The sequence below is a fragment of the Poromitra crassiceps genome (assembly GCF_964638095.1).
Source record: "Poromitra crassiceps genome assembly, chromosome: 2".
Lineage (NCBI taxonomy): Eukaryota > Metazoa > Chordata > Actinopteri > Beryciformes > Melamphaidae > Poromitra > Poromitra crassiceps.
In genome coordinates, this window is record NC_139624.1 from 54,761,029 (window position 1) to 54,895,792 (window position 134,764).

Sequence of the window (134,764 nt, forward strand, 5' to 3'; positions counted from 1 at the left end):
TGTCGGCACCAACAGCGATCTCCAGACATCTCTTTGTCTCTCTGTTCTGGATAGTTCCTCCCTGTGGGGTGTAGGGGGGGGGGGGGGGGGGCTGTTAAGAAAAAAACATTTTCTAGATACTGTCTGGGGAAGCATCTATCAATATTGGTCTAGCTGTATATTTTAAAACCAAAATATTTACTTGTTTGAAGTTCCACCACATGTGGAATTTCTTCTGCTTGGCCAGTTTGCATTCGTACAGTCCTGGGTAGGCTCCTTCACCGGGGTCCACCAGGCAGCGGTTGCTGTTGTATTTGTGAGATTTGATGCCACCAATGTAGATCTGTCCATCGCTTCGATAATAACAATGCTGCATAGATAGGAGCATGATAAACATCCTTGTAATAAAGCAAATACATCCTAGTGTATGTAGACACTATCAGATGTGGAATGATTTATCACACCTGTGGGGTGTAGTAATGACAGCCATACAGAATGGGCGTGTTTCCAGGCACTGGGCCTTGGTCAATACAGAGATCTGGCTGCAGGTCATTGGACAGCTGCCAACAGAAGCAAATAGAGAGCCATTATAGATAATCAGACTGAGCACTGTACTGGGTAGGCCCCCGTTAATTTTTTATCTTAATGAGGGATGCTGATAAAAAAAATTAAGAAAAACGACAATCTCTAGAAAAACTGAAATAAACCACTACTTTGCAATACATTTGAAATCTGCATTTAGCCGATTATAGATTGGGGCTTTCAGTTGGATTTGATGTTTCTACTCACAGATCCATAAGCAAGCAGGTCATCCAGGGGATCCAGGAGAGGGTAAACATTATCAATATACCACTGGAAGGGCTTGCACTTCAGCTTCTCTCTCAGCTTCTTCCTCTCTGAAACATCCCCAATGTCTATGCCATGATCCTGTTTGGGTAAATCACATCAGTCCGGTCCATCGGTGACTCTGGACAAGTTAAACTGAGGCCATTTATTTTCAGATACTGCTTGACCACATTAGCCTGATTTCATTTACACCTGGCGTTAGCATGCAGGTGTCCTCTCAATCTGCATACAGTTGCTGTATGCGGATTGAGAGGACACATTGCATTTACACTTGTGTTCAATGTGGTCACAATGCATCCCTGACCACCTCCACACCTGTACTTTCAAGTGGTCAAGCACTATCCGATTGCAATCTGATCACAGAAAACACATGTTAGTGCCAGGTGTAAATTAGCCTGGGTGAACCCAGCCTCCACGTGACCTGCTGTCAGTCAGACCTGTTCTCAGTCACTACAGTGACTGAGAACTCTGAGAGCAGGTCACGTGGTGGCTGGGTTCACCCAGGCTAGGTGTAAATGGCCAAATCTGATAGAGAGAAACTACAAAGGCCACGTTGTGGTTACACTGTTTTTCATAAGCCACAAAGTATTTCCATTTTGGCAAATACTCTCCACCTACAATGTCTGATATCAGTAGTAGTAGATATCAGTAAATGAATGGTACTGTATGCAAAAATCTATTACCTTGAGTGGAAGATTCCAGGCAATGTTGACGTTGTTTTTGTATTCATCCATCCACACCTCAGCCACCCTCAGTGCGTTGCGCTTCACCATTACACTCAGGTCTGGGAGGTAAGGTTTGATGGCCCGTTCAATGTGGGCGATTTTAGAGCAAGGTATAACCTCTACACTCCCTCCACAAAGCCATACCTGCCACAAAAGGCACACAAAGAATGAGCTGATATGAATGATAAGTACCGGTATATTGGGAAAGGCTATAGAAAAATACATTTGCACTGCAGGAAACATATAACCCAAAGAATAGTTTTTAGCGGGTGTGTAGGACTGCAAAGAAGTGACAAAGTCACAGGCGGTTAAGAAGAGTAACAAGGGTAGTGCAATTAAAGTCCCAAATATGCAACACCACTCATCCATTCAGTGTCTTTACCTCTTTATTCCTATTTTGAATTTATTTGGATATAGAAGACAGCAAAATCCAAGGGATGTACATGTAAAAGTTCAAACACTTATTTCCAACATGGTCCCTGGTCTTAAAAACAGGACGTACAGTAACACATTAAATAAAATGAACATTACAGAATAATCAGGAATAAACGAAAGCGAGAGAAACAAGCAACATGTTCAAAAGCTAACTAACCTAAAGAAAAGACTGCGCCCACTACTCTAGCTCACTCAGCAGGAATTTTTTCAGAAGGTTCTTAAAACCGCTCAGAGAACCCGCAGTCCTAATTTCAATAGGGATCTTGGGTAACACTTTACAATAACGTACACAAATACTATAGTAGTTACTAGTAAACTAACCATTAACTAATAGCCAGTTAATGAGTAGCTAATGAAAAATTTGGCATTAGTCAATCACTAGTTAATCATAGTTAATGAGTAGGTAGTCATTAGTTAATGATTAGTATCTAATTTCCTGAGTAGAGTAGTTAATCATTACCTAATGATTACTAAATGTCAGCTCGTGAATAGAGTAGTTAATCATTACTTAATGATTCCAAAATGTCAGTGCGTGAATGTATTAGTTAATCATTAGTTAATCATTAGTCATGGTCACATTGTGAGTATAGTAGTTAATCATTAGTTCATGATTAGTTGTTAGTTCCTTAGTAGAGTAATTACTCATTAGTTAATGGTTAGTCAATGGTCAGTTTGGGAGTATATAGTTAATTGTTAGTTATTCATTACTTAATTACTTACTTATTACCTGTCCATTAGTTACTCTTTTTGTGTACCCTATTGTAAAGTGGTGCATCATACTCAGTAGTTTATGAATACTGAATCATTACCTGTCCATTTGTTACTCTTTTTGCACCCTAATATAAAGTGAAAGATATCCTTATCAAATAAACACTCCCTCCAGGTGAGATTCAAACCCTGAACCCCAAGATTGTTAAATTGTAAGTCTGGTTCTCTACCATCTGAGCTAACCAGCCTGTTGCTTGTTAGAGCCATACTATCGAATGTAGAGCCAGAGACCAAGTATTATAGTTTAAAGGTATATTCCACCCAAATACTACTTTCTGTCCAAGTACTTACAAGTAGGTACTTAGACATAAGTAGTATTTGGCTGAAACATACCTAAGTACTTGGACATGAAGTAGTATTTGGATGGAATATACCTTTAAAACTATAAGTATTTGGAGAGAAGGTAGTATTTGGATGGAATATATCTTAAAAACTATAAGTACTTGAACAGAAAGTAGTATGTGGATAGGACATAATACTTAGTCTCTGACTCTACAGACCTATAGTATGGCTCTAGCAAATAATAGGCTGGTTAGCTCAGATGGTAGAGAACCACACTTACAATTTAACAATCTTGGGGTTCAGGGTTCGAATCTCACCTGGAGGGAGTGTTTATTTGATAAGGATATCTTTCACTTTATATTAGGGTGCGAAAAGAGTAACAAATGGACAGGTAATGATTCAGTACTCATAAACTACAGAGTATGATGCACCACTTTACAATAGGGTACATGAAAAGAGTAACTAATGGACAGGTAATAATTAAGTAATGATTCAGTATTCATAAACTACTGAGTATGATGCACCACTTTACAATAGGGTACACAAAAAGAGTAACTAATGGACAGGTAATAATTAAGTAATTAAGTAATGAATAACTAACAATTAACTATATACTCCCAAATTGACCATTGACTAACCATTAAATAATGAGTAATTACTCTACTAAGGAACTAACAACTAATCATGAACTAATGATTAACTACTATACTCACAATGTGACCTTGACTAATGATTAACTAATGATTAACTAATACATTCAAGCACTGACATTTTGGAATCATTAAGTAATGATTAACTACGCTATTCACGAGCTGACATTTAGTAATCATTAGGTAATGATTAACTACTCAACTCAGGAAATTAGATACTAATCATTAACTAATGACTACCTACTCATTAACTATGATTAACTAGTGATTGACTAATGCCAAATTTTTCATTAGCTACTCATTAACTGGCTATTAGTTAATGGTTAGTTTACTAGTAACTACTATAGTATTTGTGTACGTTATTGTAAAGTGTTACCGGGATCTTGTTCCACTCCTCTCCCCCCGTGTAGAGGAATGGACTTCACACCTTGCTTTTTACATTAGCTACTTTCACGTCCACTACACTAGCTCTTGTGTTCCGGCCGTGAGCGTCCCGAACATACTGGAAATACTTAGTAAAGTAATTTGGACGCAATATGCAATATTTTATAGACCATGATGAGTTTCAACTGTAGAACTCTACTTTCAACGGGGAGCCAATTGAACTCCTTAAAATGGTTTGGGCTAATATGCGTTCTTGGATTGAGGTTCAGAATGACCCTCATTAGTTTGTTTTGAGCTTTTTTAAGCCTGTCCTTTAATCCTTTCGTTAAACCACTGTACCAGGGTTTTAGGGTCATGCTGGGTGGGTGGGGGCTATCCCAGCATGCATTGGGCAGGCAAACATCCTGGACAGGTTGCAAGACCACAACCCGGACTGTTACACCTACGAGAAATTTAGAGTCTCCAATCCACAATGACTTTGAACATTGGGAGGACACCAAGGCAGAACAGACACACTCTACACAACAAGGACATGGATTTGACAGCAGTACTAACCACTGAGCCACCATGCTACCTGTTATCATTGTGCTGAAGATCTCCTCTGTGTATCTGGCCCCTTGATTAGTGTGTTAGTCATTCTGTAACTAATTGGGGAAGAAAATTCCTTGATTAGCTCACCCGGATGCCCAGTTCCACATTTTCACCGCCGTATATTTTCATTCCGCCATCAAGGCTTCCGATCTCTCCAAAGAACTTGCGATCAGCTACAAGTATTCCCATGATAGAAGGGCTCCTGGTGACAGGATTAAACAAATAAGCCATTTCCTATGAATAAAAGTGTGTGTGTGTGTGTGTGTGTGTGTGTGTGTGTGTGTGTGTGTGTGTGTGTGTGTGTGTGTGTGTGTGCGCGTGTGTGTGTGTCTTGAGGGAAGTAGACTGGGAGACGGTGTGACTTACTTGCCAGGCAGCGACTCGTCCTTCAGCGCGTACCACTCGGGTCTGAATGACTCATACATGCACCACAGAGCCCAGTCAAAGGCATCGGCTGCAGGGCTGTAGCGAGTCACAGTCAAGTCATCATAGTTGACTCTGTCAAACACAGGTGTTAATATCAAGGTGCGGTCCTCCTTGATGCGAGCTAACAGTGGCTCTGCCCTGGGCACACAATAGGGATTTGTGATGTTAGCGACTGAAGAAAACAGAGAGGGTTTAACAAACTCAGATCATTCAGTCAGGGAAAGCCGCTACCAACCATTCAACGTGGACTTCTATGTGAGCATCCAAGATGGCCACCACATCCCCTTCAGCAACCTTCCACCCTGACAGTCTGGCCTGGGTGAGGCCGAGCCGCTCGGAGTGTCGGATCCTCTTCACCAGGCTGGGACGCTCCTCATCGATGGACATGATGTATTCATCCAGCTTCTCCTTTAGATCCTCTGCAGAGAGCAATGGGGCTTATAGGAACGGTGGCTGTGGAAGCCAGTGGGCCCTGGTTTTCTATTTTTTTATGACCATGCATTGACCATAATGACCATGCATTTTTTAACCTATGTTGCTGATTATATTTTCCATCATGTCTCTTGTTTCTCTCTACTGTGTGAGAGACACAGCACCTCTGGCATTGAATAAAGTCAACCAACCAACCAACCAACTCAACCCAATATCACCTATAGATCACAAAGAGACACATATCACCACAGTACATTTAAAGAGCCATGTGTGGCAGACCTACCATTGGTGCTGTGATCATCGACCAGTATGATTTCCTTCAGCAGTCGAGCTGGAGTCTTGTCTATGATGCTGCGGACTGCCCGCTTGATGATGGAGAGGGCTTCATCCAGGTAGATTAACACGATGCTGATGGTAGGCAGATCTTTCGGGTATTTTTTCTCAGCACACCTGGTAGGGAAACCAACAGCGTTAAAGGAACAGTTCACCCAAAAATGAAAATGAATGTCATCTACTCACCCACATGCCAGTTGAAACACAGGTGCAGTTTGTGTTTGTTTTTCCAACTGGCATGAGTGTGAGTAGATAATGACACCATTTTCATTTTTGGGTGAACTGTTCCACAACAATTTCAATGAGTTCAAGGGTTTATGTGCTCGTTTTAAATGACCTGTATCCCATACTGGATAGGTTAACATTAAACAACTAATTCTGCCTATACCGGAGCATGTGTTAGCTGTGATTCTTTAGTAGGACCAGTTTGATTTGATTGGGAGTGGATTTGAGTAGGAAAACGGTTCTCACTTGGGGTTCCTGGTGTCGGGGATCTCCCTGTTGAGGGGCAGCCGGTCACTGAGGAAGGCATTGTAGCCATATGTCTGAAACAGGCTCTCAGCCTCTTTCTGCTCCTCCTCCGACAGCCCATCACCCCACTTTTTGAACAGTGCCGAGTTGGGGTACAGTTTCCTCACGACCTTGCTCTCCTTCTTCATCTGGGGAGCCGCTGGTGCCGGTGCTGCTGGCGCTTCCTTCTTGCCCATATCATTCATCAGTTTGACTGTGGGCAAAGTGAGCAGCTGAGCATTCGGCACCAGTGGATATATAGGATCTCGCTACCTTGTAATAGCTTCCATACTAAGTCAATTTAAGGTTGACAGATGGATACTGTGAGTTGCTCCTCCCTGAAATGTAAACATTGCATTGCCTATTACACTCCATATTACACCACCAAACACTAGTCAGTGCCTTTGCATTTCTCACTCCATCGTCAAATTAATATCAATGAGTGTTTGGTATTCTGTGTTCAAGATGCATTTTGTCGAGCTAAAAATCTGCATAAATCACAGGCTGCAAATTGTGTTTGTTTTGTTAAAACCACACATTCTACTTTGAGTGCCTGTCTTCAACACATAATCAGCTGCTGGGTTGAGATTTGGACTCACCCAGCTTGTAGAGGTCTGCTTGCATCTTGTCCATCCTCTTCATGAAGTCCTGGCCCCTGAGCGACTCGTTGTAGTGGGCCCTCTGGAGCCTCTCCGAGTGGATGTGGACCTCCTGCTTAATGGAGCCAAGGTAGAGTATGGCTGCAGCCATGGCCAGAGCAGGAAGTATTCCTCTGAGCCAGCTAGTGTTAAGTCGCATGCTGCCTCTGTGTGTGTGGCGGCTTAGCTCTCGCACATTAGAAACCTGGCAAGATGAAAAAGGGAGGGAGAAAGGTGTCCCTTGCCTCTTATTTAAGTGTCTCTCTCTCTCTCTCTCTCTCCACTTATTCCCATCCCTCCCTCTTTCCACACATCTCTCTCCCTCCCTCTTTTTCTCTTTCTCTCACTCCATGTAGACACAAGCACTTTTCTCAGCATTGGACATCATCCTGTTTTAGCGGAGTTCATTTGATGCCTTGAATTTGTTTTGGGAATTATTTGATTTATTCAATTTATCAGTACAACAGTGGTTTTCAGGTCCTGAGTGGCCCACAACCCTGCATGATTTTGTTCTAGTCTCCAATCAGGAGCTGGTTTACACCTGGGACAGCAGGTGATGCAATTACCTAGCTAGTAGGGAACAAGCAGCCCAGACCCTCTGCCAAGTATAGTAATCAATTAGGTATTCTAGATACTGCTGAACCTCACTGCTCATGTCTGACAAGTCTTTTGTTTTCTAGGTTCTATTATGTTGAAAATATGATTTCTATTATGATTGTGAGACACAATTATTTAATGCATATTGTAATTTAATTGCTTTTGTGCTGCACACATCTGGGCAACAAATACATCATCCATATATCAGCTGTTGGCAGGGATGTATTAAACGGGCCTACCAGGCCCAGGCCCAGGGGCCCAAGAGCTCAGGGGGCCCATAACCCAGAGCCTCTTCACATGCCCACCACATCTCTTGCCCAGGCCTGGGACGACCTGATCCCTTACACCACTGATATGGTATTCAAAATAGTTGTCCAAGTCTGGATGAGGATAAAAACCCACCTATCTTGTCTCCATACTTTGTATCTCTCTTCCACTCTTTTCCTCATTATCTCTCTCATGATTAAAGTCTTAAATTCCCACATCACCCTGCTGTAAATTGCCCATGTTTAATACATTTTTGAAATGTGTGGTGCAAAAGAAAAGTTGAGAGGAGGTAGGAAGGAAATGGTGGTAACAAAGGCAAGTATGAACGGACGAGGGAGAGTTTCAAGCAGAAGAGTTGAATTTAGAAAGAGGAAGGGTGGATGAGAAGAAGTAACAAAGAAAGGAGATTGTTTGCTAAATGAGTTGTGACACTTTGGGGCCAACATCCACCAGGACCTGACTTGGGCCGGCCACACCGCCACTGTTGTCAAAAAGGCCCAACAGCGAATACATGGACTCAGGCGCCTGAAGAAATTTGGGCTAAGGCCAGAAATCCTTACGGACTTCTACAGAGGCACCATTGAAAGCCTGCTGACTGGCTGCTTCACCACCTGGTACGGGAACTGTACCACCATGGACCGCAGGGCACTACGGAGAGTGAGACGCGCGGCCCAGCACGTAACAGGATGTGAGTTGCCAGATCTGCATGAACTGTATAAACAGCGGTGCCTCAGGAGGTCCCTGAAGATCATCAAAGACACAAACCATCCCCACAACAGCCTGTTCTCCCTGCTACCCTCAGGGAGAAGATACAGGGTTCCAAAAGCACGCACAAATCGCTTGAGGAACAGTTTCTTCCCGCAGGCCACGAGACTCCTTAACATACACAAATAGTGTAGTAGCCGTACTGTACCGTACTGTAGCTGCTACCATTACGTATGTCTAATGTTTAATTGTATGTTTAATAAGGAATATGCTATTTGCACCCGTATGTCAAATACGCCGAATTTAAAACGCAGAGTTTAATTGTATGTTTAATAAGGAATATGCTATTTGCACCTATATGTCAAATACGCCGAATTTAAAATGTTTAAGCACGGCTAAAGTATGCACAGGACATGTGCACCTATGTGCAGTGAATATGCCACTGTCTCTGACTTGTCTTATCACTATACTGCCTTATTGCTTGTTGTGTCTCTTGTTGTTTTTGCACTCATATGCCTACATTTGTACTATGTTGTAAACGGAGTCTACAGCACAAGAATTTCACACGTGATACTTGTACCATGGAGTGACAATAAAAATCTTGAATCTTGAATCTCTTCTCCTTCCTCAATCTGCTTTACATCATCCTCAGGATATTATGACACACACTGCCTGCAGGCAGGCATGCCTGTGCACACAAATAGCACATGGACACACACTCAGTCTCAAGAGTCTCCATATCGTAGTTTCAGTTGGCTAGGTCTCACCCTGGCACACAACCACGCAGTAAGACAAATCAACCCAGAAACTGTGTCTGACTGTGTCTTAATGGTCACCTCACCTTGTATACAGTTAGTGACAAGGCATTACACAGGAAGTCGAATGGTTAAATAAGGTTGCTTTATGTAGGGGAGAGCAGGGCATGCGGTCACACTGTTCACTCATTGCTGTATTTCTCACTAGTGCCTTACTACTGAGAAACAATATTTTTCGGGAACTTTATAATAACTGTAAGCTACTGTACAGTACACTAAATAGGCTACTTAGTTATTCAATATACTGATGCGGACATTCCTTTCTTTACCTTGAGTCTCTTTTAGTTCAGCACTAGTTTTTTCAACTGGTGGGGGGATGTGTGGGGATGTTACAGTATTTAGGACTAACCCTATATTTTTGACAAAATGTTCCATAAGTTTATGGGCAATTAGAGGGTTATTGTGCTTTTGTCTTTAATTGAGTGTACCTGCACTGCAAATCCTGTGTTAGATACAGGTGAGTTTATTTCTTGTTATTGTGCTGTTGGCTTTGACTGTTCAGGTGGCTGTGCTGTAAATCCTGTTGAGATGCAGGTGAGTGTATGTCTTAGTTATTATTCTGGCCTTAATTGTGCCTGTTATGCATCCAGGCCCAGGGGCCCGTCATGTCATAATCTGCCTATGACTGTTGGGATACAAACAGACCAGTGGGATCTGCTTTATTGGAGTAATGACCCTGCATCCTGCTGAGCTTTTATTATTTCATCCGTGCCAGACTGTAATCAAGGACATTGCTCAATTTGCACTCTACACCTGGGCGTGCTCAGAGTGATCATCAAACAGAACGGAGCCTGACTCACGATTCTCCAGCCAAGATAGAAAAAATTAGAGATAACAACCTCCTACATGTTTTGTAGTACATACTACTACATGTTTCGTATGCCTTATTTGCTGACAGAGATCACATGCTGAACTTCACTATGCAGCAGCTGGTCACTAAGCCCAATAGATATAAAGTGAATGTCGAGGGAAAATCTTCCAGATGTTGAGTTGCAACCTCTTTTGCACAATCCACATCTCAATTGTCTCAAAGCGTCAAAATCCATCTCCAACTGCCTCTCTGTATCTCCATCTCCTCCTTTGTGGTTATAAACCTAATAAGGGAAATCAATATGGGATAATGGCTTTTATCTGGATTCACCTAATCAGTGCACGAAAAGGTGTCACTAACTGTTGTTGGACAGTAGGTGCAGAACTGCAGTAGCCGTTTACCCACATGCCAATATAACCTGTTCTGCCTGATATGTTTTGCTTTAGTCAATATTCCCCAGAAACCATATACAGCATGCTATACAAGCATTCCATTGTGTTCCATTGTGTACATTATTGTAACGTTAGGGGAAAGGAGGCTAATGTGGCGACTGCGGAGGCTTTGTTGTCCCTGCAGGGTGTTTTTCAGCAACAGGAAACGGGAGTTTGTTTACACTTTACAGTCAGGCACAAGGCACGTGGAAAGTCACACAAAGGAAATTTAGGCTATTACAGGGGATAGGAATTACAATAACTCTGTAGCCAAATATGAGACTACCAGACATTAACAATGGGGCACCAGGTCTAGTGTCCGTCTTTTGTTATCAGTAACTGTACTGTTGACCTTATTAATGGTTTTCTTAGGAATATTACTTTCTTCGGGCACCCTGGTGACTCATGCTAGAGCACGTACCACAAAAGGCTTAGTCCTTCCCACGGCCAGCCCATCTCTCTGCCCACCTTTCTATATTCCTATCTAATAAAGGTGGAAAAATGCCCCAAAATACTTGTAAAAAATATTTTCTTATTGCAAACAAAAAAGTTTCAACACATCTTTACAATTTGTGACTGTATCTAAACTGTGAACCAGATTCAAACTGCCATGAACAGAATAATAAAATATAATATTACTTCTTAACCAGCTTGCAACCTAACCATAGGCCTAAGTGATAGTGTTAACAACACCTTTCTAGAATGACAATGATTTATTAGATGATTAGATACATGAGCCTGTAGGCACAGAGATATAGTTTTGGCGATTAGACTCCATCATGACGTCAGCTTGATTATGACGTCATGATCAGCAGGGGTAGATGGATGCAGCCAGAGTAGATTGAATATCCCCCCTGTGGAGTCTAGACCTGGTGGTGGTGAAGTAAACTTGTTCTTGCTGGAGAAGGCTTCTGAATCTGAAGACCTCAGAGGACTGGAGGAGAATGGGGTGGAGGAGGGATGCAGGAACGCACTGAAACTCAATGAGAAGACAGAGAGAAACGTGTTTTTTTTTAGCTATGACAGTATAGACCATGATAGGCTGAATGGGAAGATGTCATGCTCTGATTGGCTTAATCTAAATGATACCGCCCACAAACCGTGACGCCAGGTAGAAGCGGGAAAGGGGTGATTGGTGACTGAGTTTTATGAATGAGTGGGCGTGACATTAAAAGGTTTTCTCCTGACAGGGAAAGATGTGAATGAGGACAGGAGGGATGAATGAGAGCCAGTGACAACTAAGGGCCTGTGTACACCTAGCGTCTTTTTCCGACGTTAAACGCTGGGAATGCGCTGGGGAATGCTGATCCCAGCGCACAATATACAAGGAAGCAGTCTGCAAGTAACGTTAGTTCAGCTTGATAGCTGACAGCTAGCAAGCTAACAACACAGGTAGGCTACGCTATTAAAAGCAGTAAGCACAACACTCACCAGAAATATTAAGTGTCTAGCCGATCTGCTCCCACAATTGAGCCGTTCTGTCTCTGTTGCGATAGTTTTTCCATATGATTAGTTACCAGAAAAGGAGCAGCCGACACCAGCGTCTTTCTGAAAAGTTAAAATATTTTCAGCTGGAAGCGCTGGGAGTCGGCGCACAAAAACGCCGAAAAAAGACGCTGGGCGCTCTGCACTTTCTCTACACGTCCGTGTGCGCTCGCATACGCTCTCCTCCCATTGGAAACAATTGAAAATAGACGCTAGACCTGAGGAAAAGACGCCAGGTGGACACAGGCCCTAAAGGGTTTCTCCTAGAACAGGAAAATGCAGGTTGATTAACACGTTCACTGCCAATGACGTGTTTTTACGTCAAACTAAATCCAACGGTTGACTGCCAATGACGTGTTTTTACGTCAAAAAAATGAAAAAAAAAAATTTGACCGTGGGATGTGCATCTAACCCTTTTACATCTCTTATATAATTATTGGAGCCACCGAACATGTACAACCCATTCCACCGACCCACTAAGTGGCGACAGTGCTCTCCCAGACTAGAGGAAGGCAAGCAAAAAGCATGTGTGAGGAAGCCATTCTCATGAAAATGGTTTGGCGATAAACGCTTTCGTTTTCGCGCTGATTGCTGGCGGTGCGGGATTGCAAATTTGCATAATAGATTACGGGTGGAACAAACTTTGAAACACGCAGCATAAATAAGACCAGAATTGCAAAAGCTTCATCAAAGCTCTCAACACAAACCACAAGAAACGAGCGAGCCGATCCAGACTTGCACAGCGGCCGCCAGCAGACAGGCAGCAGCAGCAGAAGCAGTGAGCCTGGTGACGCGAGGTTACAGCAGCAACAGAAACGAGCTTGTGACATGCCCGCTGCAGCCAAGAAGAACACACATGGAGGGAGGAGTTTGAATGAGAGGGGTGTTTCCTGCTGTTATGGAGGAAATTACTGTTCAAAACTATTGTTTAGATGTCTGACGTCTTACTGATGCCAAAAATGAATGGTTAAAGTGACTGTTCTATCGAATTTCACAAAAAGCCGTTTATCTCAAAATAATTTTTCAGACGCTGAAACCATGCTGTATTCAACTGCTAATGCTTACATAACTACTAACTCTACAAACTAACTCTTTTAGACAGAGAAAGCACACATTCTATTAGTTCTTTTGAGATATTGTGTGTTCACAAAATCTTAGCAGAAAAGAATCCTCGGGTCTTGAAAGATGAGCCAGAATCCTCAAAAAAAAACCTCTGGCAGAACCTACCTACAGTAAAAAAAAAACGGCTGGCAGTGAATGTGTTAAGAAGTGGGTATGAGAGCTAGAGTTATATCCTGAGAGTGAATGAATGAAAAGTGAGTGAATGAATGACATTAAGGTCTCTCTTATAGAATTTTCGCTCTAGCTACATTTGATGTTCATGTTTAATTACAAACAGTTCATACGTTGTTAGGGACCTGTAGAATAAAGGCTTACCATATGTTTGGTTTGACTCTCAGTGATAATCATAAGGAAAACAACCACCAATATGAATAAGATTTTATATTTTCATTCATGCTTTAACATCCTCAAAAGATGCAATCAGTTTCACTATAATGTATGATATGAATTTATGTACAAACTTGAAAATAGATGGGAAAATCGATTATTGCTCAACTAATCGTTTTCATCAATAGACAAGATCAATATGTAATCCATCCATAATACATTTTATCTGGAGCTCCAATTGGGAATGTTCATAAAGATCTGATGACATGCTTCACAAAATATTTAATTGGTTTTAAATCTTTATTTTAGTTTTTTATATGTACACAATATACAATGTTTTGCACACAAACAGAACAAAATATGGAATAGATAATAAATGAAGGTTTATTATATATTGTTAAATCAATAAACCTTAATTATATCATTCACACAGTAGATCAACTGGGAGGGGGGGTGGGGATCTGAAGATACTAATTTTAGTCTAATACCAGGTCCCATATGATCAACAGTTTCATGTTGAGTTTTAGATGTGAACTGTTGGGAAAAATAAAGTAAAGACAAAAAATAGACACAATTTAATACAATTGCTGTAGGAACAACCAGAAGACACAAGCATTCATGGAAGTCAATAAACTACACCTCAAGGACCTTTTAGTCTGAGGAAAATATATTTCAAGTACCCTATGTGCTTCTAGGTGTTAGGCATCAAGCATCATGTCAAAACATTCTGGAGTCACTTTGTATCTGTAGTAGTAAAAACAAAAATATTAAAGGAATATTTACATGCATCAGTTTGAAAAATAAAATGTCAAACATAAGAGGTCAGAGCTCACTACCCCACACAGACGTCAGCTTACTCAGTGACTTGCCAAACTGGGATGGAGGGGTTTGACTCGAACAAGACGGGACAGTCCCAGTCGCAGACCCTGGCCTGGTGACTTCACCGCTGCACCCTGCGATGAGCCGGGACTTCTGCCAACCTGACCTGGCGAGGATTTTTCAAGGGGAAAAAAACATTCATAAATGTGATTTTTAATCTATTACTCTAAACCAGGGATGTCAGAGATACGGCCCGCGGGCCGGATCCGGCACGTGGGCAGGTTTCATCCGGCCCGCGAGATGTTTTGGAATAATAAAAAAAAAAAAAAAGTTTATTATTTTTTATTATTCTTATTATTATTAAATTCGCACCCCATTATCATGAACTACATGTGGCTAATAAGCAAGCTAAGAGTTCATTCATAACTTAATTAACTTGCACTACAAGGAAGTATGTCAGTAGGTCATCAGGTGTAAACAAAGCCGCCATGATGCCACGCTGGAATTGAATCGCGCATTCGGCTACCTACCAAAAAACAAAGGAATCAACAAGATGCTGTCGAAAAAGAGAAAGGTTGACACGGAATGCAGGCAGTTTCAAGAGAAATGGAAAGAGCAGTATTTCTTTTGTGAAGTAAATGGGTAAATGAGTCGAATTTATTTTAGTAAAAAAAAAAAATCCGGCCCCCATGAGGTCTCAGTTGAACAAATCCGGCCCTCTACCTAATATGAGTCTGACACCCCTGCTCTAAACAGAATTCTCTGTGCACATGGATAGTGGTCCTTGCCCTTTCACTCATACCTGGTGGAGTCCACTTGGGTATTCTACCCCCTGCTGGGCTGAGAGAGACTGCAGGTTTGGATGTGGCTGCTGTGGAGGCAGCAGGCCTTCGAGGTTCTGATGTGAGCTGGGCTGGAGGAGGACTTCTCACTGGTGTGGAGGCTGCTGTTGGGAAATAGAGTCATACAAATGGCCATTTCAAATCAAAATGACAACTAAAGGCTGTGTTTGAGATACATTTAAAACAGACCTGTTGCCTGTGGTTTGGCCTTTGAAGGCTTGGGTGTTTGCTTGTCTTTCTTTGTGAGAGGAGGCGGTCTGGTCTTCTCATTCTTGCCTCTTTTTTCCTTCTTAGTTGTTTTTTTCCCTTTCTTCACTGTGAATTCTTCATCCTCACTCTCGCCTTCACTGAAGTCTTCGTCACTTTCTGATTCTGAAAAGGCATTGATATTACACTGACACAAAAAAAAACTACATGCAGTACATGAGTACAAAATCATAAACAAATTATTTATGTGGTGATGACAACCTGGTGTCGCTTTGGGCTGATAGTCATCATCCTCGTCCTTCAGCTTGCACTTCTGCTGCTCGCTGGAAACAGCCTTTCTCTGTCTGGATGGGGCACAAGGCGACTCTGTGATCCTGTCAAGGCCTAAGGGAAAAGGAATATTCAACAGTCACACACACTTTTAATACCATTTCTATGCTCATAGACTAATCAAATGAACTCATTCTATGAAGGTTCAACACAACATATGGACAGCTCAATATATTTGTCATGCATGGAGATAATGTGTGATGAAAGGGTGGAATGTGTATGGCAAGATTAAGGGAAATTACCCAAATTAGTGATATTCACACTGCAGTTGGAAATGCGAAGTGAAGATGGATCTGTGTTTTCAACTACTGGAAGTTGATCCTCGACATCTTCTAAAGAAATAGAAGAGTCAAAACTATAGAGTAACAACTATTTAGCAGTATGTAATCACATCTGTGTTTTACTGAGCAAAGCAAACCTATAATAATAGGAGACTGGTCCTCTTTCTCATCTGCAGCATGGAGCAAGGAAAGAGTCAGGGCCGCTTCTAGATCTCGTTCGTACAGCTTCTCATCCAATGGTTTTCTGTGAGAAAAAAACACACACACACAAAAAAACACAGGAGTGACGAAACGTTTTGACGAAACGTTTAAGAGGTTGATTTCAAGCCATGCTCTACTTTTGTGTATACTTCTCAGAAACAAGTTTCAACAACTACAAATGGATCAACTTATATATTATGCTATAATTTAGCATGAAGATTAATTCCAAAATGTATATGAAAACATAACCGTGACACATCAAAACCTGCCCTTTGCCAGAGAGAGTTGATGAGGGATTGTCAATGTTTCACCACATTATGTTTGTATAATGCCAAATACAGTCACAGCTGTGATTTCTGCTGCCCCGTTCTGGGGCAATGGACAGCCTGATGTCACCACAATGCTCACAAGGTATTCAACATCCAAAGAATCCCTGACATAGAGTACCACACGGATGACGTATATTTTGTAGGCTTACCCATAAAATCGCCGCCATGCTGGTTCGTAAGTTGAAAAGGCTATGGGATTTTAGAATTGGGATTTCGGTTCAATAAGGTCTGTGGTTAACACAAGCATATAGGAGTGGAAATTTGTGTTCAGCAGGATAATATTCACAAACGAGCGCCGAGGACCACTTTTACGACTTTTGAAGCGTTTTCTGAAAATCAGCTTTTTTAATGCATTTTGGATAGGTGCTGCTGTTTACGTACAGAGTGAGGGCACACAGCATGTGAAAAATATGAAAATGGGCCTTTTTGGGTGTTTTCCTAGATAACATGTCAAGACAATTTCAAAAACTGCAAGAAATGGTTTTTGAGAACATTTATTTTGAATAGAACATTTATTTATTTTTAAGAACAAAATGTTTGATAACAACATTGAAATCGTTTTTCAAACATGTCTCAAGCATCCTAGAGTCCTAGTCCTGGTCCTCATCACTTTCGCTTTCCAACACTGCCATGCTGGACGTCGCAGTCATCTCCTGCTGCTGCTTGGTAAGTTATGCCTGCTGCGCTGCTTCATGCTCCTGTCGCAGCTTCAGCTTGGATTGCTGCTTGGCATCGAATGCTCCAAATGTGGCCACTCTGTCGCCCTTCATGCTGGCCAGGAAAGCAATGTCCTCTGGATCGCGGATCAGCTCCTCTGCGTTTGGAGACCACAGCGGGAATGTGGCATCCAGCTTGTGCTCCATTGCGTCCACCAGTTGAGCTGTAGCCTCACTGGAGCGCCTGGTCTTCGGAATGTGCCGCAGCTTGTTGCTAGCGTAGCGTTGAGAAGCGCTACCATCTTGTCGCATGCTCGACGATCACTCACCATTGTGATATTGGCCTTTCTATAAAATGGCCGCACCTGCTCCAAAACGACCTTAGCCGCCTGGAACCGTGACAAGGCTCCGGTCAAACCTGGTTGCTTGGCATGCAGTTGTACATCATGCACCGCAAGATCTGGCGACTACTTGGCAGCTTGGTGCCAGTGATGATGGCATCTGCATCGGTGATGCTGGCGCCCAGACCAAAGACCAGGCTGCGGCTGCTCTGGCGGGAGCCTAAGGGTGGCGGCACCATCTTGTGAGAGCTGGATCCTGTGGTGGGTGATGGTGGTGTTGAGGGAATTGAGTTCCTGAAAATGTAAAGTGGTGTAACCATGAAAAAACACAAAATAATATATATTTTCAATCATGCACCTTGAATACATAAAAGGGTTATATTAAACATTTCAGACTAGTATGAACCTAGGGGCTCAATGATCAATTTATGATGGTTTAACCCTCCTGTTAACCTCGTTTGACGAGGAAATGCGCTGAGTACGAGCGCCGCAGCAGACCCTCTGCCAACAAGTAACGTTATGTTAACAAGTTGCAACAATCAGTCACGTTCTAGACCGGACCGGACCGGGCATTAGAAAATAAGGTGGATTGGATTATAATGAGCAACATGACAACGTGATTAATCTAATGTTTATTAGTTACAGTTACAGTACAGCCGAGGCCAAGTCAGCAAAGGAGATCAAATTTCACTAGAGGGGGAGATGTGCACAGGCTCAGCGCACTGTCTGGGTTGTTTTGAAGTGATGAAGAATAGGCTATAAACGGGACACTCCAGTCACCACTCACCTGGCTAAGATGGTCTCCTTCAAAACAGTAGAAAAGGAGTCTTTAAAATCCATGCGATCCCCAGGTTGAATGTATTTCTCTAAAGTTGCTATTACTGAGCTGTAGCCTACAACAAACTGAGAAATGCGGTTCAAGTTTTCATCTCCGACGGTTCATTAATAAACAACGTTCCGCGTTTCTTCTTCTTCCATCTTTTTATTTAGTTATTGGTGGTTGGAAAACTAGCTTTGAGGTGCATTATATATTATTTTTTAAGATAATAAAATTGTGAAGGTGAAAAAAGGTGATTATTATTATTATCTGATATTTCTAAGAGATTCACTGACCTTGACGTGATGCCACATGGGTTTCTTCTTCTTTGCCACATGGCTTGTTTCTTCTTCTTTTTGAAACCAAAGCCCAAAGTGATGAAACCATTTGTCATGGCTCCCCAATGGGTGCCGGTTACCCCCTTTTGCCATAAAAGCTGCAGTGTTTCCCATACATAAAGGAATTTGTGGCGGGTCGCCACAAAAGGATTTTGACCGACACAAAAAGATGTTGACCAAATTTTTTTTTTTTTTTTTTACAGTGCACCTGAACGCAACATGCAAGATACCCGCTGAATAAGTGTCCAATAAATGTTCCTGTCATTCTGGCCAATACTTCTGTTATAGCATTTCAGTCTGGAATATGGAATATCTTTCAATAATCTATGATTTAGCTGCTAAATTGTCAAATACCGCCATCTGCTCGCTACCCAGGTACTTATGTATGTACTTAACCTAACTAACTATCCGGTGTGCACAACATTGTCAGCCTAAACTCCGGCTGACACCCCAAAAACCTACAATCCGCTACAGAAAAATGTATATTGTTTGTTTATTAACTCATTGAGTGCCAAGGACGAGTATGTTCGTCAATTCAGATACTAACGTAGAGTGCCAAGGACGAGTATGTTCGTCAATTGCGTTTTTTGACGGTGGGACGTGGATCAAAGCCTCACGCATCTCCTGTACAAATATTGTAGTTATTGAAGGTGTATAACCTATTTTACGGACTCATTAGGTGGCGATAGTGCTCTCCAGATTAGAGAAAGGTCTGTAAAACAGCAGGAAAAAGCCCCGTGATGAAAGAGAAACCGCTCATGCTGCAGCCAGAGCCATATAGATTGCTCTGTCTGGAGCTGACGTTGGCTGCGAACAGCAGTCAATCCGCGCCCACAACTGAGCCCCTCTGCCTCTGTCTGTCTGTCTGCATAGTTTCTCCACACGATTAGCCGCCAGAAAAGCAGCACCCGACGCCGAAGGGCCAAACCATTCTCAGCAGTCCGGTTTGGCTTTACTGGGAGCCGGCGCACAAAAACGGAGCACTCCCAAAATAGACTGGGTGCGTGTTAGGCTGTGTGTTAGTGTGGGGAGGAGTTTGCAGCTGAGGGGGGGAGAGGGGGGTGGGGCACGCAGGGCACCACACAACTACACCACGTCACTACATCAGAAAATATTATCTTCAGAGTCAGTGAATGTGCTTGAAATGCTTCATTTCACAAAAGGCGGAATAACTCAGCTTCTAATTTGAAACGCCTGTATTTGCTCAAAACAACCTATCTTCTCCGGCTCATAACTAAAGAACGGAAAATGGTATCAATAAACTTTTTTTTGCTGATGATACAATAGAGTCAGCGCGTTCTTTGTGCGTGTTCGGTGTTTACATAGTAATATCACACAATATTCTGTGGGCCTCGAGAAATCACTGAAAACGTTCTGAAACTCTGGCACTGGGAGCGTCCGTTCTCCAAAAGTGGCTGGCACTCAATGAGTTAACTGGCCCCTCGCCTTCTATCATTTCACAAAAGTGGCAAAGCAAGTTGAGTATCCCTGACCTATAGAAATTTAGTTTGTCATTGTAAACCCACAGCACAGTAATGATGACATGTTCTTCATAGATCTAGCCTTTTAATTTTGCTCTTAAGCTTTCTCAAAGTACACCAAATTCATGCATTTTACTTTAAAATGTTAAAAAAAAATCTCACGGGGGGGCATGCCCCCGCACCCCCCTAGGGGGTCTGCGGTCCCCCACCACAAATACTCAAAATCCTGTGGGAAACACTGAGCTGATGTGCCGGTCCACCTCTAAATCACCTTGTATTGCAAAAATATTTGGCATGTATTGTTTTTGCATGGATGGTAACACTTTTATCACCCAGACAAATGTGACAATATGCTGGAAATGTGTATTTTGATGTCTGTTTGTCTTTCTGTCTGCATCCATTTTTCTCTTCAACACATTGGACAATCAATCTGAAACTGCACATGGGCATTGAGCATAGAGACACTGCGGAGCGCTTCATCATTCAGAAACCATGCCTAAAATGGGGGGAAACAAAAATTTCCCCCCAATCCTGGTGTTCTATGCATGGACTGTGTTCTATGTCACGTGTTGCACATAAAGATTATATATACGGAAGATGAACACTCCAACTTACTTCCTTGACAGCTAGATCCACATTTTTCTTTTTGCCAATTCTCAATGGCTTCCTTGTTTTGCTCGGGAGTACAAAAAACTTTAATTGGCAAATTTTTAACATTTGTTGTGTGCACAGCCCACCACACAACAGCTTTTAGCTGTTTAATTCAAGGAAAATGATGCTGGTGTATGGAAGTGAATGGAGAGCTTTCCCCCGTGATGGGCGTGGCCTATTTCATGCAGTGTCTCTATTGGCATGAGCAGGGACTGACAACACCCCCCCCCCCCCAAATTTAAGTTGTTTATGAGCATTTTTGTCAGCGTGTGTGGAGTTGTGGCGAGCACATCCCCGGGTATTCCCAGGTGGTCTATTCCACAATGCACTTGCAATGCACACTGGGAGTTGTTTTGCATTTTTCTCTTTTTGGTTTGAACTGACAAGAATAGAGGCTGACACAGAGATGCCCTGATCTGATGGTATGGGTATGGGGAAGTCATGTGACACAGAGATGCCCTGATCTGATGGTATGGGTATGGGGAAGTCATGTGACACAGAGATGCCTTGATCTGATGGTATGAGTATGGGGAAGTCATGTGACAGAGAGATGCCTTGATCTGATGGTATGAGTATGGGGAAGTCATGTGTAATATTCACTTGTCACCCACCTGCTCTGTTGGCTCAGTGTAGACGGTGACTCTGTCTCTTGACTGGAGGACTTGCTCGATGACTTCTTGCGTTCCTGTTGTTTCACATCCTCCCTGGCTTTTTTGCTGGGTGGTGCCTTCACACAGGCAAAATCATCATCTGTGAAATCAAGACAAACCAATTATATACAGTATGTTGATGATGAGGGAAGATGGAGTCAGTTAGTGTGATTGAGAGTTTGGTGTGTAGCCTACATGGCAGGTTGACGGTTAAAGTAGTTAGGATGGGGCAACGGTGGCCCAACGGTTAGAGAAGCGAGCTTGTGACCGGAAGGTCGTCGGTTCCATCCCAGGGAACGGGCAGGATAAATCTGGGTGGGGAACGTGAAAAGGCAGCGCTTGCCCCTCCCTCATTACCACCACCGAGGTGCCCTTGAGCAAGGGCCTTAACCCCAACTGCTCCAGTGGAGCTGAACAGTGGCCAGCAGATCAGACTGTGTGTGTGTGTGTGTGTGTGTGTGTGAGACAACAGGGCAATCCTGAAAAAGAGACCATTGGTCAGTGAGACTCCCCCTGTATAAATAAAATAAAAATAATGGAATATTTAGGCTAAAGGGGGAATGGAGGGTTATGCAATGACAGATTAGAAAGGGATAAAACCAAATTAACTTGCCCCATGCCTTTTTTTTTTTTTTTTGCCACATCCCTTGTTAACTTCATAATTTGGTGAAATGCCCTGGGTGACTAAACAGCCCTTTCCTCCATCACTCCCCTTGTCATTACACAATTACCAAAGTGGACTAGAGACTGTATCACTACATTTGTCAAAGTAGCAATAATAGATTAAAAGGCTAATAACTCACCATCATCATTAAGGTCTTGGGAATCACAATAATTCACAGCCTTTGTCTTCCTGTCAACATTACAATAAATGACGTGTTAACAGCTGCAGTGAGGGGGACAAAAGACCAGGAATTGGGATAAAACAGATTGGACAAACCTTGATGGTCGGTCCATAGCTTGTAAGATTGAAGATCTTGAGCTTAATGTTGTTTAATTGGCTAACATTAGCTTCAACCTTGCTGTTTCGTCCACTTCTGGTACAAGATGTTAGCTAAAAGTTAGCTGCAGAAAGACGATCATGTAACGTTAAGTCTGCCAGGTAATCAAGTTTTAGTTCTGATGTATAGTCAGTCTCTCAGAATTAACTTGTGTCCGAAGTGGTCCCAAGCCGAACATTCAACGTGTGGAATGTGACTTGCTAACGTTAACTAGTAAGTTGAACAAACACACTCAACCGCTCAACCCTGTTTCACTTTCAACCAGCCCGCCCGAAAGGCGACGTTTTGTTGACTAATCTGACGATTACTGTGCGTGATTCGTTCGTTAAGAAATCTGTACAATCTCTTTTGTTACAAAGAAAAATGCAACAACTTATTTAGTAGATAGATAAATATATATATATGAATAGCTGAAATCAAATTATTTGCAAGCTACCAATTTTATCTTTCTAAAAAGAAATTTGTCGAATCTGCTTCTTTCAAAGTCAGAGTTGCGTCCCGTGCGTGCGGCCCTGCGTGCGGCGTGTGCACACAAAACTAGCATCCTGCTTTGGGAAAATACAAAAGCCCGTGGAAGTTTGCACGACTGAATGGTGTGTGGAGGTCCATAAATACGTTTAACTTCTTTAGAGGTATGTTGTTTAGTCCAAAACGTGCATGTTGTCCAGGGACCACCAGGGGTCTTTGAGGGGGTGGGGTCGGATGAAATTGAATTGTTATACTTCGCCAAGAATCACCATTATTTAATTTACAACAAGAATGTATCACAGTTAGAGAATGTAGAAGAATTACTGTTTTGACCATACTTCTCTGTTATCTCTCTACCATGGAATTATGGACAAAATATTTATGTATAGGGGCTGGAAATATTCTTGGATTTGGGTCCCAGAGACAAAATCTTATCAAATGGGGGTCACTATTAGTGATGTGGACTGTGTGGACTAAATTAGTGATCCTTGCTCCTTGGGATGAAAAAGTTTGAGAATCACTGGGCTACATGGCACTTAAATAAATATTTTGAGTGGCCAAAATATTTTGGATAATAACGTTACTTGCAGATAAGAAGCATGTCTTTCCTGTTTCTAAAATATATTTTGAATCAATGACAGCTTATAAATCCATTATTTTTGGGCAATTTTGTATATATATATACAAAATTGTATATATATATATATATATATACAAAATTGGGGGGCTTGCAGTGGGGGACAGCCAGGTTGTGAATTTAATCATTGGATTGAATATTATTGTCCATCAATGGTTACCATGGAGTCTAACAGCCATTATTTTGCACATTGCATTAAACTGACTGCTCTCTTGTCACACCTCACAGCTCTTTGCAGTGCCCAATACTGATTGAATCCTTTCTGCTCCCTCTTCTGCCGTGTCCCTTTACTCAAGAGTGCCCAGCAGATGGCAGCAGGAGCCCAATGCTTCAATGCCCCCAGATGCCAGAAGTCTGACCCGGTGAGTGACAAGTCCTCAGCCCCGCCCAGTCGCCCACACTCAGGCCGGAAGCAATCACGGCTCCCTCCATTTCCCTTTTACTGCACTTCTGAGGGAGCAGCAGCCTTCCCAAGGGTTGTCATTTTCCAGCGTGTGAGTGGGTGGCTGTCGGCTGCGGTTTGTCACACAGTGGACCTGGAGCAGACGTGTCGTGCAGGGATGAGACGGTCCGTGTCTTCGGACCCAGACGAGGGAGGAAGACGTGCAGCCGCGGGGCCAAAGGGCCCTGTGGTCGCACATTCCTCAACTCCTACAGCGCTGCCTACAGCCACGACCAAAATATCAGATCCAGTCATGCAAACACTGCGGTCACAACATCACGTTTCCATTCACACGTATAGATGTTTACATTGTGCTCCAGACTACTTTATGTCACAAGTAGCATGGTGATAGATGACTTGTTAACCAAGCTGAGAAATGTCACTGCACTTCAGCTAATGATGAGATGAGAATCCCATTCATTTGTCTCTTACTCTTACCCACTATACATCTCTTTTTTAACACAGGAAGTGATTTGGAACATTATGTTGTCAGAGTAAAAATTGCACTCCACTGTCTCCACCCCTATATAGTCCCAAAACAAAGTCACGTGACCACTGGTGGAAGAACAAATACTTCACTTAAATACAAGTAGAAATGCCCTCCTAGAATATTACTCTGGCAAAAGTTATGTGCAGAAAATTCTTCTCCTATTCAAAACATTTAAGTGTGATGTTAAGTGTTCTTTAATATCTAACTAAAATGAGACATTTTAAATTCAGTTCTTGTTCCTCTGTGTTCACTAGTGTACACAAAGATAAATCAAAATGCATGCACAACTCAACGAAAAGACTGGCTTAAGGTGAACGGTCAAAGGGAACTTTGAACAGAAAGAAAAAGGCAGCACTCACTCACTAGTGTAATACACTCCTCAGCGAACTTGAACTTCTCAGGATTGGTAGTTGACTGAATCTGGGTCTGATTGCTTCCGCTCAACCTCCAGAAATGGAAATATTCAAGCTAAATATAAATAACTCAAAGCTCTACTCAGGTGCAGGTATGTACAGTAAATTAAACCAGATTACATGGAACAGATGTACAACTAAGCAGGTATACAATACACAATGCACAGTTTATATAAAATAAGAAAACATGAAACCATATTGATCTGCATATGGAATTTGGGAAGTAATGGGAAAGAATAGAGAAAAAATAAAATAAAATATTAGCACAAAAATAGAATATAAAACTAGAGAGACCATCTTGCGACACCAGCCACGACTTAAAACAAATGTGGGCCCCTTGCTTAGATCACGCCCATTTTAGAACTCGACCTTTATTTTGATGTCAACTACACACCTGTACAACGCTATCATGCTGACAAAATCTGTCCACAGACAGTCATATAAACACAGATACTCACGAGGTGAAAGTATGGATTTCTTATATGATTTTCTTTCTGTTGTTACGAACTGTGGGCTACAGGTAGAAGAAGATACATCCCACATTGCAAGTGGCACAACCATTACAGGTAGGTTTGCATGATTAACAGGTTAGAATGTCAACTAAGTAAATGGCCAGTCTTTTACAAAATGACTTATTTATTCCACGTATGAAATAAGCCATGTTAGAATTAGAATTTAATTGTTCAAACTTGTTGTATGCCAAGATATGAAACACACTCATAAATATCTGTCCATAGCACCAGCAGGCAGTATTACCACTTACCAGACTATTTTGGAATTGGACATCCTGCATTGATTTACTAGCCTACTTGGCAGCGAGTCGGTCATCAGTCTTCATTTGAACTTGTTAGTTGGAAGTGGTCAGGAGGCAGTTTTCCCCCTCAACCACTGATGTGAATACCGTCATTATGTATAGCATCACTGGGTAGTAGTTTGTGTGGGGCTCGCTCAGCCCGGCTCGGTTGCCCTTGTATGGATGTTCCGCAGGCGGAGACTGTTATGTTGTTATTTACATTCCAGATAGGGGCAAAGAAAAAATAAATCTGTGCTTTACTATAGAGATATTTGTACAATAAAGGCAAAATGTAATAGAGGTTGCCAGGCTTTGCATAAATGCCTAACGGTCAGAAGTGTATTGTGTAATACATTTGCAGCAAAAGAGATAATTTGATCCATTTTCCTGCTAGGGCTGGGCAATATATCGATATTATATTGATATTGTGATATACAGCCTAGATATCGTCTGAGATTTTGAATATCGTGATATGGCAAGTGTTGTCTTTTCCTGGTTTTAAACGCTGTATTACAGTAAAGTGATGTCATTTTCGGAACTGTTCCAGCTGTTCTATTATTTGCCTTTACCCACTTAGTCATTATATTCACATTACTGATGATTCATTTATCAAAAATATCATTGTGGAAATATTTTGTGAAAGCACCAATAGCCTTATTGTAATAAAAGTGATTGTGACATCATCATTCGGCTTTGACTTACAACTGAACATTTAGCCCACATTGTAGAAAAAACCGAGATATATATCATGTATCACCATTCAGCCTAAAAATACAGAGATATTCCATATCGCCCAACCCTATTTCCCGCTCACAAAGCTGTATTATTATGCGGCATGCTGGATATTTTTGCTTTTTTTGGGAGACAAAATCATCAATTTGTCAATGGCACAGTTCAATCACCGGTGCTCTGTAGGGGGCACCAGTTATTTACAAGCCTCAAACTAAATACGGATTGATGAGTTAAGTGTTTCGGATATCCGGTGTAGCAGTTGTGTCAGTGTGGCGTTGTTGTCGTAACCTAGAAATGGCCCTGGGTCAGATGTCTTTTAGGCACAGACCAGTGGCAACCGCAGCACAGCCACAGCAGCCGCGGCCTTAGCCAGGGAACCAGAGTGGGCAGACAGGTCGCTCAATCAGTGGCTTCCGGAGTTTGTTTTCTAAGACCTCTTCTTCTTAAGTGTACGCTCTGGAGAACATTTTTTTGGCGTACACACAGAGCTAATTGCTAGGGGGATGCGTGGCTGTAGTGGAACAATCACAAAGAGACTTGAAGGAAGTGTGGGCTCGCCACTGCATGAACTCGGGTCGACAAGTGCTTTTCTGAAGAGTCGAGTGTCGTTTCGAGTTTGACCGTCTTTGCACGATTGTTTGTGATTGTTGCAGGCAATGAGTTAAAGGTGACAGACAGACAGAGTGGCTTTTCTCTGGTCTGTTAGACTCACACAGGTTGCAAATGCAACCTGGTAACACATTGACCGTCCTGGAGAACAGAGCAGAAATCATATGAATAAAACATCACGGCAGCTGACTCATTCATATATGCTGAATCACGGTGACAGGACATGGGCGCTGGAGGTGTTGGGCAGGGTTATTGGCAATACTGGGCCCCGGGTGAGGAATCTGCAGTATGATTATACGTGTTGACAGACAACGGGGATATAAACAGCATCAAAGGGCCGGCAACAATGCGGCGCTGCCAGTCTTACGCTCTGACACCATTCAAAATAGCATCTGTAAAACGGCATTGTTTCCTGCGCTCCAGCGTGGCACTTGAAGGGCACCCAGGGAGCCGTCTCATGAGGTTGACCTCTTAACGGGGAGGTCACAGGCTGCAATACATCAGCATCAGCACATCTCCAAGGCTTATGTGTCCAGTCACATCTTCAGGGAGTACTGCACTGACTGTGATGTCTGATGTGATGTGATGTGATGTGATGTGATGTCTGTCTGTGATGTTTGAGCTTCTTTTCTCTGTCTCATTGTGAATTCCTACTCACATAAATGTTCAAATATCTCTTAAGTCGACAAACAGCTCCTATTTATAGTTTCTGTCGAGCTCCTTTGTGTGCTGTGATCTGACTGGAGTGTTTGCTGGTTGATACATCAGCTGTATCAGATCCTCTAGCTCTGCTTTTTCCTGACAGGCCACTTCTCCCCTGTGCCACACACGCATGCACGTACGTACGCACACACACACACACACACACACACACACACACACACACACACACACACACACACACACACACACTGAACACCCAGCTTCAATAGCAAACATGCTTTCATAGCACCCAGTTTCCCAATGAACATAGTGGCCAGTGATTTTAGTTACTCCACAAGAAACACGACACGTACATGATGCACATTACTCAGTGATCGCTCACATGTCATCTTCATCAGTTACTTTGAAATAATTGTGAAATCATTCAGAATGTGTGAGCAATTTCTCAGTGATCGGCTTCAGGGAAGGACGCCAAAGACACCCTACCTGCAATGCAGAGGATGACACCGCTTTCTTGACTAAGTTTAGCTGAGAACTCGGCCTGCACACTAAACATTTGCTGAGGCTAATGTACTTTTGTAAACTCATGAAGTAAATGTGTGGTTAGATGCTGTGTGGAGAAGTCATATGAGAGAATACTCCTCACAGGTTATTGGTTTGCAAAGGAAAGTGACGCGAGCCCAGTCAACCCACATGCCAGTGTTCCAATGATATGCTGCAATGCAGTGAATTATTATCCCAGCCAGGGATGGGTGTCTTTACATCTGTTGCACACCAGAGGGCGGTGGTTACATGAGTGAAGGAGACCCGGCATGGGAACTCGGCTGAGGCACTACACCAGCATTTTTCTCTACAAGCATTGGCCTTTGACTGTGATCCAACCTTGCTTTCTGGGCGATGCTTACTCTAATCAATATCACTTACTTAGAATCTCTGAAATTCTAATGTGCCAATATGTTGGCCAATCTAGTCTACACTCGCTTGAATCAGTTTGTGAGATTATGTCAATTTTTATCTGTAAGTTAGAATTTTTGTATTTAATTTTGTAAGAAAATTTGAACGCGCAACGGCTCCTTTGGGATCTTAACAACAGGCCTCAATCTTGAATGTATCTGGTCCTCTCAGGACAGGCGGCATGCCAACATCTTTGATCACCTGCTTGTGGATATAGATTTGATCCTGCTGAGGCCATTGACAAATAACAATCTGGGTTTTGTTGTGCTGGCAGAATGACAGCGGTCCTATCTGAGATGACTCACTCACAGCAGTGTGCCATAGCTGACAGTCTCTTTTCTTTCTGCTGCCCATCAGCCAAATTAGCCTTGGTCCTCTGCTTATCGGCACCTCTGGCCTGCCTTCGTGCTCGGATCGCCCTGCTGCGGGGCAAGGTGGTCACATGACAGTTTACGCCCTGCTGCGGGGCAAGATGGTCACATGACACAGTTTACGTCCTGCTGCGGTGAGAACGTGCGAAGCAAATGTGTGACAGAATTCCTCACATTCCGGCGCTCGGTCCTGGTGGGCTGGCTCGGTGTTGGGTTCCTGGGAGAGAGGGAAGAGGAGCCAGGGGAATCGGCTGCCGACTCAGCAGCTGACACCTCCTCTGATCTCTATCCCTTCCTGCAGCCGTAAACCAAATCCTCTGACTTTCCAGCATGGCCGCCACGTAAATGAACCTTTCATCGTGGCCAGGAATGCCTTGAGTCAAATCTGACTGCTTTTGCCCCAGAGGAACAGTGACAGAGGGGCGTCGCACTGGTCGTGGCAAGGTGTGGCACTAACCAAACTTCAGCCTCAACGAGTCTTGTGGTTTTTGTCACTTTAATGGAAAGCCAAGATCAAGCAAAATGAAATGTATTTGTGCGATATTTATTTGTTTGTATGTTTCAATTCTGTGTCCGGCCACAGCTATGCCGTTTCAAGTGCGATCGGGCTGAAACTTTCAGGGGGTGTAAAGGGCACCAGTGCGGGTGACCTGACAGAGCCGGATCTTTTAATTAAGCTAATTAGCTAATGATGTGATGTCATCAGTGATGATGTCATAAGGGCGCAGACACACACATACACACACAAGGAGGCATTGTGACGACAAGACTGGTCAGTGATGTCACACACACACAAGGAGGCATTGTGACAAGACTGATCACTTATGTCATACTGACATCAGTGATGATGAGCCGGTCTTTGATGTGATGTCATCAGTGATGACATCATCTGATGAGTCATCAGCGATGAATCAGCAAACTTTGTCTGTTCCAGCCTTTGTCCCACTGATGATGTCATAGACATTGTACAGTCTTTTGACATAACTGATGACATCATCAGTGGTAACACTCAAGGCAACAGCCTGTGTTTCAAGGCTATGACATCACTAATGATGTTGAACTCCTGAGAAAAGGACTATGACTCCTGCTGAGAAAAAGCAAACTTCATGGGCCAGGGGAGCTATTGACCCCAAGGGCATAACAGCTGCTGGGACAGGAGAAGACGAGCTACGGGTGATATGCGCGCTCTGTGCCTAGTTTCTAGAAAATTACTGTCAGGTGAGCATTCAGGATCAATGTTCCCTCTATGCTGTGTGTCTAATTATTCGTCACATTGACCAAATAATATCTGGTCGGCCATCAGTCCACTCAGATGAAGGGATCTGCCATCGCTCAGCAGTCCAGTGAACTGGTGGCCGTGCTGACCTCACATACTTTCCACACACATGCTTCCAGGTCTTTCAGCTCTCTTGGGGGTGAGAATGCGATCATCGGGCTGAAAGAGAGATCGATGGCCATGATCTGAGGTGTTCTCTCCATCATTCAACCTGAAAGGCGATCTATAATGTAGCTTCACTGATAACAGGCGATCTATAATGTAGCTTCACTGATAACAGGAACTGCTTTTACCAGTCCTTCACTGTGGAGCCCATAGCAGTGATATATCCCCAGTGTTGGAGTCCGAGTCCAGGTCAGAGTCACAAAAGAGTCAGAGTCCCTATAGGCCCTTTTCACAGCAACCGTTTTGATGGGGTAAAGCAGGAAGTAAAGCAGGTGTAACCAATAATATGAATGAGGGCCCTGGCACTGGAACACCTAAATGGATTGGAGCCATCATTAATGGTATTGGTTACATGTGCTTTACTTCCTGCTTTACCACCTCAAAATGGTTGCTGTGAAACGGGTCTATTACCTGAGTCAGAGTCTGCAGTTACTGAACATGAGTGTGAATCCACATGTAGGTGGAACACACCCATGCCTGTTCTTGCACAAAATTCAATAATGTCATGGTATTAATATAGCTATAATATGATATCTTGTGTCAAAGTATTAGGGGCTACAAAAACAAACAAACAAACAAATATTTATCAATGAACAAGTCAGAGTCTGAATCTTCTACTTTCAAGTCCGAATGCATGAATGCTCAAGTCCAAGTCATGTCACAAGTCCTGAAAATGAGTCCAGGACACTGACCCAAGTCTGAGTCCTGGTCTCAAGTGCTACAACACTGATTCATAAGTTTGTGATCTGACTATATGTTTTTGTTCCAAGAAGGTATAACATGAAAGATTGTTTCCAAGTTGGATTTACATGGCTTTTATACACTTTAAAGGAACAGCTCACCCTAAAATCCAAATTACATATTTTTCTTCTTACCTGTAGTCCTATTATGTATCCATCTACATCGTTTTGTGTTAGTTGCCTGAGTTTTGGAGATATCTGCCCTAGAGATCTCTGCCCTCTCTGTAATACAATGGAACTAGATGACACTCAGCTTGTGGTGCTCAAAATGGCAAAAACATACATTTGAAAAATCATGACCTGGTTGTGAGCAGTTTCATGTAGGAACTATTTTCTTTAGACTGAACTACACCCACTAGCTGCTAGCTAATTCCTACATGAAACTGCAGCTAGCTAGCAGCTGTGGGAGTAGTTTAGTTGAAAGAAAATAGTTCCTACATGATGTTGCTCATAACTGGTCTGTGGATTATCTTGAGTAACCGGGCCATTATTTCTGGAAAGAGACATTGCTGTTGAGTTTTTCAAATGTATGTTTTTGCCATCTAGTTCCATTGTATTGGAGAAAAGGCAGACATCTCTAGGGCCAAAACTCAGGCAACTAACACAATGGTAGGTAAATGGCCTGCATTTATATAGCGCTTTTATCCAAAGCGCTTTACAATCAGTAGGTACATTCACCCATTCACACAGACATTCAAACACCGCAGGGTGCTGGCACAGCCATCGGGAGCAATTTGGGGTTCAGTATCTTGCCCAAGGACACTTCGACCTGCAGACTGGAGGAGGCGGGAATCAAACCACGACCTCTTTTATCCAAAGCGGTTAGTGGATGACCCGCTCTACCTCCTGAGCTACAGCCGCCCCCGAAAACGATGTAGATGGTTAATAGCACTACAGGTTAGAGGAAAAATATGTATTTTGGATTTTAGGGTGAACTGTCCCTTAAGTTATTATTTTTGACCAAAGTTGGATCACTTGGGTTGTAGATTTATGGACACAACTGTAGTATTTTGTTATTTTGGCTGGTATCATAGATAAAGTACACATTGAGAAATGCTAAGGAACATCTATTCACTTGCTATAACTCACGGAGGCATTTTGCTGAATGCTTGGCTGATAGTCATCTATACAGTCTGATGATAGATGGCTTCCTGTGGTTTTAAAAAGAAATGTCTTACTGATTTGGTCATTGAAATTGCTGTGTCATGGTCACGAGCTACTTTTGGTTCAGATGATGAACCAGCGTAAAAAAAAGTCACCCCTAGCTTGCTCGATTTCCCCTTAGTCACTCTGCCCAATTTAGCAGCAGACACAATTGTCTCTGCAAGGTGCACAGGCTGTACCCTTGAAAAGGTCTTTTTACTGGGAACACTTAGGATCTCTGTGCAGTTCAAAGCTCCACACAATACTGGCGACAGGACAGGAGCACGACACATCTCATTCGTTTGGATTTGGAAACTGCTGCGCTCGCTGACCCGTTGCCTTGAGATATCAGCGATTGCACATGTCCCAGTAACAGTGCAAGTAGGTTAGTATGCTCCCAGAGGACACGCTGTGCATGAGGCAGCAGTGGAAAACGCATAACACAATCCATTTTTGCCTGCTGAATAATACAACAGCTGATTCGGCAAGAAAGCGGACCGCAGGCTCCATGCGGGGTGGTAGATTTTTTTTATATTTTACAACCCATATTCTATGAGATTGAAATCCGATTGTTTCTCATCGATCACTGCATCGCTGTTATGCTACCTGCTCAATTATGCACCCTCACACTGAGATGGTCTGAACATGGCTCTGTGAGCGAGGGATCTCCTTGTTGTTCAATGTTTTACAGTTCAAGGTGGATGAAATGGCTGGGGACTTCTGCTTTACAAAGCCATAGAGCAGTGAACCTGAATGATTTTAAAGTGAACCTCCTGTCAAGTTTTTCCCCCCAATTGTACTTGGCCCATTCCCCCTGCTGTCCTGGCCATTGCTCCACCCCCTCTGCCGATTTGGGGAGAGCTGTAGACTAGCACTTGCTTCCTCCGATACATGTGGAGTCTTTTCACCTGACAGCGAGGAGTTTCACCGGCAGGATTTATAGTGCGTGGGAGGATCACGCTATTCCCCCCAGTTCCCCTCCCCCGAACAGGCGCCCCAACTGACCAGAGGAGGCGCTAGTGCAGCGACCAGGACTCATACCCCACCGGCTTCCCACCCGCAGACACGGCCAATTGTGTCTGTAGGAACGTCTGACCAAGCCGGAGGTGCTGTAGCGCTACCGGGAACTGAACCCTGGTGCTTTTACCTCTACACTACCCACATGACCCCGGGTGTCATTTTTTTTACAATATAAAAACTACTCTGTCTCTTTTACTGTTATAGAATCATGTGATTCTGTGCCTTGCCTATATGTACAGTGTTGGCCTGTGCAGCCTCTATGTGATGTTGACATTATACAGTTGGCCAGACCCAGGCGCAGTTGGACTGAGTATTATTGCCCGTCTATGCCAGCGATCCTGATGTCATTCCAGAGAAATCCCCCTCGGCTGCAGGTCTTCCCAGCTGTTGTTTCAATATCATCTTTTAAACCCCATGTTAATAAAAGACTAATTGAAGAGCTTCGTATCCTCGCGTATCCAGTTACTTACACTTGCGTAATACGCGCCAAACCCATTTGTATGGCTATACCCTTCAGTCCTGTTCTGATTGATGTGTGCGCATGTGTGCGCGTGTGTGTGTACATGCACTAAATAGATCCTATAATTGCGACAAAGACAGCTGACCTGACAATAGTGTCATCTACTTCGGGCCTAATATATTCGGTCAAGGCGAGTCTATAGGCGGGATCAATTTGCTGTGTTATGTGGCCCGAGATTCCATTGACTCGCCTCTCTGCCCTCGTGTTGCCCCTCCCCTCTGTGACTCAGTTGCAGTTGTAGAAGTTGTTCAATTTTTTTATAGCATGACCTCTCTTGCTCCCTGTGGTATACTGTAGCTCAAATGAGGGAGGAGACAAACAAGTGTGTCATTGAGTTTCAGGTGGAGAATCGCTGCTTCAATTTGATCCCTGCGCATCACAATACACACCCACACATTCCCTAAAATGAAAAAGCGCAATTTGCTCAGGATAATGGCATTATAGAAATCCATCACTGCCAAAAAAAAGGAGCCTCAGCCTCAAGCCAATATAACAGCATTGGCTGAATTTGCCTCAGAGCTCAGCACTGTCTCAACATGACCCTCATTAGCAGTGCCCACTCACAATTGATTTACTGGTTTACTTCATCAATAGCACAGTAGTTTTGTCTATTCAGGCTATTGGTTGGCCATGTGCTGACGCAGCAAATCGAGGCTGTCTCAGATTAATTTGCTATGCAGCTAGGTCTAGTCTGTCTGCCCCACTGGGACTGGAGGCCTACTTCTCTCCTCACACATTTCACTCCATGACTGTCGTTTGGGAGGAAGGCTGCTCGATCTGGAGGAAAGATGGCATGTGTCAGAGAATCAGTTGGTACTACAGTCCTGTAAAGCCATAAGACATGGAAGGTCTTGGAAATTAAGAAAACATTCAGTCCATATACTAATACTTTCTTAATTTCCCTCCTGTGCCATTTTGTCTACTTGCACTTTATAATCCTGAGGAGCTGTATAAATAGCTTTTTAATGCTGAAGGCTTAATTGATCCTGGATGTTTCTAGAATCATCTTTAGTTAGGAGTTTTCTCTGAGATCAAGTATTAATAATTTTTCTGCTATGCTTGCTAGCCAATTTATATAGTTTTAAATATCTTACATATATATATATATATATGAAAAACCAGACGGAGCTGGATTTTTTAATTAGGGCAGATTAATTGCCCTAATACACGTTTTCTCGTCAGGATTCCGTGTCTCTCATTTCCGTGTGGCCGGGCCAAACAAACGTCAAGCATGTTTCCAGCTTGAGGCTCACGAGAGAGACTGAGGAGGCTCACGAGAGAGACTGAGGGAGAGGGAGAGAGAGGAAAGGGAGAGAGAAGAGAGGGAGAAAGAGGGGGAGAGAGTGGGGGAGAAAGAGAGGTAGACATTGTGCGCGTGCCAATAGGGCAGGCAAGGCCACACAGCAGCCGAGCTGCGGGCAAGGCCGCACAGCGGCCGAACTGTGAATGCGAGCTGCAGGGCGAGCCTAGGAATCGAGCGTGCATAGCGTGCGAGATGCCTTATCAAATTGAGTATGTGGGCTCTGTTTCAAGTTCTGTGTTTGGCCCATAGACTGTTCGGCCACAGCTATGCCGTTTTACGTGCAATCGGGCTGAAACCTTCAGGGTGTGTAAGGGCACCCGTGCGGGTGACCTGACAGAGCTGGATTTTTAATTAGGCTAATTATAATGATGTGATGATCAGTGATGATGTCAAAAGTGATGTCATAAGGGCACGCACACACACACTCTCTCTCACACACACACACACACACACACACACACACACACACACACACACTGGTGATGTCATCAGTGATATCATAATGGGGCACACACACACACACACACACACACACACACACACAAGGAGTCATTGTGACATCACCGATGCAATAACATTGTGACTGATGCCTAGTTTATTAAAAAGATACTATCAACTCTGGAACTATATTTTTCCTGTGCAGTGTTGTTAATAGCATATATCTGCAAGCATATCTAAAATATTGTATATTTATAATATAGTGCCAGAGGCCACTTACTTGTACAGTATGGTGGTCTCAAGCGTGTCCAAGGCGACACTCGTTGAGGGAGATAAAAGGAAGGAAAAGTAGAAAAGTAGGAAAGAAGTGTGGTTGCCTACGCGTTTCGGCGCTATGGCCTTCGTCATGCCCTGACTTTTCCTTCCTTTTATCTCCCTCAACGAGTGTCGCCTTGGACGCGCTTGAGACCCCCATACTGTACAAGTAAGTGGCCTCTGGCACTATATTGTTAATTTGTTCCCTTACCAAGAGCACCTCGGATACAAACAAACAAACAAACAGACACACATACGACAGAGCACGCCAGCTCCTCTTTTTTTCAATTGTATATTTATATTGTATATAAAATAATGCAGACCGAAGTCAAATTCCTTGTATGTGTATTGTGTACAATGTACATACTTGGCCAATAAAGCTGATGAATGTCATCTACATACAAATACATTGGGGAAGGGGGGGCAATTTTGAAACATATCTCTTTTCTGAGCTATATCGTGTGAAATGTTGTTTTGTTTGTTTGTTTGTTGTTGTTTTCACTATGGGTTGTCTTGTCACCGCTGTTTGTCAGAGTCAGGACCTCTCTTGTTGCTAAGATGGGACTTGGGTTCCCTGGCAGCCAACAGCACCTTTGGGCCCCACAGCTCGGTGATGTGACACAGGGGAATTCCCCAGGCTGTGTATATCCTCAGGATGCAAACAGAGATGTAGAGCAGCTAACTCAGTTCACACCCCTTTTCATGTGCAGAAGAGTTTATCCACCTTTTTTTAGGCTGATACAAATCTAGAATGATAGGATCTTTGAAGTGAGAAAAGCCTAAATAAGTGTCATATACAGTCATTGATTTGATATTTGTGGCTGTCTGATAATGAGAGATTGGAGGTCATGAGTTTACCCTTTTTTTTTTTTTAGCCTATCGCCTCCCACTACATCACTGACTGGACTTAACCCATCAGGAGAACCTACCACTACATCACTGACTGGACTTAACCCATCAGGAGAACCTACCACTACATCACTGACTGGACTTAACCCATCAGGAGAACCTACCACTACATCACTGACTGGACTTAACCCATCAGGAGAACCTACCACTACATCACTGACTGGACTTAACCCATCAGGAGAACCTACCACTACATCACTGACTGGACTTAACCCATCAGGAGAACCTACCACTACATCACTGACTGGACTTAACCCATCAGGAGAACCTACCACTACATCACTGACTGGACTTAACCCATCAGGAGAACCTACCACTACATCACTGACTGGACTTAACCCATCAGGAGAACCTACCACTACATCACTGACTGGACTTAACCCATCAGGAGAACCTACCACTACATCACTGACTGGACTTAACTACCACTACATCACTGACTGGACTTAATCCATCAGGAGAACCTACCACTACATCACTGACTGGACTTAACCCATCAGGAGAACCATGATACCCTAACAATGCATGGCATTCGATGCAGGCTATGCTGGCTATATTATTCTGTGAGTGCCAGGCTGCGTTCTTACAATAATAATGCGCAATCTGACCAGGCAAAATATTTGGTTGTGTAAACTTCCTGAACAAACAGCTAAGGAAGTGTCAGACAGGATTGCCATTTGCTCTCCGGTGACTGGCGGACTGTTTTTACACCTTCCTTCTAAATAAGGCAGCAGGCTGTCAGGACATATGACCACTGTCCCGATTTGGGTTCTGGTCACAGTATCCATCCATCCATCCCATGATTGCTCAATGCTATCCAATGAAAGTCGACCCCCTCCCAACCCCCTCTCCCCAGTCTTCCCTGTGAAGGAGAGCTGCATCAAGCCAGCCAGAATTAAATAGAAGACAGGAACTTCAGTAATATGGCCTTCAAAATAAAAGTGTACAATGGTTATTCGGGGAAACAATGTATTGGGACGTACAGCACAACACAAATAATATCAAATAACTAAAATAGTTTTCTGTTTGAGTGATACAATATATATTGCATTTTGCATCGGCCTATATGACTATGCTGTGAAAAGGATTTTTTTCTACTTGTATTTAGGCTACAGTTTTAATTACATTTAGCCTAATACTTTCATTATTTATTTACTCCTTAAATGCATTCTTTATTTTCACTTTGGTACCATAGGCATGGTAAGGTGTGGTGTTCACTATCAGGCCTCATCTGAGTCTAAATTCGATTTTCTTTTTCCCCCCTTTTTACTAGTGCTGATACCCGTCGGAGCCTCTCCTCTCTCTCCCCAGGGCTTTCTGATTCCAACTCTGTATCAGTAGCTAACAAACGGAGCTCTCCATGGTGCTGAACCTGTGTTCACTCATTTTGGCCACTAATTGAACTATTAATATTTGATATTTTTGCCCATTTAGTTGGCTCTAATTACCTAATTCAAAAATCTGGCTATGTCACCATCTGCTCGGGAGCCCTGCCGGTACCCGTGCCAAATAATGCTGTCAGGCCGACAGTGTCTGAGGAAAATAAAACAGACACAGAGATATAGGCTGCATACGTAGGTTTACTCATTTAAGTGATTGTATCTTAAATCACTTTGGTAAAGGTTTGTAGTTTGCCGACCACTCAAAGAGCTTTACACCACATGCCTACATTCACACACCCATTCATACACCAGTGGCGGTAAGCTACCACACGGTGCTGGCACAGCCATTGGGAACAATTTCGGGTTCAGTATCTTGCCCAAGGACACCAACCACCAACTTTCTGATTACTGGATGACCCACTCTACCTCCTGAGCCACAGCCGTCGTCACCTTGACCTATGTGATTGAATAACACTCACTGTCTTGTCAGTCACTGTCATTCTTTCACTTTTAATGCTGCAAAACATGCGTACCGACAATGTTTTTATTTCGAAAGTTATGACAGGAAGTCCTCTTTAATATTCTGTCTGGCTTGACGGTGGTGTGCAGGAGGACCGGAGTCGGACCCCCCATCATTCCCATCAGGACTTTCTGCTGCTCTGGGGCTGCAACTTTCTCTCTCTTTATCTCTCCTCCTCCTCCTCCCATCTCCTACTTTTGATATGGGGGTGCAGCGGTGAAGTCAGAGTGATGTCATGTGAGGATGCACGAGCCTGGGCAAGGTGAGCTGCTTTCTCGGTGAGTGGTGTCCCTCCACGGCCAGCTTTGCCTATCCAGAGGCGCGGAGCGGCGAAAGATGGTCATCGCCACCAGCACCACCTCAAGCTCCGACGCGCTCTGTCCCTCTGCTCCTGCTCAGATCTCGGGCTATGGGGCCTTGATCTGCCTTCCCAAAATAAGCCTTTACCACCATGCCAAAGGACGAAAAATAAGAAGAGCTGTATTTTTAGGGCCGGTAACTTTGACCACGTGCCCCAAAGGTAAACCGGATGGCCATTGCGCAAAGGTGCCCCTCCAGTATGTGGGACGGGCCCAGGACGCACTGGACGCTGCCAGCAATTATTGTCCTGTCGACTTCTCTTTTGGGGATCGTGTCATCTTTTCCGATTCCGAGCAGGACTAATGCGACTTTATTGGAAAAGAGATGGGAGACGCTCTTCTCCCGCTCCTATCTCGGTATAACTGGGGACAAATCGGAGCTGAACTGGGAGAGTGACTATTTGCAGGGCATCAAAAGAGTGCGGCGACTCTACTGCAACGTGGGCATTGGGTTTCACCTGCAGGTCCTCCCGGATGGCAGGATAAGCGGTGCACACAATGAGAACCAATACAGTGAGTTGCATCCGGCAATGCACTGTCTAAACAAGAGTGTACCCTATGCGAAGGCAGCAGCCCTCTGTGCAAAAGTTAGAGCTGGTCACTTGTGTTGCATGATATTTAATAAGCGATGTCGGCATGGTTGAAAGTTTCCGAAAGCAAAGACACAAATTCTATTTAAAAAAAAACCTTACATACGTGCAGTGCGAAATATCTTCCCAGGCCAAAAACATGACATGAATGCTTGGACCCGATATAGACGCTAACTTATTTTTATCCTGCGTCCCGCTGCAGGACACACGCACGCTATAAAGTCCGCTTATAGGACGTCATAATGTTTAAAATGCCAGAAAGTGGATATTGCCACAGGCTAATATTCAGCAGAGAGAGATCCCATCCAGTCGCAATGCACCTGCAAGGTTACACCCACTGCTGCATAGGCCCTGTTAGGCACTATAGTCTTTGTCCCCAGTCGCAGTGACACTGTCTTTGCTTGCCTGCCCTGGGCTCCCTAACATTATGTTTCGTTTAGGTCTAATAGAGATATCTACCGTGGACCGAGGAGTGATCAGCTTGTTTGGAGTGAGAAGCGAGCTGTTTGTCGCAATGAACAGCAGGGGAAGGTTATACGGAACGGTACGTGTGCGCAACTATAGGGTCTTTCTTGCACATTACAAGAGGAGTTAAATTAGGGCAAGTTAGCTGAGCCTGCACCCATGGGTTTATGAGCACTGTTGTGGTATTAATATGCCCTGATATCAGCGGGTTTCAAAGTGGGGACCACCAGGGGGGGGGGGGGGGGTTGTCCAGGGAATCCCCAGCAATATGAGGAATAGTTTGTTTTCAGTATAATTTAATTCACTGAAAATGATCCCAGTTGGAGAATGCTTGATTAATCACAGGTTTCACTCACCACTATGATCTCCCCACTTACAGTGTTACAGTTATATAATTAAATATGAATTCAATTAACTATAACAAAAAAATCTTATCAAGTGGGGGTTCTGGTCTTATGTGTGTCTTGGGGAGCCAGTGATATGACACATCGTTTGAGAACTCCTGCCTTACACATTATACAGTAGATATATTGGTAATATTAACTGTATCAAGCCTGGTGTGCTGTACTGCCTCAGAGAGCCAACCGAAGGAAAAGTGAGAGAATGCTTCTATGAATTACTAGACAGCAACATCTTTTCAGTTCAACTGTGTCTTTTGTGGACAGCATGCCTATCATTTACCTGTGTGACAGGTGGAAAACACTGTTAGGGAAATATTGTGGGGAGGGGGGTTAACTGCACACAGGTATTCCCATGAAACTGTATAAATCATCAGATCAATATATCTTCAGAATGGTTTGGTACAGTATTAAAATTGATTTGTAATGACTCTATAAATTGCTCACATCTGCCATTGATAGAAACAGACCAACATATTGACTTAGTTAAGGCAAGTAAGTAAAAACACATGAGGGAACGATTTGTGCACAATACCTACATTAAGCATATAACTTCAATTCAGATTCAGTTCTACCTACAATGAAAGATCAAGCAGCTTTATGTTTTTATGGAGGCGGTAGAAATACATTTGATATTGTATGTCTGAAAGTGACAAAATTGTATGTAATAGTCATGTTTTCTGTAATATGGTATATAGTCATGTTTATGGCGTCCAGGTAGCGTAGCGGTATTCCCTCCCAACACGAGGGTTGCAGATTCGATCCCTCCCCTGTGTTACCTCCGGGCACAATTGGCTTATTGTCTTAATTAGTGTCTGCGGGTGAGAAGCCGGATTAAGGGTATGCGTCCTGGTTGCTGCACTAGCGCCTCCTCAGGACGGGCACCTGTTCGGGGGGGGGGGGGGGGGTAACTGGGGGAATAGCGTGATCCTCCCACGCGCTACGTCCTTCCTGAGACTCCTCGCTGTCAGGTGAAAAGAAGCGGCTAGTGACTGCACATGTATCAGAGGAAGTATGTGCTAGTCTACGGCTCTCCACAGATCAGCAGAGGGGTGGTGGAGCAATGACCGGGACAGCAGGAAAATTGGCCAAATACAATTGGGGAGAAAATGGGAGAAAACATAATAAAAAAATGTCCTGCCTGTTATCATATATTTCATGTATTAGCTTCTATTGAGCATGTGCTTCAATGTTGTAGCTATTGTTTCAACACTTTGCCCTGGATATTACCATCATCATTACCAACCATTCATACACCTGGTTGGTTGGTTGGTTGGTTAGTTAGGCTGCCAGGAATAAACCATTTTTAATCAGCAGCTCTATTGCCGATGCTTGTCTATGGCTTTACTGAATATCAGTGAAACAGAAAGCGGATGCTATCTGCCTTTGAAAAGGGCACTTTTTTGTGTTGCAACAAAATGCTACCTGCTCCAATTTCCCTCAAAGCATGCTTTCTAAGTAGGCTTTTTGCCAAAGTAAAGGTCACATGGAAACCATGCATATACTGTGATCATCACCGTGTGGCCTCTCATGAGATTTATTGACCTTGTCCTTCTTTCGGCATTTTTAGAGAGCCTTTCGGGACGAGTGCAAGTTCAAGGAGACTTTGCTGCCCAACAACTACAACGCCTACGAGTCTTTTGTTTACAACGGCTCCTACATCGCCCTCAGCAAGCATGGCCGCGCAAAGAGAGGCAACAAGGCCACCACCGCCATGACTGTCACACACTTCCTCCCCCGACTATGAGCGAGAATGGCAATAACTCACTAATTTGCACATGTGGATGTTCTTCCAGGTAATATAGAAATACATATTCATGATATACACGCCAATGGACTGCAGAGAAAAAAATACACAAATATTGATTCTCTTTATATATGTATATTTGGATAGCTATCTTTGTATTACGACTTATATATATATATATGCCATACTGTGCTGCTTATTGTTTTTATGGTTGTTGACGGGGAGAGTTGAAGCCTTTGCCTGTCTCACTTTACCTTGGTGCTTGCTGTAACTGAACTATGTATCACTTCCTTTTTTGAGATGGGAGGATGAGCTATATCCTGTGCTTTTAAAGAGTGAAATGAATACTTTTTATTACCTCAAAGAACCACTTTACTGGATTAAGGGATGCATGGACTTCTGCTCAAATATCTACTAAGTTTATGATTTATCCGAAACCTTTGAGCGCTTGGCGGTTCCCTGCTCAACAGTAGATGTCCAGCAGGGAAGGGGGGGGGGGGGGGGGGGGTGAGACTTAAATGCACTTCCTTTGCTGCACGATTTGAAGGTGCCTTGGTGTTCCCACTTGTGGCCCCCTTAAACCTGCATGTAAGAGACACCCACTGGAGTCAGAAATAGGGCTGACACTCTGGAGAGGGCCTCAGGGTGGGGGTGGGGGGGACTATCTCTGGTTTATTTTCTGTAATTAGATCGATTAACTAATATACAGTCTGTGGTGGAGACCAGAGAGCGCTCATACAGTCTGTGGTGGAGACCAGAGAGTGCTCATACAGTCTGTGGTGGAGACCAGAGAGTGCTCATACAGTCTGTGGTGGAGACCAGAGAGTGCTCATACAGTCTGTGGTGGAGACCAGAGAGTGCTCATACAGTCTGTGGTGGAGACCAGAGAGTGGTCAGCCATAGGTGTGGAGCCTGGCGTACGTTTGATCTGGCGGTGGCGTCAGCAAATAAACAGGGTGGAACGAGTTGACTGAGCGCATAGTACAAGTACACGCGCACAGTCGTAATGAATCTGCACATTGTCCTGGACACCGCACCTGTGTTTGGCTTTGGGTTGCTGTTTTTGAATATTGCAACAACAACAAAACGGAGAGCTTCAGCGTGCCAGCAACTGCTGCGGAAAACGATGTCTATCGTCTGCGAAGCCATTGAAAATTATGTAAATATAATGTGAAACAAATGTAAAAGAAAAAACAGGAACTTTTTGTACGCCGCTTTATCGCAATTGCCTGGATGAGGCGAAAAGAGTTCAGGTTGCACAGTGACCATCGATGATGGTGCCTAAATGTTTTGGTAAGAATCGTTCCCATACGCGTGTTTGTTTTATTGATCTGTTAGTGTGTTTGATGGAGTGTGTGTGTGTGTGTGTGTGTTGCCGGTCGTGCTCTGCAGCAGCACTGCAGTGCTTGGGAGCTGTCGGCAGATACTTTTAAATGCAATTATGGAAGAGTCGATTGTGTGGCCCAAGGACAGTGCAGTTTGCAGAATTGGAAGCACACTGTACGATTTCTGGAAGTTTTCTTGAACTAAGATCAATATTGTCATTCTAGCCAAATGTTCTAGATTGATGTTTGCATTGGCACAAATGGAGGCTTACAGGGAATTACTCCACTGAACGTAAGAGAGCATCCTTCACTACACTTAGGTTCATACACATGTACAGTACACTACACTGTAGTGTACTGTACAATAAGATATTTATATAGTATTATATAGTATTGGTACGTATGATAGCAGTTTGTTTACAAAGTTGAAGATGTACAATTTTTGTAGATGTATTGTCATCACGTGGACCAATACTACAGTAAATATCGTATTACTGGATGCTCTCCTTGCGTCACTCTGAATCTGCATGGGAAGTCGTGCCAAAATCTCTGTAGTCTGCATCCACCCTTTATAGACTTCGGTTTTTAATTTCTACAGCTGTTTACTTGAAACAACAAACCCCCGACCGTCGTTCTGTCCTGTCCTGTCGGGCCTGGAGAGGAAGCAGGACTATTTTGATCCAGGGAAGACTTATGGCCCCGCCGTCTTTGTTGTTCGTCAAAACCCCCTGCAAGAATGTGGATCTGCCGGGATGACAGGCAGCCTAACCGCCCCCCCCCCCCCACCTCTGAGCTGCCCCCAACCTCTGCCAGCCCCTTACCCACCCCCACCCACCCCGCTGCAGGGACCTTGGGATTCCAGCTGTAACCCAGGAGCTTCCTCCTCTCCTTTCAGCCTTTTTTAGTTCAAGGTCAGAGTCACGGACCGGCCTTGGCCCCGACCCCAGTGTCCAGGGTGGTCTGCTAATATAGGCCGTACTGTCCTCCATGAATTTGAAGTATCTGCTTGATGCGGAAACCCAGTACATCTCACGCCTAAACCCAGTACATCTCACGCCTAAACCCAGTACATCTCACATCTAAACCCAGTTCAAATCCGAGAGAGCGCGTGTGGGCCAGCAAGCTACGATGTTTCGAATACAATCTCACTTCCCTCTGTGAATTTGGGAGCTCTTTGAAATGCAGCTCCACAACACCCCCATCCCCTCCTCCTCCCTCCCTCCTTTCCAAGTACTGTGTGTGTTGGGGATATTTCTGGGGAGGGGACATCTGCAGAGTTAGTGCAGTGCATGAGGAGCCAGCAGTCACGCAGAGCCTCTCTCCTCCCCGCTGCACCCATATCCTACGACAGCCCTTCAGGATGTGCCCTCTCTCCCAGTACCCCACACCACCACAAACTGACACAACACATAGTAGTGAACTGCTACATATGAGGCACAAACGTAGTAGTCAACTGCTACAAATGAGGCACAAACATTGCTTCACATCGGTATTCTTCTTACAACTCAGTTTTCTCACTCTTTTCTCGCCATTCTGAGGAAGTATCTGCAATCGATAGATAAAGTCCTGTTATTTAATAAATGCCATGGGGGCGGTCATGCTGCCATAAAGCAGAGCAAATGTAATGGGAGATTAGCTCAAAGTTCTCTCGTTGAAAACAGAAGAAGAAAAAGACTTGTTGCTGATGTAGATGAGGCTGCATGTGGTACCATTGATGCAAATGATTTGTCTGGGGTGTTCAACCTGAGGTATGCCATCGTCATTTTTGATTGAATTACTGACAAACAGTCCACATATTGCGCTGTGGAAGGTGTGGGAGGGGTCTTTGTGCATGTGTGCAGTGCACAACGATGAGTATACTTCTCTCCGAATCAAGATGTTGAATGTCTGTAGTAGCACCTTATGAAAGACATCTTTAAAAAAATATTGAAATGAGTGCAGGCTTGTCTATAAAAACAAAAGGCTCCCCTTTCAGCTTTGACCAAAAAATATGATCCAAAAATATCTATCTCTTATTTTTTTCCTTCCACAGCTTACAATTTATCTTCATTTAAGGTGAGGAATATCTTCTTTTTTGAGAGCCTGCCTGAGCCCCAAGCTTGTGATTAGGCGTGTGCGTTTGCAATCTTAATGTGATCAGTGTCAGACAAACTTTTTATTTTTATTTTATCCCTGCTCAAAGGGGAGTGAGCTTCCACCCTATTCCTCTCATCTCTGTTCTCATATACCTCACCTTCTGCCTTAGTTTGGGTTTGCTAAGATGATTGTAAAATAAGAAGAAACGTTGAAACTTCTTCAATCATTTGTTTCTGAAAACTGACGATGCTAAGTAAGGATATACAAAAGTTTGTTCCTTTTATTTTTGTACGTATGTGCTGTGCACAGCAGTCCACTGTATTCCTGAGATACCAATAAAAGTTTGTTTTTTTTACTGGTTGCTGGTATGGTGTCATCCTCTGTGCTGCATTGGTTTGGAGGTTGGTGTGTGTGTGTGTGTGTGTGTGTGTGTGTGTGTGTGTGTGTGTGTGTGTGTGTGTGTGTGTGTGTGTGTGTGTGTGTGTGTGTGTGTGTGTGTGTGTGTGTGTGTGTGTGTGTGTGTGGCTCATGAGTTGGACTGTTTTCAAAATTACATTCCACTAAAATATCTAGATTTCACCCATTTCTGGGGCATCTAGGCCCTGTAGAGGTAAAAGCACTTGCCTACCACCGTGGAGACCCGCCTTGAGTTCTTGGCAGCAGTACTTCCCGCTTGGGCAGACCTTCCTACAGGCCCAAATTGGCCATGGGCCGTGGTGGGAAGCCGGTGGGGAAGGAGTCCTGGTCGCTGCATTAGTGCCTCTGGTCATTTGGGGTGGCTGGTTGGGGGGATGGGGAACTGGGGGGAATAGTGTGATCCTCCAACGTGCTGCTGGTGATGTGGGGGGAATAGTGTGATCCTCCCACGTGCTGCTGGTGATGTCCTGCTGCACATGGATCAGAGGAAGCATGATTGTGCTAGTCTATGGTTCTCCCCAGATCAGCAGAGGGGGTGGAGCAGTGACTGGGACAGAATTGGCCAAGTAGGCCTACAATTGGGGAGAAAATGGGAGAACAATCTGAAGGGGGTAAGGGGTAGGCCTACATTTTAGATCAAAAGTAGAGCGCGCACATCCACTCAACACAGCAGGTGCAGGACTAAGAAGCAGCAATCACAGATCAAAAGTAGAGTCATCACACTGCTTAAAGATTTCTCCCAGTAGATTTATCAAGACATTTCGGTCTCACGACCTTCAGAATCAATCTTTTTTTTTTTTTTTTTTTTACAAGGGGTAGATTTTACCCACTTCAGCGGCTCTGTGCATTCGGTTTTTGCTCTGATATTTGGAGCCGGTTGTGGGGTCAATTCTCAGGAGAATAGGCCTAATTGTTTTGACTTTTTTCAAGAGAGTTGAGATATTTTCATTGTCCTAACAGCAGATCATCTTCCAGCTGATTTCCTCATGTTCAAATAGCTGCTATTGAAGATCCAGCCACTTTAAGTCCAGATCACGCACAGTCCATTGTTTTCCTGTTGTGTTGTCCTTGCCAAAATGCAGTTTGTCTAAATAATTTGACAGCATCTCTGAGGAAAACACCAGTAGATGAAAGGACGCCATACTGAGTTTAGGTTAGACAGTGGCTCCCTCTGCTGGGGGAGTAGTGGAAGTGTTGAGTTTGGCAGGTGCGTAAAAGGAGAAGAGGAGCGCTACAAACATACCACTAAATGAACTATAGTAATTTCACACGGTGTTAATTTATATGGCGCAGTCCATTGTCGTTCAACAAACTGTTGGAGTACCATAGCCTACCAAAATAATGACAGAAAATATTTAATATTACAGGACTGACATCTCTTTAAACGTCATGGTGTTCACTCTTTAGCACTTAAAATGATATTCTATCCCTGCATGGTTTCAAAGACGAATCATAAAATAATAATAATAATAATAACCTTACTTGATATCGGCTCTTCCGTTGTAGCCTACTGTTTCTTCCTAACGCAGCATGTTTCCGTCCAAACAAGTGTGTAAAATGGCCCTTGGCGCCCTTGACATTATCTTAGACTTAGAATAATGTTGAAGGTAGGAGAGTCAAGATGCGTCACCAAAACCAGATTGCAAAATATGAGCTCTCTGATTGACCAAGAGCCTCGGGATAAATAGACAGACAGAGGTGGAACAAGTTGCCCTTCCGCTGCAGGAAAGCCGCACATCTGCTTTGGGGGCGATTTTTTTTTTTTTTTTTTAAGGATGTGAGCAGCAGGAGTGGCACTTAAGGGGGCTTTAAATAGGAGCCGTCTCCAAACTTTGGGACAACAGACTGTCTGAAGTCTAACAGTAGCTCGCAGAGGAAACCACCGATTTGCGCCAGGATGGACGTAACCAACAAAGTGAGCATGAGAGACACTGTGCTGGCGCTCCTACTTGCTCTCCTCCAGGGATTTCGACTGGGGGAAGCTGTCCCCAACCCCTCACCGCTGGTCGGGTCCAACTGGGGGAACCCGAGGAGATACGTCCACCTGCAGACATCCACAGACCTCAACAACTTCTACTTGGAGATCCGGTTCAATGGCACTGTGCGCAAAACTACAGCCAGGAGTTCATATAGTAAGCCCATTTCCCACTTTAGTTTATTTTTCTAATTCGACTTTATCAAATGTGGTATGTAGCCTATCTTAATTCAACACTGTTGTTTCTTCCCTACAGGTGTGATTTTACTGAAAGCTGAAACGAGGGAGCGCGTCGCCATCCTTGGTGTCAAAAGTAACCGCTACCTGTGTATGGATGCGGAGGGCAAACCATTCAGCTCAGTAAGTCAACATTCACTTTAGCGGTTTCATTCAGTTTTATTAGCCTAATAATCATTTACTAATTACACTACATAAAAAACGCTTTCTGAAATCTGAAACCCTCAATAAAAACAATGCGTAAAACCCCAGGGGGCCAGTAAAAGTATTGACACAGTAGGCTACGTGGGGTTTTACGCATTGTTTGCGGTGGTGTTGTTTACATCGCTTTCTCAAAGAAGGAATCGTCTTCTCGTTTTTCTTAAAATGACTGAAAACAAATCTGTCGATAGGAGGAAAGAGGAAGAAATGTTGCATGTTACCGATGCAGTTTCACATGTCAAGAAAAGTTTGTTGAAACAAGCACAATATCCTAATTGAATTGACAAGTTGATTTACATGGGAAACAATTTAAGTCTCATTCACACCGATTTTTTTTTCTTTCATTTGTTTAAAAAACCCTCAAGGTTCAATACTAGATTGAATTATTAGGGATTTATTTATTTTTCTTTCTTTCTTCTCCCTAACAGATTTCTTCTTTTCACAATAGGATCCTATCACAAGCCCGTGAAAATTGTGACAATCCTATGGATTTCTTTCCTCTTGAGTGGAATCCTATAGGATTTTATTTTAGGATTCAGAAAATGTGTGAAATGCAAAAGGCGAAAGAATCGATATAGTCTGTAAGCCCTATCAACTAATCATATGATGATACTGTAGCATAAAATATCAGAACAGTATTGAGATTACTAGCATATTTGGTACTTTGACATCAATAGCTTTGACTGCTAAAATCAGCACAAACCAAGGTGACATTTCCAAACAAACAAATGTGCTACAGTTTTATCTTTCATCACATTTCATATCTTCCTCCCTCTCTCTCATTCAGACCATCTGCCTCAGGGAAGACTGTCTGTTCAACCACAAGCTTCTGGAGAACAACCGGGACGTGTACTACTCCTGCAGGACGGGCATCCTGTTCAACCTGGAGGGGTCCCGGCAGGTGTACTCTGCAGGTCAGAACCTGCCGCAGACCTCGCTGTTTCTGCCCAAGAGGAACACGGTGCCCCTGGAGCGCCTCCTGCTGCAGCACCGTGAGAAGCGCAACCAGGTGGTGGACCCCTCCGACCCACACAATGTGTACCTGGGTCAGACCGAGGAGGGCTCCGACTCCCGTGCCGTGCCAGAGGATGACACCGACCTGGAGGCCGAGGCCGGGGAGGAAGGACGTAACGTGTCCCGCGAGACGCCGTTGTCCCCATCCACCCACGACCCCTGGAACGTGCACTCGTCCCACGCCAGCAGCCCCAGGATCACCGGCACCATGGGCTGATGATCGGTCCAGGTTTGGGTGGAAAGGAGCGTGTTGGGCGAGGTGTGTTGTGTTGGGTGTGGCAAGGTGTTGGCATTCCCCATACCTTCCAATTCCAAACTTAAAGGAGAACTTCACTGAAAAACAATGCTGATTTATTTTGCTGATTTATTTTGCACATGATCTCACACTGTAAACTGTTTTGCAGGCATTCATATAGTTATTGAGAGTTGATTTGAGTTAAGTTGTAGACCAGTGTCATTCATGCACAAATGACATCACTGGTCCACAACTTAACTCAAATCAACTCTCAATGACTGTCAAACTAAATGAGTGCCTGCAAAAGCCTGCAAAACTGTTTACAGTTTTTTGATGTGTGAGAGATAATGTGCAAAATAAATCAGCATTTTTTTCTGGTGAGGTTCTCCTTTAACCTTGTAGTGTTGACCATTATAAGAAAAGCAAAGATGAAGCAAAAACAATAAAAAATGCGTGAAATATTTGAGAAGCCATATTTGAAAGTAAACAAAAAAAACAGTGCACATTCAGGAACAATTTTCCATCTAATCAAATAACATCAAATAACAATATCTTGTTAGTCACCAGTCATTGCTCGACTTGTCCTCAGAAATTGTGTGTGCTTGTATTAAGCAGGTTTGGAAGTGTTGGTTGCAAGTGGATACAGAAACTTTATCACATCAAGGATTTAGTTGCCCCTGATTCCTTTCCCTTCACTAACAAATAGTAACCCATTACTATTTAAATTACATCAACAATATTATCAGTTATCAATCAAAACATAAGTCATTACTTTTAGTATCAACCCCTCTATCAGATTGAAGTTAAATGATCTAAAATCTAAATCTGATCTTATATCTTTCTCTGGGTGAAAATATTCTCGCTATTTGATTTGATTGACTTTAAGGATGACAAGAACATTGCTGAATTGCTGTCAGGGAGTAATCAGTAAATCAATAACAGTACTTTTAAAATGAGTAACGAGGAATGAGTCAAGAGCCCAACACTGGGGATGGCAGGGCAAATCTGTATTAGTATGTTTTCTCTGCCTTTTGTTTTTTGTTCTCTGAGGTTTTCTTACAGCTGGTCTGAGAAAGCCACATTTCAAAGCAGATATTGACACAATCTGAAGACAGAAGCCTGCCTCCATTGATCTGAAAGCAGGGAGGCGTGATGAAAAATGAAAATGCAAAGAAACCAAATCGTTGTATGAATATGCTTTAGAGTTGTATTTAGTGCGGCGGGGATACGTTTTGTTTTACATGCCTATGTTTTGAAGTCCAAAGTTTACTCCGTTGGATAGAGGAGATTCTAGAGAATAACCAGAAATAAGGAATAAGTTGAGGGCAAAAGTGTGCTCATTCGTCCAATCAAAGTTAGCAAAAACCTTTCAAAATGACAGAATCACTTGTGTGTTTTAATATTGTTTCTTTATTTGTGTAATCTAATTCATGACTTGAAGGAATGCTATATAACTACAGGGTAAAGAGCTGGACCAGAACTTCATGGTGCAGTAATCCTGATCTCAAATCTGAACTCTTGTTCTGTGATTTTAGACAAGAAGTTACAGGTGCTGGTCACCACCAGCAAAAAAGAAAACCAGTCCCAAAGAGTATTTATTTATTTAAATCCATTCCTATATTGTTATTTATAGTATTTATATGGATGCTTTATAGTTAAATGTACATATAAGAAAATGTCTTTGAATGTGTGAGTTGGAGTTGTTGATGGAATGTTGCTTGAATTTGGAAAGAAATAAACTTATAAAGGAAATGTGGTTGGGTGTTGTTTTATTTCATGCAAACTTGTATGATGATGTATTAATTGAGTAATTGATGTATGTACTTGTATAATTATATTTTCTTAACTTTGCTATCGTGAGGTATTGTGACATGCGTCATTTAGCAAAGGAAAACCTGTACGATGTGGATGGAAGTCATCTGTTTCACCGCAAATGCGTAAGCAGGTTTAACATTGACCCAGTTCCTCTCATTAGTTGAATATCCCACACTTTCCCACCTCTTCCACTCAATGGGCTCGCAGGTACACAAGCTGAGTCATGCCAGTCTAAGAATACACACTGCAATTCTATTTTTACTCTCACTGAGTAACTGCGGTGCTATTTTGGTCAAAGTAATACATTATTAACCTTTGACCTCTTGGGGTTAGTCGTTAACTCAAAATGTTTTTCTTTTTTGTGCAATTGCCCTCCAAATTTGTAAGCTATATCAAACTATTTCTGGAATACTAAAATAAATTGAAACCGTTTACAATGTTCATCCTATCTTTAACTCTTTCCATTTCCAGAAAATGGTCATGTCAAAAATAAAAGAAAGAAAAGGCATGTATGTGTGAGTGCAGATGTGTATGTTTCCCTATATGTATGTGAGTACACGTGTACTCGTACATGTGTGTGTATGTACGTATGTGTGCCTTTTCTTTTTCTTTTCCTGTGTCTGAGCTCATTTGTTTTTGTTGTTATAAGGAAACCTGAAAATAAAATATTGAAATCAAAAAGAAAAGGCAGCAAGCTTTTCATTAAACTCTGTGTGTGTGTGTGGGGTGGGGGGTGGGGGGTGATTCAGTTAGTTAAATTCAGCATTGAAATGAGTAAAGGTTCAAAAACTCTGGGAAAACATGTTTAGAAGTGGTCTGAGCCAGTGGCTTACAGAGTTAGACAGCTACATGAAGCCTCTGAGGTTGTCAGTTCAATCCTGGATACAGTGTCAGCTTTGAAAACCAACATCCCAAGTAAAGATTGAAAAGCTCTGATGAAAGGGCCCTCCATTTTTTCTCGGGCTCATGTCAGGTTACACAGAACTATTATGACACAAATCTAAGACCAATCAGAATGAAATAAAAAATTGTTTCCAAGAAGATTAAGTCTCATTATTGATTGTCATTGGATAGCTGCGTGCAAGCAGTGACTAGTGAGCAATTTATTTTTTCATTTTGTAAAATGCTTATAAAAATGTTTTACTTTTACAAAGCGATTCAGTTATATTTAGAATCCGGGGAGACCATATAACATTTCACTAGCGTGATCCTCCCATGTGCTACGTCCTGCCGGTGAAGCTCTCCGCTGTCAGGTGAAAAGAAGCAGCTGGCAACTGCACATGTAAAGGAGTAAGCATGTGTGTCTAGTAGCAGCAGGAGGAATTGGCCAAGTACAATTGGGGAGAAAATGGGGGGAAATCAGAAAAAAAAGCGCTCCGACTGAGAAGAGCTGTGATTGTGACCTGGTGACCGTCTCATCGGAGAACATGCGGACCCTGATTCGATTCCCGCTCCACTGACAGTAACTAGTTCAACCATTATTCCCACTGCGGGAGGGGGGGTCATGTCCCCTGACTTTCCAGAGCGCTGTAATGAGGTGGTTATGAAGGAGGAAGCCCCACCCAGCTGAACTCATACCGGCACATGATGTTGACATTTTAAAAATGTTGGAAGTGTTTTGTCTTTGCATTGTAGTACATAAACTGTAGCATTGCACGGCTATAGGAGCCAGGATAGTCAGGTTAAAGACATTGCATCTTAACAAGAACCTTTCTTCCCAATCAGGGATTGAACCAAAACCCAGGACTCTTAGGTACTGAAGATAAACCAGCTTCTTATCCTGCTGAGCTTCTTGAGTTGTTTGAGCTCACCTTCAGCATCTTGTTTTTTCTACAAGGGTTTGCAACACTACTGACAACAATAACATGAGGGTTAGCATCAGCAACCTTCTGCATGACAAGCTACTATACATTATCTCTCTGAGCTATAGCCAAAAACTTCTTCCAGCTCATTCATCAGCTTATTGTGTTCAAGTGCTCAAACTAATGATTGGCTGTATTACTGCATCTCTGAGCCACAACCACATTACTTGTGCCTTACATTCATCTCCTTAATGGTTGTTGTAGTTGTTACATGATGTGAACATGAACATAGTTTACTTTTAGCTGTGCAAACATTGCTTTCTTAACATGAATGTGAGTGAGGGGTGGAACCATTAGCTTTCCCCTCTCAGCACTTGTGTGCTTTACATGCACCAGTTTTCATGACGAATTCCAGTTTCCAGTAAACATGTATCAGCCAGGTCAGCAGCAGTGTTGTCCACAGCAAATCAGCATAAGTGTGTTTACGGCTTATATTGCACGCGAGATGCCTGGGCTCACTAGGCCTTGCCTGTCCTGCAGCTTGCATTCGCAGCTCGGTCGCTGCCTGGCCTTGCCTGCAGCTCGGCTGCTCTGTGGCCTTGCCTGCACTATTAGCGCACGCACAATGTCTCCCTCTCTCTACCTCAGTCTGTCTCGTGACTTTGTGTGTGTGTGTGAATTAATGACATCACTGATGATGTCATCAGTGGATTTATGATACATCAGTGACATCATCACTGAACTATAGCCTTGTGTGTGTGAGTAATTCACTGATGATGTCATCAGTGGGACAGCGAAACACAGAACCCAGACAGAGCCCTAGCTCCCATTTATATACTGATGATACAGTATATTGCCATGTTTAGGTGTGAGCACCTAAACATGGCAATCTTTTCATATATATTAAATCTTTTGCTTCAATACAAACTCAAAGACACTTCAGTTTTGTTGTCATGGAATATTCATATCAAGTAAAATATGAGCAACACTGGAGCGACATCAACTTGAAATGATCACAATGCTCAATACTGTGTCTGTCTGACTTTGGTATAACATTGTAAAAGAAGCAACAATACAACGAAAATATAAACTCTGTGCTGAAAAAAATAAAAGATATGACACAGTATCTGAAAAAAGTGCAGGGTAAGTCCAAACAATACCGTATGATGCACAAGTCCTTGCTGGCTTCCTCTATAATACAGTACTGTACATTCAGTAGATAGATACAGTATGGTTCAGATCTACAGTAAAATGTCTAGTCCAGTGGTTCTGAGTCTTTGTCACATCAAGGACCCCTAAACTGACACAAATTAGACCACGGACCCCCATTTGATAAGATTTTGTCCCAGGGTCCCCCATCTGATAAGAGTTTTGCTTTTAGATGTTTTATTACAGAAATGAAACCCGTGACCACAATAGTCATACATTCTGTTATTGTGTTACTTATGGATGGAATTATGGTGAAAATAAATTATTCACCTTTTTGCTGGGGACCCCCTGGAAGGACCCCTGGGAGAACCACTGGTCTACTCTATTACATTTTGGGGAGAAACCATGACCCTGTGTGTAGTGTCGTTTTTCCATAATGTTGGTGTTCAATTACTCATAAGGTACAGTATAGGTCTTTACTGTAGTAACTTTGAGGCTTTTATCTTTAGAGTTTAGTCAGTTTTGAATTAAACAGACACAGCACACTTCCCTACCATGAAAACCCATCTCCCCTTTCATTCACTGAATGCTATTCAGTAGCTTTGAGGTTTTCCAGATGGTCCTTTCTGTTGGTAAAAACACAGCGAGCGGCGATGAGGACCGGCCCGGACCGCGCCTGACTCAGGGTGACGACGAAGCGGCTGATGCCGGTGTTGGGACAGGGCGAAAACACATGGGACATCTTGGCCCCCGGGGGCAGGGCGCACCCCAAGTCCTCCACCAGGTGTCTGATGGCTACGCGGATGTAGGCTCCGTGGCTCACCACCAGGGCGTGGAATGGCACTCCCTGGAGACCATCGTCAGGTAAACCGGCGGCGGCTGGAGCAGTCCCGTTCCCGGCTGCTCCGGCTTCTGTTGCCCCTGCGGCGCAGCTCCGTCCTGACCGGTGGTCATCTAACATTCGCTGGAAAAGGACTTTCAGGAATTTTTTGAATCGCAGCCTCACCTGGAAGTGAGACAGAGCTTGTGGTGAAGGTGGAACCCAAAATATTCCTTCACTCTGACAAACCTGAGAGTCAAGAGTCCATTCTCAGACAATGATTGAGCGAGTTCAACATAGCTAATTGGTCAGGAGACAGAAAAATTTGAGGCAAATTAGAAAGGGGATAGAGGTAGGGATACCTTCAGCCATGGATACTGAGCTGAAAATTAGGGCGTGTTCACACCTTTCATGTTTGGTTCACACTAGTTTGTTTTTCCTCTTGGTGCAGTTCGTTTGGGCAGGTGTGAATGCAGCAATCGAACTCTGGTGCGCACCAAGAGCGAACCAAACAACCACACTGAGACCTCTTTAGAGAGGTGGTCTCAGTGCGGTTCCAAACAAACTCTGGTACGGTTCGTTTGTGGTGAGAACGTGATCTGACCTCGAGCTGTGCATAATGGGTTGAGGATGAGCATTTTATGGTTAAAAACATCTGAATTCTTTGCATGCAGTTTTGGTGACTGGTGAAATTGTGTAGATTATTATTATTATTATTATTATTTTTTTGCACGATTGCAGTCGTCAGCAGTTTAGACTGGACCAATTTACCTCACTGCCTCCTATGGCAAATGGCAGCAAGTCATCTCATCAGAGAAGGCTTTCTTATGTGATTACGATTGTCTGATTGCAGCATCTTTATAATTTATAATTATTTTATTCTTGACAGCAGTCATATTCTCCATGATAGTAGCCTACTTTAGGTAGATGTTGTGAGGGTTTTGTTTTATTTTTACCAAATGACTCATTAATATCATAAATCGCTCATTAATGACACATGAGCCCGACTCTTGCGTCTTGCGCTGCGGTCTTTCATTCACAGGTGATAGAAGCATGCGTGGCACAGGGAAATGTCGATCGGGACCTTGTGGATACAGGGCAAGTTGAATGACAGAAATCGGTTCAGATTTGCAGAGGTGGAAAGTAACTAATTACATTTAGTCTAGTTATTGAGTGAGCTTTTTTGTGTATTTGTACTTTTTTGAGTAGTCTTTAAAATCAGTAATTTTACTTTTACTTAAGTACATTTTGTTTGAAGTAATGTACTTAGTTTCATTTTAGATGGCTTCAGAGTGGCCTACAAAATAAGACTGGTCACTGGGGACAACTGTTGCCAAAAATCAAATTCTTAACCTCTTGCAGTGCACCGTAACACGGGCGTTACATTTCTGATTTTTTGCTGTTCATCTGTCATTAACATGATGAATTAGGTGGTTAATTCTGAACAATGCTGTTCATGCTACATACCAAATTAATCGGCTGAATCTTGCACATCGAACCATGTCTTCCTTTTTCAGATCAGATCAACACAGCGGAAGTTATAGCCATCTTTGTACAAAGACAACATTTCAGATTATTTGGCTTTTTCAAATGGCTTTTTGGAAATCCGCCTAGGTATCTCCCTACAAAAACCACTGCCAAATACTCATGTTTTGGTATTTTTTCATCTTCTTTGAGTTGGGATGTGGTAAGGCCTGTGGCTATGTCTCCATTGGGTTTCTAGCCATAAATACAACAGCCACAAGTAACTGTTTACACTGTAAAAGTGTTTTTTATTCTAGGCGAGAATCAACCACTGTGTTTGAGCTGGTGTTACTCAGGGTCAGTAAGAGTCATAGAGTCATTCTGACACTTGGAACAGAAACTTCAAAGTCTTACCTTTCAGAAAAGGTCAGGCACTTGTCTGTAACCCTAGCGGTTCAGCCAGAGTAAGCATTTTAGTTTGGGTATGTCGTTTTCACCATTTTCTTCAGAAATAGGTGGCTTTAGAAGAGGAATGAAAGTCCTCCTCTTCACCCTCTTTACAATTGTGGTTGATGGACATGATCTCGGTTATACAGATGGAGAGACTCCATCTGTAAAAAACAAAAAACGATCTGGGACACGTTTCTAGCCTACGAGGTTAGGGGCGGCGGGTGACTCGCCCGGCTGGTTTCTCATGGACCCCTTGCGTGGGACCCCCCCCCCCCCACAACATCTCTTAGAAGCACATGGCACCTTATGTGGCTGGTAGCACCACATTGTAATATTGAATGACCGATAAATATGTATGCTTTTTCTTTCTTTCCTTTCCTGTGTCTGAGCCTGTTCATGTGTTTTGTTTGTGTATTGTTCTAAGATTTTTTTTTAATAAAATATTGAAAATTAAAAAATAAATAACTTCCGGGTACAGAGTAAAATACATCCAAAGTTTCCTATGAACGGTGCACCAAAAACTGTTGACCCTTGCTAACTGCCAGTGTTGCCAAATTGTTTCAAATTCCAAGGAAAGTAACTATTGGCTAATCAAATATTAGCTAGAAGTCGCCATATGCCATCATCGCAATGGAGGGAGTGGGGCTACGCTGTGTGTGAAGCACTGTGATCAGCAGACCTCTCTGGAAGCACCAAATGCAACACTTCACCAGAAGTTGAATGATGAATGAGAACAAAAATACACTGGCGCTTAATCTCAAAGGAGATGGAAACGGATGAGTTCAGATTTGATTCAAGTTGAGGATGAACTGAAGAAAATGAGAAAAAGGACCTAGCATAGGAGAGATAGCTGTCAAAAAAATCTCTGGGAATTTATATTTTCCATCCCGGGAGAGAAGTCTCCTGGCCAATCCGGGAGGGTTGGCAGCTCTATCTGTTCCGATTGCTTTTTACCTAGTGTGAAACCGAACCAAACCAGTTGAAAAACTAAAGAATGTATCATCTTTGCATTTGGTGCGAATCAAGGAACCGGACTAGACTGGTCTGAAAACGCTTAGGGTGGGCTTAGGGGGGTTCTCTGGAAGTTTGCAAAATGGAATGTCCCCAACAAGGCCACTGCATGGTGCTGTTGTACAAGAATCCTTTCTTGACCTTGAGTTTCCGAGAGGCTAGACTCAGTTCTCAGTCTCTAGCCGTGTTCAGAATGTTCACTCCTTCACTCACTAGTCCCGATGTAGTGTTTATCATATATAGTGCACTATATGGGGAAGGATCAAATGAGTTTTGGACACTACCTCACTCTTCTTCTTTAGTAAACACGACTGCATTGCATTGTGGTATATGGGAGAAAATGTAGGGTACATTTGTTGTTCACTAGAGATTTCAGTGCATTGTGGGTATATAGTGGACAGTGAATTATATAGTGAATTAAATTAACAGTTGAGAATTCTGACACTAGTAAAAAAAAAAAAAAAAAGGCATACACACGATATAGTCCCCTATTTCTGTAAGAGGGGACGGATTCGAACAGGGCTTCTGATTGGTAGGACGGAGCTGTCCAATTGTCTGGGAGCCGAGCTATTTTCATCTCTCCTACAGTAAGTCATATCGCCTGAATCAGTTTCCAAAGCTGACTCTGGACAGAAGACTCACCTGGTCCAAGGTCTCTCCTCCTGGAGGGGTGTAGTCACGACACGACTGGCCGGCAGCATTGGCCATGTTCTTCAGGTCCTCTTTGGGCCGTCCCTCAGCAATGCCAAAACTCTGCATGATGAACAACCACAATTAGGACTCAGAGGACGAACAACTTCAGGAACCTAATATTGAGCATTGGTATTTGTCTATATGGTTTGAAGACAAGAGCTTGTACCCTCTCTCTGAGTAATGAGTCCAAAACCATCTCTGTGCCAGCACAGTGAGTGTTGTTTCTCAGAATTAGTTCAGCAGTCTGAAAAAGGAAATGACATTGGGAAATTACTGGAAAATACACTCTGGATTCCCCAAGAGAACCAGCTTGCTATGGAGAAACTACCAAGGCATTCAAATGTTCTCAACATCAGTGAGTCAAAGACCATGGAGAGATGATTGTAACCCAACTATTCAATATCTGTTTTTTTACATCCTGTTTTCTAACATCCTGTTTTCCTTTATTGTTCACAACAGTGGATATGAGCCATTTTACCAGGTGAGTTCTTTGTCCATGATGGGAAACTGTAGGGTCATATATTTACAAGAAAGGGCATGAAAGGAGCAAAACATACTCACTGCTTATCAGATTCACATATACGTTATAGACAGGTATGGTGGCCTCATATGTTATCACATATACATACATACGACATATGTCTGATAGAATATATAGCCACAAATGAATTGCATTAAATCTGTACCAACCACAGCTGTATCACTTAAGCCAGTTAAAAACCAGCAATCCTCCATCCACTGTCACCAGCTGCACAGGTTTACGACATCTGTGGTTCTCAAACTTATCAAACAAAACAATTTTGTCCCAGGTCCCCCATCTGATACGATTTTTGCTTTTAGATGTTTTATTACAGAAACATTTTGTCATTGTGGTACTTATGGACAGAATTATAGTGAAAATAAATGATCCGCATTTTTGCTGGGGACCCCCTGGAGACCCCCCCAGGAACCCCAGAAGGTCCCCGCCTGGACCCCACTTTGAGAACCACTGTACTAGGTATTAAGTAACCATGACAAGCACGTGTTTAAAAATACAAGATGTGATTGGAACAGACAGTGATTGAATGATCATCAAGCTCAAGTGAGTATTCAAGCATCACATTTCTCTCAGGTGCTTTGCTAAACTGTGGTGTGCCTCACCTGGCAGGCCCGCTGCAGGTTACTGACGAACACATTGTTGAAGGTGAGGTCTCTGAGGTACAGGCCAACCGCTTCGGCCTGCCGCAGCCCCGTCTCAGACAGCACCGTGTCCACGCCTTGACCTGCCAACACCACACAAGCGGCTGTGAGTGCTTCTACCTGTTACAGGTGGGGGTAATCATGGATTTCAAAAGAGCAACATATTAGTGTTGGACACAAGTTTCAAATAAGTCTTCATTGACTATTTGTATAGAAAAACACAGGTTGTGTTAGTCAGGTCAACTCCAGTGTTAGTTCACAGTCAAAATGTAAAGATATGCAGTGTCACACCCACATGTTTAATAACCACAGCTGAACAGTGGCTGGACAGGAAAAGTCAGGGTCCTCAGGGGAATGCAGCCTTCATATTTTAGTCAACATACCTTGCAGCAACTTGTCTCTGTTGTATTGTGTTTCTCCACTGTATGAAAATACAACCAGGTTAGAAGCATGTGCATCTATGTGACCAGGAATAGTGACGCAGAATCTCTGTCATTTACTAGATGAACCCGTAGAGCTATGCTTAAATACAACGAACATACTAACGCAACGCTACTACAATCTGCCAAAGTCAAATAGCGACACAGTCAAAAGCAAAGTCATACAGCTACACTTCATTGGAGGCAGACAACGTTGTTCTCATTCTCGAGAATATTGCAAACATACAAGTTATAAACAAAATAACAATAAACAAAGGTGTTCTTCACTTACTGTCGGATAAATGTCAAGCTAAATGTAAACATTTTCAGCTGAGGGCTGTTCTACTTCCTGATTGCTACGTCACCTGCAACGTCGCGTGACGCAGACGCGTGACGCAGACCAATTACTTCTTCTTCTTCTTCTTCTTCTTCTGTTTGGTTTTACGGCGGTTGGCATCCAAAATGTTGCATTGCCGCCATCTACTGAACTAAACCTAAACTGATCTTAATTGAACTAAAATAAACAAAATAACCCCATATCCATATCCACCCAAAGTACTCAGATTCATAATTACTTTCCAGATGCAGACGCCTGAGTTTGCACAAATGCATCTCTCAGTATTTTATCTATCTCTGCTCCAGATACATCAACCACATCCAGAAATCTCTTTGCAGCGTCAACCACCATTTCAGTCCTCTCTGTCTTCCCAGTCATACTAGCAGCACAGTTTATCACCATGGCGATGAATGCCAGGAATCGCTTCTTGTCCATACAGATATTACTGTGACTTGCTCTTTCCTTTTCCGGCTCCCTTTGTACAATCACCCTGCCCTCGTTTCTTTCCCCTTTCCACCTTTTAACAGCCTCAGCATATGACGTCCCCCGTTCTTCTCTGATTTTGTTCACCTCCCTTTCCTTCTTTCTTCGTGGACAATCCACAGACCCTGCATCATGATTCCCCTCACAATGCAAACACCTGAGCTGTTCCTTCCCCACACTGCAACTTTCAATATCACTTCCATTAAGTACTACTCCACAATCCTCCTTCCCACATCTCCTACATATTCTCTCCCTAGTACACACTGATGCCACATGTCCATACTCCTGACAGCGATAGGCGCTCTCTCAAAGGGCCTCACCCTGTAACAAACATAATCACTATACACTAGCGATGGCAATTCCCCTTCAAAGGTTAAACACACACAATTACTCTCTTCTCTCTTTCCTTCCCGAAATCTCGACATTCTCCTTGCTTCATACACACCTTCCACCTCCAAAAAAGTATTGGCATCCACTGACAACGGCACTTGACTTACCACACCTTTTCTTCTCTTTTCTACTCCCAACGGGAAACACTTCACACGTTCATTCTGTTCCAGCTCATCACCCTTAACAATCTCCAACACTTTTCTCCTCTGACTCTCAGACATAGGGGAGAGTGGGGTGAGTTGTGCCACTTTTTACTTGAGGTGTCTTTAAAGTGAGGGCATGACAGTAATGCCTCCAACTACAATATGTAAATATATTTCAGGATGTTGTGCACCACTGGGAACACTCCCTTTGGATCTTAAATAAACTGTTAAAAAAATATGGCTATTCTTAAAAAAGTGGTCTCTTGGCACAACTTGCCCCCGGTGCGGGGTAAGTTGTGCCTTTGGAGAGAATACGTTGGGGTAAATTGTGCCATTGATTACTGAAGTAAAACAGAACATTTTCATCTCATATACTGTAATGCTATATCAAAGCAAGACAAAATAAAGATAACACTAAAGTCCAGTGTACTATAACAGGGTTAAACAAGGCTAAACGGTAGCAGCAGTTGACCTACATATTTAACATTTTCAGAAATAAAAATTATGTTCAAAATGAACAAAATCAACTATCACAGAGCCAGGCTACACTTGCCAATACTGCAATATTCTTCAACAAGGTCTATTTAAACATTTAAGAACAAAATTAAATAAAATTTCACTAAATCAACTGCAACTGCACTGGCACAACTTAACCCAGGCCTTTTGGCACAAATCACCCCATCCCCACCATTTTAACAAACTTGTATCATATAGCTGGTTTGGAGCTAACATCATGCTAACAGTATAGCCTCATATTGTAGCTTACTAAAACACTAACACATGTGTGAAATGTTTTCAAGATTGTCTATAATTGTTCAGACACAACAATCAATAAACCTTGATCATAAAAAATTTACTTTGAGAGGCAAAAAACAGTTTTTTGAACTTAAATGTGCTTAGCTCTTGTGCCATCTGCCTCCCTTCTTTGCAGAGTGAGTAAAATGGATGCCTCTTCAAAAATGTGTGGTCAGATGACCAATTTCTTCTATGGTTTTCTAGATACAAGGGGTGGCACAACTTCCCCACTGGCACAACTCACCCCACTCTCCCCTACACTCAATCACCACCATACCACTTTTAGTAATCTTAACTGATCTCACAACTCCAACTTTCTTTTCAATAAACCTTCCTACAACATGTGGATCCTTAAAGATCCCGTCTGCCCATGTCACAGACACCATTCCCACAAGAAAAGAATCCTTTCTCCTCACAGACTCATCGCTCAATTCCTTCTGTTTTATTTCCTTTATCTTTCCCTCCAACCCTTCACTCTCAGCTTCTACCACCGCCATTTCCTCGCTCTCGTTGTCGCTACCACTACCTCTCTCTCCTCCATTCGACTCTTCCTCCTCACTACTAACAGGGGCATAACGAAGAGCCCCACCACTATCATTCAGAGAACCACTATCATTCAGAGAACAGGCTTCCATTCCTTTCCCTCCACCTTTGTTTCCCAACTTGTGCTTTTTGTGCTTCTTGCCCATTACTGTCCTCTCTTTTCCCCAAAACAAGATTCTCCGCTTTCTCTTTCAACGAACGCGCCAGCGTCTAGTCTCAGCGTCAACTTCCGCCACCTGGGTCAGCTGACTCACAGACCAATTACATTGCAGCAGAAGCCTCAAAGAAGTAACACATATTAATATTATTATTGGTTCCACAACTGGACATACGGTACGTTTAAAAACTGTGTGTGAAAACCACTTAATGTTAATATATTATCATGTTTGGGTGAAATTTGATTGTCATGGGCTGCAGTACCAACTGATACTAGGTTTATTTGCCCTCTTGTGGTGATAGAGGAGAAGGGCTCATTGAAGTTGAGAAACTTCCCAATGTTAGTAAAGTGGTGCAGGGAGGCAGAATCCAGAATGAACAGAAGAATAACAAAATACACATTGATTTTAGCCAATTTATTGAGTAGAAATTGTGGATCACACATCTGAGGTACATTGTATTGTTGCACATAGTGACAGTGGGAAGCACATATGGAATAACAAGCTGGTAGTCCCACATCTTTTCCCCCCACAGTTAACAATGAACAGTGGTGGCTAAAACTTCTAAATGGGTACCTCACTTAATCCAACCAACTAGTCTCAAACCTGCCAATTAAACTCCAAGTAGGAGTTGTCTTTCAGATACATATATGAACTTTGTAGCCTGTTTTGATTTAGCACCAGATGTATGAAATAAATTAGTTAATTGTAACTGCTCAGTGGAATCTGGTGTCTTGAGTTTTCTTAATGTAGAGGAGGTACTTCCTCTCATCGAGAAAAGTGTAACCCGTCCACACACAAAAATCAGAGTAAAGACATGTGATGTGAGAGTTTTGATGAGGTAATGCAAGATGGGATCTCACTTTATTTGTCCAATTAACCTGAGGTACACAAACATTACAGGAAGCAGCAAGAATATGATAGAATATAAGATACACATGAAGAGAGAATAAACATGCTATTCAAAAGATCTGCGAACACGGGTTCTTCCAGTCCCACACCAAACCGGTTACTTTCCCTCCAGTACACAAACAGAAAAGCAAGAAGACCGTTACATATACAACATTTCATATTATAGCAGCACACTCAAGTGAATCACAATAAGGCAATGTCATCTTTGTGTAAGACTAGAAAAGAAAAGCTTCATAGCAGCAAGAGAAAGAGGTCTTTAATATTAACAATCTATTTTTGTCACTTTGGAATTATCTCTTTCAAATTATTCACAACAAAACTGTAAAAACAAACAATTTTCCTGTTTAAAGCTTTTTTCTTTTTTGAAGACAAAAAATATTTTTGGCTTTTTGCACAACAGAACATGCAAGAATCGAATTTAGAAGCTAAACTTCTGTTCTAAAATTTCTAGCATACTGTATTTTCTCAATGTTTAAAAACAGTATTATTCTGTCAACACACTTTCACACCATATAAAGCCCTACCCAAGTCTATAACCCTGGAGAAACCTCACAAAATGGCATTTTTTTAGTCAGTTCAGAGAACAATTTATATATAAAAAAATAGGAGCAAAACATGAACCACAACACAATATTTAGGACACATTGTGTGTAACTCTTTCAAAGAACCATCAGAAAGTTTGGCTATGAATTAGGCAAAACAGAAATTCAAGTAAGGTTAAATGAATGTACTGGGGGGGGGGGGGATCTAAGTCGCCACGTGACTTGGTTTTCCTAAGTTTGCATTGCAACTGATTTGGTTCCATATTTCAACACAACTATAAACTGGTAAATCCTACGTCTATTCACCTGTCGGGGGATAGCTTTCAAGACAACTTGCATCACCCCATGGGAATCCAGCCCAGAAAAGATCAAATAACTTAAAGGAAAACAAAAAAAAATAAAAATAAAAATGACCCCAAATAACCCACCTAACTCTCCTCAACCACCGTCCCCTTTCCATTCTTAAGGAGTGTGTTTTAAAAGTGCATTCATCTTGATCTGACCCCCCCCCCCAAACTACTACTCAGAAATCAATGGTTACATTGATACAGGAGAAACCGATGGGCAAAACTGCAGTCCCACCAAAACTGTTCCCTGGACATCAATTCCTATCAGACACATGGCAGAAACCAGGCAGGCTTGTTGCTGCGTGCCACTCAAGTATCATGCTGTTGTTGAGACATTTAGCTTAAGTTACCTGCCGATCACCATCCAACACTAAACATCTTCCATTCTGTTCCACTTTCCACATGCGTTCTTTCTCCAAAAACCTGACACCCCTCACTACACTTCAACCTGCATTCATGCCCTCTTTCTGCTTCCAAAACCTTCAACGTGCCAACTGTCCTTTCTGTAATACAGCTAACATGACATCAACACTACTCGACCTAGACTCACATTGTCCCAATCCCTGCAACACTACTGGATGCTCCTATTAACTGTGTAAATAACATGACGGAGCTCGATGAAGAACAATCATTGCAAGAGTGTATTGGTCAAATGTAGTCTTGTTGAATTCAAATAAAGGTATATATTGTCCATCTGACATACTGTCCTGTGGACTTGGCAGTGAAATCAAGACCTTAACAACTGACCTTGTCCTCTGTATGAACCTTTAGGACAGCCTCCACTGCTCCAGACCACAGACGTCCTCACTCCCCCTCTCTCTGAGTGGGCCCAGCCCACTCCTGGCCAGCACGTCTCAGCATAAATAGTAAGCAGTGCTACAGGTGCACAGTATAATAGATGGAGAGAGCAGCTAGCTAGTGCTCCTCCTGCTGGATATCAGCTTGGTTTAAATGCTATGTATGATTAGCATATCAATCACACTACTACTACACAGGGTTCCTGCACATCGCAAACGAATATGAATCACAGGTGAGGGGAAACCCAATAACTGTGAAATTGATAACTGTTTGCTAAAGATGAAAAAAGAAGAGTAACTAAGAGCAACTAAATACTAGCTAAATAATAAACAAATAGACAATATTGATAATATGTTTCTTTTTGCTAGATTTTATCAAAAGAAATATGTATATTTCATATAATTATGCTATTTCTTGTTCAAGTATGAAAATATATTCAGGTTTCCATTGTGGGAACCTAAGGCACTATCAAGTTTTCAAGAATTTATGGTCTTAAATAGCTTGTTTGATTACATGTGGCCCATACAATAGGTCAAAATACAACCAATCGGGTATGAAAAGGGCAAAAAGGAGAAAAACTAGAAAATTTGTAATTCTACAAGTTCATTATACTAACTTGACATCAAGCAAATGGGCGAGGGAAGCTCATAGATTGTCACACCTCACGAGAGAGCCGACAGTGACATGTGGCGAAATCACAGGAGCTCATTGGGTGATTTGACATGGATACTGTCAGCTCATTGGTCGACCTTTATGACACTCGCTCCCAAAAGCTCATCGGTAGGCAGGCACGGCTGGCATATTGAGAGTTCATAGGTTGACGTCGCGCACATCTGTGGGGGTGCTGGACTGGTCTTGCTGCTCCATGGCCTTGCTGCCTGCTCGGAGCACGGCGTCCTGCCTGTGCTGCTGTCCCCGCTGCAGGCTGCTGGCCAGCACACGCTCTATTTGCTCCTGGCACTCCCTCAAACAATCCTGTAACAAAAAGGGGTCAGCAGGCATTAGGCAGGTACACACACTTCACATAGGCAGGTACACACACACACTTCACATAGGCAGGTACACACACACACACACACACACACACACACACACACACACACACTTCACATAGGCAGGTACACACACACTTCACATAGGCAGGTACACACACACACTTCACATAGGCAGGTACACACACTTCACATAGGCAGGTACACACACACACACACTTCACATAGGCAGGTACACACACTTCACATAGGCAGGTACACACACACACTTCACATAGGCAGGTACACACACACACACACACACACACACACACACACACACACACACCCCATTGTATTGTTTTTATCTGTTTTTATTTATCTCTATTTATCTGTCTGCTCTGTATTTTTAACCCCTGCTGCTGTTGCTGTTTTTAGATGCCTGAATCTCCCCTAGGGGATAAATAAAGGTTTCATTCATTCATTCATTCATTCACACACACACACACACACACACACACACACACACTTCACATAGGCAGGTACACACACACTTCACATAGGCAGGTACACACACTTCACATAGGCAGGTACACACACACACACACACTTCACATAGGCAGGTACACACACTTCACATAGGCAGGTACACACACTTCACATAGGCAGGTACACACACACACACACACACACACACACACACACACACACAGGCAGGTACACACACACACTTCACATAGGCAGGTACACACACACACTTCACATAGGCAGGTACACACACACACACTTCACATAGGCAGGTACACACACACTTCACATAGGCAGGTACACACACACACACACACACACACACACACACACACACACACTTCACATAGGCAGGTACACACACTTCACATACTGTAGGCAGGCCAGGTACACACACACACACTTCACATAGGCAGGTACACACACACACACACACACACACACACACACACACTTCACATAGGCAGGTACACACACTTCACATACTGTAGGCAGGCCAGGTACACACACACACACACTTCACATACGCAGGTACACACACTTCACATAGGCAGGTACACACACTTCACATAGGCAGGTACACACACACACACACACACTTCACATAGGCAGGTACACACACACACACTTCACATAGGCAGGTACACACACACACACACACACACACACACACACACACACACACACACACACACACACTTCACATAGGCAGGTACACACACACACACACACACACACACACACTTCACATAGGCAGGTACACACACACACTTCACATAGGCAGGTACATACACACACTTCACATAGGCAGGTACACACACTTCACATAGGCAGGTACACACACACACACACACACACACACACACACACACACACACACACTTCACATAGGCAGGTACACACACACACTTCACATAGGCAGGTACACACACACACTTCACATAGGCAGGTACACACACTTCACATAGGTAGGTACACACACACACACACACACACACACACACACACACACACACACACACACACACTTCACATAGGCAGGTACACACACACACTTCACATAGGCAGGTACACACACACACTTCACATAGGCAGGTACACACACTTCACATAGGTAGGTACACACACACACTTTCCATACACCCTCGCCAGCATTCAAAACGCAACAACTGTGCACACACCCGGACACTGTTGCGTGCAGTTATATGGACAAGCTAGCTAGCACATCCGACGTGCGAGTTGTGAAACAGCTTTGGTCACATGCATGGCATACCAGCAGGGAATTACACGTCTTAAGGTAGGTGGTCCCGTCTGCATCATGAGCAGAACAATGGGTACCGGCACACTCCGATACCAACAACACCGTGCAGCGAGCTACGCGGTGGGCGCCAGAATCCTCTCTGACACGACGAGAGCCGTGTGCGTCTGGGGTACAATGTGGTGTGTGTGTGTGTGTGTGGGGGGGGGTTTCACCAAGGCTCTGAGGTTTATTAGGGAAAGGAGAAGCAGTTCTGAAACTTCAGACTCACCAGCCTCCATTCGTGGGCCATACAGTGCAATGAGTCCTACGTAGAGGCCTAGAGGAAATGGCTTGTTTGACCTACTGCACCCTGACCCTGAGTTTGGGTGTAAAACAGAATATAGGACAGTGGGACGGGATGTATTGGATGGCTTCTCTATGTCATACCCTGCTACCCTCATGAAAGGGGATGCTCTCTCTCTCTCTCTCCATCCCTCTCTTCTCCTCCCAGCAGGTCTGAAGGAGATGTCTTCTCCTCCCAGCAGGTCTGAAGGAGATGTCTTCTCCTCCCAGCAGGTCTGAAGGAGATGTCTTCTCCTCCCAGCAGGTCTGAAGGAGATGTGGGAGGTCTGGCTGAGTGAGCCGGCTGCAGGGACCTTAAAGAATGCACCGGGGCTCGCAAAGAGGCCAGCATTCCTTTGAAATGTACGGATAATTGGAACCCGATGGGCCGCAGTCGGAGCGCCTGTTGTGACGGCTGGGTTGCGGGGCCCGCCTTGCCATGGCAACATAACCACAAGCTAAGAGGGGACGGTGTTGTTCCTCTGGCTCATTGGCTGTGGCCTTTTTGGGTTTCTAAGCTTCTGGAGTCACCTCTGGTCTTTGTATCAAAAGGTGTTGTGACGGCAAAAGCTCTGATCAATATAGTGCATGTATAATACATGCAATGCAATATGTTGGATTTTAAACTCACATTCCGAAGTTCACACTAACTGCAAGAGAGTGAGCAGGACATCTGCTTGTTTCTCAGCAGCCCTCTCCCCTGGAAAGACGGTCCTTGGCTTCGAAGCATTAGGAACATATTCCTCTACCAGGAGGGGCACACACAGCTAAAGCGGGAGCCATGTGAAGGAACTGCCTGTGTCCTACCACAAGAATGTGGGCCCTGGCTTTTAAGAAGACATTCCCTCTGCCGTTGCTCTTTATAGCAGCAGTCTGGCTCCCCAACCAAGAGCCACAAGCTCCCTCTCCATGAAAAGTAAATAGCTTCAATCTGCCACTACTGCAGTCACCACTGTTGTTAACTACAAAGTTCTCTATGCTCCTGTCCTGGGATGTACGCCTAACAACTATTAACAGCTTATTGTCATGCAATCACTCAAAACTGATAACCAATTGCAGCGTTCCAAGCGGTGTCTCCCCTCCTGTGGTACTCACCACCTCAGTGTTGGTGATCTTGGCCAGCAGGTCTGTCAGGTTGTCTCGACTCAGCATCTGGTCAGTGCGGTCCAGCTGCAGGCCACAGACAGCTGCTCCCACGCTGCCGGTGGCAATCATGGAGGGAGGGTTCATGGCAAGGCGGTCATCTGGTGGAGAGAGAGAGATGTATTAACCTTCAATAAATCAGACAGCAGCTTGAAGCAAAAGACCAGGGAAGGGCAACTGCCGGCCCGCGAGCCACATGCGGGCACTGACCTCACTCAGTGTGGCCCTCAAGTCTTTGTTTTTAATTTTAGGGGGGTTTGGGGGAAAACACAGAAAGAATGCCATATCCCTGCCAACACTCCCAATTTGCACAGGAGGAGAGATCAGTAATCTCTCTCGTTACTTTCCCGATTCCATAGTGATACAAATCAAATGGCTGTTAGCGGACTTAGTTTTAAAGCCAGCACAAAGTTTCTAGTAGCATATGAAACTAGAAGTTCTATGGGTGGGTATCACTATCAGCGAGTCTCCCCTTTACAGATAAGATAGCATTTTTTGATAGGGTGGCCCAACCAGTGTTGAATCAGAATCAGAATCAGAAAGACTTTAATGATCCCCGGGGGGAAATTGGGACAAGTTACAGCAGCTCGCACTCCGAACACACATGGCATAACACAGTATCACACAGTTTCTCCCTAAACTTAAACAGTCAGTACAATAAGTAAAATGCAGTAAAATGCAATAAAGTAAACTAAAATAAAGTAGAGTAAGTAGAGTAAAGTATAATAAAGTTGAATGTACAGTACGTGTCAATTTGCAGTTATTGCACACTGGAATTATATTAAGTCAGCTTGCCCATTACATGTGGCTCAGCTAAGGCACAGTTAACCTATCGGCAAAAACAACAAGAGACACAACAAGCAATAAGGCAGTAGAGTGATACGACAAGTCAGAGACAGTGGCATATTCACTGCACATAGGTGCACATGTCATGTGCATACTTTAGACGTGCTTAAACATTTTAAATTCGACGTATTTGACGTACAGGTGCAAATAGCATATACCTAATTAAACATACAATTAAACATTAGACATACATAATGGTAGCAGCTACAGTACGGTACAGTACAGCTACTACACTATTTGTGTATGTTAAGGAGTCTCGTGGCCTGCGGGAAGAAACTGTCCCTCAAGCGATTTGTGTGTGCTTTTGGGACCCTGTATCTCCTCCCTGAGGGTAACAGGGAGAACAGACTGTTGTGGGGATGGTTTGTGTCTTTGATGATCTTCAGGGACCTCCTGAGGCACCGCTGGTTATACAGTTCCTGCAGTTCTGGCAGCTCACATCCTGTTACGTGCTGGGCCGCGCGTCTCACTCTTCGTAGCGCCCTGCGGTCCATGGTGGTACAGTTCCCGTACCAGGTGGTGAAGCAGCCAGTCAGCAGGCTTTCAATTGTGCCTCTGTAGAAGTCCCTACGGATTTCTGGCCTTAGCCCAAATTTCTTCAGGCGCCTGAGTCCGTGTAGTCGCTATTGGGCCTTTTTGACAACAGTGGCGGTGTGACCGGCCCATGTCAGGTCCTGGTGGATGTTGACTCCCAGGTACTTGAAGCTGCCTACTAGAGTTGCGCGATCTTGACCTCAGTCAGATCGTCAATCGCCACCCTTTGACATTGCCAATACACTGATGTCATCACGCAAGCACATGGTTAATTAATATGGACGTTAACATCCATATTATAACCATGTGCTTCAGCTCGCTGTACTTTGCTAACTTAGCATCGATGCTAGCAGGACTTACCCAGCTATCGTCATTGCCTGCTTGCTGCTGCTTGCACTGCTGCACTACTGCTGCTTGCTGGTAATCAGTGTTGGGGGTAAACTCATTACAAAAGTAACATATTACATGTAATATATTACTTTTAGCAGTAACTCAGTAATATAACTTATTACTTATAGGATTTCAGTAATATTATACCAGTTACTTTATCAAGTAACTCAAGTTACAAATTGAGTTACATTTTATTAAATCGAAGCACATATTTAAACAAGGCCAGGTCGAAACCTGGCATAGGGCCGGTGTGCTCAGTAAAGTGCAGAACTCTGCCAAGGTGTAGAGTCATTTGTGTTCAGTCTAAAATTTTGGCCCCTTGAAACCAGATTAGAGGATCATTTACATTAAGATTAGACTGTTTTTCAGTCTTAACCATCAATTTGCTGAGTGAGTGGCACTGCTCTTGCCCAGATGTAGCCATATAGGTAAAACACTAATATTTTCTGACTCACCTCCACCACCACCTGCTGATGTCTATATTATTTAACCATCTCATTCTCTTTAACAGTCCAACATAAAATCTATCAAATAAAATTAAAGCAAGAGCTTGTCCTCAAATAAAATGAATATAGTGCAATTCAAAATAAAATAGTAGAATAAATTAAATTCAAGTCACTTTCAGGAGGAATACCAAAAACCTTGTGCAATGTCAACTGAGTTTAGCAGCAGTCCAACATAAAATCATCATCTTACAGTACAATGGTGTGCAATTTTCAGTAACAGTGCTCTTAATTTTGGAGAAAGACAAAATGCTCCATGTAAGATGGTCACACACTGGACTGTACACACATCATCCAGACACAAGACTGTTAGTAGCATCCACACCCAACATGGGTCCATGTGAAAGGATGGGAATGCCCACTGGAAGCATGTGTGTGTTTGTGGCCGTCCGTGCATGTGTTGATGTGTAATCGTGTGACAATAAAGACGGGCTTGTCCGTCTGAAATCGTGGAATCGACTGGAATGAGGCACGCGACCCAGTGTTGCCAGATGGCAAATGTTGAATTATCGTACCAGAGGGTCAAAATTATCGTTGTTGGAGTGAAATTATCGTACGCCCCCTCGCCTATGTCGGGGGAGCTGCGGCTGATCACAGGCTACTTTTTGGACTTGGCATGATTTTTCAACACTGTGATCTCAGCCTGCGTTGCAACAACAACAAAACACCCTGCACGTATTGGCTGCAAATATGTTGTTTGAAGAGATGATTGTATAAACAGATAGAGTGATAGACGTAGGATTCGTGTAAGTGTCACAAAATGATGAAATTATCGTACATTTGGGGGATTTTGGGATTACTGATCGTACATCGTACATAGGTCGAAATTATCGTACAAATACGATAATTGTGTGCTGACGTCAAATGACGCTCCGCTGATGGGTAATGTGGCTAATATGTTAACGCACTTAGCGGCTAACTGTTACTTGTCGTTACTTTACATGGCAGTAAAACGCCACCGAATGACCAAATTGATTTAACTTTTAACCATCTCGATTTCCACTTTCCATACGGACCGCCAGCATTGGTTAGTTTATAACGTGACTATATTTATAATGTTTATAACGTGCTCCAGCTTCCGGTTTATACTATCAGTCTGAATACAGCCAGGGGTTGGAGCTATTGTGCAACACCGCAAACCAGTCGGAGTACGTTATAAACGTTATAAATTGTCACGTCGTTAACAACTAACCAATGCTGGCGGTCCGTATGGAAAGTGGAAATCGAAATGGTTAAAAGTTAAATCAATTTGGTCATTCAGTGGCATTTTACTGCCATGTAAAGTAACGACAAGTAACAGTTAGCCGCTAACATGAGCTACACTATTTTAGTTTTGTGACGATTGGGGCGCGTCGAGGCACGTAGCGTGCGTCGACGTCATCGATTACGTCGACTCGCCGGGACAGCCCTAGTCCGAGGAGCAAACGATTATTCACATTCACAGCTGCTTTACAAAGACAAAAAAGACGATACATGTCAACTCCTCAAAAATCGAATCAATAAATTCCTAGTCGGACCGAGAGAGGCACCAGACGGTGAAATGTCCGACGACCGGCTCTTGTGGAACTCTCTGAACGAGCTAGCCACAATATTAGCCAGAGGTGCATTACCGCCACCTACCGGACTGGAAAGCGGAAAGACATTTCACCGCCGATGTTGCCCTGAATCCGTGCTCAAATGGTCTGGGCGACAGAGTGGAATGTAAGGGCCCTGCTGTGCATCTGCACACCGGCCCCAAAAAGATACAATCATTTCCTAATCAAACTGTGTGTTTTTATGCAAATAACCACTATAGATGACAATAACAAAGGAAAACAATCGCATTTAGAATTTTGGATTGTTTACAGTGACTTCAAGGCAGTTTAAATGATTTTTCGGGATGGTTCCGGGGTGGCGATGTCATTCTACTACTGCTGTTATTTTGCTAAAAGTAATGCAAAAGTAGTGTAATAAGTAACGAGTTACTCTACACAGAAAGTAATATTGTAAAGTAACTTATTACTTTCAAATTAAAGTAACTAGTAATATGTAGTATATTACATTTTGAAAGTAACCTGCCCAACACTGCTGGTAATGTTAATCCCATGTCAGAAAAAGTCTCCAGATTTGTCGCTAACTTTAGTCTCTTCTGAGAAAGATTGTCTCCAGGAGGGTCTGAAAAGTTGTGTGAGGCAGCCAGCCAGTGGTGTGACTGTGAGCGTCCAAGCTAACACAGCTGCGGAGAGGAGCTGACTGACTGACAGCCTATATCGAGACATAGGCCTAGCCTTTTGTGGGGAGAAATAAATTTAAAACTAGTCAGACATGACTTGAATGCAACTTGTAAAATAAATCACCCACAGTGATTGACGACGGTGCGACCACTATTTTGACTGGGCGGCTTTTGGCTGATGTAACAAAGGCAAGTGCTCATTTTTGGCACATTGCCACCCCTCGTTATTGCCTGAATGGTCGGAATGGATCCTCCTTAAAACGGCATGTTTTTGAATGGAGTTTGGTTACAGATTCGCTAAAGCTGTTTCCATATCACATTTCTTGTTATCGATACATGCTACTGCACCCCCTCCTCCCACCCACTGGCAGAGAGAATACGGACCATTTCCAGCTGTTTCTAAACACAGACTGCTCATGTCTAGAAAGGTAAAACCGGAAAATATCCTGCTCTGGCTAGCCGGACATGATCCAGACTTCATGTTTAGAAGAGGCTTGAATGTCTCCGAGGTGCTCTTTTAAGTGAGGCGTTAAAAAGTCCAATGGCCACAGGCAGGAATGATTTCCTGTGCCTCTCTGTGTTGCATCTATGTGGGATCAGCCTCTCACTGAACGTGCTCCTGTGTTTGACTAGCACGCCGTGGCAAGTTACTTTAAAAATGTAATATACTACATATTACTAGTTACTTTCATTTGAAAGTAATAAGTTACTTTACAATATTACTTTCTGTGTAAAGTAACTTGTTACTTATTACACTACTTTTGCATTACTTTTGCCAAAACAACAGCAGCAGCAGAATGACATCGCTGCCCCAGAACCATCCCGAAAAAATTATTTCAACTGCCTTGAAGTCAGTGTAAACAATCCAAAATTCTAAATTTTATTCTTTTCCTTTGTTATTGTCATCTGTAGTGGTTATTTGCATAAAAACACACAATTTGATTATTAGGAAATTATTGTATCTTTTTTAAAATATGTGCTTTGATTTAATCAAATGTAACTCAATTTGTAACTTGAGTTACTTGACAAAGTAACTGGTATAATAGTACTGAAATCCTATAAGTAATAAGTTATATTACTGAGTTACTGCTAAAAGTAATATATTTCATGTAAGAAGTTACTTTTGTAATGAGTTACCCCCAACACTGGGCCCAACCCTTACCAAATGCATTTGAATATCAAAAATATAAATGTTGGTATAATAAGACTTTGATTACCAGTATATATTTCGTTCTTTTCATCTAATTAGTAGCTATAATTGGGTAATTGAGTGATGGGGTGTTACAGTATCAATGGAAGTGCATGCTCAGTCACAATTTGGCTCTCTGGTAGCAAGGAGTTTTTGTGTTTAAGCCTTATTACCATCAAAGTTGCCCATCCCTGCAATAGATGGTAATCCAATTTTCAACAGTGACACAGCACAGCAACACTTGACTCAGCCCATGAGAGATGCATAAGAGACGCACACATCTGAGTCATCTCCAAATATGCATCCTTCCCAGCTGAGCCTGACTTTCCCAAAGACGGAGTTTCAACACAGCGGCGTGGTGGAACCTGTGTGGTTTCCTTCAAAGAAGCAGAAGCTCTGATTAGAAAAACAGAGCAGGGATCCTCCTACTCACTGAGTAATCACTTCCAGTAACTCTCCCAGTCTAGAGGCCTAGGCCACAATAGGCCTGGAACCACTTCCAGTAACTCTCCCAGTCTAGAGGCCTAGGCCACAACAGGCCTGGAACCACTTCCAGTAACTCTCCCAGTCTAGAGGCCTAGGCCACAACAGGCCTGGAACCACTTCCAGTAACTCTCCCAGTCTAGAGGCCTAGGCCACAACAGGCCTGGAACAACTTCCAGTAACTCTCATCAGTCTAGAGGCCTACGCTACGTTCACACAGGGCACCTACGCCTTGCCTTGCCTCAACCCACGCCTACATACCTTGAGCTGGGCGTGAACCTATCACACGCTTTTGCGATCACACTGGACGCCTTCCACGCTGAACCTGAGCCGAGTCACAAGCGCCTCTCCTCTCTCCCGAGTGTTTTTTTTTGTCACGTGTGGTCCCGAATTATCATGGGTAGGTAAAATAAATCTGATATATTTAATGTGCTATTGATGCTGGATATGTATAACCAGGTCTCCTTCTTGGGTCACTGTTGTCATAGAGAACTGGATGCTGTTGTACTAAGTGGATTAACTTTTCATTGTCCATCTTGCTTCTTTGGTCGCTATTCTCTCTCCTGAAGATTTGTTTACCGATGGGGAGAAAGCCCCACGTGATAGCCACCCGTCAATCACTCTCTCTCTCTCTCTGCTCAACACTGTTGTAGTAACACCATTTTATTTTGAAATTCAGTTGACTTTGCCATTTCCCATGGATATTGTCGCATTTTTCCTTCATGGCTTGACAGAAAAAGTCTGCCTTCATGCACCTAGTCGGCTTGAAAATAGAACTCACGCCTAAACGATAAAATCGGCGCAGCTCAGGCGAGGCGTGGGTACACGCAAGGTTCACGTTGAGGCGCCCTGTGTACACGGCCTCATTGACTAAAAAGGACGCCTATTTAAAAGCGTCGGTAAAGGCAAGGCGTAGGCAAGGCTTGGGTGCTGTGTGTGAACGTAGCCCTAGGCCACAACAGGCCTGGAACCACTTCCAGTAACTCTCCCAGTCTAGAGGCCTAGGCCACAACAGGCCTGGAACCACTTCCAGTAACTCTCTCAGTCTAGAGGCCTACGCTACGTTCACACAGGGCACCTACGCCTTGCCTTGCCTCAACCCACGCCTACATACCTTGAGCTGGGCGTGAACCTATCACACGCTTTTGTGATCACACTGGACGCCTTCCACGCTGAACCTGAGCCGAGTCACAAGCGTCTCTCCTCTCTCCCGAGTGTTTTTTTTGTCACGTGTGGTCCCGAATTATCATGGGTAGGTAAAATAAATCTGATATATTTAATGTGCTATTGATGCTGGATATGTATAACCAGGTCTCCTTCTTGGGTCACTGTTGTCATAGAGAACTGGATGCTGTTGTACTAAGTGGATTAACTTTTCATTGTCCATCTTGCTTCTTCGGTCGCTATTCTCTCTCCTGAAGATTTGTTTACCGATGGGGAGAAAGCCCCACGTGATAGCCACCCGTCAATCACTCTCTCTCTCTCTCTCTCTCTGCTCAACACTGTTGTAGTAACACCATTTTATTTAGACATTCAGTTGACTTTGCCATTTCCCACGGATATTGTCGCGTTTTTCCTTCATGGCTTGACAGAAAAAGTCTGCCTTCACGCGCCTAGTCGGCTTGAAAATAGAATTTGCGCCTAAACGATTAAATCGGCGCAGCTCAGGCGAGGCGTGGGTACACGCAAGGTTCACGTTGAGGCGCCCTGTGTACACAGCCTCATTGACTAAAAAGGACGACTATTTAAAAGCATGGGTAAAGGCAAGGCGTAGGCAAGGCTTGGGTGCTGTGTGTGAACGTAGCCCTATGCCACAACAGGCCTGGAACCACTTCCAGTAACTCCCAGTCTAGAGGCCTAGGCCACAACAGGCCTGGAACCACTTCCAGTAACTCTCCCAGTCTAGAGGCCTAGGCCACAACAGGCCTGGAACCACTTCCAGTAACTCTCCCAGTCTAGAGGCATAGGCTACAACAGGCCTGGATGGAGGAGGCAGTCTAGAGGCATAGGCTACAACAGGCCTGGATGGAGGAGGCAGCCATGGAGGGCACAACAGCGTATGACACACCTTCTGGCGAGTATCGAGTTGAGCCCGCTTTTGGACAACCCGTGTCTCAATTAACCTGACACTGCCAGATGGGGGTGGTATTGTTTTCACAACAAAACACGCACCCCCATCTGGCAGCATCAGGTTATGTCTCAATTGCTTCAAGGGTGAAAAATCATGTTTCTCCCCTTCACCCCTTCGTGATTGGGGTGGCTGTGCAGGGGATCTTCCTTAACACATTGACTGCCAGCCCTTTTTTCAATGCTGTAGGTAGGTTCTGCCAGGTTTTTTTTTGAGGATTCTGGCTCATTTTACAAGAGCCGAGGATTCTTTTCTGTTAAGACTTCGTGAACACCAATCATCTAAAAAGAACTAATAGAATGTGTGCTTTCTCTGTCTAAAAGAGTTAGTTTGTAGAGTTAGTAGTTATGTAAGCATTAGCAGTTGAATACAGCATGGTTTCAGCGTCAGAAAAATTATTCAGAGATAAACGGCTTTTTGTGAAATTCGATAGAACAGTCACTTTAACCATTCATTTTTGGCATCAGTAAGAGTCAGACATCTAAACAATAGTTTTGAACAGTAATTTCCTCCATAACAGCAGGAAACCCCCCTCTGCTTCCAACTCCTCCCTCCGTGTGTGTTCTCCTCCTGCCTCCCTGGCTCTCCAGCGGGCGTGTCACAACGAAGTTGCTGCTGCCTGGCTGCTGCCTGTTTGCGCGGCCGCTGTTTGAGGAAGTCTGGGTGGACTCGCTCGTTTCGTGGAGTTTTGGTTGAGAGCTTTGATGCGATTCTGGTCATATTTATGCTGCGTGTTTCAAAGTGTGCATCCAATCTATTCTTGGAACCCCCCACCGTTGCCACCGCTGTGCATCAGCGCGAAAGTGAAAGCGTTTTCGCCATCAATTTTACAGTATGAGAACGGCTTCCTCGCGCTTTTCCGTCCAGTTTTGGGTCGCCTCTTTCTACTGTGGAGAGACATGTCGACACTCAGTGGGTCGGTAAAATAGATTATACACATTCAATACCTCCAATTCTGGTGTAGGAGACGTAAAAGGGGTTGATCGATGTCCCACCGTCAAAAAAAAAAAATGTTTATGTAAGCCGAGATATCTCGTCCTTGGCACTCAACGGTTGGATTATGTAAGCCGAGATATCTCGTCCTTGGCACTCAACGTGTTAAAGTCGAGCTGAACCCAATTTTTTATTTTTTAGTTCAAATACCTGGGTATTCAGTGCACCCATTTATTAATGTATTTCTTTAGTTTTTCCACACTTTTTCACATCAAAAATTCATTTTTCAAGATTTCATTCATAACAGTAATCTACAGTTTGCTGACGTCACACGTTTTTACCACATTTCAACCAATCATATCACGTGGATCATGACATGGCAGCTATCAATCAATCTTTATTTCAGGAGAATTTTCTCTTCCAAATGAAGGAGAAAATGGCGCCTAGTGTCTGTAATCTGGCAGAATTTCTAGCCCATAAACTAACTACTAACTTGGCCAATTGTATGTAACATACAAAATAAAGCAAACGGTAATGTCTACGAATGCAAAGAAATGTAACTGACTCGTTAAACTCGCATTCCAGGATAACGTTAACGTAAGGGGTTGCCCCTCAGAGATTCCAGGCGGGCAGGCAGCGCTCATGCATCGGATTGTCCGCTCGGCTCCACACAGAAGCAGCTGGCTGCCTGGTACTCTGCGGATCCCACTCGCGTAGCACCACAACACACTGAATCCCACTCGATTCAAAGCCAAATCCAGTCACCAAAATTGTCAAATCAAATCATCGGCATGCTACTATGGCCCGCCTTTCAACCTGTCATCTCAGACAAGTTTTGTTTTTCAGTCTGAAACGTGACTCCGACCCACACGCCACTTGGGCTCCATGGGGGTACCTCTCGTCTGTGCTGCTCTCACCTGACCAGACCATATTCATTTCATGGGAAGAGCAGGTGGTCCGAATGTTTTTCGCCCTTACTGTACGATACACAGGCTGATTCTATCACACACCACCCCACCCCAGCTCAGCACATGTACATGACCAACACTATTTCACAAGCCAGACACGCATTTGGTAAGTGCTGTTATTACTGAAATTAGCCCCCCCCCCAATCCAGAGAATAGTCCTAGCCCATTGCAACCTGCAGACCAGTCCGGGCTTACTTGTTTCTGCAACATGTCCTCCAAGTCAATACCTGCAATACGACCATATAGCACATCTGCTAGACTAGCGCCCTTCAGTGGCAGAGAAAAAGTACTACAAGACTTCCACCCAAGCAAGTTGAAAAAGCGACTTTTCTTCCAAAAAACGTTAGGATTAGGGTGTGGGTTAGGGGTACGGACAGCAACAAACTGGTAGCTGAGTGGTTACGACAGGCGGCTGTCAAGCCAGCAACCCCAGGTTCAAATCCCGCACGAGTCGAGGTTATATTTTCACCAAACTCTGAGGCTGGGCTGTTATTCACACGACCACTAGAGGACACTTAACGTTGAAACATGATTTCAGGTTGTATTCAGCTGCTTGTACAAACAACGTCGTGAGTCGTATCCAGTTGGAGGTCAGGCTGTTCTACAAAGAGGATGCAACCTTAGAGAAACATGATCTAATGATATAGGTATTCTGGATGGCATTACCTTGGCCTCCAGCTCCACCATAAGCATTTGGGAGTCATCTTTGATCAGGATTTGTCCTTTATCTCCCACATAAAACACATTTCAACAAAGTGCCTTCTTTCACTTACATAACATTTAAAAAATCCGGCACATCCTGTCTCAGAAAGATGCAGAAAAAATGGTTCATGCATTTGTTACTCCGGATTACTGCAATTCTGTATTATCAGGTTGCCCAAAAAAGTATCTAAAGACTCTCCAGCTGATTCATAATGCTGCTGCACGTGTTCTGACAAGAACTAGGAAAAGAGATCATATTTCTCCCGTACTAGCTTCTCTGCACTGGCTCCCAGTCAAATCCAGAAAATAATATAAAATCCTTCTCCTCACATATAAGGTACATATCTTAAGGAGCTCATAGTATCTTATTATCCTATAGCACTGCACACTTGGAATTCAGGTCTACTCCTCGTGGTTCTTAGAATTTCAAAAAGTAGAATGGGAGACAGAGCTTTCATCTATCAGGCTCCTCTTCTTTGGAACCATCTTCCAGTCTCGGTCCGGGAGGCAGACACCCTCTCCACATTTAAGAGTAGACTACAAACTTTCCTCTTTGATATTATAAAGCTTATAGTTAGGGCTGGCTCACCAGCTGCTAGTTATGCTGCTATAGACTTAGACTGCCAATGGGGGGGCGGCGGGTGTCTTCCTGTTAAAGGGAAGTCTTTTCCAGGACACACAGCCATATCTGTTCCCATTCATGTCCCATTCATGCATCTTACTAACTTGGATTCTTCCCTGAGTCTTTGTGTCTCCCATTCCTGCAGCTATGGACGCAGACGCAGAATGGATCCTCCTTTCCTTGATCTAGATCCTGACTCCAGTGGGAAGAAGAGACCCACCACTACTATTACCATTATTAGTCCTGTTTTTATTACAGTTGCTACCGTTACTACTGTCATAACTGTGCATTATTACTACTTATGCTCTTACTTATTATAGTTGTTAATGGTATCATTATTACTGCTATTACTGTGCATCTCTCTCTCTCTCATGGCAGATGAACGCCCACAAGAGCCTGGTCTGCTCAAGGTTTTCTTCTCCATTAAAGGGGTCTTTTCCCTTTCCCTTGTTGGGAAATTGTTTTAATTTGAAGGAGAAGGAGAGCCAGCACACAAAATGTCCTTTCGTTATATTTATGTATATTTATAAACGGCCTTCTTCAGCGTGACACACGCATGATGAAGGCGACTTGCTGAAACGTGTACATTGTTTGTACTCTGACCCAGCTTAATTAAAACCTTGGAAAGGACATTGTGAGTACTGGACTTTCTTCCTTTTTACATTCAGAGTGACCCAGACAAATGGGCTCAGCAAGACGATTCCAGTATTCCAGAAGTATTCAAAAAGTAATTCAAAGTATTTAGAATATGTTACTTAACTTGAGTAATCTAATCGAATACATTACAAATGACATTTTAGGGCGTGTATTCAGTAATCTGTAGTGGAATACACTTTAAAAGTAACCCTCCCAACACTGCTGATAGCTTTGGCTAAGCCCTGGAGAGAAGCCCGCTGCACTACGCCTATCCTCTCCACCAGAGGCCAGCTGTCCATAGGAGGAGCTGCTCCATCATAAGAATAACATGGCGACTCCATATAAAACTCCAAACATTTACATTACTGCAAGACCACAGCAGGCCTCCATCTTCTCTCCACTGCGGCTGCTTTGTGCTGGGATATAAGCAGCTGCTTATGAATAGCAGAGGGCAGCACTGAAACACACCCAAATAAAAAAGAAACAGGGTGACACTAAAACTCTACTGAAACTCATTGAAGGAGCCTACAGTCCCAATAACTGCCTCTAGTAAACAAGCGTTTATTGGCCAGATCTGCCCACACTGGCATATGCAAAGGATGTCATTACACTGATGTGGCCTCCTTTTCTTTTGTTCCATTTCCTTCATAGAATTGGCTCGGGGAGGCAGGAGATGAAAGGCGCCATTGTGATAGCGGGAGTGGTGTATTAAGTAAATTATGTGATCCTGCAATTCTATTTATTTCCAGGATATGAACATATTAAAGGGATTCCTAGTATGGGCAGATGAATGCCCTTCACCTAGGGTGGCTCAGTGGTTAGCATTGTTGCCTCACAGCAAGAAGGTCCTGGGTTCGAACCCCGGTCCGTCCCAGGTCCTTTCTGTGTGGACTTTGCATGTTCTCCCCGTGTTCATGTCAAAAGACATGTATGTTAGGGTTAATACTCCTGTCAGTAGCCCTGACCAAGGCAATAGCAAAAGAACTGGAGTTGGTCCCCGGGCGCTGCACTGCGGCTGCCCACTGCTCCTCGTTCTAGGAAGGTTCCTAGTAGAGAATGGTTCAAATGCAGAGGATCCTACCTCGATGAGGTTAGGGGTGACGGGTGACTCGCCCAGCTGGTTTCCTATAGACCCCAAGTACATCGCTTACAAGCACCTTACGTAGCTGGTAGCACCACTGTAATATTGAATGTTTGTATGTTTTTGTTTCTTTTATTTTATTGTGTCTGAGCCTGTTTGTCTGTTTTGTTTTATTTGTGTTCTGTAAAAAATTTAAAATAAAATATTGGGGGGGAAATGCAGAGGATGAATTTGCCCATGGGGATAAATAAAGTTAACTTAACTTAATAACTTAACTTAGGGGAGAGGTGTTTTGAGTTTGTTCGTCTCCGGAGCCTCCGCAGTTTATTTTGGGGCAGGGGCAAGAGGAAGGAAGATCGCTGGCCCACTGCCCTGACTTTTGAAACCTGGAAGCTTCCCTGTCAACAAACAATAGACAGAGAGAAGCCCACTGCTTCAGCTGCACCTGAGTCATAGCGGACAGTGCGTGTGCGGCTGTATATCATATGATACAATCGACAATCGACACCCGTGTGGGCGACTAATCTAAACACAGCACTGATAGGATTCTCCTGTGCGCTTAGGAGAGAGAGGAAAACCTGCCTGGTCCGCTCTGGGTGCCCCAACACAGCTTCTAGCAGCTGGTCCGCTGCTGGGACAAGCCCTGCTACGAGCTGTGGAGAGCAGAGAGTGGATAAGGAAACACAGCCAGAAGTCTGTGCTGAGGAGAGGTCAGAGGCATAGTCACACAGAAGTCTGTGCTGAGGAGAGGTCAGAGGCATAGTTAGTCACACAGATGAAGTCTGTGCTGAGAAGAGGTCAGAGGCATAGTCACACAGAAGTCTGTGCTGAGAAGAGGTCAGAGGCATAGTCACACAGAAGTCTGTGCTGAGAAGAGGTCAGAGGCATAGTCACACAGAAGTCTGTGCTGAGAAGAGGTCAGAGGCATAGTCACACAGAAGTCTGTGCTGAGGAGAGGTCAGAGGCATAAATGACTCAAGATGGGAGAATGTTGGTGTGTGTGGGAATATTCTGCTGGATGTGGGAATAACGGCAACGGAGTGAAAAGAGTGAAAAAAAAAAAAAAACTCTCGTAACGGGACAAGCCCCGTCTTTTATTGTCACACGAACACCACAACACATGCATGCGGCCACAACACACTCATGCTGACGGTGGCCGGTGAAAAGTGTCCTCTGCATTTAACCCATCCAGGCATGTCCTTTCCTCCGGGGGCAGGCCAGGAGCAGTGGTCGCTTTCTCGTACAGCGCCCGGGGACCAACTTCGGATGTTGTCGTCACTGGTCGGATGACGATGACGATCTGATCTTCTGCATGTTTTTAGTGGGGGGGTTATATACGGAGGAACCCCCTGGGGGAGCACGGGGAGAACATGCAAACTCCACACAGAGAGAAACGCCCTTATGACGAGATACCCCACCTGGGCAGTAGGCACTGAAGATATGGGGGGAACACAACCACAGCGCCCACAGTGTCCCAGGCGAGAATCGAACTCAGGACCTTCTGACTGTGAGGCGACAGCTCTACCACTGAGCCACCGTGCCCCCAAAGAGAGTGAGCGTGCGAGCGTGCAAAACACGCAAGTACACAAAAGCAGTCAAAATCAAAGCGCACGAGATGATAGGCAAGCTGCGTTACCTGTGGCACAGAGGGCAATGAAAGTCTGCGTGTGCTTGTGTTACCTGTGGCACAGAGGGCAATGAACGTCTGCGTGTGCTTGCGGACCATCGTCAGCTTGTCTTTGGGAAGGGGCAGCCTGTGGATGATGTGCTCTATGAAATCGTTGGGGATGACCGAGGCCATGTTCCACTTCAACTTCCCCAGCACCACCAGCTCCCACTCCTGGAAGAGAGAGGAGAGGCACTTTGAGGGGAAATATGTCACAGGATTATCAAAGGAAAACTTATGCATGTGTCAAGTAGATTAAAACCAAGCGGTCAGCACGAGTTTGCTTCTTGGCGGCATCTACCCAGTCAGAGGGTTATTATGGCACGATGCCCTGCTTCCGCTGACCATGAAAAAGATCACAGTGCATCCTTACCCCCAGAGGAAATGGCTCTGTAATAAGAGTAACATTTCTTCTATTTATCTCTCCTCGCTGTATCTTATTATCTGCATAACTCTCTCATTCCTCTCATCCTTTGTCTTCATATCGCCGGCATGTGACAGGCTGTACCCTGCCAGTGAGACAGCTAGCCACTTCCTTCCTGTCACAAGCCTCAAACAGCTAGACCGGCTCTGCTCTAGAGTCAGCCGAGGGGAGCTGCCTCTGCACAGCAGGCCTTGAAAAGGTATAAAGATTGATTTCAATTTATGATGGCAAGAAATCTAGCGGTGTTGAGTCAATGTAGCACCAAGTTACTAGCATGTGTCACAGTGCAAGACCGACATTTCATCATTTGTTTACAATATCTTCATGGAATAACAGTGGGAGAGGTGTCACAAGTCCAGTCAAACTCACTAAAAAGCTATAATTAAGGAATGACTAGGCACTGATTATTTCTGATTGTTTTTATACATTACTGCAGCCAGTGACTATCATTAGACTTAATTTGAGTCTAGTTCAAATATCCCCATTAGTGACAATAATAAAACATCAGCTTGGATTAGAATGCATAGTGTGCATAGCAGTGTTGTGTAAAATATATTAAACATCACAAGTAAACAACATACAGGACAAAGACAAAATTGAAGTCACACCATCATTATAATCCTGCAACAGTGAAGCGGGCCCAGTTCTGTACTGGGTCACAGTAGGATGCATGTCTTGGCCCAGTCACCCATTACAGCCAGCGCCAGACTATTTCTAATCGAATCACAAGATAACATAACAGTTCTGAGACATGATCTCATCTCATCATGCATTTATCTTTTTCTCTATGGGAGGGGTGTCCCCCATCAAGGCGCCAATTGTCACCAAACGCTATGAGGAGCATGACCATGTCAGCCTCAACGCACAGGACTGCTCAGTCACCAGATGTTACATTTATGGGCGATTATTGAGCCATGTCTGAGAATTAATTTCATCATTATGAGGATGGATAGCTTAGAATCACTGTGTTCCATATCATTAGCACAGATCTTGCCTTCTAGGACACGACTACACCATTGCAGAGGGAAGTCTGTATGATGTACTTACTTTACTTTGACTATAGCCCATAAACAGGCAGTAGGATATACAGGCAGTATGATATAATCAAGAGAAAGAAGTGGATGGTACAAGTTTAATTGAAGCACAATGTTTCTTAGGCATGTCAATCAGTATAAGAAATCCCAGATTTCTTATACATGTTACACAGCTAGATCGGTGACTCAAGGGCATTGAATGAAGTCTCTGACACAGAAATGTCAACAATTATTATTTCAAATCATCTTTTTTAAGTTAAGACTATAATCAATTCCAAATAAGGTGGATTACAAGCCAAAAGTTAAAAACTATTGGACAAGAAGTGCATTTTTCTTCCAACAAAGGAGGCAGTTAACAAAACACACCAAGGGAATCGTAAGCAAAAGCAACTGAGTTGGTCGCCTGAGCTACATGAGATGTACCAATCTTTTTTTTTTACACTGAAGGATAAATGCTGACAAACTCAACTAACTTCTCATCCGCTTCCTCTCCGGAGATGTGTCACCTAAAAAGCCAACGTAGTGAAACACCCAAACCCAACACTGGCAGGGACAGTCCCCGCTATGCTCATCTGTGATGCGGGGCAGCCCGGGACACTGTGTGGAAATGTCAGGAGTTCACACTGGCTTCCTACTTACCTAACCTGGAGACATTCACACCGGCTTCCTACTTACCTAACCTACCTAACCTAACCTAACCTGGAGACACATGCTAACGCTTCACCTACATTAGCCCCCGTGGAGAGAACGTTTGCCTGTGGACGAGCGGGGCGGAGGTCTGCTGTTGCTGCGCTGACTTCCTGGCCAGCTGCCCCGACACGACACAACCCCCCCCAAACCTCGCTGGAAAAGCTGAAGCAGCGGCAGCAGTATCTTCGTTATGAAGGAAGAACTATGACATCTTCCCATAGGCTCCCATCCACTTCTCTGTGCATCCTGTGAGGATATCCAGGAATCTGGAGCCTTGCGACAATATATAGCATCAAATGGGCTGCATGTCATTTCCTTCAACTGCTGTGGGCAGGAGAGGATGTACAGTATATAAACTGCTTCTGGAACCAATAAGAGGCCGGTTTAGGTTAACCTAACCTCCTATGTCATAGTGATGTTTATGGCAATATGGTCAGTAGTCCTACTCTTAGACGCTCTCCAAATAAAACCTTAAGGTCTCCTGGTTGACTGATCTTGTGTTTTTTTTTGTTTGACCGGCAGTGTATATTGGTAAAAACCAAAAGTCATGTGGTGAATTCCAAGTAGAGAGGCATAAGGAGATGTGTTGGTCTGGTTTGTGCGCCTAGGTGAAGGTAGGTAAAGGCATTACTGCTCTTTACCATGTAACCAGACCACATGCCCTTAAATGTCTAACTGAGACACTTATGCCCAAGCATGTGCTGTATGATAAATCAAAATTCTATACTGCATAACTGGCACTAGATGGCATCACACGCCATTTCAGTCCACATGGCTCCAAAGAGATCCCTGGATCCAGCTGCCTGTATTGAATATGCAGCTTAACTTAATAGAGAAAATGGGATGCTTCCTGTGGAGCAATTTGGCTATTAAGACATAATCTATAGGAATGATAGCTAAAATGTGACATTGCACTTTACAGTCTGATGAATGGGGGCTCTTGAAAGACAGGCTATAAGCTGGCATTGAGTCTTACCACCAGTTCCCGTGCTGTGATGGAGTTGTCTGTGTACATGCAGAGCTTTTCTGCTGATAGTGGCCGACTGTCCTTTAACTTGGATGCCAAGAACATGCACACAGCTCCCAGGAGCTGCAAGTAACACTTTCTGGTGGGCATCACTGCTAAAAATCTGTCCAAATAATTAATGGCTAAAGGGAAGACATCTCCGTCGCTCTTTTCCTCTTCACACACCTAGAAAAGGAGAAAGAAAGTGTGTTAGAAATAAAGTATGAATCTATATCTTGGTGCTTAATTTAACAAAACTAAAGCAAAACTAAAACAAGAGGTATAGACTTAGGGTAAATGCAGAATAGCAGAGATGTTTTTGTTTGTTTGCTATATGCCAGTGTTTTTCTAGGCTGTAGTGTTAGGTTACAGGTTAAATCACATTTTTTCACATGCCTTTGGTCAGTCAAATTGTAAGTCAGGCAAGGCACGAAATCATTAGGATTCGTGCAATAGGAAGTCGTTCAACAAAACCCACGCCTTGCAACTCGTCTTCCTTATTGGGCTATCCGTCATCTTTTCAAAAAACATTTAAAAATAAAAATAAATTATCTACAGGCTTTACATTGTGTGCAAAATGTCCCCATCTTCTTCTAGAATCCTTTCCGACGATTGCAAAGCACTATTTCCCTAGATGAAAGGTTAATATTATCTTTAGAAATTAGTTTGTTTGCATACATGTTGTTCGTCAAAAACCAAAGAGCCTATGGCCTGTTTTTAAATAAATTATTATAATTACTACGGAAGGACAATATTGATGCTTCGTTTACGTAAATTAAGATTATACCCTTGTATGTCGTCTGGGCCATCCTATTGTCAAAAACTAGCAACTTTTTTAGCTGTTATCCAATGTAAATATTTAGCTAGGCTATTTCTTTGAAGCGTGAATTTTCTTCGTGGTGGAATTTCCGATGCTCCCACGCCTTTGGTGAGTCATTCTCATTCAATTGTCAACTAACAGCAGTGACAACTCTATAAACCAAACTAGGCCTGGCTACTCCATTTATAAGCCCACATGGATGTGGCTCAACATGCAAAACTCTTTAAAACGCCTTATGACAGCAGTCAAAACCCTCAACATCAATGCCGAAAAATCCCACAAACCTCGTGCATCCAACCTGCAACCATTCGCCTCATGTAAGGTTGAATATCCTTCTGGACACGCTGGAAATATGAGCATTGCGGTAAAAACCTGTCCTCAATTGTTAATAAACTTTGCAACACTCTTTCATCATAGAGAATGTGTGGGTCATGCTGGGCTCTCACGGTTGTGTCCGACTCGAGGCAAAGAAGCTCCATGGCTCGGCTCTTCTTCCCCCTTTTGCAAAATAAAAAATACAGATATTGTCACAATAATGTCGGCAGGCCTAGGGACAGTGGGCCAGGACGAAGCATGAGGCAGACTGCAGGGTTCGACCCAGTCAAGTCCTGCCTCTCTCTCGGTTTGCCTCTTTCTCTGGAGCTGCTGCTGGCTGCTGCTGCTGGCTGCTGCTGCTCTGTGCACCAGTGTCAAGTCAGACGCATTAACAAAACAGGACGTCCGGTCAGAACGTTCAGAATAAAAGTTGTTGTTGACGAACGCGTTATTTCGAAGGCAAAACCACCTAGCTTCCGAGTATGCCATAACTCTCCATTGCTTAATAAGCTCTATTTTCTTATCATTTGTTCAAGCAGGCAGAACAATGCTGCCTTCAGGTGCGCATGAGAATAAATAAATACGGCTTGTCAGCGAATTCATGCTTTGGTCAGACATTATAACAAAATAGGCTACCTGGTAATGAAAGTATTTTTTAGTAGTATTGCTTTACTTTAGAAATCAGACAGAGCTAGGCGACTTTGTGCTGCAGCAGCATAATGAGGAAGAGAAAATGCACATCAGGAATGTAACCTGCTCTATTGGCATGCACAGCGCACATTTGCTCAACTTCGCATCACTAATGACGTCACTCACTGATGACATCACAATTGCTCGAGTGTCCATCACTGATCACATCATGGAGTGCTCGAGTAACATCACTCAGCGCACAATTGCTCAACTTCGCATCACTGATGACGTCAGTGAGTGATCAGTAGTGAGAGAAAAGTAGTCCACACATTGACTGATGATGTCAATCTTTTTTTTCCACTGTGACATCATCAGTGACATCACAATTGCTCGTGACCATCACGGCTACAAGCAAGCAAAACACATGCCTGGGATTGAGTGGAAAGCTTTTCTTCTTGAGTTTGGCAAATATTATGCATTACCGCCACCAACTGGAATGGAGTGTCGATAGTGATTAACTTAACGTGCAAGCTAGAAGCACTGATGCTAAACCTATTTGCTTGCAGGCTAACAAATCCAATTCCAATTTAATATGTTCTAGTAAAGAGTTGCAAATGTAGTGGAGTAAAAGTGAAAATTGGCTGAAATAGAAGCCTACTCAAGTAGTAGCATATAATGATCAGTGTTGGGGGTACCTCATTACAAAAGTAACATATTACATGTAATATATTACTTTTAGCAGTAACTCAGTAATATAACGTATTAGGATTTCAGTAATATTATACCAGTTACTTCGACAAGTAACACAAGTTACAAATTAAGTTACATTCTTTCTTATCAAAGCACATATTTAAATAAAGATACAACCATTTCCTTACCAAATTGTGTGTTTGTATGCAAATAACCACTATAGATTACAATAATAACAAAGGTAAAGAAATAAAGAAAAAAACATTGCATGGATGCATAACTGGGACGTATCCTCAGTGATGTACCCTGGGGTCATAGGATGTTTCGGGTCTCGCAACATCATACACCCTCGTCCAGGTGACCCAGCCGGGGCTGGCCAAGCCCCAACTTACGTCCCAGTAGCTACCCACGCACTGCAGTCTCCACTTGCGGCTTGAATGGCCCTCCTAAAAGGCCTCTTATGGGTTGTTGGGCTTCTTCCTCACGGAAGACGCAGGCTGGGGAGCTAACCCATACTGCTACCCGGGTGCTGTCCCTGTTCCGGCTGTCAACTGACTCTCCAGTAGTCACTAGTCTTTCCTGGTTGTCACGTAGTCTATTCCTATGAGTCACTGGCTAAGCCAGGCTAACTAACAAAGAAAAAACATCGCATGGATGCATAACTGGGACGTATCCTCAGTGATGTACCCTGGGGTCACAGGATGTTTCGGGTCTCGCAACATCATACACCCTCGCCCAGGTGACCCAGCCGGGGCTGGCCAGGCCCCAACTTACGTCCCAGTAGCTACCCACAGTCAGCCCTCGAGGAAGGGTCGAAGGTGGTCACGCGGTCAGGGCCACTCAATCCGCTGCTCCGGAACTACTCTGCCGGGACCGGGGGAGGGGGAGGGCTCTGGTACGTAGAGGGACTGGGCTCTGTGGGTTGCCACCCGGCCGGGCTCCTCCCTCGTCTCACCAGGTCTACGACCTGTGCGCTGCACCAGACTCCCCCGCTCCAAACATCTCATTCCGAGGTGATGGTATCTTGGTGGACACCATGCAGTACCAGTACTTGGTGGCACTGCAGTCTCCAGTTGCGGCTTGAATGGCCCTCCTAAAAGGCCTCTCGTGGGTTGTTGGGCTTCTTCCTCACGGAAGACGCAGGCTGGGGAGCTAACCCATACTGCTACCCGGGTGCCGTCCCTGTTCCGGCTGTCAACTGACTCTCCAGTAGTCACTAGTCTTTCCTGGTTGTCACGTAGTCTATTCCTATGAGTCACTGGCTAAGCCAGGCTAACTAATAAAGAAAAACATCACATGGATGCATAACTGGGACGTATCCTCAGTGATGTACCCTGGGGTCATAGGATGTTTCGGGTCTCGCAACATCATACACCCTCGCCCAGGTGACCCAGCCGGGGCTGGCCAAGCCCCAACTTACGTCCCAGTAGCTACCCACGGTAGGGCTGCACGATATGAGGAAAAGTTGCGATGTGCGATAACACTGTTCAATATTGCGATGACGATATGACCTGCGATAAATAAAAAAATGCTATAAAAAAAAAATTTATGGGTAGGGGTGCTCCGATCCGGCTAAGCCACGATCCGATCCGATTCCGATTCCTGGGGTCACGATCCGATTCCAGAATCGATTCTCAATTCCAACGATTCTCGATTCCACAATCTAGAATCGATTCTCAATTATGTAGTTTTATATTGCAATAACACACAAAGGTAAATCTAAGACAAAAAATGACAAATGTATTAATGCTGAACTTCAAATTCAACTTCTGAAGTATTACAGTGAGGGCCTAAATTCATTTTGCAATACGAGTGTGTTAATTTAAGCATACGTATCAGTAAGTGGCACGGGATTCTCAAAGCCTGTGTTGAGGGTCATACGAACAAAAATGCACTCTTGAAGCAAAAAAAAATCCAAAACCAACAAGTTAATTATTTACATTTTTACTTCAATGTAGAACAGTCATTTCTTACACATGAGATTACTTTTAGCCTTTTAGTCATAACGATTATTGAAAGATATTCCATATTCCAGACTGAAATGTTATAACAGAAGTGGAGTATTGGCCAGAATGACATGAACATTTGGACACTTATTCAGCCGGTATCTTGCATGTTGCGTTCATGTGCACTGTAAAAAATTTTTTTTTTTTTTTTTTTTTTTTTTGCGATAACACGTGACTTTTGCGATGTGTTCATCGCGCATTTTCATATCGCGATGACGATGAAAATACGATAAATCGTGCAGCCCTAACCCACGGTCAGCCCTCCAGGAAGGGTCGAAGGTGGTCACACGGTCAGGGCCACTCAATCCGCTGCTCCGGAACTACTCTGCCAGGACCGGGGGAGGGGGAGGGCTCTGGTACGTAGAGGGACTGGGCTCTGTGGGTTGCCACCCGGCCGGGCTCCTCCCTCGTCTCACCAGGTCTACGACCTGTGCGCTGCACCAGACTCCCCCGCTCCAAACATCTCATTCCGAGGTGATGGTATCTTGGTGGACACCATGCAGTACCAGTACTTGGTGGCACTGCAGTCTCCACTTGCGGCTTGAATGGCCCTCCTAAAAGGCCTCTCATGGGTTGTTGGGCTTCTTCCTCACGGAAGACGCAGGCTGGGGAGCTAACCCATACTGCTACCCGGGTGCTGTCCCTGTTCCGGCTGTCAACTGACTCTCCAGTAGTCACTAGTCTTTCCTGGTTCTCACGTAGTCTATTCCTATGAGTCACTGGCTAAGCCAGGCTAACTAACAAAGAAAAAACATCGCATGGATGCATAACTGGGACGTATCCTCAGTGATGTACCCTGGGGTCATAGGATGTTTCGGGTCTCGCAACATCATACATCCTCGCCCAGGTGACCCAGCCGGGGCTGGCCAAGCCCCAACTTACGTCCCAGTAGCTACCCACGGTCAGCCCTCCAGGAAGGGTCGAAGGTGGTCACGCGGTCAGGGCCACTCAATCCGCTGCTCCGGAACTACTCTGCCGGGACCGGGGGAGGGGGAGGGCTCTGGTACGTAGAGGAACCGGGCTCTGTGGGTTGCCACCCGGCCGGGCTCCTCCCTCATCTCACCAGGTCTACGACCTGTGCGCTGCACCAGACTCCCCCGCTCCAAACATCTCATTCCGAGGTGATGGTATCTTGGTGGACACCATGCAGTACTAGTACTTGGTGGCACTGCAGTCTCCACTTGCGGCTTGAATGGCCCTCCTAAAAGGCCTCTCGTGGGTTGTTGGGCTTCTTCATCACGGAAGACGCAGGCTGGGGAGCTAACCCATACTGCTACCCGGGTGCCGTCCCTGTTCCGGCTGTCAACTGACTCTCCAGTAGTCACTAGTCTAGTAAAGGATAACATTTAGAATTTTGTTGAAAATCGGTTGAAATTATTTTTCAGGATGTTCCAGGACGGCGATGTCATTCTGCATGCTGTTATTTTGGTGAAAGTAATGCAAAATTAGTGTAATAATAAGTAACGAGTTACTCTACACAGACAGTAATATTACTTCTTTAATATTACTTCATTACAATACACCACTGACAATGACATAAAAAGCATTAGCTACATTTACCATCATCATTTACGATTATTTTGGCACTGTTTTTGGTGCTATTTGCACTAAGCAGCCATCACTGTATGTGGTGTTTCTGTATAGGCAGTTCCCAAAGATCATCACACTTGTCAATCAAACAGTGTGTGCACTGCACTCTGTCGGTTGGTCGGTCTACAGAAAGTTCACCACCCTTTGGTGGCCAGTTTTCGCACTAGGAGGCTGAAATTTTGCATGGAGCTCAAGTGTGTGTGTATAAAGGTGTGTTTTTTTTCATGCCAATTGGCTAAAACTTGGGTTTGGGGCAAATTTCTAAATGTAGGGTGGCGGAGGCAGGAGGCTGAAATTTGCAATGGTGGTCAAGTGTGTGTGTGTGTGTGTGTGTGTGTGTGTGTGTGTGTGTGTGTTTGTGTAAAGGTGTGTGTTTGTGTTCATTCCAATTGGCAAATTTCAAAATACAGGGTGGCAGAGGCAGAGCTGACCCTGCCATCCGGCATTTCGGAAATTTGCATATTATGTGGTCACAGCTATTGCGGATTCATGCTTGTTCTTTGTCTGTTCAGTCATGATGACTGTTGCTGCTCATGCTAACTACCCAGATCTTCTGTTTATTCCAAACCAACCAATGTAGCTGCTATCGGTTGTAACATGCCTCACTTCCTGTGCAGTGGATGATTTTTGCCCCCGGGAAACACCTAGGCTACGTATAGGTGTTTGGAACAGCAAATGTAAAAGTAAAAGAGTATGGCTGAATTGTTCTTTCATATCAATAGCAAAAACCAATATTTATTTAGCCTACATGAAAATGTCATAGATTATAGCCTACTTTAAACCCGCATTACTTGGACTATCAAAGAGAATGCTGTCATATGCACCCAAAACTGGATGAATGCCACCTCACTTGTTTAAATCAGCCCTTTGTACGTTAGGCTTATCTCCAACCCAGCTGGCCCCACTGTGTGCAGACAATGCAATGAAATAGAGACTGACAGTAGAAAAGCGGCAGGGCTTCTAATCAATGATCTTATTCAAAAAAACTGCCAAGCTTTGGCTAACAGCCAAGGCTATAGCTCAAAAGTTCAGTAGGCTAGCAGACACCAGCACAAAGGTGCAGTTTTCATAATCATTACTCTTTCTACTGCTGTTGGCTACCCTGGCATCAAGGTTATAGAAAAAAAACACGATGATGTTACTCATTTATTTTAATAGCATCATATAAAAATATAACTGAAGGCTACCAATAGGACTGATGTAGCATATCCTCTTAATTTCTTCACAACTAAGGATAAACTGGTCCATGACTGTTGGTGCATACCCTCTGTTTTGCATGCCACAGTGGCTGTTTGTAACACTCAAGAAGGATAAAATCAGAGATTAGCATAACAGTAATGTTACTTCAACACTAAAAGAATATGATGAAAGTCTCAGTAAACGTCATTGTTCTCATTATTATTATGTTTGTTTTTATTGCAAGTGAAGCAGGAGTCCTTTGTTTCACGTGAGTCAGCTCTTGCTTTTCTCCTACACACCTGTCATTTTAGGTGTGCCTAAGCTCTATTCCTTGAACTTCAACACAGGCAAAGTAAGAGAACTTCAGATAGACAGTTATCAAAAGAAACAGCAATCTCAGGAACGACAACAAATGGTTTAGTTTAGCACCTATGGGCGCTGATAGGCTAGCAAATTATTGTGGTCCAAATATATTACAATATGAACATACAGTATCCCTCAAATATATTACAATATGAACATATCCCTCAGGATTCTTTAGATCAGTGGTTCTCAACTGGTCTAATCTCAGGACCCACATTTTTCCTTAGTCATAAATTGTGACCCAAATTTCAGATTTTTATTTTATACCACTCAAATTTATTTCACAAAAAATAGTGCAGTAATACACAATGCCTTCATGCAGTTAAAAACATGAAATAAATTAAAGTGCAACAAGGGCTAAAAACCCAATGAGATAAAAGGCAGACTTAAAACATAACATATTTTCGTTGAACTATGAAGCTTTTGCACACACAAAAAGTCCCCCCCCCCCCTGAAAACTTATCGCGGACCCCCTGGGAGAGTGCCATGGACCGCTGAGGGTCCCCGGACCCCCATTTGAGAACCACTGCCCTAGAGGATATTATTTCTGAATGCGTGACTCATTAGGCTATAGCCTACCATTATAGCCACATAAAAATCTCTCAGAAATCTCACTTAAAGGCCCATTCCGTTGGTTCTGGCGAGAAATACATTTTTATTGGCAATGAGTGAATGCGCCTTGACGTAACTTAAAAATGGCGACCAGGGGCGTTTCTCTCCGACCAGCCGTTCAGAAGATACATGGAAATACCTCAGTTTCGAAGGGGTTAGCATTTCCCGCCACAGCTAGAGGATGTGACGTCTGCGCGCGTTCATGAGCTTGTCTCTTGTCCTAGACGGCTAACAGGAAATGGCTAAAGTAGCTTTTAACGTTACGTTCGTCGCTAGCTGCTAGCAAAAGGAACACAGACTCCAGAAAAAGTCCACACTAAATAAATAAATAAATATTTATCTAATGAAGCCCGTCTGGCCAGACAGCAGCAATGTGACCGACATCGGGGGGAAACTAGAGTCAGGACTGTGTTTTCGGTTCATGAAGGAAACTTGCTGCTTGTAGCTACTGTAATGTGGTTTTGACCAGATAACGTTAGCTGCTTGCTAATGGATTTTCAAGATTCAAGATTTTTACTGTCACTCCGTAGTACAAGTATCTGACCACCTGGTCAGAAACTCTGCTAACATTACCGTCTTGTGTGAAGTAATGCAACCCTAACGTTACTACCGTTATGCTTATGGTCATGGAACATTATTGTTTGACTGCATTTAGCTGCGGTGGTGAGTGCCTATTAGAACCATAACGTTAGCTTGATGCTATACGCGGCTATCTAATAGATTTAGCTATATTTATAGAAATTACCACCAGCCCCACTAATAACGTTACTGTCTTGTGTTGATAATGAATCTAACAGTCGGAAATATGCCTAACGTTAGCCTACTGTCTGTTATGCTTACGGTACATTGTTTGACTGTTCAGTTTGGTCAACTCCAGGCATTACACGGTACTCAGGGGGAGCAGGCTATTTCCTGGCTTGTGCTAACATGAGTATCCACTTCCCCGCAGCCAGCAGGCTCTGGCTGCAGTGGGACTGCACATAGTTAACGTTAGCTTGATGCTAATCGCGGCTAACTAATATTAATTTACATTTATAGAAATTACCACCAGCCCACTAATAACGTTACCGTCTTGTGTGGATAATGAATTTAACAGTCCTAAATATGCCTAACGTTACTGTTATGCTCATGAAACATTGTTTGATTGTTCAGTTTGGTCACCTCCAGACATTACACGGTACCGTACATACGGGGTCCACCCGCTATGCCGACCACCCGCAATGCCGACCTTAGGTTTAGGCGTGGGGGTGGGAGAGGTTAGGTTTTGGGTTAGGGTCTGGGGGAGGTTAGGTTTAGGCATGGGGGGAGGTTAGGTTTGGCGTGGGGGCTGGGAGAGGTTAGCTCCACCGACACGCTGCACGCCGCCTCGCTCAGCTGGTTCTGCTTGTGGGCTATCGGCATTGCGACCTGTCGGCACTGCGGCCTATCGGCACATAGACGCGGCACCGTACATACAGGGGGAGCAGGCTATTTCCTGGCTTGTGCTAACATGAGTATCGACTTCCCCGCAGCCAACGCAAGCCAAAACACGGCCAAACATGCCACAATAACGTCCCCTAATTCATCCAGAATCCTTCCTGGGCATCTCGAGGCTGATCTGACCGATAAATTGTCCAGGTTGTGACTTTTATGAGTTAACGTTACAAAGCAACCAACAGCTCTGCTGTTGCCAGGCAACTGCTTGTGCGCGTGCGAGTATGGTGCCCGCGCGTCAGCTCGTTCACACGCTGCCTGCAGTTACACTAACGGGCACCGGCGTCAGTAATTGACGGAAAGTATTGACGGATTGGGCCTTTAACTAAGACCCATGAGCTCTCCTGATTATTTCCCCTTGATTTTATTCATAGCAGACTTGAATATTAATGCTGCTTATTCAGCTTACAAATACTAAACTTATTCAGCTTACCCGCCCCCCCCCCCCCCCCCCCCCGGCCATTCACTCTCAATTTAGGAGTCCATGTTGACTTAATTAACGACCCTGTGTTGACTGTTCACACCTCCCTAATGATCAGTTGGAGCTTGAAGGGAGCGCAGAACTGAAGACACATATTCAAATATCAAACATGTTTCGCATCCTAATCGCACGGAAACAGGGCACCGCACTCCGTCTGGTCGCCATCAGCCCACCCCCCGAGTTTGAAGTCAATCCCACCAACGGTTCTCGAGATATGCGAAGGACAGAGAGACAGAGAGAGAGACAGAGAGACAGAGAGAGAGAGAGACAGATGATCCCGTCATTATAGTACAGATAGGCACCGCCATCATGGCTTGCTGGCTACCGACTTCTTCTCTGACTCACTGTCAGGCAAGGGTGGACTATACTAGCCTAGAGTCCCCCTACAGGTGAAAGCATGTAATAGCAATGACCATTGCTGAGATTCAGCAATGGTTCTTTTCTTTTCATCAGATCACAATGCTGCCAGATAGTCCTGGGACAGAGTGAAGGGTGTGGATGGCCTGTTGATCCTTTTCCAGAGGAAAGCTTTCCATAACGGACGTCCTTTGGCATCCAACCACCTTCCATGAGGATGGACACGCAACTCTGCAGAGAGCACTTACTTAGTATTTGTGATCTGTCCAGGATGTCTGAAAGTGTTGTGTCTTTGGCCTTCGAAGACAGGACTTAATCTGTGAAACGTAAACGTAAACGGAAGTCATGATGCTGTCAACTCCCTATGACTAGGGCTCTGCTGCCTTCTGACGGGGGGTACCGCTGTGTCCCGGCCTGGCCTTCTCTCCCACGCCTTATGTGTGTGGGGGCGGGGGCCGGGCCGGGGGGCATCGGTGCCCTCCATCACTGGTCGAGGGCTGCCGGTTGGTTTAGAATAGCTTAGGTAGGCGATAGATTAGCTACAGCCTAACTATAGGCTGACCCGTTATAGTGTTTAGGCAAAGATCAGACTAGAGCAGAATAGGACAGGCCAGACTAGGCTGTAGATTAGGTAGATCCCCTATGTCCCAGTTAGCTCTGGTTAATGTCTAGAGTAGTCAGTTTGTCTGATCTTCTCCCCCCCCCCCTCTCTTTCTCTTTCCCTTCCCCCGCTCCTTCCTCTCTTCTCCCTTCCTGTTCTCTCCTCTCCCACATTTCCCATTCCCCCCCACCTCCTCTCTTTCCATGCTCTTTCCTCCCCCACATCCCACCGCTCTCCCCCCTCCCTTCTCCTGCTCTCTCCTCTTTCTCCCCTCTGCTCCTTCTCCTTCTCCCCAATTTTTCCCCATTCCCTGCCACTTCCTGCTCTCCCCTCTCTCACATTCCCCCTGCTCTCCCTCCCCTGCACCCTCCCACCTCTCCTTCTCTGTTCTCTCCTTCCCCACATTTCCCATTTTCTCCCCACCTCCTCCCTCTCCCTGCCCTCTCCTCCCCCACACCCCCCCGCTCTCCCTCCCTCCTCCACTCTCCTGCTCTCTCCTCTTCCCCCCTTCCCCCACTACTCTAAAGCATAGTACACATTCTACTCCAAAGCATGGCACCCATTCTATCCCCTCCAATATTCCGCCACTATTTAAAGCATGGCACCCATTCTTCCCTAAAGCGAGGCACCCATAAGCTCTATATGTGAACATGTGTTTATTTGGCAAAGGGACTCACTACTAAAGGCTTGCAGCCAGTAGCGGAGCGTACGCCGGGGCAGAGGGTGCGGCCGCCACGGGCCCACTCGTCAGGGGGGCCCATCAAAAAAAAAAAATTTTTTTTTTTTTTTTTTTTTTTGCAGGCCAGGCCACCTGGCTGGCAACCTGTGTTTTTATTTTTCTTCTTCAGAACAAGCTTGTCTGTAAAGTGGCTTCACTGTAGTCTTTCTTGGACATAATATTACTTGGCTCAATGAGTGACAAATTGTGTTTTCGGATATAGGGGCTATCAGCTATTTTACAGTTGTGACTTAAAATTACTTTATTTAATAAAGTCAGTGGTGTGAGTCTGAGAGGAATTCAATCAATAGACAATAACATTGGTGTGTTTAAAATGAGATATTCCACTAAATATGGCTAAAACCGATTCAAACATGCAAAAAAGGCACATTTTTCTTCGCGGCCTGGCAGGCCCGGTTCTACGGGGGTGCAAAAGCATGCATTGTACCCTTATTTGTCTGCATGCTCAGTTGAAAAGTTAAAAAAAAAAAAAAAAAATTTTTTTTTTATAAATGCTACAGCTGCACACTTACTGTTTAAACTTGAATTATAGTTGTTGTTTTTCTTTGTTCTTTGATGTGATTTTATGGCTTTTTGGCACCTATATGTAACCTTTTAAGGTTGAGATAATTGTATTATCATTATATGGTCCAAATATTTCAGTAAAGCACTTGAAACACTTGAAATATTCTTGCTTGGGTGGTATCATTCTACTTGAAATGATGGTCAAATGCATTATTTTTAGTAAAATAACATGTCAAATTTTGACAGCCGGGCATCTGCACCCCTTCCTATCTAGGATGCACCCCATGTCATCTTGTTCTGGAACCGGCCCTGCGCCTGGCCTGGCCTTAAAAAAAAAAAAAAAAAAAAAAAAAAAAAAAAAAAAAAAAAAAATTTTGATGGGGCCCCCCTAAGAGCTTCGCCCCCTCTGGGCTGATAGGGTCGCTCCGCCCCTGCTTGCAGCCAATTAAATTAGGCATAGTTTGGTTGCTAAGAAATCGACATATGTCCGTTTGCAAGATGTGTGTCTATATTTCTCTATCATATAATTGTTTGATGTGTTATTATTACTACTGTAATTTGTTAATGTTGTGTCAGCTAGCCCTCCTCTCCCTGTTCTCTCCATATAGTCTCCCATACTCCCCTATACTCCCATACTCTTCCATACGCTCTCTCCTCTCCCACATTTCCCATTCTCTCCCCACCTCCTCCCTCCCCCCGCTCCCCCCCCCCCTTTCCCCTCTCCTGCTCTCTCCTCTTGCTCCTTCCCCACCTCCTATAGACAAGTTTCCTGGGCCGTTCCTAGGGCGGCGCCATAGCAGCCTTTCGTGTCACCGGCTTCCGGTTAAGTCCACATTGCGTCCACAGCAGCGAGCACATCAGAAGGCAGCAGCCGAAATATCCAAACTTTTTTACAACGATCGATAACATCAGCTACACTAACGTTAGCAGACGTTATTAACAATGGGTTATTCTGGAACACATTGTGCAGTGCGTGGCTGTCACAAAACACAGTGCGCGTTTCCATCCACTGCTATTTTGCGAATTATAGAGCTGACAATCACCTCGTGTTTGAGGCTGTCTGAGCTGCTGATCAGCTGCTAGACCCGATATACAGCTCTGTTAAACACATCTAACGTTATTAATTTAAAGTTTCTTGATGATCTACAAGTAGACAAAGGTACCATAACGCCATTTCTGGATTACCAGGTGCGACTCGGCAAACTAACGTTATAATCCCAACCCGATCTCCCAATTTTTTTTTTTAAATAGCAACGTTTGTGGACCAACGTTGCTATGTTACAATTTCGTCTCCGAAATTGTAAAATGGTAATCCACGGAGCAGATAGTAGGTGAATACAATTTCATTCAAGTCTAGAAGTGAGTCGCCTTAAAGTTAATATCCCAGTCTTCTTCTGTTTACCACGGCGGGTATTGTGCTGCGTATTTACCATGATTTACTGTGTGTAGCCCTATTGTGTGGAGGCTACACACGACATGTCATGTTTTGCAGTGATCAAGGCAAACTGGGTTGTTTTTGAATGGAGAGACACCTAACGTTAGTCTGGCTGACTGTGACAGAGGAGAGGACAGTAACCTAACGTTAGTCTGACTGACTGTGAGAGAGGAGAGGACTGTAACCTAACGTTAGTCTGACTGTGAGAGAGGAGAGTACTGTCACTGTAACCTAACATTAGTCTGACTGACTGTGACAGAGGAGTGGACAGTAACATAACGTTAGTCTGACTGACTGTGAGAGAGGAGAGGACTGTAACCTAACGTTAGTCTGACTGTGAGAGAGGAGAGTACTGTCACTGTAACCTAACGTTAGTCTGACTGACTGTGACAGAGGAGAGGACAGTAACATAACGTTAGTCTGACTGACTGTGAGAGAGGAGAGGACTGTAACCTAACGTTAGTCTGACTGTGAGAGAGGAGAGTAGGCCTACTGTCACTGTAACCTAACATTAGTCTGACTGACTGTGACAGAGGAGAGGACTGTAACCTAACGTTAGTCTGGCTGACGCTTCAGAGCTTTTGAGATAGTTCATCGCGTTGCCGTCCACCGCCATTGATTCCTCAAAATACGCTATAATCCTGCCTGTAGTTACGTTCGGCCATTTACACATATCTTCCCATGTGTCCACTGTCAACGGGTGTGGTATAGACACTCTTTCATTAGATAGGAGACTCGCAGAATGATCCCAAGTTTGCATTTTTTCGGCGGTCGCTATGGCTACTACGGTAGTACGTTACGCTTCTCCGTATTCACAAACACCGGAAGCGACTGACACGATCGCGGCCGAGTCCGGAAGCAAACCGGAAGTGCCCAGGAAACTTGTCTATATCCTCCAACATTTCCCATTCCCTCCCCACCCCATCACTCTCTCACATTCCCCCTGCTCTCCTCCCTTCTCCTGCTCTCTCCTCTGCTCTATCCTTCATTTCTATATTTTCTATATTTCTCTATCAATTGTTCAAATGTTATCTTTATTCTGTATATTCTTGCTACTGTTGTGTCAGCTAGAATTAGCTAGATATATTTTCTGTGAAGCCCTCTGAGACATGCTTGTGAATTAGAGCTATATAAATAAACTTGACTTGACTTGACTTCTCAAAATAAATATGTGAAAACGTAAACAAGAAATCTGAATGTATTCACACACACACATCAAAATTTGATTTTAGTCACATGTATTAACAAGCTCCAGAGATGGGGAAAACACATTCTGTAGAATTAGCCTACTTGTGTAAAAAAGACTGGTAAAAGTAGTAGCACGCATTCAACTTGTTTAATCAAGTAAAAGCTAAAAAAAAAAATCTGGGCTCTGAAATGTAATCAAGTGTAAAAGGAAAAAGTATTTCTACCGGCTGTTTCTGTGAAAACTGAACCTCATGTCATATTAAGATAAGCATAATTTCCACACGCTTAATTCTAGGATGGGACTCTGGAGATGATGAAACGAGCACACACAGGTGGTGCATGCTGATGGTATTTAATCTCTCCTGGATTTGTTTGAAACACAGTCACTGAAGCTCTAGGAAACTAAAATAAATAAACTGACAGTCCTTCAAGTCAGTTTTGGTGGAGCACATAGTCCTTCATCACTTGTGTTAGTGGTAGGGAGTGGACTTGGTTCAGGTGATGTGTGCCCAGCGCTTGGCGGATCCAGATCCGGCACACGTGGGCCAGACTGCGAGGACATTTCTTGGCCTCCAGAATGACCCTGAGAGCCTCTGGATCTACCCACTCCTCCAGTTGTGGTTGTTCCCAGGTCACCAGGGCTGGGTCAGCGCCGTGGTCCAGGAGCAGCTGGACGAAGGCCGTATCACACCTGAACCACAGCACCCAGTGCAGCAGGCGAGAAGTCACGTCACAGTTCTCAACACCAGCGGCCTGGAGCAGCAGACAGAAGCAGTCCAGGTGGTGGGAGACGGCACTGGAATCAACAGCAGACCGGCCGAAGTCCATGTCAACAGGAACAGCAACACGGAACCTCATGAGCTCCTGCAGTATGTCCAGCCTTCCTGCCAAAGGCAGCCCAGTAGACCTGAGTATATGAGTAGTGTTTGCTTCTGTTGGGGTCGGTCCCGGCTTCCAGGAGGATCCGGACGCAGTCCGATGACCGTTGACCAGGGCCCAGTGGAGAGGCGTGAGACCTATGACATTGTATACCCGGGAGATCATGTGCATGTAGCCCACATAGGCAGGGTGACCATGCCAGTGTGGGAGCACTATAAGGGTGATCCCTCTGTCGTAGTCATTGATCCGCCTTTTGAAGCGGTCTTCCTGCGGCAGGGTCCTCAGTTTGTCCAGGTCTCCTCTGCAGGCGGCACAATGGAGCTGCCTGTCATCATGGCCTGCTCGAGCAGTTATTCTTTCTGATAATGTCACTGTACCGGAAGGCTTTATGAGGGACAAATTGTTCGAGTGACTGATGACATCACTCACTGATGACATCACTATTGCTCGAGTGACATCACTGATGACATCACTCACTGATGACATCACTATTGCTCGAGTGATTTTGGAGATACATTTCCATGGAGGTCAACCCACAGTGGACAAACAATTTTGGAGGCGATCGGAGCAACAGCACATCTTTTCTTTTTTCTTTTTTTGCATGTTTTTTTTTAAGCGGGGCCTCCTATCTGGAGGAAACCCCAGGGGAGCACGTGGAGAACATGCAAACTCCACACAGAAAGGCCCTTTTGACGAGCCTACCTGGGCAGTAGGCACTGAGGACATGGGGATAGGGAGTGGGACACACCCTCAGCGCCGAAGGAGTCCCAGGCGGGAATCAAACTCAGTACCTCCTTGCTGTGAGGTGACAGCTACCACTGCACCCCCAATGGCGCATCTTGCAAATCCAGACAGACAGGCCTCCAATTATAGTAGTAGGATTCAAGACTATTAAACTTTGAAGATCCCCTCCAACATGTTTTAAGATGTATAAAGACTATATACTTTGATTAATAAATTGTGAGATATGGTTTTTCCACTAAAAAGGTGCACATGGGAGAGCGCGAGATGAGAGAGACAGACAACTTTACATGTTTTTTGTCTGCGGTGCATTAAAAAGTAAAGTAACTAGCCTGTTTTGACAATGTAAGGAGTAGAAAGAAAGTACAGATATTTGTGCTAAAATGTAGGGAGTAAAAGTAAAAAGTTGTCAGAAAAATAAATAGTCCGTAAAGTATAGATTACCTGAAAATCCTACTGAAATACAGTAACAAAGTATTTGTACTTAGTTACTTCCCATCTCTGACAAGCTCACACGACAGTCTCTCAAGTGTTTTTAAGTGGAGCTGAATGACGGGGCCTGAATTGAGCCACTTCTCGCTGGAACGACTTCAAAACTTCCCCCTTTCACAGTCGCCACCACAGAGCTGAATGAGATATGGAGTTTCATTGAGGAAAAAAAGGCCACTGTTGAGTTGTTATGAGAGCAGACTCTGAAGTGAGAGTGGGAACTGTCTCCGAGGGAATGTCAAGGTTAGCCAGATTAGTTCTACTTCAAAGGGGGGATGTTTGAGAGAGCATTCATCGTAGAATTGAATTTTCATGTCAGAGCGTTCTCGCTTTGCCCCTGCATCGAGAAGCGGACAGACAAATCCCTGGGTCGCTGTCGGTGTCCAGAGGGTCTCTCCACTAGAGACCAAGGGGGGCGGTCATAGCAGACAGGCAAAGTCCGACACTTGAGGGAAACAGAGGTGTTAGACAGATAAAGCTCCCTGGCCCTGTTGCTGCTGTTTGTGCATCTATCCTATGATAACACATGTCAGCCGCTATCACACAGTCCGAGTCGCACAGAGGTAACAGAGAGCACCCGAAGCCCTGGGAAAACGTGGAGCAGCGTGAAATCACCTTGATCCAAAGATTCCTGCTGCATACCAGTCCACTGAACCCACCAGAGCGCAGGGGCCCTGACCAGTCCACTGAACCCACCAGAGCACAGGGGCCCTGAGATGGGCAGACTGCACACACCACAGAGCCGCAGACCAGAGAAAGAGACAGACAATAGACCTGTTTGGAATCTGTCCCGATGAAATAGTGGACTATTTAGTGCGTTCGCCATTTTGTACTAGTGTCCAAATTCTCAACTGTTAATTTGATTCACTATATAGTCTACTATAGGACGAATCAGCGTGACGTCACTTGACACCCAGAAATGCGGAACCCCGTGGCAGTTAGTATGAGTTGTGCCAAACAAACGTTAATATCTCAAAAACTATACATCACATCGCTTATATTTTGACATTCTGAGTGAGAATTAGCTCAAGAGTTTGATGTATAATGCATGTCGTGTTAAAGTTGTGTGAACTGTCGCAGTTTTTAAAATGTAAACAGAGATAGCTGGCTAGAGTCGGACACTCTAGCCTCGCCCCACTTGGGCTCCATAGGGTTCCATTGCCGTTGCCACCCAGTGACACGGTTTGTTTATCAAAATGCTGCTCGGCTGATCCCTCGTATAAAATACCCACAATGCACAGCAATTTCTAGTGAACAGGGGATGTACCCTACATTTTCACCGGTATACCACAATGCAATGCGGCCCAGCAAGCAAAATTACGTCATGATAACGTTGTGATGACGTCTTTCAGTGACGTCCAGGACATGGCCAAATCACAGCCGGTTTGGGGATGATTTAGACGTCTACGCGGGAACGTCAAGCTGACATCGAAATATGACCGTTACCATGAATGGGCATGTTCAGTTATTCTGCTATGTACACAGTGTATATTCAGCAGCTTTATACATAAAGCTATAATTATGTCCAGATTAACAATTTATGCTACATTTTCAAAAAATATAATACTGCCCGGTGTGGTTTGAACTCAGGATCTACAATTTACGGGATGGCTATTATACCTACGCTATCTGTTTGCTGAAGTAATCTGCTGTACGTTGGAGTAATATAGCCTACCGTTTCAAAACATGGACCCCTTGTTCTTTTTATACCGGTATAACATCCATGGAGTTGGGACAGTTTTAATAAAAATGAACGCTAATTTAATTCAAACCTTAATCTCGAAGAGACAAGTGTCACCACAGTGCTCCTGCACATGCAGGCTATACGAGACACGAATATAGCCTATACCGTAGGATTATGGCAGAACCTTTTAAAACGTTGGCGTCAAGTCTTTGTGGATCGGACATCACAGTGTAACCGTCTACAATCTGTGTAAGAAGAACCCCGAAACACATTGCAGACAATTGCAGCATTCCCATGCAATTCATCTCCTCGTAGTCCCACCTCCACGAATAAACAGTTTGTTAATCAGCGAGATTGTCCACATGCAAGTGCTGATCACTCGGATTTTGGATAAATAAATAGCCCAGGCTGAGAAATATGTGATTGATTGCAACCATTTAGTTATCCTCATGGATATTTCAGTGGTGACCGGTGAGTGAAATTAGTTGGATAGTGATTATACAGTGATAATCTGGGCCAGATCTGACTCGTCATGATATGACTTGAGCTGGCCCCGATTGGGCTCTCTCGATTCGTCTGGGTCCGTCCGTGCTTGCTGGGGGTTGTCTTTACCGAAGGAGAAGAAGAAAGTCGCTAGCTCGGAAGCTAACAAGCTTGTGAGCTACTTGACCAGCACAGCTTGCAATTAGGAGGCAGCACCATAGTTGACAAAACCACACATGCACGTACAATTTATTTTGGATTCAGCAGTCAAAACATGCAACATCAATACTACCTGAGGACATTTTAATCTGCTGGAGAGCTCATTTTGTTTATGTCATACTGGGCGTGGATTGCTTATGTCACATACCTGGTGCATTGTGTGACGCACTGATCTTCAGAAAATAAATCTGTGTAGTGTCCAAAACTCATTTGATCTTTCCCCATATAGTTCACGATAAACACTACATGGGGAATAGTGAGTGCAGTGAATGAGTGAACCATTCCGAACATGGCTAAAGAGACAAAGAAGGGAGAGAGAAGGCGATGGGGGGAGGGGGGGGGGGTGATATTCAAGATCTGTAATCCCAGGGATTGGCCTGAAGCTTAACATCATTTCATGCACTTCCTGTGCTAGAGCAAGTAAATCATTCCATGAGGGAGGCCTCTCTAGGATATAAACACAGGATTTATGCCAGTTTCGGGGCCAAGCTTGATTACAGGTTGCCCATGTGCTATGAGTCAAGCTGCCTGTTTGGGTTTACTGACAGTAGAGAAGAGGATGCTATGGCTGGAATGTTGTGGTGTGAACAGTGGTGAACACTCCTCCCGGCGCTGAGTGATAGCTGGCGTAGTTCAGCCATGGAGCAGATAAAGTGGCGGCGTCTGTCCATCACATGGTCGCATACTATGCTTCCACATCAACTGATTACACCATGCGGCCCGTTCCCAAACACGAAAAGTCAATGTTCATGGATAGTTGAATGTTCTTGCTCTTTCACATGCTATTCTTGTCATGCTATCAGTGCTGTGGAGCGCGCCTCTATCGCAAGGGTCACACATCAAAGCTGTCCTGTCACTGCCACTCACCGCAGAGTGGCTACGGGACAGTGGGGAAAGAAGGTGCTGTCCAAGAGAAGTTGGGCGACTCATAGAGTCAGACAGAGAAAATGCTTTCACATAATCCTCTTTAAGTCCTGTTCATTGTCTGATAATTTGATAAGGAATAATTGGGTTAACTACACAACAGATATAGCACTGAGTTTTATGAGTGACATGAGGATGAAAAGAACCAGCAGGGTAATACAGTAGCTATGTACATGTACAGTATCTCACACCTTCAGCAAACATTGTCCGACATGTTATAGACACACACAAAAAAGGGGGGTGAAACCACTGCTGGAAGTAATTAGTATGAAGACTATTGCCTTTTGCTCAAGTTGCTGCCCCTCCAACAGCTGATAATTAGATTTTTTAGGAGGTGCAAATCCTACTGCCTTTATAGGCCTACTTCAATAACCCCCCCATCAGTGCTTGCAATGTGATTGGAAGTCCTGCGGTGCAACCAGTTCATTTGCAGTCAACTACCCAGCCAGATCGGAAAGCAAATGGAAAGTTATCAAATCAGCACAGGAAAAAGAGGGTGTTTCCCACACTGTGCCTTTGGAATGTTTTGGCTAAACTGAAAGCCATCATTCAAACCCAAATGCCAACATTTGAAGAGACAATGACGGGACAGATAGCAACATCCGGGCCTGGTCTTTAGTCTGGGTTAGAACACAAGAGGGTTTCTTTTCGGCGGCTTGGGCCCAGGTCACTGCTTCCCCCCCCCCCCCCGCCTCCTCCATTAAGTCTGTATACAACTCTGACGTCCGGCAGCTTGCATCCCTCAGTCCTACCAGAGCCTCAGAGAACATTGCCCTATTCTCCACCACACACTCAGGAGTGATAGAAGCAGGGACTCAGAGGGAGGGGAAGAGGTTACACTCTAAACAAAAAGGGTTCTATATAGTACCCGAGAATGGTCCTTTAGGCTTATACCATAGCAGGATCCTTTATGGTGCTGTAAAGAACCTTTTAAGAACATGAGAAATCTTACAGATTTGCAGTATTAAAGGGAATTTTCAAGAGCCACAACCTTGTGTACGGTGGCGCAGTGGTAGTGCTGTCGCCTCACAGCTAGAAGGTCCTGGGTTCCTGCCTGGGACGCTGTGGGCACTGAGGGTGTCTTCCCCCCATGTCTTTAGTGCTTACTGTCCAGGTGGGCTATCTCGTCAAAAGGGCCTTTCTGTGGAGAGTTTGCATGTTCTCCCCGTGCTCCCCTGGGGTTTCCATAACCCCTCACTAAAAACATGCTGATGATCGTCATCTGACCAGCGGCGGTTGGAAGAAGTTGGTCCCCGGGTGCTTCACTGCAGCTGCCACCACTCCTGGCCTGAACCATGGAGGAAGACAAGCCAGGATGGGTCAAACACGGACAAATTTCACAGCGCCTCCAAAGCATGTGTGCGTGTACTAGCCGCTGTGCATGTGTGTGCATGCCACGATGGTGTTTGTGACAAATAAAGATGGGGTTTGTCCGTCTGGTTTAATCTCTTTAATCTAAGTCATTTATTCTGATTTTCAAATCTTTGCTTTTATTGGTAACACTTTACAATAACGTACACAAATACTGTAGTAGTTACTAGTAAACTAATCATTAACTAATAGTTAGTTAATGAGTAGCTAAGCAATAATTTGTCATTAGTCAATCACTAGTTAATCTTAGTTAATGAGTAGGTAGTCATTAGTTAATGATTAGTATCTAAGTTCCTGAGTAGAGTAGTTAATCAATACTTAATGATTACTAAATGTCAGCTCGTGAATATAGTAGTTAATCATTAGTTGCTGATTAGTCGGTCAGTTGCATGAGTAGAGTAGTTAATCGTTCGTTAATGATTAATAAATGTCAGTGCGTGAATATATTAGTTAATCATTAGTTAATGTCACATTGTGAGTATAGTAGGCTAGTTAATCATTAATTCATGATTAGTTGTTAGTTCCTTAGTAGAGTAATTACTCATTAGTTAATGGTTAGTCAATGGTCAGTTTGTGAGTATATAGTTAATTGTTAGTTACTCATTACTTCCTGTCCATTAGTTACTCTTTTTGTGTACCCTATTGTAAAGTGGTGCATCATACTCAGTAGTTTATGAATACTGAATCATTACTTAATTATTATCTGTCTATTAGTTCGTATTTTTGTGTACCCTATTGTAAAGTGGTGCATCATACTCAGTAGTTTATGAGTACTGAATCATTACCTGTCCATTTCAGTCCAGGTGAGATTCAAACCCTGAACCCCAAGATTGTTAAATTATAAGTCTGGTTCTCGCCCATCTGAGCTAACCAGCCTATTAGTTGGTAGAGCCATACTAGGGGTCTGTAGAGTCAGAGACTAAGTATTATGTTCTATCCACATACTACTTTCTGTTCAAGTACTTATAGTTGTTAAGATATATTCCACCCAAATGCTACCTTCTCTCCAAATACTTATAGTTTTAAATGTATATTCCATCCAAATACTACTTCATAGTAGTATTTGGGTGGAATATACCTTCAAAACTATAATATTTGGTCTCCGGCTCTACATATCCATAGTATGGCTCTACCAAGGAACAGGCTGGTTAGCTCAGATGGTAGAGAACCAGACATACAATGTAACAATCTTGTGGCTGAGGGTTCAAATCTCACCTGGAGCGAGTGTTTATTTGATAAGGATATATTTCACCTTTTTTTATGGTACACAAAAAGAGTAACAAATGGACAGGTAATGATTCAGTACTCATGAACTACTGAGTATGATGCACCACTTTACAATAGGGTACACAAAAAGACTAACTAATAGACAGGTAATAATTCAGTATTCATAAACTACTGAGTATGATGCACCACTTTCTCTCAATCATTTCAAACACAAATTTAAGATCTATCTGATGAACCTAACTTAATTCTACCGCCCACATACACCCTTTCACACACAGCACACCCACACTTTTTTATGTTTTTCTTTTATTCAGTTTTATTTCTGTTTTTAATTTATTGATTGTGTATTGATAAGAGGTGACATCATGTTTACAAGCTCTCTCGGGTTTTTTAGATGTTCACCTGCACAATATGTAGGCAAATGTTTATGTTTGTTATATTATGTTTTAAATGAGTGCAAATAAATAAACTTAAAACTTAAAACTTTACAATAGGGTACACATAAAGAGTAACTAATGGACAGGTAATAATGAAGTAATGAGTAACTAACAATTAACTATATACTCACAAACTGACCATTGACTAACCATTAACTAATGAGTAATTACTCTACTAAGGAACTAACAACTAATCATGAATTAATGATTAACTAGCCTACTATACTCACAATGTGACATTAACTAATGATTAACTAATATATTCATGCACTGACATTTATTCATCATTAACAAATGATTAACTACTCTACTCATGGAACTGACCGACTAATCAGTAACTAATGATTAACTACTATATTCACGAGCTGACATTTAGAAATCATTAAGTATTGATTAACTACTCTACTCAGGAACTTAGATACTAATCATTAACTAATGACTACCTACTCATTAACTATGATTAACTAGTGATTGACTAATGACAAATGATTCCTTAGCTACTCATTAACAAACTATTAGTTAATGATTAGTTTACTAGTAACTGCTACAGTATTTGTGTACGTTATTGTAAAGTGTTACCCTTTTATTTATTTATTTATTTTAGGTTCAATGCACATGAATGAATATTAGTGTAAACATGCCAGTGTTAGCCAGACGGCTAATTGTCCAGTTCGATTGCCAGTGCCTTGGTCAGGGGCACTGACAGGAGTATTAACCCGAACATATGTCTTTTGATGGTAGGAGGAAACCGGAGCACCTGGAGGAAACCCATACGAATAGGGGGAGAACATGCAAACTCCACACAGAAAGGACCACCTTCACTGTGCCTTTACGAGATTGGAGAGCTTTTTGGATCACTACGGTTCCACAAGAACAACTACACTAACTAAGGAAACATTGAAGAACTCCTTTTTCTGTGTGTAGGGAGTGGGGTGGGACACTTAGCACAAAGGGGAAGCCTGGATTAAGTCATGAGCGGCAAGCGACATAGGTTGGATTTTAAGTGGGTGAGATCACATCCTCTTCATTAAACCGTGAACAAACTCATCTTCGCTTCACATCCAGAAAAGATCAGTCTGACAATCCAAAGAGGTGTCTTTGTCTTTCTGATCGGTGTATGCCATTCATTGCAGAAAATAGTGCATGCGTGAAAAGTACGCCCATGTTCTCAGTCTGTTGAGAGACTGATGTTCTTCATGTGAACGTACAGCTAGTTTTCTCAGTGTTATATAACTCTGCTGAGTGAGGGGGCCCCCTGTTCTGCTCCAGCAGTCAGCTCTGAAGCTCCCCAAGCTTTCCTCCTCAATTGCCTTGCAGCACACAGACGTCCCGAGGCGGCGCAGAAGGCAAGGGACCGGGACAGGGGCCAAGAGGCAGCGGCTGCCTGTCACAAATGAACAAGTGTGTGGTCAGAGATTAGGGAAGGAAGGACACAAACACAAATTCCGGTGAAGGAGCTCCTGTGGCAGCTGTGGTCTTCTGGGTGGGAAGGATGCTAGACAGCTGGAGCGTCCTGATTGGCCGCCGAGGCCAAGTGGGCGTGTCCCAGGGATGGCCAGCTTCCTCTGTGAAGTTTCAAATGAGAAGAGTGACAATTCATCAGGGACAGGATGTCCAATAGGGAGATAGATCCCAGGGGCAGATAGAGGGCTTTGCAGCTGGCCACTCGGTGACCTTGGATGAAACAAAAGTTAGTCTTTCTGTCTCTCTCTGTCCCTGTCCCTCTCTCTGCTCTCTCTGTCCCTGTCCCTCTCTCTGCTCTCTGTGCCTATAGAAAAGTGAGGCGTTAATCAGCATCAGAGAGCTGAGCAACTAGTTTCCAGTAAGTCATTTTCTGTAGGTTTATTTTAAGGCATTGGGCGTCACAGCTCCACAAATAACATTGCTTTCTTCGTCTCCAGCCTTCCCCTTAGACTCTGCAACGTTTCCTCTCCAGCACACTTACATTTCCCTCCTGAGAGAGAGGAGGAAACGGGGGCCCTCAATGCGAACGAAGGTGCTTTGAACGTTGCTCTAGTGAGGCGATATGCTCCTTGTAAACGGCGAGCAGGGAGGGATTGAGGGGCAGACTGCTGGGGCCTGGACTGTCTGGGAGCTGCCTGGTGCTTTCCTGTGTGTGATGCATGCCCACCCTGGGCCTCCTCAACTTGAACAGTGGCATAAAGAGGCCTCTGTGAGGCTGAGTCAGCTCCAGCCTTAATTCAACTCATTGGTCTCATTGCTTGATTAAATTCAGAGGCACGACTCATGCAGAAGGCCCCTATTCCCCCTCATGTATTCAGACAGACAGAGGGAAGTCATCATGTCATCACGATGGGAGTTGAAGTCTGTCAGAGTAATGATCCAGATCTAGGGCAATTAGAGAAACTAACCGTGAACTTTAGCCGGACCCAATATGTCGATGCACACTGAGAAGTATTGTAAATCCAATAAGCCTAAGTGGGAGTGGGGAAATATTGTTTCTGTGAGAAAAGTCTTCTCCTAATGACATTGTCTTAAAATTGGAACCATTCTAGGAATCTTGGCTGAATATGGTATTGCGTTGCAGAACGGACTACATTCATTCAATGAAGCGCAGAGAGGACAAAGGAAGAGCATCTGAAATGCAAGCAGCAGAGCCTAGTCTGCATGATATGGTCCTACACCGACCACTTCAGTTCGACCACAAACCAGCTCTCTGGACCGCACTGACCTCACCACCGCAGCCAGCAAGGCAAACAAACTAACGCGCTGGGTGATGGCAAAATCAAACATTTTCCCTCGCCTATTGTGTAATCTGGCTTTCCAAAGAGCGTGGGACGAAAAACCCAAGAGAAACCGGGGCATACCAGGCCTACAGGGCATACCAGGCCTACAGGGCATACCAGGGCTGCGTTCCAATACCCATACTTGTACTTCTTTCTTGTAGTATGTACTGCCGCTGCCCTCACAAAGTATGGATTGTAGTGTGTAGCATGCATGCAAAATGCATACTATTGGGACACACTACATCTGTCGTCACGTGAGCTTCCTGAACTCCGACCTCTTGCTCACTTCCGCCGATGTCCGTTTTTTTTTTTTTCAATAAACAAAGTCTGGCAATAACAAACAGTACATTATACAAAAAATTCAGACTAAGCATTTACAAAATTGGAACAGACAATCAAATAAACAAATTGCTGTTATTGTAATGTATGTTGTTGTTTCTAATAAACTGATGTGATGATACTTACATGCAGTCTCATTCTTAACAGTATAATAACGTGCATATTTCTGTCAGTGTTTTTATCATAGTTATTGACGTGTTCACGGCGTCATGGAGGTGGGCGTGGATTATACACGCAGCTCAGTCAGTGCGATGTAACTCCAGTAGGTGGCGGTAATGCACAAAAAGTTGTTTGCCAACTGCCATAAAACATTAGAAGAAGAAGACGTAACTTCCGCTGCGCAAAGGATTGTGGGGAAGATTGGCTGGCGCAGCATGCATCGATCCATACTCCGAAATAGGAGCTGATGTAGTACAACATCCTGGTACTCTTGGCATACTGCATCTGACATACTATGTATTGGGACATACAAATTCTTTTTTTGCCTACTAAATAGTATGGAAGTATGGGTATTGGAACAGGCCCCAGGCCTATCTGCAGGAAATGCCATGATACTGTATGTGAGAGTCGTGACGGTGTGACCACATCATTCTCCTCCAGTCCCCTGGCCCGCTGCCTGGCTTTGATCCTGCCAAGGCTGGTGGGACACTGTAAGTCCAGCGGAGCAGAGGGGCTGACCTGCCGCTCGGAGGCCTCCGCAGGGAGCCAGGCGGGACCATCAGCCTGGTATGTCAGTACTGTTCTCTATCCATCAGGGTGTTCCTCTCTCTGACAGATTCTATCAATTCAATTAAAAAAACTTTATTAGTCCCGCAAGGGGCAATTTAAGGCATGAATACTGCAAACAAGCTGTACTTTGTACACATCCAAAAACAAAACAAGAAACAAGACAATACATGATACTGATGATTTTCCAAGACCCACAGAATATTTTCTTCTACGACTACGTAAAGACTGAATATCCCAAAAGAAAGAAGCGCCTCGACTTTCATATGAAAAAGAAAGTTTGATTCTACCTTCATCCGTTCTTTAGTTATCGACACCTGAATGTAGGTCGTTTTCACCAAAAACAGCAGTCTCTGACCAGAAAGCGGAGGAAAAGGCATTTTTGTAAATGAAGTCATCTTCACGGCTCCTGACCCGAATAAATGCCTTTGATGGCGGATACTCCATAATGATTTGCTTTCTCTCTTTTTTTTTTCTTTTTTTATTGGTGATAGACAGAAACACAATTCAGTAGCATGAGAGCATGTACATTGATCTGTAGCAGATCACCCTTTTTTGTATACATAAATTATATCATCAAAGCTCAAAACATAAGAAAAAAGGACAAACAAACAAAACAGATTAACTAAACATAAGACAACACCAAATGAGAAAAGAAAAAAAAGCGGAAAGGGGGGGATAGAGACTCATCAGGGGCTTAAAAATGAATTAGAAGTGAGTAATAAGTTATGAGTATACCAGCATATCTAATAGGTCCCATTGAGAATGTTTATATTGGATCTACACACATTTGCAAGAGAAAAAAAAAAGAATACATATGAACACACTTATAGAGGAAGAATACACCACCACAACCATTCAGGAGACAAAGTTGCAACTATCACATGATCACTTCGCTTCTTAGTGTGGAGTATGTAAGTTGTTAAAGTACTCAATAAAGGGCCCCATAACTTTAAAAAGCCAGCAGTGGATCCTCTAAGGGAGAACTTGTTTTTTTCCAAGCTTAGAAAGAACATCACATCATTCAGCCAAGTGGAGAAGGAGGGTGGTTTTGGAGATTTCCAGGATAATAATAACCTTCTTTTTGCTAAAACTGTTGTGAAACTGATGATATCTATATTTCGGGCTGTGTATGGTAGGGGTTCACCTGGTTCGCCAAATATGGCTAGTAGGGGGCATGGTTGTAGTGGTGTATGTAGAACAGTAGATAATGTGTCGAACACTGAAGCCCAGAAACTTTGCAGTTTTGGGCAGGACCAGTACATATGTGTGAGATGTGCTTGAGGTTCTCCACAGCGGTCACATTTTGGATCAGACTCAGGAAATATTTCAGCCAGTTTGGCTTTACTAAGGTGGACTCTGTGAACCACTTTCAACTGGATTAGGCTAAGTCGTGCACATGAAAAGGAGTTGACTCTCTTCAAAACATCTTTCCACCAATCATCTGTCAGCTCCATTGTCAATTCTGCTTCCCATTTGGACTTAGCCCCACCTCCTGCCGCCGCCCCGGCCCAACTGACCAACGCCACACATCCGGCAGCCGCTGTCCCGGCAGCCGCTGTCCCGGCTCTACAGGTCGTCGCCCCACCTTCTGCCGCCGCCCCGGCTCTACATTTCGACGCCGCAGCTCAACTGGACGATGCCACGCCTCCTGCAGCAGCTGTCCTGGCTCTACAGGTCGACGCCGCGGCTCAACTGGTCGACGCTCCACCAAACGACGACGACTTCATCTTCTCCCCTCCCCTCCTCTCTTCCACCCCCCCTTTCACTCCCATCTCCTCCACCCCCCCTTCCTCACTCTTTCCCCCTCCCCTCCACTCTCCCACCTCCCTCTTCTCGCCCCCCACCGCAGCTCAACGGCCTGATGACCCGGCGGAGAGCGACGCCCCCCCAGGTGTTTCCTTGGACCCGGCGGGGAGCGACGCCCCCCCAGCTGTTTCCTTGGAGACCTCATTTCCCCCCCCCCTCCACTCCTCCACCTCCCTCTCATCGCCCTCCTCCCTTTCCCCCTCCCTCCACCTACTGCCATTCTCAGCTGGCATGAACAAGCTAATTGAGGAGGTTAATGTTAGTCTAGCTAGCCCGCTCCGCACCTCCAACAAACTGTTTGAGCGGGCTGACGCTGGACTAGCTAGCCTGCAGTGCACCCCTCCGCCTGGCCTAAAAGAACTGGCTAATCAGCCCTCTCCATCTGTCATGAACACACTGGCTGAACAGACTCACGCCAGAATAGCCAGCGCCCCCTGCTCCTCCCCACCCTCAACACCTCCTCCTAGCCTGCAGTGCACCCCTCCGCCTGGCCTAAAAGAACTGGCTAATCAGCCCTCTCCATCTGTCATGAACACACTGGCTGAACAGACTCACGTCAAAATAGCCAGCGCCCCCTGCTCCTCCCCACCCTCAACACCTCCTCCTCCTCGCCCCTCCCCACCCCAAAGACCCCCTCGCTTCATAGCCAGCACCCGCTGCTCCTCCCCACCCCAAAGACCCCCTCGCTCCTCCCCACCCCCAAGACCTCCTTGTTCCGACCCCCCACCCTCGAAACCACCTCCCCCTCCCACCCGCTCACCTTTCCCTCAATCTCCCTGCCCGCCCCAAAGGGGAAAACTGAAGAAAAACCCATTTCCTGCCCCAAAAACAAGGTCACACAGCATCATGAAACGATCAAATGTCTAGCTATCCCCACCCTGATTAGCTACAGAACAAACAAAGATTATCTCTCAGCACGTCCTGTTCCAGGATCAAGCCTAGTATCTGTTCTCCAGGGACACTCTGAAAAGCATTTACAAAATCAACCCAGCAATGCAACTATCAAGGCTGCATTGCTAAATATTAGGTCACTTGTAAGCAAGTCGCTTCTAATAAACGATCTGATTACGAGTCATAAACTGGACCTCATGTTCCTCACAGAGACCTGGCTTGATCTAAACAACAGGGAATATGTTCTTAATGAGTCAGCCCCACCTAACTTTAACTACATTGACGCCCCCAGAGTCGGTAAGAAGGGGGGAGGAGTAGCTATTATTTTCTCTGATGTTTTTCAATGCAAGCAGGTATCGTTTGGCGACTTTTCATCGTTTGAATATCTGGCCGCTGTTCTGAAGTGCTCTCCCTCTATTTTACTACTGATTATATACAGACCACCTAAGTACTCTAGTAGTTTTTTCGATGAATTTTCAGAACTCCTTTCTATAATCTCCATAGAACATGACTGTTTAACTATTGCAGGAGATTTTAATATTCATATTGACAACCCCAATGATAATAATACCAAAGAATTGAATAACCTCCTTGACACTTTTGACCTGTTACAACATGTCTCTGGGCCCACTCACAATCGAGGCCATACCCTAGATTTATTTATCACCAAGGGCTTTGAGTCATCGTTTCTTTCAGCTAGTGATGTTGCTCTGTCTGACCATCTCTGTATTTTTCTTGAACTCAAGATCACCCCTATCGCTCTTACTCGGTCAAAAACCATCAAAAAGCGTCACATCAATGAGAGCACTAGCACACGGTTCATGGAGGCTTTCTCGCTGACCCGTTCCCTCTCCTCAGCCTCTGTCAATGATCTCCTAGATAACTTCAATTCTAAAACCCTAAAGGCTATTGATGCTGTAGCTCCCATTAGATCTAAACTAATCTCCGGTAAGAAAAAAGCACCATGGAGAAACGCTCCCTCTGTAAATAACAAAAAAAGAGATTGTAGGAAAGCCGAGCGCAAATGGCGGAAAACTAAACTTCACATCGATTATGACATCTATAAAAATAGTCTTCACTCCTACAACCAGGAACTAAAAAAATCCAGAAAATTCTTCTTCTCTGACATTATCAGCAAAAACACCAATGACGCTCGCACTCTTTTTGCCACTGTTGACAGGCTGACAAACCCCCCCCCACAAATTGCCCCTGATCTTCTATCCAATGTCAAATGCAATGAATTTGCGACCTTCTTTAGGGATAAAATTATAAACATCAGACTAACTATTTCCACATCAAGAACAAATGTGGCTCCGCCGCACCCACAGAAAAGGTGCTCAATTAACATGACTCAGTTCAATGTCATTGACCACAAGAAACTAGAAGAAACGATACGAGGCCTTAAATCCTCATCGTGTTGCCTAGACACCCTGCCAACAAGCTTTCTAAAAAATGTCTACAGTTGCCTGGCGACCGACATACTGAAGATAATTAATACCTCCCTTCTTACAGGCATTTTTCCAAAATCTCTAAAAACTGCAGTTGTTAAGCCCCTGCTAAAGAAGCGTAGCCTCGACCCCTCTATAATCAGCAACTACAGACCAATATCAAATCTTCCCTTTATTAGCAAAATACTCGAAAAAACTGTCTACCAACAACTCAATACCTTTCTATCCTCCAATGACCTCCTAGATCCCTTCCAATCAGGCTTCCGACCCCATCATAGCACCGAAACTGCGCTTATCAGAGTTATAAATGACATCCGAATGAACACTGATTCAGGTAAAATCTCAATCTTAGTGTTACTAGACCTCAGCGCTGCCTTTGACACGGTTGACCACAAAATTCTACTGGACAGACTGGAAAACTGGGTCGGGCTTTCCGGCACGGTCCTAGAGTGGTTCAGATCTTATCTGCAAGACAGGAACTACTTTGTCTCCATTGGCAACTACACATCTGACCAAACCAAAATGACATGTGGGGTACCCCAAGGATCAATTTTAGGTCCTGTCCTATTTAACCTTTATATGCTCTCTCTAGGCCTAATTATGCAAAAAAACAAAATAGCTTACCATAGCTATGCAGATGACACCCAACTTTACATAGCCCTCTCATCGGATGACTATGCCCCCATAGAGACACTGTGTCAGTGCCTTGCGCAAATTAATGATTGGATGTGCCAGAATTTTCTCCAACTTAATAAAGACAAAACAGAGATAATTGTCTTCGGCAAAAAAGAAGATAGGCTCAAAGTTACTGCTCACCTCGAATCCCTATCTTTGAAGCCAAAGGACCAGGTAAAAAATCTTGGCATTATTATTGACTCTGATCTAAATTTCAACTCCCACATCAAGCTTATAAGAAAATCTGCCTTCTATCATCTAAAAAATATAGCAAGGATTAGAGGCTATGGGCTCTATTCTCCCACAGGCCATCGGCGCTATTACGGGCCTTAACCGCAAAAAAACGTGCCTTGCGCCTGTTTCGGCAAGATAGCAATAGGCTTTAGGCTGCCAAATGCGCTTTAGGCCGAATGGGCGTGGCGCAGTCCCAAAGTGGGCGTGTCGGCGCTAAATACCAGCCTAGTCATATCTTGGGAGCTGGCCTACATTTAGCGCTTTGCGCTTTTCAAAAGCAGGCCTATTCTTTGCCTTCACTGCTTCTTCTCTGTCACCCTTCTCTCTCTCTCTCTCTGAGTTCCCAGCATGCATTGTGTTTCTTCATTTCGCTACTAAATAGCCACCAAATGAGCCAAAATAGATATAAAAGGTAGTTCTAAATTAATGTGTAATGGTAACACAGCCTGCCATTGTCAACATTTCAATATTGGACCAAATAAAACCTCGAAATGAAAACACCACCCTATGTGAAACATATATGTCCTCCTGGGCATATATATACCCCTTGTCGAGTTAACGTGATTTAGAGAAGTAACAGCGGAACGCGCTTCGGAACGCGCTTCTAATGGCATCTGCTATACTGTGATGTCCGTCCAATAACTTGGCCCTATTTCACATTTTGTTTTACAATAAAAACACATTTATGCAATGACTTGACATAATGTAGGGTATATTTATGTGCATCATCCTTCCTGCAGCAGGCGAGAGAAAATGATATCTTTCTGGACAAACTTTCACCAATCTAATAGGCTATATTTTTCTAGCTGATGCATAGAACATTATTTTCACTTTGATCTTGCTATAGTGTAGCGTATTTACATGCTTGCAGTATTGAAACTGCAGTTAGATTGGTTTGAGAAGCATAATAATATGGAATAATAGCCTATAATGCAGACAGACAGGCTGGATGAAGGGAGGGGGGGGGGGGGCAGAGCGTTTGGCTTTCGTCTGGTTTTGCGGGATCACTGGAATTGGAGCTAAAAAGGCAAGCGTGCGATTCGTTTATTGCACTTATCCAATGAGCATGACGGTGCATAATTTTACGCCTAAAAGGCGTGGTTGTAATGCTTTGGGCTGCATCTAGCGCCAGCACGACGATATCAAGTGCGCCTTTCCACGCCCACTGCTTTGATCTGCGCCTGCCGCTCGGCCTAGAAACTGCGCCGATGCAACGATAGGGGCCTATATGTCCAAACAAGATCTTGAAAAACTAATTCATGCTTTCATTTCTAGCAGGCTAGACTACTGCAACAGTCTTTTCAATGGTCTTCCCAAAAAAGCTATTAAACAACTACAGCTCATTCAGAATGCGGCTGCTAGAGTTCTAACAAGAACCAAGAAAGCTGAACACATTACACCAGTTCTCAAATCCCTGCATTGGCTGCCAGTAAATCTTAGAATAGACTTTAAAATTCTGCTAATAGTTTACAAATCTCTCAACGGGTCAGGCCCACACTACATCTCTGAAATGCTTCTACACTATGAACCATCCAGATCCCTGAGATCTTCAGGCACTGGTCTACTAATTGTCCCGAGGACCAAATCAAAACATGGTGAAGCCGCGTTCTCCCACTATGCCTCTCATAACTGGAACAAACTCCCTGAACACATTAGATCTGCCCCTACTCTGCCTATTTTTAAATCCAAGCTAAAGACCTTTATGTTTACTCTTGCCTTTAACTGCTACTAAACTACTGCCTCTCTCCAGCCCGGCAGAATAAACCTGTATTCGGCCTGTAATTTTTTTTTTTTTTTTCCTGTACATTTCCAACAAATGGACTGTACATGTAATAATCATGTTTGTTAATTTGAGTATATATTCTAACTAAAACTGTCGGCTGTGTTTTTTATATATGCATTGCTTTGCTGCTTGTTTTTTCGATTATTTTTTTGTAAAGCGCCTTGAATTGCCTTTGTGTATGAAAGGTGCTATATAAATAAATTTGACTTGACTTGACTTGACTTGACTTTAAGTGTTTTATCTTCAGTCAAATTTGTAATATCTGTATAAATATTTGAGATACAACCTTTCTCGTTTGGAGGTCTCGAGATTAGTTTTTCCCATTTTAAAGAATTGGGAAGATGTGGGAAGGGGTTAAATGTATTTTTTAGAAACTGACGGATTTGGAGGTAAGCAAAAAAATTGTTACGAGGTAAATTGAATGTAGCACAAAGGGAATCAAAACTATGGAGTCCTCATAGAGATCTTTAAAACATTTGAGTCCTAAGCTGTACCAGTTATTGAATGTTGAATACAGGATCGAGGGTGTGAATAAGTGTTTTTTTTCTAATGGGGCCATGTATGGATGGTAGGGAAAATTTATAATGGTTGACAGCACTATAGGGTTGGATGAGTGACAGGACAGAGATAAAGGAAGAGAAGAGAAGACTAAAGCAGGTAAGGAGGACGATCGACAAGACTGGGCTTCTAAGATGCACCAGTTTGTGTCGGGGGCGTGTAACCAGTAATTTATTTTCTGAATGTTTACTCCCCAGTAATAGTAGAGGAAGTCTGTCCTCTGTCCTTTTTTTCTGTAAAGTGGATTTGATAATTCTGGGAACTTTATTACACCAAATAAAACCGGTTATAATTTGGTCTATAGTCTTGAAAAAGACACTGAAAAAAATATAAAAATTTAAGGAAGATAGCCATTTTTGCTAATGATAAGGGCAGACTATTCCAGCGCTGAAGATCGGATTTCATGTTTTTTATTAATGGTACAAGATTGGCATCGTACAAAGAGGATAAGTTAGGCGTGATATTAATACCTAAGTATTTGAAACCAGAATGAGAGAGGTGGAAAGGAATGTCTTTTTGTTGAATCTGTAGAGCTGGGGTATTGATACAGTAGGAAAACATTCACTTTTATTGAAGTTCAACTTATAACTGGAAAAATAACCAAAATCCTTTAGAATTTCTACAGCAGCGGGAATGGAATGTATAGGATCTTCTATGTAGAGCAAAAGGTTGTCTGCGTATAAGGAAACCTTGTACTCTGTACCATGTCGCGTAATGCCCCGAATATTGGGTGATGTTTTAAGAGCAATTGACAGAGGTTCAATTGCAATAGCGAAAAGCAGTGCAGACAGAGGACATCCTTGACGTGCCCCTCTAGAGAGGTGAAAGAAGGGAGAGTGCAATGAGTTTGTGTTGACACTGGCCATCGGTTTTGAATATAGCAGTTGAATCCAACTTACAATGGTGTCACCAAATCCGAATCTACGTAAAACTGAAAAAAGGTAAGGCCATTCTATTCGGTCGAACGCCTTCTCTGCATCCAGAGAGACGATTACTTCTGAGGGGAGAGTTGGTTCCGACATGTGAATAATGTTTAGAAGTTTCCTGATTTGCTTTCTCCTTCTGGTCAAACTCGCCCGTGGGCACAGCTTTTACCGTAACACCGGTGTGAGAAAGATTCACCCCGCTATTGAGAGGGAAGCCCGGGTCGCGTGTCCGTCTTGCGCGGGGGGGGCGAATGGGTGTCTGTGTACTGTGTAAGTCAGGAGCAATCTACTGGCTGAAATTTACATGGCGTCAAGAATTTAGGAACTGGATTACTAATTCCTGAGAACAAGTGACTTGTGGACGTGTTGCAATGTTGCATGCAGGTTGCGTGGTGCGTGGTGAAAACAAAATCTTTCACGTTTGAGTGACAGGCTGCCCCCCGCTGTAATGGAGTCCAAATCCATATCGATAAAAGCTGCTGGACCAGCGTTTGAGCCGTGCCATGGAGCTGTGCTATGGACCTTTTCTGAAGGGGAGATTGTTCTTTTCTCTGCTTCCTGGTTTTGTTAGACAATCGTGGTCGATCCTGTACACCTTTATAGTCAGGGATCCAGTCACCCAAAATTTGAGAGGACCTGACATGGCATGCTATACTTTTTGTTTGTGTTTTATCTATTCATTTGGACATTAAGGTCCACTGAATGAGAGGTCTGCTCTGCCGGAAACCTCGCGAAAAAAAGTTGTGGCCATTTTTGTATATGAAGCCTTTATTTTTTGACCGAAAAATGTGAAAGAGTTTTTTTTCCTCAAAGTCCTCAGTGGGTTGCGTAGGCTGTCAATAAATTCATCCCAGGTACACAGAACATGTGTGTTGACAACACCAAGTTAAGAAATACACTTACAAAACCTTTCCAAATGATTTATAGCCATTTTCTATTACAAAAAAGCACTCGTTTTTTGAATTTTCTCCATTATTTTCATCTTTACTTTGTTAGTAAGCAATTATATCCGGAAATATGACATCAGCCAATGTGTCATTCTTTTCAGCAGATATTATAGTCATTCCACACTAAAGATGATTAAAATCAACTCAAAATCAATGGATCTGTGGTGATTTTATTATACCTTTATGCTCGAAATTCCTCGAGACATGTTTTTAGTTTTAACAAAACCCTGTACGCCAAAGACAATACTTGTAACACAAGAAATTCAAAACAACAAAATGATTTTAATCACAAAATGTACACTGGATGACAGGCCAACAAAACAAGTATTGTTATACAGCTTAATTTGGATAGATTGTGACCAGTATCTAGAAAACATTAAATTAAACATTAGCTGAACAAAATTATTGAACACAACACATTAAAAAAAGAAAGAAAAAAGACTGGCAACAAGGTCTATAATATAACAAAATTAACTTTGCAATGAACAAAATAACTAAATCACTGTCACTGTCTTCAAGTGTGAGTTCAATCCTTGAACATTTGTTTGGGTCCCCAGTGCAGAGACATGCGAAGACACACTTGACATTGGCTCTCACACAAGAGCATCCTCGGGCACACATGCTTTTCTTGCAGTGACAGTATTTCCTGTGTTTGAATTCTGCAGGTTTTGCCTCCTTCAGCATCATGGTTGCCATCAGCTTACCACTGACAAGCTCTCTGCCGAAGTCAATGGCAACAGGGTAGGTTGGTTGAGACATGTGTGCTCGCTTGCATACAGCCAACTGATGCAGGGCTCGGCGAAGGGGTAACTGGAACGAAGGCATCTTCGGTAGGTGGAAGGCAACGCATGTCTCCTTTGATATTGCCAAAGAGATGGGCTCGCAGTGCATCCAAATTACCACTGAAGTCACTCCTCTCATACAGTGACACCATGTACCGCCTAGCCGCTGTCACAACATCTTCTTTAACATCCAGGCTTTCCCCAGGGTTACCGTATCTGCACAGGGGCAGAAGGTCTTCCAGGTGATCAACGGCAGTTTTGTAGGCGTGCTTTTTTCCTCTTCTGTAGAGCTAGCTGTAGAGATAGCTCACTGTGTCACAGCACAAGCTCAAGGTCCTGGGACTAAACACAGCAATGTGTGACTGGATCCTGGACTTTCTGACAGACCGCCGCCAGGTGGTGAGAGTGGGCAACCTCACCTCCTCCCCACTGACCATCAGCATAGGAGTGCCCCAGGGATGCGTCTCCAGCCCCTTCTGGTACGACCTCTACACCCACGACTGCGTGGCGACTCAAACCTCGAACACCATCGTGAAGTTTGCAGACTATACAGCAGTCGTGGGGCTGATCTCCAGGAGCGACAAGATGGCCTACAGAAAGGAGGTGGAGGCCCTGGAACAATGGTGCCAGGACAACCACCTCTCTCTAAATGTCTCCAAGACCAAGGAGATCATTGTAGACTACAGGAGGGGGGGGGGGGGGGGGGGGGGGGCGCACACCCCCCAATCACCATCAATGGCACAGTGGTGGAAAAGGTGGACAGCTTCAAGTACCTGGGCGTCAACATCCACCAGGACCTGACATGGGCCAGCCACACCGACACTGTTGTCAAAAAGGCCCAACAGCGACTACACGGACTCAGACGCCTTAAGAAATTTGGGCTAAGGCCAAAAATCCTCAGGGACTTCTACAGAGGCATCATTGAAAGCCTGCTGACTGGCTGCTTCACCACCTGGTACGGGAACTGTACCACCATGGACCGCAGGGCACTAAGAAGAGTGAGGCGCGCGGCCCAGCACGTAACAGGATGTGAGCTACCAGAACTGCAGTAACTGTACAATCAGCGGTGCCTCAGGAGGTCCCTGAAGATCATCAAGGACACATACCACCCCCACAACAGCCTGTTCTCCCTGTTACCCTCAGGGAGGAGATACAGGGTCCCAAAAGCAGGAACAAATCACCTGAGGGACAGTTTCTTCCCGCAGGCCACGAGACTCCTTAACACACACAAATAAACAATCATGTAGCAGCTGCTACCATTACATATGATAATTATGCCTATGTTATTTGCACCTGTGCAAACAGAATGTTTATTTATGTTTTAAGGTGTCTACGCTAGAAAAGAAAAGGAAAAGTTTACTGTTATTGCTTGCATCTATATGCCCTGTTTTTGCACTGTTATACTGCACTATGTTGTAACGGAGCCTACAGCACAAGAATTTCACACGTGATACTTGTACTACGGAGTGACAATAAGAATCTTGAATCTTGACTCTTGAATCCAGTCACTATGTAGGTGCTGAGGAGCATGGAGGAAAGATCTGCAGCTTGAACATCATAGTTCACTGCCAGGGCGTCTGCGATTGCATCTTCTTTACCCACAGCTCCTGCAGGCCATCCATGTAATTTTCCGTGATCCTGGTCGCACTGTTCTGTTAAAAGCAGATTGTCAGGTTGAGCTTCCAGAACTATCCTGTGAGAAGCATGAGGAGGCAGATACCAGGATGTTTGCCCACATTGCATACTCATTACAACATCTGCACCACAAACGGGCTGTAGTGGTGGCTACTCATGATGTGCATATACTACATTGCACACATGGATGGCCTGCAGGAGCTGTGGGTAAAGAAGATGGATATCTACCTGCTCATGCAATCGCAGACGCCCTGGCAGTGAACAATGATGTTCAAGCTGCAGATCTTTCCTCCATGCTCCTCAGCACCTACTGACTGGATGTGACACAGTGAGCTATCTCTACAGAAGAGGAAAAAAGCACGCCTACAAAACTGCCGTTGATCACCTGGAAGACCTTCTGCCCCTGTGCAGATACGGTAACCCTGGGGAAAGCCTGGATGTTAAAGAAGATGTTGTGACAGCGGCTAGGCGGTACATGGTGTCACTGTATGAGAGGAGTGACTTCAGTGGTAATTTGGATGCACTGCGAGCCCATCTCTTTGGCAATATCAAAGGAGACATGCGTTGCCTTCCACCTACCGAAGATGCCTTCGTTCCAGTTACCCCTTCGCCGAGCCCTGCATCAGTTGGCTGTATGCAAGCGAGCACACATGTCTCAACCAACCTACCCTGTTGCCATTGACTTCGGCAGAGAGCTTGTCAGTGGTAAGCTGATGGCAACCATGATGCTGAAGGAGGCAAAACCTGCAGAATTCAAACACACCAAATACTGTCACTGCAAGAAAAGCATGTGTGCCTGAGGATGCTCTTGTGTGAGAGCCAATGTCAAGTGTGTCATCGCATGTCTCTGCACTGGGGACCCCAACAAATGTTCAAGGACTGAACTCACACTTGAAGACAGTGACAGTGATTGAGTTATTTTGTTCATTGCAAAGTTGATTTTGTTATATTATAGACCTTGTTGCCAGTCTTTTTTTTTTCTTTTTTTAATGTGTTGTGTTCAATAATTTTGTTCAGCTAATGTTTAATTTAATGTTTTCTAGATACTGGTCACAATCTATCCAAAGCTGTATAACAATAATTGTTTTCTTGGCTTGTCATGCAGTGTACATTTTGTGATTAAAATCATTTTGTTGTTTTGAATTTCTTGTGTTACAAGTATTCTCTTTGGGGTACAGGGTTTTGTTAAAACTAAAAACATGTCTCGAGGAATTTCGAGCATAAAGGTAATAAAATCACCACAGATCCATTGATTTTGGGTTGATTTTAATCATCTTTAGTGTGGAATGACTATAATATCTGCTGAAAAGAATGACACATTGGCTGATGTCATATTTCACGATATAATTGCTTACTAACAAAGTAAAGATGAAAATAATGGAGAAAATTCAAAAAACGAGTGATTTTTTGTAATAGAAAATGCCTATAAATCATTTGGAAAGGTTTTGTAAGTGTATTTCTTAACTTGGTGTTGTCAACACACATGTTCTGTGTACCTGGGATGAATTTATTGACAGCTTACGCAACCCACTGAGGACTTTGAGGAAAAAAAACTCTTTCACATTTTTCGGTAAAAAAATAAAGGCTTCATATCCAAAAATGGCCACAACTTTTTTTCGCAAGGTTTCCGGCAGAGCAGACCTCTCATTCAGTGGACCTTAATGTCCAAATGAATAGATAAAACACAAAAAAAAAGTATAGCATGCCATGTCAGGTTCAACCCATTTTCTTGAGCTTTTGGGCCTGTGGATCCCTGACTATTAGACGTGCTGTACTATTTCACAAGGTGAGTAAGAGAGCCATTTATCACATGACGGTGAAAACACTTAATGCCATGGCAGGGAAGCGTTGTCTGTTAAAGGACGTCGGTAGACGGCAATGGCGGGGAATGAGTTAAGAGGAGGAATATGAGACAAAACATGGCTGGGATGGAGCCAGTGCTAGATAGTAATTGCCCCATCCTCTGATATAAGGTTGCTTTCACATAAGCTCCGCTTTAAATGCGCCAGAGTTTGTTTCCTCGGATAGTCCGCTTCGTTTGGGGTGGTGTGAAAGCGCAAACGAACTCTGGGGCGGAACAAACAAGCAAACTCTGGTCCGCTTGAAAACGGGGGTCTCAGTTCGCTTCCAAGTGAACCCTGGCGCGGTTCATTTGTGACATTGTTCAGAAAGTTTGCTGTGCCCGCCCCCCCCCCCCCACCCGGCAAAACTGATGGATCGACTCTCGCCCATGTTAATAGATGGGTCATGGGTGATACATGCGGTACGGAAAAACTACGCAGCCGTTCTATTTTTGTCGGATCCTGCATACGTCTAACAGATTACATGAGTGTGGGTCTGTTCGCAGCTGTACCGCATCTGTTCCGTGGCAGTGTACATTAGCCATTAGTCTGTGTTCATCCCAAATCCTCCTACAAATTAAGCAGTTAAAGACACTGGAAATGGGCTTTAATTCTTCTCCGCCGATTCCCTAAAAACAGCATGGCCACCACTTTCCCATTACTTTGGGTGTAGCCCTTTTTAGCTCAGCGAGCTTAAAATCCAGTTCAACAGGCTGAGCCTTAGTTAAGACACAGAAAGAGAGCAAAAAGTACTTCCACTCTAGACAAAACCAGTTGAAATCAAAACCTGGAGATTAGTCTCAATCAAATAACAACCTTGGAGGACCCCAGATACTTGGGCTTTGTTACCTAGCTAATAGCCCCTTAAGCTATGAGAGGTGGATCAGGGTGATCATGATACAACGTGCTACACAAAACAAAAAAAAAGCATTTCACACTCTTGAAAACATGACATTCGATCCAACTAAACATTCCCACAAGGATAGCCTTGTTCAGCAGTCTATCAGGCCTATTAATAACAGAAGAAATGTTTTCCCTCTTGCCTAGGGTCAATGAAGAGGAAGTCATCCATTCTTCCCACCGAAACTCTGGGAGGACCAGGGTGCCTTCTGCTCTATTCTAATAATCATTCAGATGTCAGCCCTGGGCCGGCCCACACCGCTCCACTTGTGTGAGATGGGAGCGAGCGAGCTTCACAGTGCCACTGTGGCCCGGAGCTGCAACGCTCCGGCTGATCCTAGGCCGCAGCTTCCCAGGCCCGAGGCCTCGTCCCTGGGGAACACTCTTGCAGTTCCGGCCATATCGCTCGGGATCCTCAGCACTCTCCACAATGGGAACACATCCCTTTAGAGTGACCTACAGACTGCATGCACCCACAGGATATGCATCTAAGATATCAAACTCAGTGGATTTAGTCTGAGCTGAGAGTCACGACCTTCCGGATGTATACAACAGGCCTACATTAACAACGGACTGTACATTAGATACCTTTAATGCTTGTGAGTTCACTTTATGCCACTCAGCTACTACATAATCTGGTCATAAAGAGAGGTGTCACACCTGTAATAATTGTTTTGATGGCTTTGCATATTGTGAATGCTGATATCAATAACTACTTATAAGCGAGTCCTGGTATTGTGCAAAAATCTCTTCATTGTCCCAATCTATTAAAACTCACAATGATTCCATTCTCTTGGAAATGAAGGGGTGAGGCTGATTCCCTGACAACCTTAGATGTATTTTGTTTCTGATCATTATGTAACCATTGATAACAGGAAGTAGTGAGGCACATGTTATGGTTGGAGCCACAGCCGGGGCTCAAGCCCTTGGCCAGGATTCCCACTGTCACTGAGTGAGGAAATGAAAGCACTGGGAGGCTCTCTTTATGGTTAGTCCGAGACAGAAATACTCAATGGGAGAAGCAAGGCTTTCAATAGGAGCACCGAAAACTGATGACTGGGCAAAGAACGAATTGCACAAGATAAAATAGCTTGATAGAACGGGCTCCAAAAGCCTGCAAGACACAATGCAGCGTCGGATTCATTCTCCTGCAATTGTGCTCATGACCTGGTAAAAAACAAAAAAAGGCACACAAAAAAGAGGCAAACATTCTTGAGGAATCTGTGAAATGTGTAGCGTGGGAGGAGTGGTTTCACACATGTGGCTGTTTGCTAGACATGAAAAACAGCCAGGGCTTTTAAGGTGCGGCTCCCTCTCACCCTTTGCAGTCGTGGCTGTCAATCTGATATGTGTTCTCAGATGTGAGGGGACGCGGCGTGTGTTTGTTTTCTGCAGGCTTTCCCAAGTTCAGTCTATGCCTCCCGGGCGTGCAGATACAGCCATGGTGAGGGGCCGGTGGAAGTGTCTAGTTCCCACGGAAACTCACCACAGCTTGCATTCAACAGCACGGCTGTACGCAACGACTATATATCTGCTGTGTGTACCAGCTGCAAGCTAAACTCACACAGGATGACAACCAGCTATAGGCTCAAGTGCAACTTTGCATGCACTCGCAGACAGGATGACAGGCAGAAAGACAGAAGCAGGAGGCAGACTGATAGACGCTGTGTCAAGCGATATGAAGTGAACGAACAGGCTGGTAAAGAGCCCGGCAGCTGAAGGGTTGGTTCCACAGAGAGGAACAACAAAGGTATCAATGGCCAACAACAGCTGGGTCTGCTTCCTCAAGAGTGTGTGGTTGATGTATGGGGAACACGATACAGCCGCCTCCACTGTGCTGCCACACAACAGCCTACATGACATTTGATATTTGAACGCACGTGACCGGTCCGGGGGCTAATCGTCTTGACGTGACACCCGGAAGCTTTCGGCCCAGCACGGACAGAGGACACGTGTCGCCCCCCTCGTCCGAGTTGCGCAATGTGCTTCTTCTCGTCTTACAGATAAGAAGCACAAATATCTGACATTCAGCGCTGGAGTTGAGTATGTACAAGAGAGAGAAAGTGATAACACATTCCCTCATGCTATAATCATTTCCTCCCTCGGGCACATTGTGCCTCGGCAGCAGCTGAGAGGGAGAGAGAGGATGAGAGGGAGAGAGAGGATGAGAGGGAGAGAGAGGATGAGAGGGAGAGAGAGGATGCGCCTCGTGCTGCAGCAAAAATGAAAGATACACCGGAATTTTTCCCTCGTTACATTCAGAGTCACCTGCCCATTCGGAGCTTTCTGTCCCCAGATGACTTATGATAGGAAGAAAAGAGGCCATGTCATTATCATCACAGTCACACCAACAAAACCACAGCTAATGCACCAACAACACCATAACACAATGGCAGAGACTCAACAGGGAAGCTTATCAGTAATACACGTTTACAGTGGACTTGAGTGAGTGAGTGAGTGAGTGAGTCCATCCACCTCATAACTCAATCTGTGCCCTTTCTCACAGGTCACTTTAATACTGTAATAATACTCCAGAAATCAGATGAAGATAATTAAACAAAACAAACATCGATTTACTTCATAATGAACTTCACAGTCACAAGGTCTAGGTTGAGTTTATGCTACACAAGGCCACAGCTCGGCACAGTGGATAGCCAGATAATGATATTGAAAGTTTTAAAAGAAGATATCAGTCCGATAAGGAGGGAGGCTGCTCCTGTGAGACTTGTGCACGCTCAGCATTTTGCTCACAGACACCGAGTTGCATTTCGGTCTTGACAGGAACTCCGATGTTCTCACCACCTACAAGTTCACCTTTGACCTCAATGCACTAATTTGTCCGTTTCTGATTTGGGGCGATCACTGCTCCGGGCACGTGCCAACACGCCCAGCACTGCGCCCTCTTTCAAGCAAAGCATGTTTCCCACACAGGCTTTAGACACCAAACGTGTTCTCACAACGGCTCCTTCAGATGATAACAGAGATCTGGTGATTTTCGTAATCTGTCTCAGAGGTCTATCAGAAAATCATCTTCCCGCTGGTTTTTGCGTACAACAACCACATAGCGGGAAACATGGTGGCATGACTGAGCAGCCTCTCTATAAAAGATAAACGTTGTGTTTATGGGAACAAAGGTATCCAGCATCTCTGCCTGGCCCATATGCGGTGTGTATGACTGGCCACAGGGTACAACAGTTTAATTCACAGATCCACTGCAGCCAATTAGGCTTTACTTGTGTTGCCACATCAAATGGCTGCTTACAATGCTTAATGGGATTAGTAGCTTTTGCGTGCGATTGTCCTGCTGATGTGATTTGGGTCTACGAGACGCACATCGGAACCTGCAGACGTTTAATCGTCTCTCCAGATGTTTCATCCTCTGGCCATTACTCACATGTGCTAAGAGTTTCAGAATAAGAGAATGCCTTGTGGAGCTTTACATCATCTAACATAGGACACATCCTTGTTGCGGACCACTTCAAAACGGAATAATCGGGAGCTGATTTTAATATTGCAACCAATCACTGGCTATGTGGCTCCTCAGAAGCCCAGAGGTGCAGCGGTTCGGTCTCACAGTCATGGAACATTGTGTGGGCTGAGAGCTCACTGACGTCGGCTCGCAGAAAACTTCCAAGAACACATGAAAATGCTTTTTGCAATGTCATAACATCGAGAATAGGCGCCGTTCTATCCCGTCGACTACAGCGGCGGATTGTGCAGCAGATCAAACAGACGGGCCTGGGGCACATGATATCACATTTCATTTTGGGTTGAGGCCCTTCATTCATTTCTGACATTTACAGTTGGAGCGGTGCGCCCCTCTTCGAGGCCTCTTGGCTCCGGCTCTGCACTGAGGCCCCACCAGCCTCTCTGGAAAAACCCAGTGCATCTGACTTGCATTGCCTGGCTCCACTTGTGTGTTCTGTTTGGCCCGTGCCGCTGGAGGAGCAGAGCGGGCCAATTACCAGCCGCCGCTCCGAGACCAACATGATGTCATCCTCCCGCTCCGCCATAACAGGCTGCAGATGAGAGGGCTGGGCCTCTCAGTCCTATTCCGCTTAACACAAAGCAGAAAAAACGTGTTAAAAAAAGTATTGAATGTCTACGAATATTACGATTTTTTTCTCAGTCTACACTCAGCTATTGCGCATTAAAGTGGTCCCCTCATGCATCACAGCGTGTTAGGAGTGTAACAGCCTAGAGACAGTGTGCTATCCTATTCATCCCATGAGAGAAAACACCTTGTTTGAATAAGACTGATAACAGCCCAAGAGGAAACGATGGGGAGTGTCATCGCCGAATGGCTTTCAAGGCCTGTGCATGTCATTGCTGTGAGACACAGACGTGAGGTTTCTGAGGCAGGACCTCCATATGTTGTCGATGAGCCACGCCCATGGGGACAAATCACCTGTGTGATGTAGTGCCGCCGGCCAACTGTGTGCTCCCATATCAAAGGGGGGGTGCGTACCAACTGCGCTGAGACAGAGATACATGCACATGCATACACTCGCTGAAACAAACACACACTGCTTAAGCACTACACTCGCTGACACAAACACACACTGCTTAAGCACTACACTCGCTGACACAAACACACACTGCTTAAGCACTACACTCGCTGACACAAACACACACTGCTTAAAGGAACACTCTGCCCATTTTCAACCAGCTTTGTATCATTAGAACATCAGTAGTACATCAAAAAACTGTAAACGCTTTTGAA

At 44.0% G+C, this 134,764-nt stretch overlaps 6 protein-coding genes across 10 annotated transcripts in view; 2 read left to right on the forward strand and 4 right to left on the reverse strand.

Annotated features, from left to right (window-relative positions):
• Positions 1–7,159, reverse strand: part of LOC310799897 (putative polypeptide N-acetylgalactosaminyltransferase 8) — a gene marked incomplete at both ends in the record, with an annotated part of 7,233 nt that extends 74 nt beyond the window's left edge. Inside the window, 11 exons of the mRNA XM_083662505.1 lie at positions 1–61; positions 182–349; positions 444–539; positions 769–906; positions 1,509–1,694; positions 4,748–4,862; positions 5,027–5,224; positions 5,322–5,505; positions 5,802–5,968; positions 6,323–6,575; positions 6,961–7,159. The exon at positions 1–61 is cut by the window's left edge and continues 74 nt beyond it. Of these exons, the coding sequence (XP_083518631.1) occupies positions 1–61; positions 182–349; positions 444–539; positions 769–906; positions 1,509–1,694; positions 4,748–4,862; positions 5,027–5,224; positions 5,322–5,505; positions 5,802–5,968; positions 6,323–6,575; positions 6,961–7,159 (1,765 nt within the window). The remainder of the gene's footprint in view (positions 62–181; positions 350–443; positions 540–768; positions 907–1,508; positions 1,695–4,747; positions 4,863–5,026; positions 5,225–5,321; positions 5,506–5,801; positions 5,969–6,322; positions 6,576–6,960) is intronic.
• Positions 7,160–13,900: 6,741 nt separating this feature from the next.
• On the reverse strand, positions 13,901–22,762 carry rad51ap1 (RAD51 associated protein 1). 4 transcript variants are annotated; one of them, XR_014553506.1, is made up of 11 exons: positions 22,443–22,762; positions 22,306–22,355; positions 21,464–21,602; positions 16,176–16,282; positions 16,000–16,089; positions 15,689–15,811; positions 15,410–15,592; positions 15,181–15,321; positions 14,417–14,544; positions 14,240–14,303; positions 13,901–14,093 (listed from the first exon to the last, which is right to left on the reverse strand). XR_014553506.1 is itself a non-coding variant. In XM_083654875.1 (10 exons), the coding sequence occupies exons 1-9, from the start codon at positions 22,457–22,459 to the stop codon at positions 14,417–14,419; spliced, it is 981 nt and encodes a 326-aa protein (XP_083511001.1). In that variant the 5' UTR covers positions 22,460–22,762; the 3' UTR covers positions 13,901–14,093. The 4 variants fall into 4 exon arrangements, 2 of the variants coding, with proteins under 2 accessions (XP_083511001.1, XP_083511000.1); XR_014553507.1 differs by having other exon boundaries at positions 15,181–15,324; XM_083654875.1 differs by lacking the exon at positions 14,240–14,303 and having other exon boundaries at positions 15,181–15,324.
• A 16,573-nt stretch (positions 22,763–39,335) lies between these two features.
• On the forward strand, positions 39,336–42,365 carry fgf6b (fibroblast growth factor 6b; the record flags this gene model as incomplete). Its single annotated transcript, XM_083658650.1, has 3 exons — positions 39,336–39,678; positions 40,196–40,299; positions 42,189–42,365. 3 exons carry the CDS (start codon positions 39,336–39,338, stop codon positions 42,363–42,365), a joined length of 624 nt encoding a protein of 207 aa, XP_083514776.1.
• Positions 42,366–48,104: 5,739 nt separating this feature from the next.
• fgf23 (fibroblast growth factor 23) lies at positions 48,105–49,827 on the forward strand (the record flags this gene model as incomplete). The annotated part of the gene is made up of 3 exons (XM_083632298.1): positions 48,105–48,315; positions 48,415–48,518; positions 49,384–49,827. The coding sequence occupies 3 exons, from the start codon at positions 48,105–48,107 to the stop codon at positions 49,825–49,827; spliced, it is 759 nt and encodes a 252-aa protein (XP_083488424.1).
• Positions 49,828–54,425: 4,598 nt separating this feature from the next.
• tigarb (TP53 induced glycolysis regulatory phosphatase b) lies at positions 54,426–61,006 on the reverse strand. 2 transcript variants are annotated; one of them, XM_083631955.1, is made up of 6 exons: positions 60,940–61,006; positions 60,612–60,649; positions 60,190–60,311; positions 59,216–59,293; positions 58,999–59,109; positions 54,426–55,617 (listed from the first exon to the last, which is right to left on the reverse strand). In XM_083631955.1, the coding sequence occupies exons 1-6, from the start codon at positions 60,969–60,971 to the stop codon at positions 55,201–55,203; spliced, it is 798 nt and encodes a 265-aa protein (XP_083488081.1). In that variant the 5' UTR covers positions 60,972–61,006; the 3' UTR covers positions 54,426–55,200. The 2 variants fall into 2 exon arrangements, with proteins under 2 accessions (XP_083488081.1, XP_083488080.1); XM_083631954.1 differs by having other exon boundaries at positions 60,190–60,348; positions 60,940–60,968.
• Positions 61,007–63,931: 2,925 nt separating this feature from the next.
• On the reverse strand, positions 63,932–89,855 carry LOC310797472 (G1/S-specific cyclin-D2-like). The gene is made up of 5 exons (XM_083659860.1): positions 89,468–89,855; positions 88,334–88,549; positions 85,224–85,383; positions 70,269–70,417; positions 63,932–67,067 (listed from the first exon to the last, which is right to left on the reverse strand). Exons 1-5 carry the CDS (start codon positions 89,660–89,662, stop codon positions 66,903–66,905), a joined length of 885 nt encoding a protein of 294 aa, XP_083515986.1. The 5' UTR covers positions 89,663–89,855; the 3' UTR covers positions 63,932–66,902.
• Between the last annotated feature and the right edge of the window lie 44,909 nt (positions 89,856–134,764).

Coding starts and splice junctions, on each gene's coding strand:
- rad51ap1 (XM_083654875.1), bottom strand. Junction 15,593..15,688: donor TCAGCCCAAAGCGACACCAG/GTTGTCATCACC, acceptor ATGCCTTTTCAG/AATCAGAAAGTGACGAAGAC. Junction 14,545..15,180: donor ACCCAAGTGGACTCCACCAG/GTATGAGTGAAA, acceptor AATCCTCGCCAG/GTCAGGTTGGCAGAAGTCCC.
- tigarb (XM_083631954.1), bottom strand. Junction 59,110..59,215: donor ACTCATTACTCAGAGAGAGG/GTACAAGCTCTT, acceptor TTCATCATGCAG/AGTTTTGGCATTGCTGAGGG. Junction 55,618..58,998: donor GAGGAGAGACCTTGGACCAG/GTGAGTCTTCTG, acceptor TCTCACTTCCAG/GTGAGGCTGCGATTCAAAAA.
- LOC310797472 (XM_083659860.1), bottom strand. CDS start 89,662: ATGGAGCTTCTTTGCCTCGAGTCGGACACAACCGTGAGAGCCCAGCAT. Junction 88,550..89,467: donor TTGCAGGTTGGATGCACGAG/GTTTGTGGGATT, acceptor CTCCTTTTCTAG/GTGTGTGAAGAGGAAAAGAG. Junction 70,418..85,223: donor CATTGCCCTCTGTGCCACAG/GTAACACAAGCA, acceptor TCTCTCCACCAG/ATGACCGCCTTGCCATGAAC.